Raw genomic sequence first — 107408 nt, forward strand, 5'->3', positions numbered from 1 at the left:
ATGCCTAAAAATTTAACCCATAAAACAATGGCGCAATTGCATTTGTTTTCAATTCCACCCAATTAATATTTTTTTCATTTTACCAATACTTTGCATGGAATATTAAATAGTTCCATTAGAAAGTACAACATGTCCCGCAAAAAACAAGCCCTCATACGACTAGGTGAACAGAAAAATAAAAAAGTTATGGCCCCGGGAAGGCGAGGAGAAAAGTTATGGCCCCGGGAAGGCGAGGAGAAAAGTTATGGCCCCGGGAAGGCGAGGAGAAAAGTTATGGCCCCGGGAAGGCGAGGAGAAAAGTTATGGCCCCGGGAAGGCGAGGAGAAAAGTTATGGCCCCGGGAAGGCGAGGAGAAATATAAACAAACTGGAAAATGGCCATGGTGGGAGGAGGTTAACCATTTTGGTGCATCTCTTGGGGTCTGTGCGCCATAAACGGACATCAGTGGTAGTTTACACCAGTTTTCTGATGTAACAAAATCTTAAATTTGCCTTATAAAAAGTCGCTAATTTTGCTCTAGGCCCGTCTAGGCCCTCATAAGTTCTCCCTTTGTTTCCAGTTACGCAGTCAGGACTGTATTCACATGTAGCACTTTTTTATACTTTTTTTTGGCGTTAGGTAACAATTGTAATAAAATGTTTTCCCCTATTGAAAAGACGCTTGGAAATCGTCCCAAAACGTGCACTTGTGAACACAGTCCAGCGTGCATTCATGTAACATATGGACGGACCTATTCCCCGGCCTCGTCCTGCCTCCTCCAGCTTCCCTGTCTCCACAAGGGAGCCGCCACGACACCGCTAACCAGCGCATCCTCCGAGGTGACGTGGTGCGCGCCCCCGAGCTCGACATGGCGCGCGCTCCCTCCGGCGGGCACGCGCGCCCGCTCCAGCTGTTTGACGTGGCAGAGCTCGCTCCCCTCCTACCTGTGCTGCCGGCTCCGCTACAAGTTCCCCACAACAAGAACCGTGCAGCAAGCGGGGACGTCACTGCCGGGACAGGTAACTAACTCCACCGAGCACACAGCGGGGGTGCCCCCTCGGGGGACGGGGGGCAGAGTGGGATGGGAGCGCTGGGAGCAGAGGTAATGTCACTGGCATCACCTGGCAGTGTCACCAGCACAGGAGGGATGGCAGCCGGTGTCACCTGTCACTGGATGGCTCTGTGGACCCCCTGCTGCCACCTGGACTGAAGTCCTCCTGCTGGGAGAGAAGGGCAGACAAACCCCCAAGTGGCATCTGTCATATCTATCTATCTATCTATCTATCTATCTATCCAGTATCTATCTTATATCATCTGTCATATCCATCTATCTGTCTGATATCTATTATCTATATATCTATCTTATATTATCTATATCTAGCTATCTATCTATCTATCTATCCAGTATCTATCTTATATTATCTGTCATATCCATCTTTCTGTCTGATATCTATTATCTATCTATCTTATATTATCTGTCATATCTATCTATTATCTATCTATGTTATATTATATCTATCTATCTATCTATCTATCTATCTATCTATCCAGTATCTATCTTATATTATCTGTCATATCCATCTATTCTATCTGATATCTATCTATCCATCCATCTATCTAATATCTATTATCTATCTTATATTATCTATCATCTGTCATATCTATCTATCTATTATCTATCCATCTTATATTATCTATCTATCATCTGTCATATCTATCTATCTATCTATCCTATCTATCTATCTATTATCTATCTAGTCTATCTATCTATCTATCTATCTATCTATCTATCTATCTATCTATCCAGTATCTATTATCTATCTATCTATCTATTATCTATCTATCTATCTATCATCTATCTATCGATCTTATATTATCTGTCATATCTGTTATATTATCTATCTATCCTCATCTAATATCTATCTACTATCTATTATCTATCTATGTTATATTATCTATCTATCTATCTCATATCTATCTATCTATCTATCTATCTATCTATCTTATATTATCTATCATCTGTCATATCTATCTATCCAGTATCTATCTATCTATCATCTATCTATCAATCTTATATTATCTGTCATATCTGTTATATTATCTATCTATCTATCTATCTATCTATCTATCCTCATCTAATATCTATCTACTATCTATTATCTATCTATCTATGCTATATTATCTGTCATCATCTATCTATCTATCTCGTATCTATCTACAGTTGCAAGAAAAAGTATGTGAACCCTTTGGAATGATATGGATTTCTGCACAAATTGGTCATACAATGTGATCTGATCTTCATCTAAGTCACAACAATAGACAATCACAGTCTGCTTAAACTAATAACACACAAAGAATTAAATGTTACCATGTTTTTATAGAACACACCATGTAAACATTCACAGTGCAGGTGGAAAAAGTATGTGAACCCTTGGATTTAATAACTGGTTGAACCTCCTTTGGCAGCAATAACTTCAACCAAATGTTTCCTGTAGTTGCAGATCAGACGTGCACAACAGTCAGGAGTAATTCTTGACCATTCCTCTTTACAGAACTGTTTCAGTTCAGCAATATTCTTGGGATGTCTGGTGTGAATCGCTTTCTTGAGGTCATGCCACAGCATCTCAATCGGGTTGAGGTCAGGACTCTGACTGGGCTACTCCATAAGGCGTGTTTTCTTCTGTTTAAGCCATTGTGTTGTTGATTTACTTCTATGCTTTGGGTCGTTGTCCTGTTGAAACACCCATCTTCTGTTGCTTCAGCTGGTGGACAGATGGCCTTAAGTTCTCCTGCAAAATGTCTTGATAAACTTGGGAATTCATTTTTCCTTCGATGATAGCAATCCGTCCAGGCCCTGACGCAGCAAAGCAGCCCCAAACCATGATGCCCCCACCACCATACTTCATAGTTGGGATGAGGTTTTGATGTTGGTGTGCTGTGCCTCTTTTTCTCCACACATAGTGTTGTGTGTTTCTTCCAAACAACTCAACTTTGGTTTCCTCTGTCCACAGAATATTTTGCCAGTACTGCTGTGGAACATCCAGGTGCTCTTGTGCAAACTGTAAACGTGCAGCAATGTTTTATTTGGACAGCAGTGGCTTCCTCTGTGGTGTCCTCCCATGAAATCCATTCTTGTTAAGCGTTTTACGTATCGTAGATTCGCTATCAGGGATGTTAGCATATGCCAGAGACTTTTAAGTCTTTAGCTGACACTCTAGGATTCTTCTTCACCTCATTGAGCAGGCTGCGCTGTGCTCTTGCAATCATCTTTACAGGACGGCCACTCCTAGGGAGAGTAGCAGGAGTGCGGAACTTTCTCCATTTATAGACAATTTGTCTTACCATGGTCTGATGAACAGCAAAGCTTTTGGAGATACTATTATAACCCTTTCCAGTTTTATGCAAGTCAACAATTCTTAATCGTAGGTCTTCTGAGAGCTCTTTTGTGCGAGGGATGCTTCTTGTGAAAAGCAAACCCAGAACTGGTGTGTGTTTTTTATAGGGCAGGGCAGCTGTAACCAACACCTCCAATCTCATCTCATTGATTGGACTCCAGTTGGCTGACACCTCACTCCAATTAGCTCTTGGAGATGCCATTAGTCTAGGGGTTCACATACTTTTTCCACCTGCACTGTGAATGCTTACATGGTGTGTTCAATAAAAACATGGTAACATTTAATTATTTGTGTGTTATTAGTTTAAGCAGACTGTGATTGTCTATTGCCATGACTTAGATGAAGATCAGATCACATTTTATGACCAATTTGTGCAGAAATCCATATCATTCCAAAGGGTTCACATACTTTTTCTTGCAACTGTATCAATCTATCCTCATCTAATACCTATCTATCTCTCTATCTTATATTATCTATCTATCTGTTATTTTATTTATATATCTATCTATCTATAATCTATGTTATATTATCTATCTATTATCTAGCTATCGATCATCTATCATCTATCTGTTATATTATCTATCTGTCTATCTATCTATCTATCTATCTATCTATCTATTATCTAATCTAATATATCTATCTATCTATGTTATATTATATTATCTATCTATTACCTATCTCATATCTATATATCTTCTATCTATCTAATATCCTATTTATCTATCTATCTATGTTATATTATATTATCTATCTATTACCTATCTCATATCTATATATCTTCTATCTATCTAATATCCTATTTATCTATCTATCTATCTGTATCTATAGCTATCTATTATCTATCTATCAATCATCTCTCTAGCTATATATTTATCTATCTATCTATGGACATCCTCCTGTGGTTGGTGGCCGCTGTGCCTGGGACATTCTGGATGGGGGAGAGATCTGGTGATCAGCTGGATGCCCTGAAGAGCACGCCTTGTACCGCGGACAGAGTAAGGTCTCTTGCACACAATTTTTTTTTTTCCGTGTACGTTCCGTTTTTTTGCGTTCCATATACGGTCCGTATAGGGCACCATTCATTTCAAAGGGTCCGCAAAAACGGAATACACTCTGTATGCATTCCGTTTCCGTATTTCCGTTTTTCTGTTCCGTTCAAAGATAGAACATGTCCTATTATTGTCCGCATTACGTACAAGGATAGTACTGTTCTATCAGGGGCCAGCTGTTCCGTTCCGCAAAAAACGGAATGCACATGGATGTCATCCGTATTTTTTGCAGATCCGTTTTTTGCTGACCGCAAAATACTGAAAAAGCCATACAGTCATGTGCAAGAGGCCTTATCTTGTTGGAACATCACATCACACTACGGAGTTATGGGTCCATTCACACACCCGTGTGTGTTTTGCGGATCCGCAGATCCGCAAAATACGGACACAGGCAATGTGCATTTCACATTTTGCTGACCGCACATCACCGGCACTAATAGAATATGCCTATTCTTGTACGCAATTGCGGACAAGAATAGGACATGTTCTATTTTTTTTCGGGATCAGAATTGCGGACCCAGAAGTGCGGGTCCGCATTTCAGAATCCGGGCAGCACATCGTGCGGCCCCATAGAAATTAATGGGTCAGCAATTCCGTTCCGCAAAATGCGGAACAGAATTGCGGACGTGTGAATGGAGCCTTAAGAAAAGGGCCGCAGGACTGGTTCTGCGATGTCCTGGAGACACCAAAGGCTGGTTAAAAGGGTTCTCCAAGATTTTGTTTATTGATAACCTATCCTTAGGATAGATCATCGGTATCTGATTGTGGGAGTCCAGCACCCAGGACCCCCGCCAATCAGCTGTTTGAGAAGGCACCGGAGCTCCCGTGAACACCACTGCCTTCTCCCTGCTCACCAAGCACAGCGCCGTACATTGTATAGCGGTTGTGCTTGACATCTCGCTCAGCCCCATTCACTTAAATGGGGCTGAGCTGCTCCTAGACCACATAACCCATGAAAGTGTAGTGAAGGCCACAGCGCTCACAGGCTACCTTCGGTGTCGGACCCCCAGCAATCAGATACCGATGACCTATCCTGAGGATAGGTCATCAGTATTAAAATCTCGGAAAACCCCTTTAATGTTCTCTCGATGAATACAGGAACAGCCATAGTAGTTAAAGGGGTTGTCCAAGTTATATTTATTGATAAGCTAGCCTTAGGATAGGTCCTCAATATCAGATCGGCGGTGGTCCGACAGCCGGCACCCCCGCCGTTCAGCTGTTTGAAGGAAAGGCGTGAGGCGTGCCAGCGCTGCCTCCCCTTCACTGTTTACCTGCTCGCCGTCGCCTCTGCAGCGGTGAGCAGGTGTAATTACACCTAACCGTCCCATTAATTTCAATGGGACGGATCGCTCCTATAGAAGTACAAACCTGATTCCAAAAAAGTTGGGACACTATACAAATCGTGAATAAAAACTGAATGCAATGATGTGGAGGTGCCAACTTCTAATATTTTATTCAGAATAGAACATAAATCACGGAACAAAAGTTTAAACTGAGAAAATGTACCATTTTAAGGGAAAAATATGTTGAATCAGAATTTCATGGTGTCAACAAATCCCCCAAAAGTTGGGACAAGGCCATTTTCACCACTGTGTGGCATCTCCCCTTCTTCTTACAACACTCAACAGACGTCTGGGGACCGAGGAGACCAGTTTCTCAGTTTAGAAATAGGAATGCTCTCCCATTCTTGTCTAATACAGGCCTCTAACTGTTCAATCGTCTTGGGCCTTCTTTGTTGCACCTTCTTCTTTATGATGCGCCAAATGTTCTCTATAGGTGAAAGATCTGGACTGCAGACTGGCCATTTCAGTACCCGGATCCTTCTCCTACGCAGCCATGATGTTGTGATTGATGCAGAATGTGGTCTGGCATTATCTTGTTGAAAAATGCAGGGTCTTCCCTGAAAGAGATGACGTCTGGATGGGAGCATATGTTGTTCTAGAACCTGAATATATTTTTCTGCATTGATGGTGCCTTTCCAGACATGCAAGCTGCCCATGCCACACGCACTCATGCAACCCCATACCATCAGAGATGCAGGCTTCTGAACTGAGCGTTGATAACAACTTGGGTTGTCCTTGTCCTCTTTGGTCCGGATGACATGGCGTCCCAGATTTCCAAAAAGAACATCGAATCGTGACTCGTCTGACCACAGAACAGTCTTCCATTTTGCCACACTCCATTTTAAATGATCCCTGGCCCAGTGAAAACGCCTGAGCTTGTGGATCTTGCTTAGAAATGGCTTCTTCTTTGCACTGTAGAATTTCAGCTGGCAACGGCGGATGGCATGGTGGATTGTGTTCACTGACAATGGTTTCTGGAAGTATTCCTAAGCCCATTCTGTGATTTCCTTTACAGTAGCATTCCTGTTTGTGGTGCAGTGTCGTTTAAGGGCCCGGAGATCACGGGCATCCAGTATGGTTTTACGGCCTTGACCCTTACGCACAGAGATTGTTCCAGATTCTCTGAATCTTCGGATGATGTTATGCACAGTTGATGATGATAGATGCAAAGTCTTGGCAATTTTTCGCTGGGTAACACCTTCCTGATATTGCTCCACTATCTTTCTGCGCAACATTGTGGGAATTGGTGATCCTCTACCCATCTTGGCTTCTGAGAGACACTGCCACTCTGAGAAGCTCTTTTTATACCCAATCATGTTGCCCATTGACCTAATTAGTGTTAATTGGTCTTCCAGCTCTTCGTTATGCTCAAATTTACTTTTTCCAGCCTCTTATTGCTACTTGTCCCAACTTTTTGGGGATTTGTTGACACCGTGAAAATTTGAATCAACGTATTTTTCCTTTGAAATGATGCATTTACTCGGATTAAACGTTTGATCTGTCATCTACGTTCTATTACAAATAAAATATTGACATTTGCCATCTCCACATCATTGCATTCAGTTTTTATTCACAATTTGTTTAGTGTCCCAACTTTTTTGGAATCCGGTTTGTATATAGAAACGAGCCATTCCATTTAGAATTTTAGAAGCAATTTATTTTAAAAAAATTCAAAACTATTGGGGTGATTTATCAAACTGGTGTAAAGTAGAACTGGCAACCAATAAGATTCCACCTTTCATTTTCAAAAGGAGCTGTCAATAATGAAAGGTGGAATCTGATTGGTTGCTATGGGCGACTATGCCAATTCTACTTTACACCAGTTTGATAAAGGACCCCATACATTTTTAAGGACCAATTAAGTGACTTTAAGAGGCTTACATTATAGAAACCACCAGTTTTGGAAACTATACCCCCATCCCTGAAGAGACCCTGTGGGACCACTACAGTGGAAACCCCTAAAAAGTGACCCCATTTTGGAAACTACTCCCCTCAAAGAATTTATTGAGGATTATAGTGAGTGCTTTGACCCAACAGGTGTTTTGTAGAATTTAGAAACACTTGGTTGTGAAAATAAAAACATTTTTCCAATAAAATGTTGCTTTAGCCACATATTTTTTATTTTCACAAGGGGTAGCAGGAGAAAAAGCACAGACAATTTGTTCTTCTCCTGAATAGAGGAACTCCCTATATGTGGTTGTAAAACTGCTGTATGGACACATGGCAAGGCTGAGAAGGGAAGGAGCGCCATACGGCTTTTGGAGGGCAGATTTTGCTGGAATTGTTTTTGGGCACCATGTCGCTTTTGAAGAAGCCCTGAGATAACGCCTAAAGTGGAAACCCCTAAAAAGTGACCCCATTTTAAAAACTACATCTCTCAAGGAATTTATTTAGGGGTGTAGTGAGTGCTTTCGTTACCATGAAGCATGAGAAAATGTGGTTTCGTGGCAAATCTAATTTTTCATGAAATTCGGATCAAAGTCAGTCAGTTTGTTTGGCTTCAATTCGCTTAACACTAGCAATGACCTGTCCAGAGGATAGGTAATCAATATTAGGGATCATGCACACAAACGTATTTTTGGTTCACATCCAACCTGCAAAAAATGCGGATTGAATGCGGACCAAACATTCATTTGTGTGCATGAGCCCTAATACTGTGACCTCTCCTCTAGATAGGTCACCAGTATCTGATCGTGGCGGTCCGACACCTAGGACCCCCACGGATCAGCTATTTGAGAAGGCACTTCAATGGAGTTGCAAAAGATATGGACAGCACACTGTTTGCTGTCTGCATCCGTACAACATGTCCTTTCCGTGGCACCTGCAAAAAAATAGACCTATTCTTGTAAAGGATAGGACCGTTCTACAAAGGGCAGGAGGTTCAGTGTAATGCACATGGCCGATATTTGTGTTTTGGGGATTAACAATTTGCGGACAGCAAAAACGGCAATGGTCGTGTGCATAAGCCCTTAAAGTCTTGGAAAACCCCTTTAATATAAAGAGACAATTTAGGCTACTTTCACACCTGCGTTCAGGTGTCCGCTCGTGAGCTCCGTTTGAAGGGGCTCACAAGCGGCCCTGAACGCAGCCGTCTGGCCCTAATGCATTCTCAGTGGAGGCGGATCCACTGAGAATGCATCCGCCTGCCAGCGCTCAGCCTCCGCTCCGTGAGCGGACACCTGAACGCTGCAAGCAGCGTTCGGGTGTCCGCCTGGCCGTGCGGAGGCGAGCGGATCCGTTCCGACTTATAATGGAAGTCAATGGGGACGGATCCGCTTGAAGATGACACCATATGGCTCAATCTTCAAGCGGATCCGTCCCCCATTGACTTTCAATGTAAAGTCTGAACGGATCCGCTCAGGCTACTTTCACACTTAGAAAATTTTTCTAAGTTATAATGCAGACGGATCCGTTCTGAACGGAGCCACCGTCTGCATTAATATGAGCGGATCCGTTCAGAACGGATCCGATCGAACACTAGTGTGAAAGTAGCCTTAAAATGATTTTACAATTTAATGGTTCAATTAAACCCGTTCATTACTTCCACATGGTTTTTTATTTATTTTTGTGTAACTTGAAAACCCTTTTAATTCACAGCAGAAGCTTCAAAGTGAAAATTGCATTTTATTTTTCACAGATATACAATTAAATTGCACAATATGTTGTGTCCATTGTGTGCCAGCCCTCTTAATATGAGGCCTCGTGCACACAACCGTTCTGTTTTTTGCGGTTGGCAAACCGCGGATCTGCAAAAAACAGAAGCCGCCCGTTTTGCCTTCCGCAATTTGCGGAACCGAACGGGCCCTGGCAATATAAATGCCTATTCTTGTCCACAAAGCGCGGACAAGAATAGGACATGTTATATTTTTTTTTAGCGGGGCCGTGGAACGGAGCCACGGATACGGACAACACACGGAGTGCTGTCCGCATCTTTTGCGGCCCCATTGAAGTGAATGGGTCCGCATCCGAGCCACCAAAACGGCGGCTCGGATGCGGACCCAAACAACGGTCGTGTGCATGAGGCCTTATCCTGTGCTTCCTGGTTTTAGAAACACCCTTATCTTGGACATATCACAGGGCTCAGGAGTAAAAGAGCACCACGTGTATCTGAGGCTAAATGTGGTGATTTACGCTGCTTGTGCTGACAACTGTAGAGGCTCTGGGGTGAAATAATAAATGGAACCCTCCAAGTCACCCCATTTTGGAAACTCTGCCCGTTAAGGTATTAAAGGGTGGAGTGAACATTTTTATGCCACAGGTATTTTGGATAAATTATTGCACAGCAGACTGTACAAAGTGAAAATTAAATTTTTTCCACAGATATGGCATTTCATTGCTCAATATGTTGTGGCCAGCTGGTGCTATCTGAGACTCGCACCACACTAGACATTATATGCTGGTTCTACTGGGAGTGGAAATGCCATAAATGTTGCATAAATGTAATCTGCTGTATGGGCATATGGTGGAGCTCAGAAGGGAAGGAGCGCAATTGGGATTTGAAGCACAGATTTTTCTTGAATGGTTTTGTAGAGCCCCTGAGGTACCCATACAGTGGAAATCCCCTATAGGTGACCCCATTTTGGAACCTATACCCTAAACTTATTAAGGGGTGAGAATTTTTACACCACAGGTCTTTTGCAGAAATCATTGAGCAGGGTAGCGTTCAAAATGAAAATTGCAAGTTTTCCACAGATATGGTATTATACTGTCCAGTTTTTACAAGGGAAAGAACACTTTTTGGCTTTTGCAGCTCAGATTTTGATGGATTGGTGTACCGACACCATGTTGCTTTCAAACAGCCTCTGGGGTACCAGTGCAGCCATACGCCTCATGCACACAGCCGTTGTGCGGCCGTTCCGTGCATTGGGGACCGCAATTTGTGGTACCCAATGCACAGGCAACATCCGTGCGGCGGCCGGGACGGATCGAGAACCCATTCAACTTGAATGGGTCCGTGATCCATCCGCACCATAAAAAAATTGAGCATTTTTTTGCGGTGTAGAGGCACGTACAGAAACACCATGGAAACACTTCGTAGTGGTTCCGTGCCTCCGTTCCGCACTACAGCTCCGGATTGGGGACCCATTCAAGTGAATGGGTCCACATCCGTGATGAGGGGAGCACACGGCCGGTGCCTGCATATTGTGGACCCACTGTTTGCCAGCCGTGTGCGTGAGGCCATACGGTATAGTGCAGGACAAATGTCATGTTATCTTTAATAAAAAATAAAAAATAAAAAAAAAACATGTTTTTGCATCACCATTTTCTGGAATATTTTTTACATTTTTCTGTTGATGGTCTTGTGTGAGGGGTCATTTTTTGCTGGCTCAATTGCTTAGTATTATGATTTTTGGGAGGCGAGGTGACCAAAAAATTGATGTTCTTGCATATTTTTTTATTATTTTTTTATGGCATGCACCTGACTGAGGGCTCTTTTTTTTCGAGATTCAACCTTTTCATGTGTCCCATTTTAGAGTACATAGTACTTTTTGTTCGCTTGGTAGTATGCTTTTTTGTAAGTCAAGGTGACTAAAAAATGGCTTTTCTTGCACCATTTTTATGTAATTTTCTACAGTGTTCAATTTTTTACATTTGTTAATGCCTTGATTAGGGAAAAGGGCACTTATATATATAACGCTTAATTCTTTTGTTTAACTCTATTTTTGTCTCACTATTGAACTTCAACTTTTGAAGGTCTGATCCTTGTTTCAATGAAACAGTTGACAGTTTGACAGTTTGTATGCAGTACAATACAGCATGCATTGGAGCCCCAAGTACAGGTGAAAACCCCCAGTAGTGACAAAAGTCACTGGTTGAGGTTGCACTAAATTTTTTCCAGAAGAGTAAGGCCTCTTTCACATGGGCGTCATGTTTTTGGCCCGGATAAGATGCAGGTGCGTCGCAGGAAAATGTGCGATTTTTTCACGCGAGTGCAAAACATTTTAATGCGTTTTGCACGCACGTGAGAAAAATCGGCATGTTTGGTACCCAAACCCGAACTTCTTCACAGAAGGTGTTGTGGGTTAGGTGTTGTGTAGATTGTATTATTTTCCCTTATAACATGGTTATAAGGGAAAATAATAGCATTCTTAATACAGAATGCATAGTACAATAGGGCTGGAGGGGTTAAAAAAATATATATAATAATTTAACTCACCTTAATTCACTTGTTTGCGCAGCCGGCATCTCTTCTGCCTTTATCTGTGAGGAAAAGGACCTGTGGTGACATCACTGCGCTCATCACATGGTCCATCACATTATCCAGCACCATGGTGATGGATCATGTGATGGACCGTGTGATGAGCGCATATGACATGCTGCGACTGTGATGCGACAGTCACAGAAAATCCATCTTGGATGGATTTTTTGCGAGTGTCGTGTCGCAGTCGCAGCATGTCGCAGTGCGACACCATAGACTATCATTATAAAAATTGTTGTGCGACATTGGTGCGACAAAATGTTGTGCGACACTTGTTGTCGTGTAGCTCTAGCCTTAAAGAGGTGCCACTATTAAAAGTGCAGCTGCTGTGGAGCTCACTGTTAAAGGGGCGGGCACTGTGGAGGTCACTGTTAAAGGGGCGTTCGCTGTGGATGTTACTGTTAAGGAGGCAGGCTGCTGTGGAGGTCACTGTTAAAGAGGCAGGCCGCTGTGGAGGTCACTGTTAAGGGGGCAGGGGCTGAGGAAAGGTCATCAATAAATATAACTTGGACAACCCCTTTAAGGAAGTTTTTTTAAAAGATTATTATAGCGTTATATGGTGCTGCAGACACATTTATTTTTTTTTATGCAGTTTTTTAAGCCGAAATCAGGATATTCAGTTGCTGTAGGTTACATCCTGCATTTGAGTCTTGTAATGTGGGACGTAAAAAGCGTCATTGGTAAGGACAAGGGGCGTAGATAATGTCACATGATCTGCTGATGTCAGGACACATCTCACTGCCCTAAGGCATGATGGGACAGCAGACAGTACATAGGATTCAAGCATGGAGGATAAGAGAAAACTGCAAATGGGCTAAATTAAAAAAAATTCAAAACAATCCATGGAGTACTGGGAGCTAGAGTAATCCAGTCTAAAGTAGTTTTTGGCACAGCCCCTTTCAGGAACGATATTACTTCTCTACGTTTTCTAATCCACTCCTGGTTTTGGCTTCAAAAACTGCAAAAAACTTAAATGTGTGGCAGCACCCTGAGGCTTTTCTAAATATTTTTTAACACCTATGAGGTTTAGTGGAGTTTTCCCCACAATCAGAGGATAGGTGATAAATATCTGATTTACCTATATAAACGCTTGAAGGGGTTGGCCACTATATAAGTACTTTCCACTATATAGTGGGAGGTAGGGTAAAAAAGAGTTTCCTAATATACTTTATTAAAGGGACTCTGTCACCACTTTCTAACCCCCACTTTTAAAACTATTGTTCTGTCCATGGAGCCCTTGTGATTACTAAGGTGTTGTTATAAGCGAAATCTGCAGGCTCGTTTTGATAAAAAAAAAACTTTTATCTAACCTGTCAGTCATGTAGATAAGGTGCCCAGGGCGTTTCTCCTGGTCTGAACATGCCGCCCGCCGCCGTTGGTGCCCAGCTCCTCCTCTGCTCTGAATTTGCGCCGCCTGAATATCAAGAAATATGCCTCCGGCTCTCCCTCAGTCCCCCCTCCTTCTTTTCTAAGATCCCGCGCGTGCGCACAGGCCTGTGCCTGATGCGCCCGTGCAGACTTTTAGATTCAGCCTCATTGAGCGAAGTGCGCATGCGCACTTCGCTCAACCTCCCGATAACGCGAACACTGCCGCGCGCGCGGGATCTTAGAAAAGAAGGAGGGGGGACTGAGGGAGAGCCGGAGGCGTATTTCTTGATATTCAGGCGGCGCAAATTCAGAGCAGAGGAGGAGCTGGGCACCAACGGCGGCGGCGGCGGGCGGCATGTTCAGACCAGGAGAAACGCCCTGGGCACCTTATCTACATGACTGACAGGTTAGATAAAAGTTTTTTTTATCAAAACGAGCCTGCAGATTTCGCTTATAACAACACCTTAGTAATCACAAGGGCTCCATGGACAGAACAATAGTTTTAAAAGTGGGGGTTAGAAAGTGGTGACAGAGTCCCTTTAAAAAAATCCGAATGGTAATGTTTTTACAATGAGCCCCGCCCCCTCAGTGTGCATCCAGTTCGTCTATGGCTGCACGCGACATGGAGGAGCTTTAGAGAAAGCTTGTCCATGGCTTTATTCTAACTGCACATGCGCTGCTTTTCCTAATAAGAGCAGCGCATGCCCAGTCTGCCCCTGCCACTGCCGCGCTCCCTGCTCCGACTCTGCCTCTACAACCGGCTTATTCCTGTCAGAGTTCGGAGCGGGAAGAAAAGTAAAAGCGCGTCGGGGATTAGACGCCATGTAAATACCATCACACCATCTCTCCAGCCCCCTCCAATATACAGTCCCATGTAAATAACATCCCTCTCTACCTACAGCCCCCTCCAAAATACAGTTCCATGTACACAACATCACACCATCTCTTCTGCCCCCTCCAATATACAGTCCCACGTAAATAGCACCCCCCCTTCCAAGCCGCATTCAACATACAGTCCCATGTAAAGAACATCACCCTCTCCCCAGCTGCCTTCAACATACAGCGCCATGTAAATAACATTACCCCTCAACATTCAGTCCCGTGTAAATAATATCACTCCCTTCCACAGCCGCCTTCAACATATAGTCCCATGTAAATAACATCACCCTGCCCTAGCAACCTTCAACATGCATTCCCATGTAAATAACAACACCCCCTCAATTTCAAGTCCCATGTAAATAACTTCCCTCCCTTCAGCCCTAACATACAGTCCCAGTTAAATAACCGCAACTCCTATTATTGCTCTACCTCTCCCTTCACTTACCTCTCATCATGTAGCAGACCTCACCACATCCCTTCTTCCCAGGACTTCTCTTCACTGCTGAGCCGTCCTCTCCTGCACTGGTCACATGATGGTGACATCATCGCAGGTCCTTTTCAGCTACTGCATTTAGAACTGATCACATGACCTGTGATGTCATCACAGGTCCTTCAGCTCTTGCAGTGCAATAGATTCAATTGTATTGCCGTCCTGCGGACTGCAACACAGTTGGATCTATCTGGCAGGCAGGACATTCGGGGCCTGGGACAAAACATCAGGGGCCCTAGCAACACCCCTGCTATGAACACTTTCTTATACCTTGAAAGAAAGGTGCTCTTAAAAAATTCCTAAAGGGCTCAAACTCCTATATAGCTCAGTCTTGGGCATATGATATCCCCTGCGCCTCTGGAGGATGACGAGGAGCATAAATTAGGCAGTTTGTGCACCTAAACAGAAATCTATGGCAGCTTGGAGCTTCATTTCTTCATTTACACGAGAAAACTGGCATAAAGGAAATAAATGCCAGCTGACCTTGCCTCCTCTCGACCCTTGTCACATCCTCTTTTTGAAGAGTGGTGAGGGGCTTATAGAAACACCACTTGCTACAAAATTTTGTCACAGGTTTGCTTAAAAAGTCACAAACACCGTAAAAGTGGCGTGGGCAAAAGATACATTCCCCCCATTTTTTTCATGTTAATTGAATTTTTTTCTCCTAAAAATGCCCTAGATAAACTGTGCTCTTCAGTTCTCTAAGATTTGGGAGTCCTAAGGGTTGTTCTATGTTCTAAAAAATAATGCCTATGAAGTGGTGAACTAGTTAGTGTTTAAATGGTTTTTCCAAACTTTATGAAAAATAGATATCAAGCAGGGGGGAGCATAAAAACCCATTACTCACCTTTTATACTCAAGTGGTGCTGATTTGGTCCCCACCACTCCAGTCCCTGCTAGCTCTGCAGCAATTTGCACACATAATAACTGAGGCCAGTGAGCGGTGTATCCTGCAGGCCCAGCGGGGACATGAGTGGAAGGGTCCACAACAGCGTCATTGGGGTGGCTGGTCTTTTAAAAAGCAAGTAAGGGTTTTTTCTTTATTTTAAACTACCCTTTGTTTGGTGCCCTTTTTGTTTGTTTGTTTTTTCAAAATGTCAAAACCCCATTTAAAGGGATCAGTCTCCTAGACCTTAAAGGTGTTGTGCAGGATTTTAATATTTATGGCTTTTCCTCAGGGTTGGCCTTTATGATGGTTTTTGCGGGAATCTAACATCCTGCTCTTACATTGATCTGCTGTTTTGAGGTAGCTATGGTGCGGAAAGGTAACCGCAGCATTGCTCCCATTGAAGTGAATAGGAGCCACAGTGCAGTAACCAGCTCTATCAGTGGACAGCGCTGAGTAGTAATGGTCTCTGTTTCTGCAGGATGTTGGACTCCCACAGATCAGTTAATGGCCTGTCCTAAGGATAGGTCATCAATAGTAAAATTCTGGACAACCTCTTTAAAGAAGCACTCCCATAATTTTTTTCCCCTGGGGACAGCTACATAGTTAAACAGAGCTGAACCGGGACATACACACATTTTCACCCAGGCAGCCCCACTAAGATAAGCTGAATCATGCAGGGCAAAGGCATTTTCAGGAGATCCCACCGGGGATGTACCGGGCTCCTCATAGGGCTGTCAGGCGGAGGCTTCTGCCCAGCAGTAAGCCCGGCGACGTCACTGAAACTGATGGGCGGGCTTTAGCACTACCCTAACCTGTAAAACGGCTAGGGGCTAGGGCAGCGCTAAAGCCCGCCCATCAGAGCCAGTGATGTCACCGGGAACACTGCTGGGCGGAAGCCTCCTCCTGGCAGTGTGTTATTGTAAATAAAAAAGCTAACATCAGGGGGGGGCTGCCTGGGTGAAATTCTGGGTATATGCGGGTTCTGCTCTGCACCCGGACAACCCCTTTACTACGGTTGAAAAAAGACATAAGTCCATCAAGTTCAACCAAGGGGTACATTATGCTAATCGGTGGCTTTATTTGTGAGTTATCAGTGTCTCACAGGAATGCGCTGAGAAACTGACTTCACACGTCAGACTGGGAGGGTCATGGAAGGTGATAAGTTGTTAGGTGGGACAATCCCGGGTTCTAGATATGACTGACCTATCAGGATAAGTATTTAATATCAGGTCTGTGGGGATCAAATACCCAGAAACCCCACTAACAGCACAATATACGGAAGCAGAAGGAGACGGCTCTGTCCACTGTTTAGAGGTCGTGCAACTCCTGGAGAACCACATTAATGTCTTCAATCAACATAAACTTGTAGGATACTTAGTGAGATAGGGAAACATCTTTATTTAGACTTTTTCACATGAGACATTTTTGCTTCAATGGACCTAACCTTTCCAGATAGTCTATACACTGAATCTCATGAGTCTGCAGCCACTATGTGTCTCCAAGAGTTGCATCAATTACCAGTCATTGCAGAAGGGCACAAGGGTGAGAGTTTTTGGAGCACATTAGTGGAGTGTACCTTGAAGTCAGAAGATCATCTCTTTCTTTCTGCACCGGGCTGAACTTGTGATTCACCAGTACAAGTCCTCCTGCCCTATCCTCTTTGACATCACTACTGATTCTGTTGACTAAGGATTAGAAAACAAGCAGAGATATTCCAGCGCTGGTGTCCAAAGCTCATGCTTGTGCCACGTCTGCCTCCAGAGCACACACCGCCCTCCCCTTTCTTCATGTTGGAGAAACAAAGCCTCGGGAACTGCTTCCAACCCCCTCAGACCCATCAACCTGCTGGCAGGGGAATTTCTCTGTACGTAGCCCATGTATTATGGCCATCATCTACTGCTCTTTTAAGGAGCCATGGATTTGTGTAAATGGGACGGATACTAACCAGCGGTTTCTCCAGTGCTAGGTGGTACTAATGTACAGTTCACTCTAGGTATTACTAGGCACCGTATTACAGTAATGTAGAGCAGAGGGTTTGTTACTTTGGATTTCTACTCTTTATCTTTACTGCTATCAGTCAGTAGTTATGTGAGCAAACAACCTGATAAGATTTCACCAGCGAGTACACCCCAGTACGATATGGGTGTCCTTACATACGGTGCACCCCGTACATATGTTCTGCATCTCATTTCCATTTCTTGACAGCTAACTGATTTACTTTTTTAATCTAGAGGACACAAGACATTTTGCAGCTGCTAATGAAAGAATGAGCCAGCAAGGATATGTGGCCTCTCCTCCATACTCTCAGCCTCAGCCCGGACTGGGAGGTTTTCCACCAGGCTACGGGACCCCTATGATGTCTCCGACCTATGGCCATTCTGGTGCAACAAACATTACATCTCTTCCACCGCAGTCAGGTAAGAATGAATCCTATAAAGCAGGCATCCTCAAACTGCGGCCCTCCAGCTGTTGCAAAACTACAACTTCCAGCATGCCCAAACAGCCTACAGCTATCAGCCTACAGCAAGGCATTGTGGGAGTTGTAGTTTTACAACAGCTGGAGGGCCGCAGTTTGAGGATGCCTGCTATAAAGCATGGGGGACCGTGAGACCTAAGAAAACAATGTTCACTAATGGCTAGTGAATGGCAGGACAGGATATTAGTTACATAATGCATACCTCTGGTTTGTGATTGTGACAGTGGTGCCAGTCAGCCCATCTTTATAAACAAATCATTTATTGACCCAAAAATATGAACGTTTTTGTCTTGGAAGGTCATTTTAATTTTGAAATTACGATGATTGCTTTAGTTAAATGATCAGCTATCTTTTTGTATTGGTCATGCTCTAAAGTAAGCACATGTTTGAAAAAAAGGTGGAGTTTTATTATTATTGGCATATGGCACAAGCTTAAAACAGTGCCAGGACAGTGTGTGCCCACTGTGCCAGAGGCTTCATAAATATGGTGTTTGGCTTAAAAGCCCCAACGTATTTACATTGCAGAACGGGGGTAAATCCTTTGATAAATCTGCCCCTTGTGTATTTGTAGTAGAATACCTGTTAATAGAGTTTTACAAATCTAATTCACTTGCTGTGAAAAGTGCAACTGAAGCAGTGCTTGAATCAGATAGTCTCACTTCAGCAAAAATACCAGCCACTTACTAATGTATTGTGATTATCCATATTGTCTCCTTTGCTGGCTGGATTCATTTTTCCATCACTTGTTGTTTCCAAGGTTATGACCATCCTGCAATCCATCAGTGGTGGTCGTGCTTGTACACTATAGGAAAAAAATTGGATCGCGCATAGGCTGGTGCTTTTTTCTATAGTGTGCAAGCACGACCACCACTACTGGATTGCAGGGTGGCCGTAACCACGAAAACAAGCAGTGTATAATGTGATGTAAAAATGAATCCAGCCAGCAAAGGAAGCAATATGGATAATTACAATACATTAGTGAGTGGCTTGCATTAACTTTCTTTACTTGAGTAAACACCATTTGCTGAAGTAGCACAACCCATTTAAGGTCCTTGTACATGGACCAATGATCAGACAGATTATTGGGAACGAACCAGACGATCCCGATAATTCCCTGATCATCAGAGGAGATCAGGGCTGCAGTCACATGCAGTGGTCACCCCTGCTGTATTGGAAGAAGGGATTGCTTGTCCCCATAGGAAATCACCATTGTTTAGACAGTGCGATCTGCTGCCCAGGAGCCATGATTCTTGGTGCCGGAAGAATAAAACGATCACCCGATGAATGAGCATTTGCTTGTTCACTGGGTGATCACCAGAGCCTTTTACACAGGCCAGTTATACAGACACTCATCTCCGATTATAATCAGTCTGAACTGGATGGGAGGAGCTATGAACTAGTTGGGTGTTGTGAGGGGCGGTGCTGGAGGTGTGGCTAAGGAGAAGTGCATCATGGGTTTGGTTGGATACAGTAACAGGAAGTGCTACATACAGGATGTAACTAAACCAGAGTTTACATGGTGAAACAGGTTAGAAAAGTCCAAATTGAAAACAAAAGTGGTGACTACTATTTTCTTGGTGGGCAAACCCTTTACATACATAGAGTGGTCATACAGACACTGGCAGCAAAGAATTTTTATGTCACATTACTTTGGTTGGTTATTATACCATAACTAAATAATTTGCTGGTCATATGCTTTCTTAAAGTGCTTTCTGTATATGTTTCTGCAGCTGGGCTGAAACCTGGTGCACAAGTTGGATCTCCTTTAACCTTGAGTTCCCCACCTCCTACTCAGCATAACTTATACAATGGACCAAATCCCCCTGGAAACCTCGCTCACAGGTAATTAGGAAATGTATTAGATATAGTATTATATGCAGTCTTTGTCTCTGGTTCTGTACTTCCATCTGCACATTTTTTTCAGGCACCCAGGACCTCCAGTTACCAGTAATGCCTCTCCTTCATACCCTTCCATTGGTCAGTCTTCAACACATTTCAACAGTGCTCCTCCAGCACCAGTTCAGCAGATGTCCAACCAGTTTACCAACATGCAGCTAGGGGGATACGGTAATTTTTTATGTTTAATAATACTAAAGTACTTATTAACATTGCTCAGTTTTATTTCATTTACACTCCTGTTCATGAGATATTTTTGGGCTAAAAGGAAGTATCTGATCTAGAAGCTGATTGACATGAGCTCTTCAGCTCCTCTCACTGATTAATATGTGTCAATAAAAGTGCCACTAACGCTTCATAAAATGACATTCAGCCCATAAACTCGTATTTTATAATGCATTTGCAAGTAAACACATTGATAAACCTACAAGGGACCAGCAGTGGAAGATAGAGATGGACACGGTGCTGACCTCATTGGTCCATCTGAGAGCACACTGTGCATAGGGTAGTCTTAGAATCTAGTGACCATTTTTTACATACATAAAGGGGGGACCTGGAATGGGATGAACCAACGTCAGTATCAAATATATGTTACGCTAGTGGCTTGTACCCACCTCTCTCCTGCTCCCCCTGGGTGGGTGCATCACTTACCCTGCCTTGACTATTGCTTCCCACAGTGCCGGCCCCACTGCTGGCTGCGGCCTGCACTTTTCTCCTGGGCTCTCCCACACGGCCCCTATGGAAACACTCCCTGGCTCTGGTCCAGTGTGTGCTATTCTAGTTTTCCCTACCTAATGGCTGGACACTTCAGGTCGTTTTAGGCACTTTCCCCTATGAAACTATAAAAAAGTTATAGGGTCAATATATGGCGATGCAAAGAAAAAAAATGTTTTTTTTTTCAAAGTGTTAAAACACAAGAAAATCTATATAAATGTGCTATTGTTGCAATTGTGCTGCCCTAGAAAATGAAGGGAACACAGTGAAAACAAAACCCATAAAACTTTTCTAATTCCTCCCCATTTGGAACTTTTTTTCCCAGTTTTGCCCTACATTATATGCAATAGTAAATGGTGACATTAGAAAGTACGGCTATGTGAATGCAAAAATAAAAAAGTTAGGGCTCCTGGAAGGTGGAGAGTAAAAACAAAAACTCACTCGCAAAATCACAAGGTCCTGAAGGGGTTTATACCATCTTTTTTTAGGCGTACCTAAGAATTTTGCACCACAATTTTGATGTGTTTTTTTTTTTTAAAGACTGGCATAAAAAATGCTACTCTTAATAAATTCATTCCTTACTCTAGTCAGTCTAAAAGTGTAACAGATATATTATCTAGCATCAGCCACTCTGATAAATCTGACACATCTTTAGGCTGCCTGGTCTGCTGGGAAATTTATAAAAGTCCCATCTAGATGAATGGGACTGTCGCCGAGAGCTCTGCAGTATATGTGCCATTGTGACTACGGGTATACTCCTAGAGTTGTACAGAGCGCTGCTGCGTCTAATTAGATCCAGTAGACCAAGTCCAGCATCCCTGTGATCATGTGATTGGTCATATGATTACTGGAACCAGTAGAAGACGCAGCACTTATTAAGCACTATATACAGTGAAAAAGCATAATGGCACATTAAAGTCAGTGGTGTCTGTTCAGTACCGTCTGTCTGCATTTTGCAGAACGGAATTGCGGACCCATTAATTTCTATTGGGCCACGTGATGTGCTGTCCAGATCCGGAAATGCGGACCTGCACTTCCGGGTCCGCAATTCCGTTCCCGAAAAAAATAGAACATGTCCTATTCTTGTCCAAAATTGCGGACAAGTTAAGGTTTTTTCTATTATGGTGCCGGCGATGTGTGGTCTGCAAAATGCGGAACGCACATTGTCGGTGTCCGTGTTTTGCCAATCCGTGGATTCGCAAAACACATACGGATGTGTGAATGGACCCTACTCCATAGATTAGTGAATCAGTTTGTACGAATCGATTCTTTCATCAAGAAGACTTCTTCATCTGCAAGGCAAGAAGCCACCCCCGCCGCTTGTTTGACAGGGTCGGACATCTCGCCTGACCCTGACAATCTCACACTGATTCTCCTAGTAGTGGAGCCGGTGCAGAGGCTCTGCTTCTGGAGCAGCGACTGTTCATGTGCCGCTACTATGGAGCAGAGATTAGCGGCAATGTGAGCAAGCCCTTAACATTATGACATTCTTAACAGAGCCTTGGGAGATGTGATAGATTCTGACAGATCTCATTGACTTTAATGGTTTCAAAAAAAAAAAAATTTAATGGCAAGAATAGTGCTGGAAAATAGACAGTATTTTTCCATTAAGATGCAGAAAGCCACTAGTGTGAACATAGTGTTACATAAGGGGATGAAGTATTCTTGTAAGCTAATTGAAGGCAGTCTTATTTTACACTTAGTTTCTTTGTTCCAAGATATTGACATTTACATAAGCAAAAACCGTAATCAACATAAAACGTTATGTAAGTCACTGCAGCACTCAGTGGCATAATGGCTCAGTGTACAGCATTCTTACTGTTTTCACTATACGTTCACAGGTCCTCCTGGATCCAGTAACCCTCAGGTGCCTCCTAGCCCAAATATGCCTGACAATTTTCCACCTCAGACCCGTCATATGGCACCAGGCCTCCATACACCTCCAGGAGCAACTAGCAGTTTTAATGGGTTAAATTCGGAGTCTCTCTTACCTCATGCCAATATGCAAGATGGAATGAATGCACATCCTCCTTTCCAATCACAGATGCCAGGACAGCCCCCCAATTTTGGATATCCTTCTCAAAACCGTAAGTCACGTAATATTTAATATTTAAATGGGTGCAAATTTGTGTAAATATACATATTATTAAAGGGACATTGGAGGATTATCTATCTATCATCTATCCATCCATCCAGTGGTTCCTCCAGTTACAATGCATTCCAGGACGACCATTGTATAGTCGATAAGTCTATGGAAAACTAGTAATTGCTTCCAAAGCCCAAAAATATCATCCCGAAAGAAAAATAAGCAGATACCTAAGACAGATAAAACAAGTCCTTACTTATAACTGGACAGGAGCTTCTTCAGGGTTATAGCACACAGTGCACCTGACAAACCAAGGAGCAGCTCATCCTGTACTTACACAACACGTAGTACCGTACTGTACTTACACAACACGTAGTACCGTACTGTACTTACACAACACGTAGTACCGTACTGTACTTACACAACACGTAGTACCGTACTGAACTTACACAACACGTAGTACCGTACTGTACTTACACAACACGTAGTACCGTACTGTACTTACACTACACGTAGTACCGTACTGAACTTACACAACACGTAGTACCGTACTGAACTTACACAACACGTAGTACCGTACTGTACTTACACAACACGTAGTACCGTACTGTACTTACACAACACGTAGTACCGTACTGTACTTACACAACACGTAGTACCGTACTGTACTGTAAAGAGGAGCTACCAGAACAGATGTTTTATAAAAAAATATGGTCATCTTGATTTGTCGGGTTGGTTGGCTCTGAGTCTACTGCATTGTATATGGAGTCTAGTTTCAGTTTACAATGGCTGAGGAAAGACCATTGTGTGTTGAAAATACTGTATATATAATCGATATATAATGTATCTATATATATCTATATCCAGATAGATAGATAATCTGTACTCCATTCACTTACTGTTCACTGTGTACCTTCAGTATAGGAATGAAATAATACTGCGCAGGAAAAGTTATGCAGGTTGGATGACATACCACTTATAAGAAGATCCTAGGAGACCGCAACGTGCAGCATGGACATTGTGTAGTCCACAATCCAGGGAATGAAGACCGAAATATAGTACACTAGGAAACATAGTCAGTTGCTGAACCCTGCACAGTATTAGGGCTCGATTACACAAACGTATTTTGCGTTCCGCATACGGACCGTTTTATGCGTTCCGCATACGGTCTGTATACGGAACAATTAATTTCAATGGGTCCGCAAAAGATGCGGACAGCATTCTGTGTGCTGTCCGCATCCGTTGCTCCGTTCCGTGGCCCTGCAAAAATTATGAGTCCTGTCCTATTATTGTCCCTTTTGCGGACAAGAATAGGCATTTCTATAATGGGCCGTCTGTTCCGTTCCGCAAATTACAGAAGGCAAAAACAGCACGGTCGTGTGAACAAGCCCTTATACTGTATACGAAGGCACACACAGGTCAAGATTTTTTTTTATTCAAGTTATGGACTTCTTACATGGTCTCTGTCGTCTCACACAACTTTGAACATAAGAAATTTTGTAGTATATATTATCAGAGAAAAATGGCTTGTTCTACAGGTATCAGCTGTTTTTTTAACCCCCTTTCCTAAACTAAATTCCTCTGTGAATTCTTTGATAAATCTGTTAACATCAGGACGGGCTACCAGGCTCAAGTTGATTTCTTATTTGTCCAGTTTCTTATTCACATCATTTATATATATTTTTTTTATGAATTTTGAGGAGACCTTATCACCAGTAATAAAACAAGCTGCAGTGAGCTGTCCTAAAAGGAAATTATTTGAAAGTGGCCTTAAGATACAAATGACAGGCACAACATAGACATAAAAGTGTGATTTAACCCTTAAGTACCAGGCCCATTTTTGGTTTGACATTTTAGTTTTTAACTCCCTACATTCCAATAGCAATCATTTTTTTTTATTCTTTCATTCACAGCCATATGATGGCTTATTTTTTGCGTGACAAGATGCATTTTTTTTTACGGCACCATTTAATTTACCATTTCTGTTTTTGGAAAACGTAATATTTTAATGTTTTTTTTTTTTTTTAATTTCTAACTATTTTTGATCCCCTCTCCTATTCACCCCAAAAGAGATCTGTTAGGGTGAATAGTATTTCTACAGTCTCCATTCTGAGATATGCTTTGTGAATAGCTCATTATAGAGAAAGCCATGGCAGGCCTGGAACGCTTCAGCAGCGTCTAGGTTGCCACGGCAACCAATCGGAGCCCTACGGCTCCAATCGGAAGGCAGAGGGAACCACATCCCTCTGCTTTCACTCACAGGTCCCGCGATCAGCGCTGATCGCGGCATCTGAGGACTTAAATGACGGGGACGGCGCAATCGCCGCTCCCTGTCAGTGTGGCCGAGTGCTGGCTGTATGATACAGCCGGCACCCGCCATGTATGGAGCGGGCCTCTGCAGTAGCCAGCTCCATACATCCCCTGCATCACCGTGATTTACTGGAACGTCACGGTGGCTTAAGGGGTTAAGGAATGAATCGAATTTGGGAAAGCAATCTCACACTGCAAACATACAGAGGGTGATGCCCCGTATCGTACATAGTAGTTCCTGAGGAAAGGTCATCAATATTAAAATCCCGGAAAACAGCTTTAATGAATTGCTGAACTGAATAAGAGGCTTAAGTGCACTGCCTAGGAGCTTCAACATAAAACTAGTTTAAAAAAACTTGGAGGGGGAAAAATGGATCATATTTATAAGTTTTAACAATAGTATTGCAAACACCCCGAAAACACATGCCCTCCCCCCCACCCTGAGTCCCAGGTTTGCGGTCGCACGAAAGTCCACAGAAGTGGTACCGAAAGAGTTCTCATATTTCTCCAAAGTCCAGGGTCCAGTAAGACCGTCCGAGTGGTCTAGTGCTTGATTTTCCAACTAGTCTCCAATTCCACAACTACATCCTGCAGTCACGCCATCCATCAACCAGTCTTACGCACAAGTCACCCTGCAGTACATACCCATCGTCATACAGATCTGCAAGCTTATCATGTTAAACCATAATATTATAGTGTGCTACCCACAGAGACCATATGTTCTCGAATTTCTTACTACTCCCTCGTTTTTGATACACATAACTCTCTAGCCTCACCAGCATATGGATTTTATCCACTAAATCCCGGATGACCGGAGGAGCCGAGGCAATCCAGTGAAATGCAATTAGCTTCCTTGCCTGGTAAAGAATTCTCAAAATAGCTATTTTAAGCTCAAGAGTAGCAGGTAGTGTTTTAGTATACCCCAATATACATACTGTAGGAGATAAATCAATAGTTATAGCAATCACAGTACGGATTAGATCCACGGCATCAGACCAGTATCGCCGCAGCCTCGGGCAGTTCCACATTAAATGGATTAAATCAGCATTGTGTGCCCCGCATCTAGGGTAAGTATCATCCGTCCTGTATCCCATCCTGTGTAACAAGACCGGAGTTCTATATACTCTGTGTAGTAATAGCAGTTCTGCGACTCTATGGGCCTCACTCACCGCTACCACGGGGAAATCCTCCAAAACCTCCTCCCATTGTTCTGCCATTTAGCGTGTAGCTGCAGGGGATGGGCCTTATGTAATGCCTCTAGTAAGCTCGAGTAATACGAGGAGATCACACCCTTTGTATCCCCCTGCGAGGCCGTATGAGTGATAATCAAATGCGTATCAGCAGGTACTGTATCTGCACAGCATGTCGTAGCTGAAGGTAGACATAGAACAAGGTTTTAGGCAATCCAAACTCTTGCTGTAGCATACTGAAGGACTTACGTGTCCCAAATTTTTACACTAGTTACCATCTTTAGCTCCTTATACATATAGTTAGGCCAGATTGGGGTGAATCGGGTATACCCTTGAATCCCTACAATCTCTTTAGCTTTCCACCATACTGAGTGAATTGTGCGTAAAATACCATATTGCCTGCCTTTGTCATAAAAAGTGCCGCCCTCTAATGCTGCTATTACATTCTTGTTATGAACAAGTTGCTGCACAACTCTTCCAGCTGTATTTAACTTATCCATCTCTCCCCACCCCCGAAGGTGTTGCAATTGGGCTGCAATATAATACATCCGCGGGTCAGGGACGCTCAGCCCCCATTTTGATGTAAAGTGAAATTTTGTGTTCGATCTTGAGACTCACATAGATTGGTGGTATATTTTCGGTCATATTATAGAAAACAACTATGGTGCTCAGTTACCAGGACCACCAATGCCATATCCTGGTGCATTTCCTGGAAGCCAACAGCAAATATCTGGACCACCGCAAAAGAAGCTTGACCCGGATTCTATCCCAAGCCCAGTAAGTTACTGTGTTGTTATTGCTGTATAGATATGAGTAATGATGGCACTGCATATCGAGTTATTTATGGCCGTTGGCTGTCCTCATATCTGCATGAAGTGCTTTTCTTCCCATCAAAATTCTGTTAATCGCCAGACCCCATAAGTCGGTGAGATTGTAAGATCGATCGAGCACTATATTGTCATTTCTTTTATTAATGGAAACCACTTCACATATGCAAACAAGGTCTTAAAGGTTTGTTTGGGAGTACAGTATTGATGACCTACCATTAGGATAGGTCATCAATATCTGATCGACTCTCAGCTCTACAGCCAATCAGCTGATGGAACACTGCGGCCTCCTCAAGGCACACCAAGCACAGCTCTGAACATTGCATAGCGGCTGTGCTTGATATGGCTTGCTAGGCCCACTCAATAGAATGGGCCTGCGCTTCACTTAGGACATGTGACCGATGAACATGAGGTCACCAGCCTAGGGGCATACTGTGGCCACGTCAAACAGCTGATGACCGGGGATGTTGAGAGTTGGACTTCCACCAATCTGATATTAATAACCTTTCCTGAGGAAAGTTCATCAATATTGTATTCCTGGAAACCACTTTAACCCTTTTGCCTCATGTACGGCGCTGGAGTGATAGGCAAACATGGCGCCCGCTCGCATGTGCAGTGAGCGTCATATCCGGCTGGTCTCTGCTGTTTTAAACAGCAGAGACCTGCGGCTAACTACCGCAAGCGGCAAAAATGCCGATCGCGGTGATTAAAGCCCTAACAGAAGAAAAATGAAAATCAAAAATGAAAAAAACTCTGGTATCCTAAGGATTAAGATATGCATTGCTATCCCCAAAGTCCATACGCCATGGGTATCCTTAGCCCGAGTGCCGTTGTCTTGTGCACAGAGCTACCCAGTCACGTGTTTGTGCTCTTGAGCTGCCATGTATTGGATGTGGAGGCTGAAATACCACAATGTTGAGCATTTCCAGAGTCTCCACCTCACCAAGATTGTGGTATGATAGCCAACCCGTGCTACAAAATAGGGTCTAGTGGAAGGCTGCTCCGCATGTTAATACAAATTATAGCCAGAGGTATTATGAATACCTACTATGAAGAAATGTTTTCTTCAATATACCTTAATTAGAGATTTTGCTGTCAATTAGCTTTCCTTTGTTCTTTCTCCGTGGACATCTCCATATTTGTGTATTAACATCCATTCTAAACCTGAAGCAGCTTTCCAGATCCTCTCTCTTGTTACTGCTAAAGTACTAATCCTACTACAATCTTATTTTATTACCAGATCCAAGTGATTGACAATGATAAGGTCAGCAGAGGTGGACAAGTCTATACCACTAACATAAGAGGACAGGTCCCTCCACTTGTCACCACAGACTTTACCGTACAGGATCAAGGTAATCAAGGAACACGAGATTTCATTTTGGCATGAATGGTAATGGCACTTGAGCTGGGCTCTCAGGTTCCTCTGTGGGTGCCCAGAACAGTCCCTTATTAAAGTATTGTGTTTCCAAATATTACATGTAAATCAACAAATTTTGCATTGAAATATTAATCCAGACAGATTAAGTGATCTGTCAGCAAGGAGCTACTCTGCTGACAAGGTAGCAAGTTTATAGTCAGCGTGGTGGCACACTGCTTTTATTAAGCCATCATTGTGGTCATAATCAAATGTCCTTAATGTTTCAGGGAATGCCAGCCCACGTTACATTAGATGTACAACATATTGCTTCCCTACCTCCTCCGACATGGCTAAACAGTCTCAAATTCCACTTGCCGCTGTCATCAAGCCTTTGGCTGTGGTTCCTTCAAATGAGGTAAGAGAACCTTTTGCCAGATACGTTCACTTTATTGATGAAACCTGGATCTGTGTGACCTCAGGTAACGTTAAATGCTATCTGCAGGAAGTAATAGGAGTAATAGAAAACATTGTTTGCTTCTGGATGTGAAAAACTGGACTTGGCTCAGGTTTGAAGCAAAAATCAAAGTATTTTATGAAACATTCAGTAATCAGCTGAACCCACTGAGTTTATTGCTTCCATAGTTTGTCATTGTGGACAATGCAATTTTCCTTACAAACTGCTTCACGATGACTTAGGTACACACTGATTTGGATAAAATGCCTGCAGTGGCTCCTACACGTAAAGAGGCTATTCTTTCCTCACGGCATATTTACCTCGGGCGGTTGATGGTACAATTGGTTTGGTTTTTAATGATTGTAATGGTAATTACTCATATAAGGGCTCGTTCACGCGAACGTGTGAAGCCCGTGCTGAGAATGAATGGGTCCGCACCTGTTCCCGATATCGCGGAATGGATGCGGACCCATTTGCGGACGTGTGAACGGACCCTAACCACTGTGTGTACAAGGTGAGGTTTCTAACATTAAAGTCATTAGGAAAACTGTTGATGAGTTTTGAATGTGGATTTAAGAGCAGAAAATGGCCGTTTCCCAACTTAGTAGCAGATTTTAGCCGTGTGAACATACCCTGAAATTGTACATTACATTGCATGGTACATCTGGGGGTTTCTTAACATTATTAGGGTTCGGGTTGTTGCAGAGTTACAACCCCTTCCACAGCATCTGATCATCATAGAGGATAGTCCCTCACTCAAGGGGAACATAGAGCAGCTCTGGAATACTTTGCTCAGTCTAGTTTCACATTTGCGGCACAGCATTCCGACAGGGTGTTTGGGCAGAGAACAGCCTGCAAGAGTCCTCCGGATCCAACATTGCCGGATATTACCAGAATGTCTGACTGCTCCTTAACTATAATGGGGTCCAGTGGAGATCTGGCCACTACCTGGCAAAAAGACCAGGATTCGGACAGAAAATAATTGCTGCACACAACGTTTTTTGTCTGGCCAATTCCTGGCACTATATGGAAGGCTGTAGCATAACTGTGAAAGAAGTCCTAGCCGCACTTTTACATGATCTGCCATTGATCTCAATATAATACTATTGTCCAGGTGCATCAACAGGAAAAAGTGAAAGATCACTTACTGACCATCAGTGATGGCCAGTTCGCAGTGTTCGCCGCCGAACACATGCGATCTGCCATCTTTATTCCCAAGTCCAGCGATGCAGAGGTAAGTCCTTACCTGTGCCTGCTCCGCGAGCCGCTCTGAAACACATGCGGTCACCGGGAGCAGGCAGTTCCGAGAACATCCCGATGAAGGCTGTTCTCGGAACTGCCTGCTCCCGGTGACCGCATGTGTTTCAGAGCGGTTCGCGGCGCAGGCACAGGTAAGGACTTACCTCTGCATCGCCGGACTTGGGAATAAAGATTGCATGTGTTCGTCGGCGAAAGCGGTGAACTGGCCATCACTGCTGACCATACCTCACCCAACAAATGCTCTGATTTCATAGTAGTGTGATGTTTCCTGGGACCTGTAGTGTCATGCCTCAGTGGTCCACTTCAATCTGGCCACCCACATTGGGAGAGACACACTACAATATGCTAACATGTACCCTTCATAGAAGAACTATGGGGAGATTACGGAGATGTGTGCCCATTATTGTAACAGAGTACTGTGTCTTCTCCTGCCAGACATTCTGTTCACATTCAGTAAAATGATGAGGCTTCTCTGATGGATTGGCCACTGTGTGAATGTCTCGTACAGGTTATTACCCTGCAGATGATATTTCGTCTGCCTCTGCCTGACTTGGCTCTGGTAATCAGGCTTTCTGTCATTATTCGCTCCTGCGTGCCTCCATCTATCTAACCTGGTATGATTATAAGGCCACTAAGCACATGACAGAGCCTTGTACTGATTCCTTCCATTATTTCATGTCTGCAATTACTTGGAGCCTGAGAAACGTCCAGCGCTGTAAACCAAGATGGTATATACAGACGTGGACAAAATTGTTGGTACCCTTTGGTCAATGAAAGAAAAAGTCACAATGGTCACAGAAATAACTTTAATCTGACAAAAGTAATAATAAATTAAAATTCTATAAATGTTAACCAATGAAAGTCAGACATTGTTTTTCAACCATGCTTCAACAGAATTATGTAAAAAAATAAACTCATGAAACAGGCATGGACAAAAATGATGGTACCCCTAGAAAACACAGAACATAATGTGACCAAAGGGACATGTTAATTCAAGGTGTGTCCACTAATTAGCATCACAGGTGTCTACAACCTTGTAATCAGCCATTGGGCCTATATATATGGCTCCAGGTAATCACTGTGTTGTTTGGTGATATGGTGTGTACCACACTCGACATGGACCAGAGGAAGCAAAGGAAAGAGCTGTCTCAAGAGATCAGAAAGAAAATTATAGACAAGCATGTTAAAGGTAAAGGCTATAAGACCATCTCCAAGCAACTAGATGTTCCTGTGAGTACAGTTGCACATATTATTCATAAGTTTAAGATCCATGGGACTGTAGCCAACCTCCCTGGACGTGGCCGCAGGAGGAAAATTGATGACAAATCTAAGAGACGGATAATCCGAATGGTAACAAAAGAGCCTAGAAAGACTTCTAAAGAGATTCAAGGTGAACTTCATGCTCAAGGAACATCAGTGTCAGATCGCACCATCCGTCGTTGTTTGAGCCAAAGTGGACTACATGGGAGACGACCAAGGAGGACACCATTGTTGAAAACGAATCATAAAAAAGCAAGACTGGAATATGCCAAACTACATGTTGACAAGCCACAAAGCTTCTGGGAGAATGTCCTGTGGACAGATGAGACAAAAATCGAAGTTTTTGCCAAGGCACATCAGCTGTATGTTCACAGACGAAAAAATGAAGCATATCAAGAAAAGAACACTGTCCCTACTGTGAAACATGGAGGAGGCTCTGTTATGTTCTGGGGCTGCTTTGCTGCGTCTGGCACAGGGTGTCTTGAATCTGTGCAGGGTACAATGAAATCTCAAGACTATCAAGGAATTCTAGAGAGAAATGTACTAGCCAGTGTCAGAAAGCTTGGTCTCAGTCGCAGGTCATGGGTCTTGCAACAGGACAATGACCCAAAACACACCGCTAAAAACACCCAAGAATGGCTAAGAGGAAAAAATTGGACTATTCTAAAGTGGCCTTCTATGAGCCCTGACCTCAATCCTATTGAGCATCTTTGGAAGGAGCTGAAACATGCAGTCTGGAAAAGGCACCCTTCAAACCGGACACAACTGGAGCAGTTTGCTCATGAGGAGTGGGCCAAAATACCTGCTGAGAGGTGCAGATGTCTCATTGACAGTTACAGGAAGCGTTTGATTGCAGTGATTGCCTCAAAAGGTTGCGCAACAAAATATTAAGTTAGGGGTACCATCATTTTTGTCCATGCCTGTTTCATGAGTTTATTTTTTTACATAATTCTGTTGAAGCATGGTTGAAAAACAATGTCTGACTTTCATTGGTTAACATTTATAGAATTTTAATTTATTATTACTTTTGTCAGATTAAAGTTATTTCTGTGACCATTGTGACTTTTTCTTTCATTGACCAAAGGGTACCAACAATTTTGTCCACGTCTGTAAGTGCAGTCCAGATTCTTTAAAATGCCATTGGCCTAGTATTGTTACATAGTCAGTATTACCAGGGAGGAATATGTGGAAACTTAGCATTATTTAGTGTGTGTCTTCCTTGCTTCTTTATTTTACACGTGTTTTTTTTGTTTCTTTCTTTTTAGTAATAGATCTTAACAAATTGCACAGCCGTTTATTTCTTAACTTTTAGACATGTAAAGGAGGGTACATTGTGGCAGTTTTTAGGTGTCCTCCTATTGGTTCCAGCTACAGGGCAGCCATAACAGTGCCAGCCCCATGGTCCATATAATAGCGGCTGTAGCAATGGCAATGATAGCAACAATGGTTTTGTCAGGTACAGTCACACTGCCCAAAAACGTAAAGGAAATGTGTCGCCTAGAACTTTGACTGTCAGTTAAAACCAGATAGGGAAACATATCTATTTTTGCTCAAATGTATTTTTTATTCTATTTCCTGAGCATGATTATGGGGGCTGCCATCTTGCCCAAGCTGATGTTAACAGCATTTACTGATCTGCTTTACGGCAGCCCTAATGGACCGTAGACACGGGAGCTGACCTCATTGACTTCTATGGTAGAGTTTTCTAGGCATGCTCTGTGACCTGTGCAGAGGTCATTGTACAAGGAAAGAATAGATAAACTTTGACAATCACCTGTTGTGAATGGTCAGAAGGGAGTAGATAAGCTGTGAGATCACCTACTGTGAATAGCGGATTCTGTGTTTCTGTGACTCTAAACCAGGGATCAGCAACCTTCGGCACTCCAGCTGTTGTGAAACTACAATTCCCAGCATGCTCCATTCATTTCTATGAGAGTTCTTAGAAGAGCAGAACAAGTATGCATGCTGGGAGTTGTAGTTTCACAACAGCTGGAGTGCTGGAGGTTGCCTAGCCCTGCTCTAAACCTACCTCTAATGATAAGCAGATAATTGTAGTAAATTGATCTGTACAGACCAAGGCGTGGTGCCTATGGTTGAGCGAATCGGGTTCAGATTGCTGTATCCTAGCCCGATTTGTTTAAAAACTTTGTTAATATTATCGGCTTCGTCCTACTGTAAAATGTATGGCCTCCTTGTAGGTCTATCCAAAGTTTCAGCAAATATCACAAGACTTACTATGTCTCGCTTCTATCACGTGTCACTTTGTTTATTCGCATAAATTATTGTATCAAAATACGAAGCTGAACTCTGCTTCGTGCCTCATTAACTAAGTAGAGTTCATCTTCGTATTTTGATACAGTAATTTATGCGAATAATTGAAGTGACATGTGAGCGAGACGTAGTAAGTCTCATGATATTTGCTGAAACTTCAGAAAGACCTCCACGGAGGACATACATTTTACTGTAGGACAGAGCCTATATTATTATGAAGTTTTTCAACAAATCGGGTTTGGATACAGCAAACTGAACCCGATTCACTCAACCCTAGTGGTGCCTATTATTAGGCCTAGTGGCCACCATGAAAATGGCAAGAGTTTAGTCACCAAAAATTATTTTAAATATGTCGATTTTTTTTTTTTTTACTTGATTTAAACAGTAGGTCATTTTCTGGTGACACTTTCCCATTAAGGTCCCCATACACATTCAATAAACAGCTATATCTCCCGAGTCCCTTCTGACACCCTATACACATACACTTTTGGTTAGTGTATGTACTGTATATTCAGTTTGGAGAGAGCTGCTGTTGGACACTTGGGACGGCAGGTTATATCTTGGGAGAAGAAGCGAATCGGGAGAAAGTATTCAGATCTCACAACCCTTCCAACATCATCTGTCAGGTTAAAGTCAGGAGCCCCTATACACAATAGACTGTCAGCAAACCCGCCATTTCTTCTTCAATAAGGCTGTTCTGTTTGCCAGAAAAGAAAAAAAAAATTGAAGAAAGAGTGTTGGTCGAAACAAACTTCCTTGGGGGCCCGAAGAGAGGGTCTTAGGACAACAAGCAGGGTGCCAAAGGGGAAAAAAGGGAAATGTTAGGGAATTAGTCGGGGGATCAAAGTGAAGGAAGGCTGCCTAAGGTGGCTGGAAGTGTAGGATCACCTACCGCATCTGAAGAGAAAGGAGAAAGAGAGACAAAAAAAAGGGGGCCAACCACCAAAATGGTGCAATTTTGGTGGTTGGCCCCCTTTTTTTGTCTTTCTTTCTGTTTGACAGAAGCCAGATACTGTGAACACCCATTTAACAAAAAATATACTAATGGGGAGAGGAGGGAAAGGAGAAATGATTTGTCACAAATCAGTATTTGTCTCATGAAGAAAGCCCCCGTCCATATATCCTACTAGGGCATATGGATGTCACAGATGGACTCCCCCTCTATGAGAGGGAATGGAGAACCACTGATGAGGGTGGCTTCCATTTTGGTGGGCCCGGTCTAATCTTATATTACATGGACTGGCCTTCGTTTGAATGGCCACTATGTAATACGTTTCCCCTTTAGTGACCAATGCAGGGGGAATGTCTGGAAAAATCATCTGTTTACCGGAGATGAGGCACCTGTATATTAAAAGGGGTTGTCACTGTTAAGGAAACGTGTCACCAAAAATGTTTTCTGCCAGTTATATCCAGATAGTAACACATATCTTTTTTTCTAATTTGTTTTTATTTTCTGATTGTAGATTTTTATTCTATTGCCTGAACATTATTATGGGGGTAGCCATCTTGCCTGAGCTGTTCTTAACAGCATTTAGAAAGCATTACAAAAATTGCTTTATGGCAGCCCCATGGGCCATAGACACAATGGCCAGGACCTCACTGACTTCTATGGGAGAGTCTTCTAGGCATGCTCTGTGACCTGTGCAGAGGTCATTGTACAGGGAAAGGATAGATAAGCTCTGACAATCACCTGTTGTGAATGGTGGATTGCATCTTATCTATACACAGAGGTATATATGCGAAAACTGTAGGATTTTTGTTTATATATAAGTATAGATATTGACATGGAAAATTACATCAAAAATTCTTAAAAAATATGTTAAACATAAAAACTTGATTTAAACAATAGGTCATTTTCTGATGACACATTCCCTTTAAGAGAACTTTTTAGAAAATGCAAGATCCAAGGACAATTGCTCTCTTTATTCCTGTTACACACATCCTGAAGGAATGTATGTAGTTTAAATACTATAGAAATTTATAGTATCTGATGACCTCTTCCTTTTTGTGTTTTCCCTGTATTAAAAATGCATGACAAAGACTTGTAAGGAAAATGCAGATCAATATGCAATAAGTAACTAAACCCATAGATTTGAGAGTTGCCATTAGTGGAATATAGAATCCATGAGGGAATGGGCATTATTTGCCCAGTTTACATAGGATCAGGACAGAAGGAAACTTTGCCGTCATATGCTGCCAGCAGTGTGTTGTCACCTGCCTCCCACTTCTGAATGCTATGTATGTGATGACAGGTCAGTAAATCTGGCAGGTAGAGAGGTCATTTGTCTGTGGCTGTCCCAGCAGATAAAGGAAGGAATACATACAAGCTTTACTTAGCAACTATCTCCCCCAGCAGGTCCACTACGAAGTGAGGCATGAGGTCTTACCATTCTATGTGTTATCTCACTGCAGCCACAGCCTGATGAGCTACGGCTGGTGACAAGGGCCCTGTGCGTGAGCGCTTATCCTACAATCCCTCCCGGGACGCTTTACCTTCCACCAGCATGGAATCAAGATAGGCTTCCAGGGTCGTAAAGCTACAAACACAAAACGGGTGTAAAGGAAAACTGGCTTTACTCGCCCATCCCAACCAAGCAGGTTCCATGCTATGGGCCAGTTTTGATAGATCTCCCCCAAAGTTTTCTCTGTGATCTCAGAGAAGATTCCTGCCTCTTTTGGTAGTTGAATGCTTATATAGTCACCATGTCACATGTGCCGCAGTTTTTGCAGCTTCAATGCGGACCCATTCACTTCAACGGGGCCACAAAAGATGCACGTGTGCTGTCCGCATCCGTTACTCCGTTCCATGGCCCGCAAAAAAATATAACCTGTCCTATTCTTGTCCGTTTTGCGGACAAGAATAGGCAGTTATATCAATGGCTGTCCGTGCCGTTCCGCAAATTGTGGAACGCACGTGGACGCCATCCGTGTTTTGTGGATCTGCAGTTTGCGGACTGCAAAATACACAACGGTCGTGTGCATGAGGCCTTAGACAGTTTTTTTCACCATAGTCGGCTGGGGATGTGACTTAGCAGGAACGAAGGTTTGGCCTATAATGTGTTTCGCCTCAGTCTGACTTGGCAGGTAAGGAGGTGTGGCCCATAGGCCTTATGCACACGGCCGTTGTTTTGGTCCGCATCCGAGCCGCAGTTTTGGCGGCTCGGATGCGGTACCATTCACTTCAATGGGGCTGCAAAAGATGTGGACAGTGCTCCGTTCCATAGCCTGGCAAAAAAAATATAACCTGTCCAAGAACAGGCAGTTATATTAAAGGCTGTCCATGCCGTTACGCAAATTGCGGAATGCACACGGACGCCATCCATGTTTTGCGGACCGCAAAGCACACAACGGTCGTGTGCATGAGGCCATAATGTGATGATTTGCACCCAAATTTCTGTTAGACTAAGGCCTCTTTCACACAACCGTTTACGGGCCATTTTTTGCGTTCCGTATACGGTCTGTATAGGGAACCATTAATTTCAATGGTTCCACAAAAAAAATGGAATGTACTCCGTATGCATTCCGTTTCCGTTTTTCCGTTCCGTTGAAAGATAGAACTTGTCCTATTATTGCCCACAGATCACGTTCCGTGGCTCCATTCAAGTCAATGGGTCAGCAAAAAAAAAAACAGAACACATACGGAAATGCATCCGTATGTCTTTCGTATCCGTTCCGTTTTTTGTGGAACCATCTATTAAAAATTTTATGCTCAGCCCAATTTTTTCTATGTAATTACTGTATACTGTATATGCCATACGGGAAAACGGAATGGAAATACAACAGAAGCAAAAAACTGAAAAACGGATCCGTGAAAAACGGACCGCAAAACACTGAAGAAGCCATACGGTCGTGTGAAAGAGGCCTAACAATTGTCTTAACATTTAGACAGGCAGTTTATATAGAGGTGCCTGATTTATCATGCAAGTCTGTCACATTTAGGCCTCCTGCACACGACCGTATGGCTTTTTCAGTGTTTTGCGGTCCGTTTTTCACAGATCCGTTGTTCCGTTTTTTGTTTCCGTTGTGTTTCCCCTCCGTTTTTCCGTATGGCATATACAGTATACAGTAATTACATAGATAAAATTGGGCTGAGCATAAAATTTTCAATAGATGGTTCCACAAAAACGGAACGGATACGGAAGACATATGGAGTACATTCCGTATGTGTTCCGTTTTTTTTTGCGGACCCATTGATTTAAATGGAGCCAAGGAACATGATTTGCGAGCAATAATAGGACATGTTCTATCTTTTAACGGAACGGAAAAACGGCAATATGGAAACAGAATGCTTACGGAGTACATTCCGTTTTTTTTGCGGAACCATTGAAATGAATGGTTCCGTATACGGAATGCAAAAAACGGCCCGTAAACCGAAGAAAAAAACGGCTGTGTGCAGGGGGCCTTAAAGACTCCTTGTCTACCTGTGTCAGTATTCTCATGGCACACCAGCTGTACAGGCCTACATAGGGTGCAAGGGAGCAGTATACTGAGGGGCAAGTGCAGCCCTGGGAGCCCCAGCAGGGTGTATCTGCGGCATTCAGAGAACTGGGGTCAGGAGACAGGGGGTATTTAAAAAAAAAATATATAATTAAATGAAATGAGAAAGCCTTCTTATTCTTCTTGATGTTTTTTTTTTTTTTTACAATACTTTTATTCAATGGATGGAGCAGGTTTTGTTCTCATAGACCTGTTATTAGTTGTTATTGGCCAGTGTGCCTCTACGTTTTCTACATACTGTTCATGTACATTTTAATGTATCTGTTATTGTGTCTGTGCCTGGTAATGATTATACAGAAGTCAGCGTATGTAGAAGCTTGGTCCGTTACTCAGACATTCATATAGCCAGGAATACGAAGGTGCTGTAGTTATTGGTTAGACAGTGACTCCTACAGGGAAGTCTTGGAATAGCAGTGCTGCTCTCATATCCAATAAAACATTGCTTTTCTTGCCCTTCTAAACATTTACAGGTAAATACTTACTATTAGGGCTCATTCAGGCGACCGTAGATTTGTGTCCGCTTCCGTTCCTCGGCCCCACAAGAAAAGATATGACGTGTCCTATTCTTATCCGTTTTTAAGGACAAAAACAGGCACTTCTATAATAGGGCTGGGGGCCATTCCGTTCTGCAAAATGCTGACCGCAAAACGGATACAGTGGTCTGAATGAGCCCTTACTCTGTAACAAATAGTGGAGTAGTTGATTAGTGAACTAATCAATCAGATCTCATTAAAGGGAACCTGTCACCGGGATTTTGTGTATAGAGCTGAGGACATGGGCTGCTAGATGGCCACTAGCACATCCACAATACCCAGTCCCCATAGCTCTGTGTGCTTTTATTGAGTAAAAAAACCTATTTGATACATATGCAAATTAACATAAAAGGGTCATATCTTACTTGTGTGACCAGAGAAGAGTCATATTTTCAAGCTTTGACTCATCTCAGGTTAATTTGCATATGTATCAAATGTTGTTGTTTTTTTACACAATAAAAGCACACAGAGCTATGGGGACTGGGTATTGCGGATGTGTTAGCGGCCATCTAGCAACCCATGTCCTCAGCTCTATACCCAAAATCCTGGTGACAGGTTCCCTTTAAGCACCATGCTGTGATGGGGCTATTTCTGAACAGGAGTGCCATGAGAATTACCATTTCTGGTTTGGATTGCATGGATCTCAGCCAGTGGCGTACATAGAGAAGTAAGGGCCCCATAGCAAGGATCAAACCAGGCCCCCCACACAGGACAGAAGGGTTTCCGCCTAAATTCTTGTTCAATGACCCTTGGGCCATTTTCCCACTGCTTCATGTGCTAAAAGTTGTTCCTTTAGAACAGGGATGGCCAACCTGCGGCTCTCCAGCGGTTGTAAAACTACAACTCCCACCATGCCCTACTGTAGTCTGATAGCTGTAGGCAGTCTGGGCATGCTGGGAGTTGTAGTTTTGCAACAGCTGGAGAGCCTCAGGTTGGCCATCCCTGCTTTAGAGGGTAGAGTCCTGACCAAGTTTTCACCTCCAGTAGAAGACTAGGCCCCTCTGGCCCTGGGCCCCATAGCAGTGGCACGGTCTGCCGCTATGGTAGTTACGCCCCTGATCTCAGCGTACTCTGGATTACTTACAGCAGAGACATACTTACTGTAGTCAAATGCCTGCATTGATGTGACCAGACTGTGTGCCTTTGTTTTCTAGACTCCTCTCTATCTTGTGAACCACGGGGAAGCTGGGCCCATTCGTTGTAACCGCTGTAAAGCGTACATGTGCCCCTTCATGCTTTTTATTGAGGGGGGAAGACGATACCAGTGTGGATTTTGCAATTGCGTCAATGAAGGTAAAGCTCTTCTGTCTTGATTTACTCTGCTGAGGAGCTAATGTACATTACATCAAATGCTCCAGATACCTCAGCTGAATAAGATACTAAAATGGCTCAGATTTGGAGTTTTTTCTACATTCACCGCCATTTAATAGGTTTGATCTCGTTTTAAAACAATGATTCCTGAGGGTGAAGCATCTTATATCTCCTGTGCTCAGCTTTCAATGTGTTCAGCCTGCCCCATCCCATGTTTAGGATATGACGAGGATATCAGTACCAGATTTCTTAGAACATTTGCTAACAATCCACATCCAGTGCACGTTAATGTTTTTTTTTGTTTGTTTTTTTAACTGGGGGGAAAAAAACTGTGCAGATTATCTTTCTTCTTCTTATGGATTTTATGCAGAAGAGCCCTCAGATTATTTCCACACAGTTTAGCCCCATTTAAAGAGGACCTTTCACTAGTATACAAACTAAAAACTAACTATACCTGTGGGCAGAGCGGCGCCCAGGGGTCCCCCTGCACTTACTAGTATGCCTGGGCGCCGCTCCGTTCGCCTGGTATAGGCTCCGGTGTCTCAGCTCCGTCTGTTGTACTGGACTGATTTTTTTTGTTGGAGGCGTGTCCCTTGCTGCAGCACTGGCCAATCGCAGCACACAGCTCATAGCCAGGCTATGAGCTGTGCGCTTCGATTGGCCAGTGCTGCAGCAAGGGACACGCCTCCAACAAAAAAATCAGTCCAACATAACAGACGGAGCTGAGACACCGGAGCCTATACCAGGCGAACGGAGCGGCGCCCAGGCATACTAGTAAGTGCAGGGGGACCCCTGGGCGCCGCTCTGCCCACAGGTATAGTTTGTTTTTAGTTTGTACACTAGTGAAAGGTCCTCTTTAATAGAGCTAATAATTGTCGTATCCGCAAAAGAACAAACTGCTTGGCAGAAATCTGAGTGCCAGCTTCTACTAACGTATAGGTTGGGGTTGTAAAAAGACAAATCCAACAGGCATGAAGATACCCGTATAGAGACAGGGTTACAGTGTACATTACCAATAGTACATACATAGTGGAGTACAGGGGCGGCCTGGGAACTTAAAGTGGCCATGGAAAAAATACTGTAGTCGTGTCCAAATTGATGTAAGGCAGCCCCAGCAATACTATATTGCGGCACATTACACCACCCCAACAGAGCCAAATACCACAGCCCATCACAAAATACTGCCAGCAGCACAAAATACATCCCCAAAAACATCCACTGGCCGCCGTGAGGAGGGTCCAGGTGGCCCCCCGGGCATCAACCCACCGGGAAGTTTCCCTGTAAGGTCTATGGCCAATCCTCCCCTGTACACAGTATACATACATATCCAGACAGTAGAAAGACATACTTACACACTGAACACATACCTTACACCATGCTACTTCACAGGACGAGGATGAGCTTTCTCACTTTAGGGGGGCTTTTTAGTGGGATACCGGCCATGTGCGGAACGGAACATCCAGCCCTATGATGGAAAAGCCTATAGATAAGAATAGGACAGTGGAGCTCTCATAAGGTTGCATACTGATGTACTTAGTTTATCAGGTTGGTCAAAGGGACCTGTTGTCTTTAGTGTTCCCTTGAAACGTGAAGCCGGCCATACACAGCCATTTTCGGTTTTGCCAACTTTAACATAATTGCCCACGTTTATTTATCAGCTTGCCTGTGACTAGATAGACGTCAAGGCTTATGTAAAATGTTCATTGTTCAGTAGTAATTACATTAACATCTGCATAAAAAAGAAATTACAATTTGCATTAAAGAAAGTTCACTGGTCCCAAAAAGTTAATAATCTAGATTAGTCTCCTTCTTGATGGTAATTTGTTTGCTATCCATTCCAATTTGCTTGAAGTCATCACATTAAAATCTTTTATATACAAATGTGCGATTAGTAAGTATTCATCTTTATGTTATTACCCTCATTTCAACCAGTTCTTTCTGTTCTGCACCATTTGTTAAGATCTCTGCTTGCCATCATTGAATGGAAACACTGAAAACATGTCCTGATTAAAGGATGATTGCGTCCTTTCACTGACTGCATACAGAGATCCAGATATGGGTGACAAATTGATACACTAGGAAGGAGATTTATCATCTCCCTGCACCAGATTTCTGGCATAAAAAAGTTGCAAACTTTTTAGATGCTTTTGTGACAATATATTACGCCACTTTTACCACTTTTCTGGAAGAGGATGTGGTTAGGGCGGGGAGGTGGCATGGGCAGCTAATTAATCTTAATTTTTGCCAGTTTTCGTGTGCAAATGAAGACAGAAATCTATGGCAGCTCTGAGCTGCTGTAGATTTCTGTATGGGCGCATGGACTGCCAGAGGAGGCACTATATATAGCGCAGGGGATATCAAGACTAGCGCAAAAAGTGCCAGTCTTGATAAATCAACCCCTGAGGGCTCGTTCACACGAACATGTGCTGCCCGTTGCCGTATTGCGGACCGCATTTGCAGATCCACAATACACGGGCACCGTTCCGTGTGCATTCCGCATCATTGATGCGGACCCATTCATTTCAAAGGGTCCGCAAAACCGGAGATGCAGAATGGAACACTACGGAAGCACTACGGAGTGCTTTCTGAGGTTCCGTTCCGTGCCTCCGCACCTCAAAAAGATAGAACATGCTCTATCTTTTTGTGGAACGGAGGGATCGCAGACCCATTCAAGTGAATGGGTCCACGATCCCCATGCGGCTGGGCCACGGTCGGTGCCCGTGCATTGCGGACCGCAATTCGCGGTCCACAGCACGGGCTTCACATGGTTGTGTGAATGAGCCCTTAGTGTGTTAAAAATGAGCAGAATCTAAACACGCTACTTGTACAGTACATTCAAGAAAGTCTCACATATGTTGATCCTTCACATTTTCTTAATTATCGGGATTGTACGCTGTATTGTAGGAGTTTCTGTTCTATTCATGAACCATTGCCTTTAGCTAGTACAACGGCTTTAATTTTGTTCAGAAAGGCAGTCAGTGTAAAACATGCCGTCTAATAATGATACAAGCCCGGGGCCATTTTGTACCCATTCTTACAAAGCTCATTGTATTCTTCTATTTTCCCCATGAGTTTGGCTTCCTATTAATCAGGACATAAAATGACCCTTTGGAACACAGACTGATTGTCAGTTTCCGAGGCTTGGGAAAAGTACGAGATAATACTAGTAATGTACCATAAAGCATGGTATGGGAATACTGCATCTGGGAATGTGCTGCTCAGGGGAACATTCTTACTTGGCAATACTTTAAGAAGTAACACGCACTATAGGAAACAAAGCAAGACAGGGCAGATTCTGCATACTTCTGAAATAGGATCAAAAGTGGGGAAATGATGTAAATTGCCTTGTGTGACTAGTTGGATAATATGCAGTGCCTCTAACAGTATGTCATTTAAAGGGCAGATTAGCACCTATGACACTGGCTGACCTGATCCATGTGCACTTGGCAGCTGAAGTTACCTGTGTTGGTCCCTTGTTCATATGTGCCCACATTGCTGAGAAAAATGATGTTTTATTATTTGCAAATGAGCCTCTAGGAGCAACGGGGGCATTGTCGTTATGTGTAGACTCTGCTGTCTCTGCATCTGCTGCGCACTTTCCATTTTAATTAACAGAGACATGCAGATAAGGGTAGCTGCTAGGCCAGTACGCCGGAATAATGGAGCAGGTCACCTTCTAAAGCATCCCTAATAATGGGGAGGGCGCACTGCGCCACCAACGTTTAATACAGGAGGCCGGTGTGTCGGCACAGTCACATAGCCGGCATCCTGCCTCTGACAGGGAGCTGCGATCAGTTAACTGCCACTGATCGCAGCTTCCTGTCATATAGGCTGGGCACCGCCTCCTGTATTTGTATTAGACGTTAATTATCATTGTTGGCGCAGTCGCCCACCCCTCCTCCTCCAGTCTTTCCTCATTGGCAGCGTGGCACAGAGGGAGGGAGAGAGTGACTCCTTCTCCCCTGTGCTGCTGAGGGAACATGAGCGCGCTGACAGCAGCGCGCTCATGTTCTGTGATAGCGCGCTGGACGCATTATTGGCATATCGGCAAGGTTAGATGCCGATACCGATAACTTTAAAAATCATGAATATCGGCCGAGAATATTGGAAACTCCGATAATCGGTCGATCTCTAATTAAAACATACATTTTCTCAGCAATGTGGGCACATATGAACATGGAACCAACACAGATGCCTTCAGCTGCCAAGCGCACATGTAACAGGTCAGCCAGTTTCATAGGTGCTAATCTGCTGACAGATGCCCTTTGAAGGAGCTGGGGCGCACCTGAAAATAAAAAGTAGACTATTACTTACAAAGCACACCCCACACATCACTCTGTTCCTCCCAAACGGGCTATAATGATGGCATCATGTCAACAACATGTGACCGTCGCAGCTAATCACTGGCAGTGCACCGCTGAGGCCAGTGATTGGCTGCAGCAATCACGTGTTGCTGACGTGACATCACCACTGCAGTAGGGTCTACAGAACCCAGCTAGTAGAACCCGAGTGGCATTGTGGGATCTGCTAGGTGAGTAATGGTGTTTATTTGTTTTCTGACACGCCAAAAGTGTTGTCCAGTTTTTGCTGAAACAAGACAACCCTTTTAGGGATACAGACTTAGTTACAGCACTAAGAGATTAACAGTATGTGCCAAATATATTTATTTTAGACATAAATTCAAAATGAGTGTGTGCGTTAGAGGGTTAATAGAAAAGTAAACCTAACAGAGGGGGATGAAACGTTAGTGTCCTCATGCTTCCGCACGCTCATATACATACTGACAGAAGGAGAAGACTGTGGGACGGCTCCAGTGAACGCTCTGCAAAGTATTTCTCACCACTTACTTCCAGATAACACTTTTAAAGTCACAAGGAGAGGGAGCTGGAAACGTGAAATCAGCTAGTTGTTTTAATAAGCTCCATGTGCCTATGGACTTCATGGCTTCAACATCTATTCATCTTCCAGTGACAAGCTCCTTTTCACTGGAGCTACCATGCCATATTTGTCCAAGAATGACTCTATGTGACTCATAAGCAAGTGTTTCTGTGATTTTGGATGCGTCCCAAGTTTTCTTTTTGTCAGAACAAGTCCTGCTAGACATTAGAATTAACTTGGATATTCTCATTTGAATCGTGGTGGTAAAGTCCTTTCCCTAAAACAGTCATTTTTTTTAGCTCTGAAACCTGAGCCCTGAGACACTGACGTTTCCTTGTTCCCCTTGGCATGTTAAATTAACAAGACTAAATAGGTCATCTCTGCTTATTTTTACAAGCAGACATCCAGTGCTTTTGGCAACACAAAGATCAAGGTATCTGTAGGTTGCTATGTTGAACATAGATAAGTCCTTGCTTTGCTGAAGTACTTTCTTGAAGTGTTTTTGTCCCTCTGAGGTCAGGCTGCTCTCAGCTGTTTATGTGGGCTTGGGCCAGAGACCTAATGTAGGGCAGCTTTGATGCCACACTAATGTTCAGCAGATCCTTCACTCATAACAGTTGGACATTGAGTCCCAGACTTTGTTCAGAATCATGCAGTTGTGGCAGTAAGTGCTCATGCACCCAGCACAAACCTGGGAATAGGGCTCTACTGCTGAGCATCCTGCACCAGACGTGGTATGTACAGAGATCCTCTCCCTGGACACTATCCATACAGAGTCAGATGAAGCATATCAAATTGCCTCCATATAAAGCTGGTACAATACAGGCCTCATACACTCCCATGGCCACTCTATTCCAAAAGGCGTTGGCCACCTTTTGGATGGTTTTTAGCAACTCCCTTCCTGGGCAGACCTCCTGCTTCCTGGTTTTTTGATTTTCTGACTTCGGCTGCCTCCCTCGTTTCCCACTGTCAACATCCCCTTTGACACCACTGCAGCCAATTGCTGGCCGCAGTAGTGACCTACTCCTCTTTTGTCATGTCAGTTAGTCATGTGACCCAGGGCAGGTCACCACTGCAGCCAACCATTGGCTGCAGCAGTGTAAGAGCGGATGTTGCCAAGCATAGGCTAGGGAGTGAAGGAGACGAGGCCCAACGGCAGTGGGCAGGTAAGTATACTTCTCTTTGCAGGTTTGCCCAGGAGGAGGTGGTTGCCCCAAAAAAGGTGGCCAACTCCCTAGTTAAATTGTAGTTGAATTTGAAATGGAAGTTACTGGGATCACTTTTCCGATCGTCTGCTACGGAAGTAAAAGTGAAGAATTGTGATTGCTGCTCTGGCTTTAAATTAGATTAGCAAGACTTCCCATGCTCTGCTCCATAAAGTTGGACCTGTTCAGGAAAAGAGCTGTTTGGGTTTGGTGCTTTTACTCAGCAGCCATGATAAAAGCCTATGAGAGGTATATTAATTTTTTACCACTGCGGTAGTTAACATTTTGCATAGCTGGTGGCCAGATAAGCATTTCACTGACAGTCATCTCTCCCGACTACCTCATACACAGGCTCAGCATGTGTTCTGAATGAGGGAGCCACTGTCAGACACCTCCAGTGACAGCTTAGAGTGGGTTTGCATCAGCGTTCGTACTTCCATTATACTGTTCCGTTATAACAGGATTAGAACAGAACTTAAGGACGGAATGCAAAACGGAACCCTTTAAGAGGCATTCCGTTTTGCTCTGTCCTTATACTTTTCTTTGGGCACAAATAATGGTTCAGTTTTGTATGACGTAAAAAAAAGTCCTGTCGACAGGACTCTTTTTTTCCGTCATACATAACGGAACCGTTATTTGTGCCCATAGAAATGTATTTCAGTGGAGCTCTGAGGGGGGATCAGGGGGTCAGTAGGGAAATAAAGAATAGTGATCTGGACTCCATATCTGCAGAACTAGACATATATATTAATATATAATAGTCCAGATTCCCTTCTGCCCAGTCACCTTACGTGTACTGTACCGTGTTTTGCAGTGAGACATTATCGCGGCTTATCACTTCAGTAACATTCTGTGCCTTCCTGTTTATGTTTTCTTAGTCCCTCCATTTTACTTTCAACATCTGGACCATATTGGCAGAAGAGTGGACCATTATGAAAGGCCAGAATTATCTCTGGGATCTTATGAATATGTTGCTACACTGGATTACTGCAGAGTAAGTGCATTGTGGACTTCATTTCCTTTGTTTTTGGAAAGGCGCGTTCAGCCCCTCTTTTTATCTCTGTGTACAAGAACATTTCTAATCTTTTAGCCATTTGGCGCTGTAACTTATAACAAGGAATTAGAGTCCATTTAACCCATGCCTGGACAGTGTAGGAGCTTTCTTCCTTCCATGAAAATTCTCCAGTTAAATGCTGGACTTAGCAGAGGAGATTATGGAATACAGCTGCACCGTGTGGTCGGTCTGACGGCAGATTCGCCAACAGGGCATACATCCTGGTGATAAATCTGGCGTTGAATGAAAATAGCAACCAGTCATATCTGGCATTATTTTACACCAATAGTAAAGGACATAGATCATAGGATAATAGTAGGACCTAGTAGTACATTGATAATTCCGCTCCACCGTCTTATGTTGAATTCTATACTTCGCAATGTGTGTTTTTTGTATAACTACATGACAAAAACTGTGGCTGCCATTGTAGCCAAATCTTTCTTATGAAACCTTTCCTCCTCAGTAATTTAGTATCAGCTATGTTGGAGACCCATTCACGCGATTCGTCCGTTCCGCAAAGAGATAGAGCAAGTTCTATCTTTTTGCGATGCGGAGGCACGGAACGAACCCCAGAAAACACTCCGTAGTGCTTCCGTAGTGTTCCGTTCCATGCTACCATTCCGCATCTCCGGATTTGCGGACCCATTGAAGTGAATTGGTCCGCATCCTTGACGCAGAATGCACACGGAACGGTGCCCGTGTATTGCAGATCCGCAATACAGCAACGGGCAGCACACGTGTGAACGAGCCCTAACTCTATTACCAACTGTTGGTTGGCTTACTTTGAGACAGATTTTTACGCCAGAAATGTGGTGCAATTCTGATGCCAAATGTTGCACCGGTGGCCACGCCCATTTCCAGAGAAGCCACACCTCTTTTTATACTACGCAGAGAAACTTTCCCTTGACCTAGATCGTTCCACATTGTGGGAAAAGTTAACACCAAAATCTAGGTGCACTCACACTAGTAAATGCCAGCCACAGGATAATAAAGTAACCAGTGTAGATCTATGAACTATGGGGGGTCATTTTCTCTCAGAAATTCACCTATTTTTGGCATATTTCTGGGGCAGATTGCGGACTAAAGGTTATTTGCGCCGCAATCTGCGACTTTTCTCTGCTCACACCAGGTCTAAAAAAGGAGGCATGGTGGGGAAGGGGACGTGCCGGTAGGCTAATCTCCTTTACCATTTTCTCCACCTGTGTTAGGCGTAGAAAATGGTCTAAATTTAAGCCAGTCAAGGGAACTGGTGGTAGTTTTAGACCGGCTGTGGATGCACCGAAGTTATGTAGAGTGCCTCTTCATAACTTCAGATTCACAATCAGCGCACAAGGTTATTAAGAACGACATCTAAAACGCTGGATTTAATAAATGACCCGCTATATGCATATGAGATCTGCCCCTCTTCATAGTTTAAAGATAAATGGGCAGACTTTCTTTTATTGGAAATACTGTATTATTATTTATAATAAACTAATATTTATTTTCTAGAAAAACAAGCCTCCCAATCCACCTGCCTATATATTCATGATAGACGTGTCCTACAGCAACATTAAAAATGGTGTCGTTCGCCTGATCTGTGAGGAGCTCAAGACTCTACTGGATAGACTGCCAAGGTGAGGATGGTTTCACCATACCATGTTACCGTATGAGTTATCTCAGGTCAGCAATGTCTGAGCCTTAATTTAATCATAGAGGAAACGAGAGCTAAACAAGGACTAACAAAATCCACCTCCCCTGATCAGCTCCGATTCGTCAAACGATTGCACCATGAAGAAGAAAGTAAGCCTCTGTTAGACACATGCTGCTGCTTATCTCAGCAAAAGCACTGGAACAGACAAGGTTAAAATCCAGCCTTTCTGATACCAACAGGAGAGCATGGCATTAGCGATCGCTCCTTCCCATACTGCACTCCTCACTGACGAGCAGGCAATTGTTGGGAAGGAATGCTTCCTCCCCGACAATCGCTTGCTGAATTGGCCAGTCTAAAAGGGCCTTTAGAAGGGAGTTGTAAGGAATCTGTGTGCTGCCCCACAGGGTCCATGAGCATGGGGTCTTACGTTTCGCAGCCAAGAATATAATATTTGGTCTGTGTAACCTCCCAATTTATTTTGCTCATCCTCATGACCATCTTTTAACCCTTCATAGAAGATATGACAAGCGCATTGAGTGGTCTACAGTAGATATTGACCAGTATGATTTCAGAGTAGAAATTTGGATGGTCGATCTGTGATTCACTGGACCCTTATATACTTTTTCTTCACACAGTTTTTCGGAGCAGATTGAAGATTTTATCTGTATTTCCAAGTTGTAGTTTTAAGTGCAAATGCCTTAACAATGGAAATGTGTCAAGATGTTGGCTGAATGCCAGCACACGATAGCAGTCACACCATGTCAGATAGCAGAGATATGGACCGCCAAAGTATGCCTTCAAAGCCTTCCTTCCTTCCAGTTTAATCATGTGGACTCGGGCAAATGCTATAGCTCAAGATGGCTGATAAGGGGAAACTAGATGGCAGCTAATGGGAGTGAAGAAGGTCTTGGGCTCCAGTATTACTATAGCTGGTGAACATTGTAGCGACTACATGAGCAGTGTAAATCCATAAACTTCATTCAGTCCTTGCATTGTATTATACTTTATAGAGGTGCCAGCATAATGCCAGCTTGGCCGGCCTGTATTTACTGGCATAAAGCTAACTTTATATGAAAAAAATGATGGTATGCACTAAAAAAACGGCACCATTTCTTTAGCTCTATGGTATCCTGTAGCGTGCACCCACATGTTCACATTGGTGCTTTGCTCCCACACATATGAGATAATTATTGAGTGCAGCAAGAATCCATCTTCTGCGACAGTTACATTAATGCATTTGATAACTTTCCATACCTAAGCAGACATTTATTACTTTTCACAAAATGTACTGTACAGGGGTTACTAAGGAAATGTTTGATAGAATAACAAAGAGACACACGGGTAGCAGCGGAGAATTCAGCGCCTCTGTAGAGTCTCAGCATGTACTGTGTATATAGCGCGGTAAACTGGCTTCTGATTTATTGGGGTTTAGTGCCACCTTCTGGTCAAGTGCTAGTACTTCTAGGCAGAGCACATAAGTGCAAACTATCTATGAAGCAAGACTAGAACACAGCTCAACATATACTCTTATCTCCTATCTATATCTGTTGTCATGGAGTATTGTCCGTTTTTGCATTTTAGTTTTTCACTCCCTGCCTTCTTAGAGCCATAGATTTTATTTTTTTCCGTATGAGGACTTTTTTTGCTGGACAAGTTGTACTTTCTAATGTTTAATATTGTACAGGAAGCTGGAAAAAATTAAAAATGGGTTTGAATTGGAAAAAAATGCAATTCTGCCTCAGTTTTGTGGGCTTTATTTTTACAGCGTTCCCTATGCGGTAAAACTAACTTGTGCTCTTCATTCTCGGGGTCAGTACGATCACAGCGATACCACATTCTTATAGTTTTTCTTGTGTTTTAATACTGAAAAAAATAAAAACCTTGAAACAAAATGAGTTTTTTCTCTTTATCGCCATATTCTGACCCCTATAACTTTTTTTTAATAGTTATGTGTATCAAGCTGTGTGAGGGCTAATTTTTTTTATACCAATTTGGGGTGTGTATGACTTTTTGATCACTTTTTATTCAATTTTTAGTTGGAGGTGAAGTGACCAAAAAACGACAAATTGTTCAATTTGATTTTTTTTCGCCATTTTGCCGTATGGAATAAATATATTTATAGCTAAATAGTATGGGCGTTTTTCTGCCGCAGCAATTCCCAGGATGTTTATTTTTTTATATATTTTAATTGGGGGAAAGAGGCGTGATTTGCATTTTTAAAATTATTTTTATATTTTTAAAAACAGTTTTTAATTTTTCTCACTTTTTAAAAGTTCACATAGGGAACATGAACAAGCAATCATTAGATTGCTTCTCTAACTTAGGCTACTTTCACACTAGCGTTTTTTAAATCCGGCGTTCAATTCCGACACCAGAACTGTCTGCCGGATCCGGAAAAACGTGTGAAAACGGATTACATTTGAATCCTGATCAGGATTTTGATCACAATGAAAAAATGCATTGGAAAAAACGGATCCGCCATTTATGGACTTCAACTTTTTTTTTCACCTTTTTTCGGGTTTAACATGCAAAAGCTGTTACGTAAATGGTTTTGAATGGTCTTACGTGACACTTGGGGTGCCTCTCACCTCCTTTAAATGTGCCTGGAGTTGTGTGGCACTCATCATCCAGTCCCGCAGGGCATTGTTCACAATGAAGCAGTCATCAGTGTGGGATGTGGCCAAAGGACGTCTATTTGTGTGCCTTTCTGTGACTCTTCCAGTCTTTCTGTATCTCTGCTGCAACCGGCTGATGATCCTCTGTGATACTCTAAGTTCAGTGGCCACTTCTGTCTGAGGTACTGTTGATCAATTGTTAGGTGTCTTCTTGGTCTCATGATGTCAAAATAAGAACAGCATGATGAGGAGGACTGTTTAAATACCAATCCTAATTGAACCAGTATATTTATTGGGCAATTCATGGATCAAACACCTGTTGCAAATTTTGCTGTTAAAGGGATTCTGTCACCAAGTTTTAAGCTATAGAGTTTTAAGCTATAGAGATGCGGACATGCACGGCTAGATCGCCGCTAGCATGTCCGCAATATACCTGTCCTATAGGGCTGTGTGCTTTTATTTTCTTTAAAAAAGGATTTTAGAGATATGTAAATTACGGTAGTCTTGTAAGGTCTGTCTGTCAGTCGGTATATCAATCTGTCTGTCTAGCTATTTGTCTATTTCTCTACTGCACACCTAACTGTATTTTTATCTACTAACTGCTTGTTTCTCTCTGTGATTGTGAATTCGATCTGTTATTAGTACAAGCCTAGATACATTAACATGTAGTCATTGGGATCTCGGGTCTGCAGTGATGCAGAGCAATCTATGATCTCACTACAGAAAGCCCTCTCTCTCTCTGATTTTTTCCCAGTGGAAAAGTGCAATTACTGAATTTCTTTGCCAGAGTGAAACCACATCAGATAATAGTTGTTTCCTGTTAAAGCTGATTCATCTTCTGGGCATTTTCCACTTGTTTTTACTGGATGACGTCCAATGTATACATCATTTAATGCACCCTCAAAATTATTCAGATTAGAAAAAACTCCAGTATAAAAAAACTATACTTACCTTGTAATTCTGATTCTAGGTCCAGGACCGTTTTACTGCAGTTGTGATATTTATCCTCAATATGTCTTATAAAAGAAGCCATTTCAGTAATAATATTGCATTAGAGATGTGCTGTTTATGGACTGATGGTTTATATCTATTTATCAGGAGAGACCAGAGAGAAAATTGGGGAAGATTTATTAATATACATGCGGATTGTAGTATGGGCCAATAACACTCAAACCTTGAAGTTTTCTGCCACTTTTCTAATATTGATCCTTCTACCTAATTGGGTTACACTTTTCCAGATAGTTTCAAATAAGATAGTACAATTAGCACAGGGGCTTCTTTGTTTCAATGTAGGGATCGACCGATATTGATTTTTTAGGGCCGATACCGATACCGATAATTTGTGAACTTTCAGGCCGATAGCCGATAATTTATACCGATATTCTGGGAATTTTCATTTAAAAAAATAAATAAAAAATTCCTACACAAATCTGCTGAAAATTGATGTTTATTGTTAATGTGTAGGTTTTTTTTTTTGTAAATCTTTTTTTCATTTATACTTAATATTTTGGTGTTTTATTTTTTTAAAGGGAACCTGTCACCAGGATTTTGTGTATAGAGCTGAGGACATGGGTTGCTAGATGGCCGCTAGCACATCCACAATACCCAGTCCCCATAGCTCTGTGTGCTTTTATTATGTAAAAAACCTATTTGATACATATGCAAACTAACCTGAGATGAGTCCTGTACGTGAGATTAGTCAGGGACAGGACTCATCTCAGGTTAATTTGCATATGTATCAAATCAGTTTTTTTACACAATAAAAGCACACAGAGCTATGGGGACTGGGTATTGCGAATGTGCTAGCGGCCATATATCAGCCCATGTCTTCAGCTCTATACACAAAATCCCGGGTGACAGGTTCCCTTTAACTTTTTTTTTGTTTTTCTAACTTTTAGCCCCCTTAGGGACTAGAACCCTTGTCCTATTCACCCTGATAGATCTCTAGATATATCTAGTCCCCCCCTGTATTAATCATTAATGTATTAATCATTACCCTGATAGATCTCTATCAGGGTGAATAGGAGCTCTCACTGTCCCTGCTGCTCTGTGCTTTGTGCACACAGCAGCATGGAGCTTATCATGGCAGCCAGGGCTTCAATAGCGTCCTGGCTGCCATGGTAACCGATAAGGCTTACACTGCTGGGGCTCCGATCGGAGGAGCAGGGGGGAGGGAATCCGCTACACCACCAATGATTAATACAGGGGGGGACTTGGGTGGGGGGGCGCACTGCGCCACCAATGTTTTTAATGTGGGGGTGGGGGGCGTACTGCGCCACCAATGATTAATATACTGGGGGGCTTGGGGGGGGGGCGCACTGCGCCACCAATGAGTAATATACTGGGGGGCTTGGGGGGGCGCACTGCGCCACCAATGAAGTTAAAGCTCTCATTTATTCATATACAGGAGGCGGGAGCTGGCTGCAGAATGACATAGCCGGCTCCCGACCTCTATAAGAGGTAGCTGCGATCTGCGGCACCTGAGGGGTTAACCGAGGATCGCAGCTACAGCTCAGAGAGGTCGGGAGCCAGCTATGTCATTCTGCAGCTCCCGCCTCCTGTTCAATTTGAACGAATGAGAGATTTCTCTTCATTGGTGGCGTAGTGGCCACAGCCCCTCCCCTTCTCTTGTCCCCTGTCCTCCCATTGGCTGCAGCGGCAGCACAGGGGGAGGGAGACACTGCTCCTTCTCCCCTGTGCTGCTGCTGAGGGAACACGGAGAGCGCTGTCAGCAGATACCGATAACAGTCAAAATCCTCAATATCGGCCGATAATATCGGTAAAACCGATAATCGGTCGATCCCTATTTCAATGTATTTACACCAGAAAACTGTCAGAAATACATCATTAAATGTGCAGCATTGTATTGAGTGCTCCTGTTTCTGATCAGATGTCGGACATACAGATGAAACATTTTCATCTTTTGTTCCTTTTAGCTAATGTCTCTCTAGAAATGACTGCATAGTTATCATGATTAGTGTTGAGTGATTTGGAGTGGACTTCGATCCGAATTTCAGGAAAAATTTGATTTGCCGCAAAGCCGACTTTACTCGTGCTTCGTTTTGCGTTTAAAAAAATTCACACTCACCCCATCCATTTTATGTGTGAAGAGTCCGAGGCGATCTTGATTGAAGATCCCCCATGAAATCTTGTGTGCAGTGATGTATGATGTCACCACACCGGCTGGCGTGATGATGTCATCATGCACTACGCAATATTTCGCACTGGAATATTTAATCAAGATGGCCGCAGCACACTCTTCTCAATCAAATGGATAAGGTGAGTATTAAATTATTATTTTTTTAACAGCCCTCATTGGTCATCTCAGATGCCGCGATCAGCGATGAACATGGCATCTGAGGGGTTTAATGACGGGGGCGGGGCAATCACCATTCCCCATCATTGCGCCTGCTACTCACAAAGAAACGCTCTTCCCGACAAAGAAGTTCGCCACAAAGCAAATTTCTTTGTGAAATTCGGTGAAGCAGCCAAATCTAATTTTTGAGAGCTTCGCTCATCTCTAATCATGACATCAGACTTATCAGACTTGTAAATGTAGATTATCTATTAATTATCACAATGGTTAAGATCTGTAGGCTGGATAGGTTGCTACTTAGCAGAACAACAATAGAATAAATGTGATCAAGCACTAATCTATAGTTTTATACATTTTTGGCATATTCCCCAACTTTATGACCCAAAGAGACCAGTCAACATCTGCAGAGATTGAGGGCCTTTTACACGGGTCAATTTTCGGCTGAAGGAAATGTTCATTTCCAATCATTGGCCTGTCTAAAAAAACATGCCGATCAGCAAAACAAGCAAACAGTAATTTGCCAGCTGATGGGATCTTTTATGCCCTATTAAAAATGATTGTTTGTTGACAGCGCACCTTCTTATACACATTAGAGGGTTGGCCAATCTAGCCGAAATTGGATTGGATTGTAAGGTGCATGGCCAGCTTAACACTGGACCTTCTGAAAGACATTTATTGAAATTTCCATAGCAGAAAATAATCTCATATAACACAAGGGATCCAGTTTGCTAAAGACTATGGACATCGTCGGAGGCAAGTTTTTTTTTCTTCTTTTGTTTATGATGGCATATGATTTACTCATTTTTGGCTAACAATCACATTTTCAATTGGCCTTTATTAAAAATATTGAGACATTCTGTACCAAAGGGTTAACCATTTTTCTAACTGTGTGACTGGTACTTTCACTTTGTGCCCATCTAATAAACCTTATCTCTAAACTACTGAGAGGTCATAAAAACGTATTTAAGCCACATTTGTATCAGTAAGATAAAAACTGAGCTATAATGAGTGTTTTTAAGGTCAGAGAGCAGAGATAAGGAGCCCGTCAGCTCCTGGTCTGACGTAAAAGACAGAAAATCTAAAAGGTGCTACTAGAGCATCTCTCTGTACAGAAAAAAGGATGGCATATGCTAAATAAAAAATCTTTTTAGCTCAAAATGCGTACAATGCAATAATAAATAAAAAAAAATTGAAGAAGGTGAGCTTTTTTTCTTCCTGACTGTGACATGCTCTGCTGTGATTGGACATCTCAAAGCCAGGGAGAAGGTGACGCCCCCTGAGAAACAGCCGTCTCCTCTTCCCTGTACCGATGGTATGGATTAGCATATAGGGTGGGAGACTAGAACAAGAGGCACAGCGGGCAACGGAGCAGCCCACTGAAAAAAAAAAAAGCGGGAGGACATCTCCTCAACATGCCCTACATTGCCAGGTACTTGTATTGTAGTGTCAGGTCCTCTTTAACCAAAAACTTTTCTTAGTTTAAAGATTGTGACACATTGCGTTGCACACTTCCATGAATTAATGTCCCCTGGTTTGCTGGCTTTGGAATACAATATGCCACAATTAAGGACTTACTACGTCTGGTTTGGAAATATGACTCTTTAAGATACATTGCAATATTATTACCTGCTGCTGCAGCATTATCTCATTACCTGGTCTTCTGTTTTTCTGCAGAGAAGAGAATGCCGAGTCCTCAGCTATCCGTGTGGGATTTGTCACTTACAACAAGTTTCTGCATTTCTACAATGTGAACAGCAACCTGGCCCAGCCACAAATGATGGTGGTGACGGACGTGGCTGAAGTCTTTCTGCCTCTGCTGGATGGTTTTCTTGTCAACTTTAATGAATCCAGAACAGTCATTAACAAGTAATGTACAGTCCCTACAATGTTGTGAACTAACTTACCACTTTCACTAGTCAGTAAAGGAAGTCTAAGAGTTCCAGCCGAGTTAGGATAGTTATGTATTTCTATATTGCTGCATATTAAAGGGCATCTGTCAGCAGATTTGTACCTATGAAACTTTGGCTGACTTGTTGCATGTTCACTTGGCAGCTGACGGGCTCTATGTTGATCCCATGTCCATATTTGCCCACATTGCTGAGAAAAATGAAGTTTTAATATATGCAAATGAGCCTCTAGGAGCAACGGGGGCGTTGCCATTACACCTAGAGGCCCAGCTCTCTGTGCAACTGATGCACCCTCTTCACTTTGATTGACAGAGCCAGGCATTGTAAACGTGATCTTGCCTCCCTGGCCCTGTGAATCAAATTGGAGAGGATGTGGCAGTTGCAGAGAGAGCAGAGCCTCTAGGTGTAATGGCAACGCCCCCGTTGCTCCTAGAGGGTCATTAGTATATATTAAAACATAATTTTTCATAGTAATGCAGACACATATGAACCTGGAACCAACACAGATGCCTTCAGCTGCCAAGCGCACATGTAACAGGTCAGCCAGTTTCTAGGTACAAAACTGCTGACAGATGCCCTTTAAGTTGCATGAGCTACATTAACAGGATGACTTCTTTGTTTTGCAGTCTGCTGGGTCAGATTCCGGATATATTTGCAGATACCAATGAAAGTGAAACTGTGTTTGCCCCCGTTATCCAGGCTGGCATGGAGGCACTAAAGGTTAGAATGTCTTTATATTACTAATTAATTAAATGCACATCTTTTTATTTGATAACGGCTGTGAGAAGATAACACCCTCAACACACTTCATTTATGCTTTATAAAGATTTTCAGTAACCGTTTTATTTTTTTTCACAGTTTTGGCAAACATAAATAACACTTGAATTATAAAATAAAAAAATCTGACTATAACCCATACCCATATGTTTTGTGAAAGTAGTCACCTGGCACATTGGGAAAATGTCACCCATCACTTTACACTTTTGTATCTGACCAAGCAGAGCCTGAGACGTACAACACCTCTGAAATATAGAAGTATTAGACGTGTAGAGTTCATACATGTCATTTATGTCTACATTTTATATCATCATGTAATTACCAGAACTAAATACACTAAGATCTTTGTTATCCAAAATGCCAGTAAATATCTGAGTCACAGAGACTACAAGTGTCATCTTCTCACTCCTCCACCAGTCAGTGCCAGCAGTCTCAGCCACCAGTCAGTGCCACCAGTCACAGTGCCAGCAGTCTCAGCCACCAGTCAGTGCTAGCAGTCTCAGCCACCAGTCAGTGCCAGCAGTCAGTGCCAGCTGTCTCAGCCATACAATGTGGTCAAGTTCCCTTTGCCATTTAATATAGACTGTTCCTACTAATGTTTATGCACTACTGTTCTAGCGCCCATTATTGTAACAAGCTTAATGCCCAGTCACTTATAATGCCTTTGTAGGTAGTGTGAAAATGGATTTCATAAACTGGACAACCTCTTTTCAGTAAATTCTCACCAGTGGATATCAGTATGTGTAGTGCACAGTACTTCTATTCATGTTCTGGGCGTAAAATTATTAAAACCATGGAGACTAAAGGTGTTAGCTTGGATTTTATGGACATCATGGGCAAAGCTATAGCATATGATTCCCAATATGGCTGTAGATCTAGAAAATACGGGAAAACAGTATACACAACTGTAGTGTGATATATACTTACTCCAAACATGTGTTTTTTCTATAAAAGATAAGTGAGCAAATGTTCTATCATTGCTGGTATGTACAAGGTGAAGTGCAGGTAGAAGATAGTACTATGGGCTGTAAGTATCCCTTTCCTATTTACCACAATACAATAATTTGAAATAGTTATTAGAAAATTATAAATCCTAATTCTCCACGAAGGGGGTCATTTATGAATATATATATGCTAATTTTGGTGTATATCTGTGGCAGATTCGGCCACAAATGGGATTTGAGGCCGAATCTGCAACTTCTTCCCCATCCACGCCAATTCTATATAAAAAAAAAAAAGGCATAGCGTGGGTGGGGAAGGTCATTTATCATTTTCTACACCTGTTTTAGGCATAGAGAATTATCTAAATCTAGGCCAGCAAGGGAGCTAGCTTAGATTTAGGCTGGCGATGGATGCGCCTAAGTCATGTAGCAGCCGCCGCCTCTGTATAACATAGGCTCATCAAGATCAGGGTTATTAAGACCGACATTTAAAACGCCGGTCTTAATAAATGACCCAAATAAAAACTCTACTTCTACAGGGAGAACTATTACTTTTTAAATACAGCACTAATATAGAATTATACATTTTCCACATTTGGAAACTATACATTATCAGCAGTTTAGTACAAACCCATTACCTTGCGTAGACTTTGTAAGCTTTAATTTTACATTTTTAGGTGTTCCTGTGTATTTCATCAGCCACGTTGTAGAATACATTGCATACAAATGTGCATTAGAAAGCCAAAGAACTGCATATCAATGTCATAAACATGCTGAAAACAAATGAAAGACTATGTGAGAACACAGTTCTACAGTTTGCAGTAAAAATATGCTAATTGTCTGAGTGCAAGCACATAAAGCTCCGCTAAACCTGAAATACTAATAGGCATACATGAAAAAGCTATGAATGACATCACCAGTGTAATATATAATAGTTTCAATATTATGGCTGAACCTGATACATTTCACATGCTGCTACCATTTTCCATTTGGTTATCAACAGATAAAGCCACTTCAAAGTTCCTGAAGAAGAAGCTCTATAATAATAACTATACATTCAATGGCCTATAAATAACTGACATATAAGATGACAGTTTTACACCCCCTGAATGCTGTTCTCCATATAAGAAAACCAAATTTTTAAAGAGAATGTCATGGATCTATACTTTGTGGTCCTTATTGCAACCCATTTTGCATATTTGGTTCTGTTCATAGTCCCTAAATCGCTGCAAAAGGTGCACCACAATGATATGCAACTGACAACACTGTCTAATCCAGGGATCAGCAACCTTCGGCACTCCAGCTGTTGCAAAACTACAATTCCCAGCATGCTCCATTCATTTCTGTGCAAGTTCTTAGAAGAGCAGAGCAAGTATGCATGCTGGGAGTTGTAGTTTCACAACAGCTGGAGTGCCGGAGGTTGCCTACCCCTGGTCTAATCCCTCAGGCTGATGTTAAAAACTGTGACTTTAGCCAATGTAGTCCAGTCAGGAACACAACGGAGCCCTTTTGCACCACCGTCAAGGTATCTCAGCGTGGCATGGGTTCCTACCACTAGACTACCCTACGGTGTGTGACCATGGTCTGAGAGGTGATAAGATATAACACACAGCCAAGCTCCCCCATACCTCCATAGTGAGATCACTCATGCAGTGGGAGAAGGGATAGGTCTGCATGCCCCACCTATAACAGGCCATATGACACAGGCTACCAGGTGCACTAGAATCCTCTAGTATTTGTATATTTTCATCCACACACTACTCCATCTTGTGTAGGATGCCTTTGTGATGCATGTGGTCCGCTGCCGACATCCTCCATTGTATGCATTTTTGCTGGGGATTGCCGTTAGCAACAGATCACATGCGGAGGAATTGCTCCCCCGGTTATAAACACGCCACAGTGTTTGGGCTTTTTGAGCATTTCCTCCCATTTAGGCCACTTTATTTTAGTGATTTTTCTGTTCATAGTCCCTGCAAACATTTCCATGAGTGTTGGAACTCTCCTATGACAGACACCAGAGACGCCCAGCGGACCCCAGTGATTTATAATGGGTCTATCATATTTCCATTATAGTGCCCATCATTACGATGGGGAGAATAACCTGGCATGCTTTGCTATGTTTTCTGTCATATTTAACAACATTTTTAACAGAGACCCCTGAAGGAACCTCGGACGGAAATGTGAACAGAGCCTTAAAGGCTATGTACACCTTTGGAGGCAATTTGTTTTTTATTATTGCATTGTATTGTACTCATGTTGAGCTAAAAATATTTTTTTCATTGGGTCTTTATTGCAACTGTATGGCTGGTGCTCCTTTATCTGTATAAGAAAAACAGTTTTTTCCCGGAAAGCAGTTGTCTGGGGCTGTAGTTTGAGGCAGCAATCAAAAAGTTCTGAACAATTACTAATGTACATTGAGCTCCAAAATCTTTTTTTTTTTTTTCATTTATAAACTGTCGTTTTTTGGTGTTTGGTGGTTTTTGGTGTCCAAGAAAGATGTCCATGGACAGAGGTTGCGGGTGGGAGATTGTTTCATGCTATAGTGCTCCGGTGTATAAGAATTTTTCTCTTTTTATGCATTTCCCATAATTTCCTGATATGAGTGATCTTTGCTATAATTTAGTCATATGAACTGTTAAGGAGTCAGTGTAGTAAGTTTTACAATTAGGCCTCATTATACACTTTTTCCATGTGCATTTTTCTTACTCCCATTACTAGAAATGATTATTCTTTTCTGCAGTACGGACAAGAATATGACATGTTCTATAATGCGTACAGCACTCGGATGACACCCTTGAACTGTCCATTTTTATTTTTTTTGCTGACGGATAGAAATTAATGAGTCTGTGTGCAATCCACAACAAATGCGTATCAGACACTGATACAAAATATGGTTGTGTGCATGAGGCCTAATGCGCACACGTAGTAGTGGAACTGTGGTCAAAACCAGCATCTGAATCACATTGCAAAAACATGTTGTGGCTTCGATGCAGTTTTTACAAGTGAAACATGTTAAATGAATGCACACTTTTAAGAACCTCAACGACATAAAAAATGCATCAAAACTGCTTTGTTTGTCAATGCAAATCAGAAATAATTCTGCTGATTTCACCATCAGTCATATTTGTTCTGTGTTTAAGGACTACTCACACCACAGCATCATCCATAGAACAGACAATACAAAAAATTGGGTTCCCCTCCTAGCTTATTCAATTATTTTATTGAGGCTACTGGTCTTCTTTGTGCCCCATCCCATACTTCCTGACCCATCCATTCATTATAGGAGACAAAAGAACTGTTGCCTTTTTCTTAAAGAGTCATTTTACTTGCACACAATTTAATAGAGAGTGGTGTAATTAGCAAATTTCTAAATCACTTCTTTAAAAAATCTGCCTGCATTCCCCTAAAAAAAGATGTATGTAAGTCATAGCCACTAAGCCTGTTAGGCTAGATCCGTCTCTAGTAACACAGAAGATGGTTCACATGTAATGGGGGGTGTCAGAGCTAGCTGAGCTCCTGAGCTTGATAGAACTGCTTCTATACTGCCTCTGAAGAGCAGAGAAGCTTCTTGGTGTCTGTAAGTGTGATCTTTCCCTCCTTATCAGCTTTTTGAGCTCCATAGAAGAAAAACATTGTGATAAGTAAGGAAATTGTGGTCACTGCATACAGTACTGGCAAAAGGGAGAAACTGCCTGCTTGTGAGAGAAATGCATCTAGCTGTGCAGCTGAAACAGGGATTAATATGGCTGAGGAAGACATTAGGGAAGCCCAAAAAGACCTGCTCCTTCACAATTATAATTGTACAATGAAGCACAGCCATTATGCAGACTTTTTTTTTGAAAACTCAGGTAAGCTTTAAAGTTGTATTCTTGTTTTGTAAAGTTGAGGCATAAAAGGAACCCATATACCTTTAATAGCTGTCAGCCAACATCTAACTCTCCTGATTCCCCCATACATATACATGCTCGGTTCAGCTGAGTGCATGTGTGTTTTTATTGGGTAGCAGAGAGAAAACTTTCTTGCACATCAAAAAAACTACAATGTGATTGCTGCCTCATAAACTAGAGCCCCAGACAACTGCTTTCCAGGCAAACCAGTTTTTTTTTAAATACAGATAAAGGAGCACCAGCCATGCAGTTGTAATAAAGACCGGTTGCCATACACCTCTTGTGGTAGCTTTTTTCCTGCGCCAACAAAGGGATCAGTTGTTAAAACTGAACACATCCAGTCCTTCTCTCCCCCAGCATCATTTGTCGGGAAGTCACAATATTCTACAGGAAAATAAAGGGATGAAAAGTATAGGGTACAACTATTCTAAATGCCTCCATGTTAAATAAGTGCTAACTTATATTAGGGCTGTCCCTGAGAGACATGTAAAAACTGAAATGTACTTATCAGGATAAAAACTAAACTGTATTAAAGTGTATGGACAAATATCGTCTCATATATAAAATTCCTGCTTGGTATATATCATGTAAATCATTTCACTTTTTTCACTGCCAGGCTGCAGAATGTGCTGGGAAGCTCTTCATCTTCCATTCATCCCTTCCAACTGCAGAAGCCCCAGGAAAACTGAAGAACAGAGATGACAGAAGACTGATCAACACTGAAAAAGAAAAGGTATTTTAGGAGTTTAGTGTTCTGAATCTGGAAATGACCCGACAGCCAGGACCGATGCAGTTCTCTAACAATGTGTAATACTGGGTTGTTTTACTGTACTTATGCCGACCTGGAACCCTCCATGTACATGTAAGACAATTCACCACAGCAAAAATACATAATATGTTCAGAAAACTGGACTCCAAAACCTTCACTGTCACAAATTCTCCAAAAAAGAAGCAGCAGCACTCTAAAAGTCTCAAGAACAATCCCATGATTTATCCACCCAAAAGCAGTTCATTGCAGATCCCCACTGGATAATAGATAATAAATCACTAGATTTTTGGATTTTCGTTATTTGGAGATTTTGTGCAGATGTAGTGTTCACCTTTATATAGTTGACTTGGTAATACGGGTTCAAAATTCTTACCCTACAAATGCATCCTGTACTTCTCCTCAGCATCAGCAACCATTTTGGTTTTAGATGAGCACTGTGTTCACGAGGTAGGGTTGTCAGAGCCCAGTCCAGTTAGCCCAGTGTCATCCATTAGCCCCTTCATTTATGAGGCACATGTAGGAAGGGGGTAATTCATTTCAGCCAAATGTACACCTATACTGTACATCTATACACTTCTTTACCTCCTCCAATGTCATTCAGACAGGAAATGGGCGGAGAGAGACAGGAATCGGACAATACTTCAGAGATTGGTTACCCCAGCGATTGGATCTAAACCGAGCTGGTCTCCAAGATATCACCAGAACATGTTCACATCACATTTCTCTCATTCAGTTAACAGATCCATTAAAATGTATACAAATGGATGCCAGTGGAAAGACAATCATTTGTATCAGTTTTACATAGACTTCAGTGTTACATAAAAAAACACATACATCAGTCTCCATTTGCTTTGCAGACATAAAAGCGCGGTAGACTCTGTTTTGTTATTTTTTAAACGATGAAGTCTATTTAAAATGGATGTCCTTCCGGCATCTATTAATATATGTTTTTTCTGTTAAACGGATCTGCTTAGCGGATGATAGAAAAGTGATTTAAACATAGCCTTACTACGCGAATGTTGGGGCTGGGACTCGATTATCAGCATGCAATTTTCTGTCAGTATGGCAAACAAAGCCCCCCAAATACATCACGCTGTCCTCAAGAGGTGCATAGGACCTCTTTACACAGACAAAATGAGGCACATTTGTCAAGACTGGCGTACCCATACACCAGTCTTGATCTCCCTGCGCTGGCGTGTAATTTATTAAGAGACATGTCGTGAGCCAGAATCTGGCGTCTCTGGCGTAGGCTTCACCTGTAACTTATGGCATTTTCTGGAGAAAGTGATGGTAAATCTGGTGGTCTGCACAAAGCCCCACCTCCTCCTGTTAAGCCCTGCCCCTTTTTTCATCATTTTCGCCTCAAATTATTGAACAAATACTCCACAATAGTGGCATAATCAATAATTTTCTGTTCTTTCACATTACCTATGATATTAATTATGTTTTTTCATATAGATATGGTCTAAAGTGAAATATAATTAATTCTTCTACTTGTACCCATAGTTCTAGCTTCCATAGAAAGCCATGTCAATGATTCCTTTATGCAAAGTATAAATGCTACTTTTGAATTTCTATCATGTAATACATAGGCGTTCAGTGTCGTTCCTCATCCAGAACAGTTTAATGTTTTCCTAACAAAGGAGTTTATGGCTTGTTATGTTGTTACATAGTTTAGCTACCACATTAAAACTAGCAACTGTAAAAAGAAAATATATACTTTCTGTATTTTAACACTTTTTTCCTTAATCTAGACTCTCTTCCTGCCCCAGTCTAATTTCTATGAAAGCCTGGCCAAGGATTGTGTGGCAAATGGATGTTGCGTTGACCTTTTCCTTTTCCCTAACCAGTATATTGATGTGGCATCCATGGGTCTGGTTACAATGTTAACTGGAGGAACACTTTACAAGTATAATCAATTCCAGGTAACACCATTGCTCTTTGTCTAGAATATTATACAGCATTCTTTAACCCCTTAATGACCAGGCCTTTAAAGGCCTTAACGGCCAGACACTTTTTTTTTGTTATTAAGCCCCGCCCACAGTTGCGTTTGGTTTTGCCGGATACGTCAGGTCCCCATTTACTATAATGGGATCGCACAGAGATCCGGCTGCTCCCCAGCAAATATGATGGGATTCAGTTAGACAAAAAACGCTGCATGCAATGGTTTTTATCCAGCTGATTCATGGCAGTGGCGTATACGGTGAGCTCTGGTAGCCTGATCCACCACCGGATTCCAGATGCAACTATGAATGGATCCTTAGCATACATTAAGGTTTAATTACTTTTTTATGTGTTTCAATACAAAATAATGTTTGCAATTTTTTTACATGACACATGGGGCTTTTTGTTAATAATTTTTTAAGGGATTTTTTTTTCTATTTTAGTTTTATTTTGGGAAAACTGATCAAAAAATTTAAATTAAAAAGTAACTTTTTTCAAACTATGGCTTTTGTTGATTCAAGTATAATATGCATAGTTTTGTATGAACGGGGTATGGTGATGGGTCGGCATCTTTTTTTTTCTTCTCTTATTTGTATTCTGTTATATTGTTTCCTATTTTTATCAATATATTTTTGGACATACTACTTTCACCAAGAGGTCATTAAAAGAAAAGGGACATTTAAGCGTTCTTTCTTTCTAATTTTACAAATTTCCACTCTAACTGGGGAAAACAGCTTTCTGTGACAGCATTTTATACAGGCAGAGGTCTTCTGGGTGTGCTAAGACACAGCAACTTTGCTTTTCCAGAGACACCAGGTGATCACATGCCCCTAAGGGAACTTAAAATTGCAGTAAGATATTTTTGTTAATTGTTTAAAAAATAAAAAATCATTCTAAATTTTATATCTAAAATACATAATAAAAAAACATAACAGATACTGTCACATTTGAAAATATTTGAACTGTTAAAATATAAAAATATTTTTTCTGCGTTGTGAAAGCCATTACAATAAAAAAAATAAGAATTCATTATTCACCATTTTTTTGTCACCTTGTGCCCCCGAAAACAATTAGCTAAAAAGTGATCAAAAAGTATACCCCAAAATTGTACCAATTGATACAGTTCACACAACAAAAAGCAAGCCAAACAGGTCTGTAGACAGAAATATAAAAAAGTTATTGGATTCAGAAAATGGCGATTTTTATTTTTAAGACATAAAACGTAGTGTAATAAAACCTATACAAATCGCTGTAATTGTACAGACCTGCAGAATAAGGACGCCATATTATTTTTAGCATGGACAAACAAGGTCAACCCCCTTACAGTAGTTGCTGGGTATTAAATATTTTGCAATCACTACCCAATGTTCCAGAAAATTTTGGATATGATTTCTACTTTTAAAATTGAAAATCACAAATTAAGTGAAGTAGGGTTAAACACAAAAAGATACTGTTAAACCCAGTTATAGGCCTATAATTTGTGTGACTGTAGTTGTGAATTCAGGATATACGGTAATATATCTGTATCATCTTCATGCTAATTAATTAGGTATCACCTCAATGTGTCATGTAATGCCACTTACGTTTATCAATTTACTAGTGATACACCGTCACAATGTAACAATGCTGATTCCCAGTTATCAGATCGGTGATGCTGTTCAACCGTGTGTGATATTTACACGGACTGATCAAGCGTTTTATTTCTCATCACACACCTTAGTGGATCACAGCACATTGGCAGTCATTACAATTACTGCGCTTAGTTTTTCACGAAACACATTAGTGGATCACAGCACATCAGCAGTTATTACTGCAATTACTGCTCAAGCGCTATGTTGCGCACCACCAAGTTGGTAATTCACCTTTTATACTAAACGCTGTGCTAAAGAGGTTGTGCCATAGACTACTTTTCATGCTAAAGTTTATTTTCATCAGTTAATCTAGTTTCTAATTCAACTTGGATAGTCTTTAATTTTACAGATTTACCCCATTTGCAGTTTTCTCTTTCCCCCCATGCTTGACTCCTACTTCCCGGTTTGTCATGTGACATAACCACGCCTTTTGTTCTTTCCAATGACGCTAACTACCTCCTTCATTACAAGGCTTTAATGCAGGACACAACCAACTGCAACTGCATGTCAAAACAGGTTTTCACAGGGTTCAGTGGTAGGCTAATAACTTTAGAATAAGGCAGTTTTGATAAATGGTGGTAATTGGGGAAAGTGATATCAGTTGGGTAGTGAGTGGCACAACCCCTTTAATCGTCACACAATTTACACCCTGATATTTTTTAGGTGATTTATCCTTTTATCTTGTCTAACTATGTTAATCAGAAAGGGTCAGTTCACACAGAGTTTTTTTACGCTGATTTTGCAGTGTTTCTGTCTCGAAATCAGCTTCTAATCTGCTCCCAAAACACCTCATTTCAATGAGATGCAGCACTTGCTTCTTTTTTACATGTGTAAAAAGGAGTGTGTAAAAATAAAAATAAACATGTCCTATCTTGGGGCAGAATCAATGCTGAATTTCCCACTCAAAGTAATGGGAAGCACAAAAAAACAAACCATTTGAGATGTGCACAAGCGTACCAAAAAACACACAAAAAACTCTACAAAAAATGTGTCAAAAAAACGCACGTAATTCTGAGGCGTAAAAATCTGGTTGGATTCAGCACAAATTTTTTTACACGTGTATTATGAAAATCAGCCATGTGAACTGACCCTAATAGTACCAATGTGTTGGTTTCACATGGTGCAGTCGACTATACTGTTCAATAATCCCTATTTAATCCCTAAACTATCAATCATGTAGCCAATATCCACATGCCTAATATTAATCTCTAGACTTGTTACAACCTGTGTCCCCAGATTGTGCACCCTGTAGCATGCAGGTCCTCTGCAGATGGACCTATCCTAACTGGCCTAATACCTGTCCCCTCACACATTGTGGCCCGGACCCCCAGCCATCAAACACTTATCCCCTATCCTGTGCATTGGGAATATGTGTTATTAGTGGCAGGACCCCCCTATAAAGCCCAGCACTGAGTGCAGTATATGTCAGGTTATATCTGTGTATGGAAAGCAGGGTTACAGCCAGTGTAGCCATCACTACAGCTGTTCTTGTAGATCCCCTCCTTATCATACTGTGCTATCACAGTGGGATACATAGCAGTGTTTAGAATTGGGATAGTTGGGTGACAGGCAATGGGCGAACTATAATAACGTATACATACAGGAGTTGTCTGACGATAAAACTAATTTTTGTGTTTAATAGAAAGAATAAAAGTGCATTCACGCATTCAATCCTGCTCCGTCCCAACACCGAGACTCCCACTCCTTCCAGTGCCATCTGTGGTCACATGCACCGCTAGTGGCACTTGGTCACTGAGGCTAAAAGGTCACATTCAGCCATAGTCTTTAAGCAAACAACTTGAGCTGGCTTTTTATTTTTTCCAGCTAAAACTGCACCACAAGCCACGTACAAAAAAAGCCACAAACACACACCTACGTAGGAATCCTTCTTCAAGGGGTTAATCATGGACATTGAGGCTGCTGTTATATTCCTGCAAGTAAGCTGTGTTCTGCTGCCATCTACTGGATAAACAATGTCAGCATGTCTTCTAACGCAGGTTCATACTGATGGACAGCAGTTTATTAATGATCTCAGGAGGGATGTTGAAAAGCGAATAGGATTTGATGCTGTCATGAGAGTCCGCACAAGTACAGGTAAAAGTTAATATATTTATACTTTTTTTTTCCCTTCTCGTCTTAAAGTTTAAGCATATTGTGCTGTATGCATAATTATCATTATTATTGTAAAGGATACAAAATTCATCAGTCTGGTCATGGCCTAAAAAAACATTGTGCACTTTTCATTTTTGAAAAAATACCTATCACAATCCAATTTTTTGTGCTAAGGACTGAGGTCAAGGAGTAGCAGATTTGACAGAATTCCATCAATTCGCAACTGTATAACCACATGTGCCTTCTATAATAAATGTGTCTCGACATACATCACTGCTATTAACTTTCACACTGGTAAAAACAACTCCACCTTTTCTATTTTTCAATGGTAGAGTTTGTGTAAAGTAGGGAAGTGAGGTTTTTCTTACATACAATTTTTTTTTTTAAAGTTGCATTTCTAAAATGTGTCTACATTTTGGCCATCCTGCAAGTTACGCACACTTTTCGCATCCATGGTGCCAATATGTATGTTTTAAACCAGATGCAAAAGTATTGTGGATCAAAGTGCTCAAATGCATTTATATGTGACTCAGTCCTACATAGCTTTGTGGACTAAAAGGCGCAGTTAAAGGGTTTATCCCATGACTAATGTAAGAAATGAAAATCAAACATCATATAGTACGTGACAACCTATTTCTAACAAAGCGAGAACCAGCCCTGTACCTCACATGGATCCAGAGATCTCCCCATTCATTGTTCTCCTAGATTTATATCAAGCTGGCAGCTCAAGGGGAGTGTCTTTTCTGCTGTGGCTAAGGGGGCGTGTCTCAGCTCTCCCTATCACAGCTAAGGGGGCGTGTCTCAGCTCTCCCTATCACAGCTCAGGGGGCAGTTGTAGGATGAAACTGAGCATGTGTGGCCATCTCACTGAGCAGGTCAAAGAGATAAGAAAATAGGTGGCGCTATACAGATACATTTTATTGAATAACTCGGTGGTTAAACAACATTTTTAATTACACGCAATTACAAAAGTATTCAGATCCAGGGGCTGGTTTAAAAAATGTAGAAAATTTAGGGGCTGCCTAGGTTTAGAAAAACATGGCTGATTACTTCCAGACACAGCTCCACCCCGCCCATGGGTTCTTTCTGGTATCGGCATGACTGCGACAGGGCTCTAATACCACACAGCCTGAGGGTATGGCTGATGCTGTCTGTAAGAAAGCGCCATATTTTTCCAATTCCGGACAACCCTGTTTTTGCCACAATTAGACATTTTTAATTAATGAGTTGTTGCTTGCTGTAACATCTGAATGAATATTTATTTGTCACTGTTTGGGGGAAATTTATCAAGACTGATGTTCCTTACGCCAGCCTTGATCCCCTGTGCGCTGCAGCTAGATGTGCCTAATTTATGATGCCTAAATGTGCCAGAAACACAAACCTGCGCCAACTGTTTGAGCTATCCTTTACACCAGTTTCTGGTGTAAATGAGAGTCAATCTGGCCTGTCCCCTCCTGCTGGGCCCCACTTTTACTGCCATTTTAGAAAAGAGTTGAGAAGTGCTTAATGTCACATATCATTGCACATGGTTTTAGCACAAAATAGCCAAGTGAGAAACATATTGTTTTTTTCACCCAGTGAATGGACTTTTCCCCTGACTCCTGTTATTTCTCATTCACAGGTTTCAGAGCCACAGATTTCTTTGGTGCTATATTTATGAACAACACGACAGATGTAGAGATGGCAGCTGTGGACTCAGACAAAGCAGTCACTGTGGAATTTAAACATGATGACAAACTCGGCGAAGATGTTGGAGCGTTAGTTCAGGTATTCTCAACTAATATTCTACTAATATTTTCCATGCAATGAGTCTCAGGGCTCATGCACACGAACGCATTTTCTTTCCATGTCCGTTCTGTTTCAATGGTCCGCAAAACAAAAACGGAAGGTACTCCGTGTGCACTCCATTTCCGTATGTCTGTATTTCCGTTCTGCAAAAATATAGAACATGTCCTATTATTGTCCGCATTACGGACAAGGATAGTACTGTTTTATTAGGGGTCAGCTAAATACGGAATGTACACGGACATCATCCGTATTTTTTGCGGACCGCAAAATACATACAGTCGTGTGCATGGAGCTTTAAACAGAGAGACACCTTTATTTTTCACAAGGTTAAAGGGAACCTATCACCAGTGACTTCCATATGAAATTGTTTAGACACATAGCTGTGGTTCTCCTGATTAAAATGCTATCTTCCATTTGTTGATCTGAGGCCTTCTGTGGCTGGCCCCTCCCTGGCTGCTTTGCCACTGCCTGACCCTGTCATTCAAAGCAGCCAGGGAGACACTGGCCACAGAAAAGAGCAACAGAGACATTCTAATTGCACCTAATTTGCATTAAGAAAAAGTATCATAACTCTAGAACACAGCCTTGGATCAACTAAAGAAAAACTGTGTTTTAATCAGGTGGACCACAGCTATGTGTCTATACAAACATTTTGATTGGGAGGTCGCTGGTCACTGATTCCCTTTAAATATGACAGACTAAAAGAAGCTTATTTGTGTTTCTTATACCAATGGGAATGGTGAAAAATGGTCACATAGCTTAGATGAGATAGCGAGCTACTGTATTTGGCACTCTCAGTATTTGAGAAGAAGCTTTCCTCGGCCACCAATAGTTCATTGCTTCAATATTTATAATGAATTTTCAGGGCTCATTAAAAACATTACTGAATTCTCTAACTGGACTGAAAGATCATCAGATCTGTCATTTCCATAATGGATGCTGGGAAGATGAGATCCATGGCTCCAGTGTGACTACAGCCTAAGGGCTCATGCACACGGCCCGTGCTGTGGACTGCAAATAGCGGTCCGCAATGGACGGGCACTGGCCATGTGGCTGCCTTTCCAGATGCAGACCTATTTACTTGAATGGGTCGGTGATCTGCAAGATTCAGTCCGCACAGCAATAAATAAACGTTCTGTAATGCTTCCATGGACTTCTGCTCCGCTCTGCACCACTCTGCATCTTGCGGATTGTGGACCCATTCACTTGACTAGGATCATATTTGTATGGTCAGATTTACTGACATTACATAGAGCAGCATACCTATACACATGCCTTCGCTGTATTAGAAATATTCAGATGTGTATGTATAATATCAAAGATGAGACCCAGGAAAACTAAGGCAAATACCAGCGGTATACACGCGTGCTGTACATGAACATTTACAGTATACACCTTTTACCCATTAACCAGGGAGGGCCAATACGTCATCAGCCCCAATGAGTTCATAATGCAGGATTCCTGTACAGTTGTAAAATGGGGCATTTTTATCCAGTGTCCAGATTTTTTTTTTTATAAAACAGGTTGGCAACTTTGCCATGATCAAGTGACTTAAATGTAAGTGTATAAAAAACGTAAGGCTCGTTCACATTTCCGTTTTCCATGGGCGTGCACATGTACCCATTGATTTCAATGTGTTTTTTCACACATCAGTGGTTTTACACAGACGATGGGGCATTTGAAAACTCATGGAGACATGCACTACTTTGGTCCGTGTTGTGTACCGAACACACCCATTGAAATCTATGGGTCCTTGTTATGTCAGCGGAGAAGCGTCTGTGGAATACGGATGGCACACAGAGGGCAAAAAACGGACACGCGGACCAAACACAGACATCTTCATGGATTTTCTAAGGACCTCAAACAGACACGGAGATGTGAACGAGGCCTTATAAATGTCATAAACATTATTGGATCTGTCATAATATGAAAAATTGATCTAGGGGAAAAGAAATGGAAAATATAAACCCACATACAGTGTATCTGCTCAGAGATGACTGCAAAGCCTATAAGTGGCACCTTTTATTTCAGTGTTCCGTGGTTTATACATGCATGACGCCATTTATGTGTTCCTTTATCTGCTCATCTTATAACTCTGTCCCCCTCTCTCTCTGATGAGTGCTTTCTCTGTTTTCCCACATTAGTGCGCGCTGCTATACACAACCATTGGGGGCCAGAGACGCCTGCTTGTACATAACATCAGTCTGAGCTGCAGTTCCCAACTTGCAGATATATACAAGAGCTGTGAAACGGATGCCCTCATAAACTTCTTTGCTAAATCAGGTAAAGGTTAAAATCTGTATGGGTGCAGTGTTGTGCCCTGGTCAAGTACTGACCTGGTAAGGGCATGTTGTATTGCTCAACTGTGTTTCTTTACAGCGTATAAAGCAATCCTGCATCACCCCTTGAAGACAGTCCGTGATGTGTTAGTGAGCCAGACAGCCCACGTGTTAGCCTGTTATAGGAAGAATTGTGCCAGCCCCTCAGCTGTCAGCCAGGTATGTAGCCAAGAATCAGCCTAATGTCCCTTTCCTTTGTTTCATGTTTTTTACTTGTCTGTTCACATTACATCCTACTTTCACACTAGCGTTCATTGGTCCGTTCGTGAGCTCCGTTTGAAGGAGCTCACGAGCGGACCCGAACGCCTCCGTCCAGCCCTGATGCAGTCTGAATGGAGCGGATCCGCTCAGACTGCATCAGTCTGACAGCGTTCAGCTGTCCGCCTGGCCGTGCGGAGGCGAGCGGATCCGTTCAGACTTACAATGTAAGTCAATGGGAACGGATCCGCTTGAAGATGTCACCATATGGCTCAATCTTCAAGCGGATCCGTCCCCCATTGACTTTACATTGAAAGTCTAAACGGATCCGCTCAGGCTGCTTTCACACTTAGAATTTTTTCTAAGTTATTAATGCAGACGGATCCGTACTGAACGGAGCCTCCGTCTGCATTAATATGATCAGATCCGTTCAGAACGGATCCGATCAAGCGCAAGTGTGAAAGTAGCCTGAGCCTTACTTGAGATGTATATTTTAGGAATAGTTATTGACGTATCTCACATATTTTGTGATGTAATGTTTGACGTATCTCACGTATTTCACCTCCAGCTCTCCAGCTCTTGTTAAACTACAACTCCCACTATTCTCCAATCATTTCCATGGTAGTCCTGAGAACCCTTGATTTTTGATGCATGTCGTCTCTTTAAAGATGGAGGGGTGCTTGTTGTTTCACATAGCAGACACTTGGGGCTAATGTCCGCAGTCGCCAATAACGCCAATCAGACTTTTAACTCCTCAAATCAATTGTGACTATGGCATCTGAGGCGGCCTTCCCCGGGAGCCCTTCCCCCAGCTGAGGTCAGGGAAGCCGTTCATTTGTGTTAGGGCTCATGCACATGGCAGTTGCTGTTTTTGTGGATCACAAATTGCGGATCTGCAAAACACGGATACCGGCCATGTGCGTTCTGAATTTTGCTTAATGGAACATCCTGCCCTCTGTAGAACTGTCCTATCCTTGTCTGCAAAACGGACAAGAATAGGACAGGTGTGCCGTCAGCATCTTTTTCTGCCCGATTGAAATGAATGGGTCCGCATTCGCTATGCAAAAAATGTGGATCAGATGCGGATAAAAACCACGGTCATGTGCATAAGCCTTTAATTGCATGGGTCTCTCTAAAGAATTCCATGCTATTATAGCTGTGGTTCTTATGGAGGCCTGCAGGCTGCAGGGCTCCATAAGAACAGTGAATATGCCATACACTGCAATGCTAATTCCCTTACACTAGGGGGGCATAAAAAATGTAAAAACTATTTTTTTTTTACGAAGAAAATAATAACTAAAGAAAATTAAGAAAAAAAATATGGAAATCACCCTCCTTCCACCATAACACACACACAAAAAAAAAAGATCATATGCACCACTGAGTCCCAATATGGCCAAACTATTGAAATATAAACTTATTTATCTCGCCCTAATAGAAAAAAAAAATTTAAATGGCCGATTTGCAGTTTTTTCATAACCTCCCCCAAAAAATGGAATAATAAGTAATCAAAAAGTCATACACAACCCAAAATGTGTTGCAAACAATAAACCCTAATTCAGCTCCGTAGATGGAAATATAAAAAGTTATGGTGATCAGAATTTAGCCATATTTTTAAAAAAAAAAATTCAGTACTAAAACACAAGAAAAACTTTACAAATCTGGTATAGCTGTAATAATACGAACCCGGAGAATGAAGTTAACAGGTTGGTTTAACTGCACAGGGAGCGGTGTAAAAATGAAACCCATAAAACTATGGCACAATTACATTTTTTTTTTTCAATTCTACCCCATTTGGATTTTTCCAGCTTCCCACTACTTTATATGTAAATATGTAAAAAAAAAAAAAATACATACATACATCCCATATATCAAAATGACCATTGCATTAAAGGAGATATAATTTAAAAAAATATTTTAGTTGCACGTTGTGTAAAAAAATATATATATATATTTTACATTCTCCTGCTTGTAAAAAATTAAAAGCAAAAAATACTAAAGTACCAGTGCATAAAAATAAAGCCCCATTTATCACAGACCATAGAATTATCCAAAGCCGCGTACAAGTCAGAGATGAATCATTACACACGGTGCAGCTGATTATGAATTTGCCATCTCTATTCCCCAGCTCATCCTTCCTGACTCCATGAAAGTGCTGCCAGTCTACATGAATTGCTTGCTGAAGAACGAGGTGTTGGTCGGCAGCCCAGAGATTGCAACAGATGAGAGGACATTTCAGAGACAGCTGCTCATGTCCATGGATGTGGCCAGCTCCCAGCTCTTTTACTACCCACTTCTTTTACCTTTAGTAAGTGAATATTGTAATTAGAGATCAGCGAATTTCATATTTTGAAATTTGCTCACACTTCGTTTGTTGATGACTTGCCTTATGGATTTCGTTTACCACATCGTAACGCAATTCTATGACAGAATGCAAAACGGTATGCCTTTAGAGGCATTCCGTTATTCATTCCATCATAATATAAGTCTATAGGCTGCAAAACTGATTCGTCTTGCTTCTGTTATACAGGGGAGCCCTCCCCTGCATAACGGAAACGGGACGGATGCGTTTTGCAGCTCTAATGGCATTCCGTTATGCATTCTGTCATAGAATTGCGTTATGGTTTGTCATAATGGAATCCATAACTCAATTCACCTCTTTCCAACAAACAAAGTGTGAACTAATTTCATAAGCGGAAATTCGTTCATTTCTAATTGTAATCATAGCAGTGCATGCATTGGATTGCTGTAAGGGACACATATGGGTCTTAAGAATTGGTTCTAACTGTACTGTTGTGATCTGTATGCAGCACACAATGGACACCAAGAGTGACATCATTCCCCCAGCCGTGCGTTGCTCAGAGGAACGATTGTCTGATGGAGGAATATTCCTGTTGGCTAATGGTCTTAGCATGTTCCTGTGGCTGGGCGCCAATTGTCCTCCTGAAATCATCCAAGGAGTTTTCAGTGTTCCATCATTTGCGCACATCAGCCCAGAAGCTGTAAGTTATTTGCATGATGGAGGTCAATGGGGAAGAATTTACTTTTTGTGAGAGAACTTGTGATGTAGCTTAGTGGGAAATGAGTGCTGTTAATAATGTGATAGCAAGCGGCAAATGGCACCAAAATTTTAGCTTCCAATATTGACACAAATGAAAGCAACCAATGATAGCATAAGGTTAGACAAAAGTGTTTAAAGCGGTTGTCCAGGCCTATCCTCAGGATCACTAGCTGATGAGAAGGGGGTCCGACACTCCACACACCTGACAATCAGCTGTTATGTGTAGCAAATGCAGTATGGTTCCCTTGACTTCCATGGGAGCAATGCTGCAGTTGTGACCGCTGTCCATTGCAATGTTGACAGTGCTCTGTAGTCTAGCATGATGCACCAAATTTATCATACAGCGTGAGACATTGTGGTAAATTATGTCTAAATATTACACAGAATTAGTAAATTTGCCTCATCATGGTATAGTGTTGAACAACCATGTTGGATTAGTACAGAAGGAACTGAAACCTTTATATATGGGGCACAGTGTCATGACAAGTTGTTGTAAAAGAATTAAAGGGGTTATGCCATGACTAATGTAAGAAATGAAAATCAGACATCATATAGTACATGACAATCTATTTCTAACAAAGCTAGAACCAGCCCTGTACCTCACATGGATCCAGAGATCTCCCCATTCATTGCTCTGCAAGATTTATACCAAGCTGACAGCTCAAGGGGAGTGTCTTTTCTGCTGCAGCTCAGGGGGCGTGTCCATGCTCTCCCTATCACAGCTCAGGAGACAATTGAAGGATAAAACTGAGCACGTGCGGCCATCTCAGTGAGCAGGTCAAAGAAATAGGAAAAAAAACAAAAACAGCAGGTGGCGCTATACAGATACATTTTATTTAATAACTCAGTGGCTATGCTAAATATTTTATTACAGGCAATTACAAAAGTATTCAGATCCAGGTGCAGGTTTAAAAACTGTAGAATATTTTTGTGGGACAACCCCTTTAATAGCAGTTATGGAAAGGATTCCATGCATCTGTTACAGGCTGTAGTTTTGTAGATATCTTTGTTTAGTGAGGAATGATTTCTTCTGTAATGTTGTACGTTCATAACGCTTCTTCTTATAGACATCAGTTCCTGAACTGGACAGCCCTCATTCCAAGAAACTAAGGACAATTATGGAAGCCATTCAGAGCAAAAGTTCCTACTCAATGAAGGTATACAAGTCACTTCTGGTATATAGAAAATGTTGCTTGTATAGTATCTACAGGTCCTTCTAAAAAAATTAGCATATTGTGATAAAGTTCATTATTTTCTGTAATGTACTGATAAACATTAGACTTTCATATATTTTAGATTCATTACACACCAACTGAAGTAGTTCAAGCTTTTTATTGTTTTAATATTGATGATTTTGGCATACAGCTCATGAAAACCCAAAATTCCTATCTAAAAAAATTAGCATATCATGAAAAGCTTCTCTAAACGAGCTATTAACCTAATCATCTGAATCAACTAATTAACTCTAAACACCTGCAAAAGATTCCTGAGGCTTTTAAAAACTCCCAGTCTGGTTCATTACTCAAAACCGCAATCATGGGTAAGACTGCCGACCTGACTGCTGTCCAGAAGGCCATCATTGACACCCTCAAGCAAGAGGGTAAGACACAGAAAGAAATGTCTGACCGAATAGGCTGTTCCCAGAGTGCTGTATCAAGGCACCTCAGTGGGAAGTCTGTGGGAAGGAAAAAGTGTGGCAGAAAACGCTGCACAACGAGAAGAGGTGACCGGATCCTGAGGAAGATTGTGGAGAAGGACCGATTCCAGACATTGGGGGACCTGCGGAAGCAGTGGACTGAGTCTGGAGTAGAAACATCCAGAGCCACCGTGTACAGGCGTGTGCAGGAAATGGGCTACAGGTGCCGCATTCCCCAGGTCAAGCCACTTTTGAACCAGAAACAGCGGCAGAAGCGCCTGACCTGGGCTACAGAGAAGCAGCACTGGACTGTTGCTCAGTGTTCCAAAGTACTTTTTTCGGATGAAAGCAAATTTTGCATGTCATTCGGAAATCAAGGTGCCAGAGTCTGGAGGAAGACTGGGGAGAGGGAAATGCCAAAATGCCTGAAGTCCAGTGTCAAGTACCCACAGTCAGTGATGGTCTGGGGTGCCATGTCAGCTGCTGATGTTGGTCCACTGTGTTTTATCAAGGGCAGGGTCAATGCAGCTAGCTATCAAGAGATTTTGGAGCACTTCATGCTTCCATCTGCTGAAAAGCTTTATGGAGATGAAGATGTCATTTTTCAGCACGACCTGGCACCTGCTCACAGTGCCAAAACCACTGGTAAATGGTTTACTGACCATGGTATTACTGTGCTCAATTGGCCTGCCAACTCTCCTGACCTGAACCCCATAGAGAATCTGTGGGATATTGGGAAGAGAAAGTTGAGAGACGCAAGACCCAACACTCTGGATGAGCTTAAGGCCGCTATCGAAGCATCCTGGGCCTCCATAACACCTCAGCAGTGCCACAGGCTGATTGCCTCCATGCCACGCCGCATTGAAGCAGTCATTTCTGCAAAAGGATTCCCGACCAAGTAGTGAGTGCATAACTGAACATCATTATTTGAAGGTTGACTTTTTTTGTATTAAAAACACTTTTCTTTTATTGGTCGGATGAAATATACTAATTTTTTGAGATAGGAATTTTGGGTTTTCATGAGCTGTATGCCAAAATCATCAATATTAAAACAATAAAAGGCTTGAACTACTTCAGTTGGTGTGTAATGAATCTAAAATATATGAAAGTCTAATGTTTATCAGTACATTACAGAAAATAATGAACTTTATCACAATATGCTAATTTTTTTAGAAGGACCTGTATAATGTATCTAAAAAGGAAGATATACATCTAAGGCTACTTTCACACTTGGAAGGCTACTTTCAATACTGGGGGGGAAAAAACGGTTCAGTTTGGTCCCAATGCATTCCTAATGGAAAGAGATCCGTTCAGGATGCATCAGGATGTCTTTCGTTCCATCAGCATTCCGTTTTGTGACTGGCACTGAAAACAATTAAGTCAATCATGACAGAATCCTTTTTTTTTGGCGACTAAAAAAATGGATCCATCACCCATTGACTCTCAATGTATGTAGTGTCGGATCCATTTATTTTCGTTTTAATTTCACACAACCGCATCTGAAAGGAATGGATGTATCCTGATTGTCAAAATTAAAACAGATCAGTTTAATTCCAGTATTGAGATCCTCTGCCAGACCTCAATACCGGAAAGCAAAAATGCAAGTAGCCTTAGGCCACTTTCAGACGACCGTATTTGCAATGCGTATATAATACGAATTATATGTCCCGGAATCCGCTGCTAATGTTATCGAATAGAGCTATTTACATGGGCGTATAGTTTGCATTAGCATTAGAAATCCGCAGCATGTCCGAGTTTTGTGTGGACTTGTTACCAAATAAGCACATTACAGTCTGTGAAGTGCATAAATAATGAAGGAAGGAAGAAATACACATGTAAATCCTGAAGAAATCCTGAAGCAATCCTGATGAGAATACTGATGGTATATCATCAGAAATCCAGAGCCAGAATACTAACGGATCTCAATACGCTCGTCTGAAAGCGGCCTTAGAGACAACAAAAGGATTGTCCATTTTGCGAGACAGGAATATACTTTCCATTTTGGGTCGTGGTCCTCTTTACCTATTCATTACACTGAAAAGCTGGAGAAAAGAAGATGATAGTACAATAGCTTTGACCAATGGTAGATTGTCATCTCAGTGTTAGGGCTCCAGTCTGCTCTGGCAAAGTGAATGAGATTTGACAAATGTCATGTACACTTTTTTTTTTTATAATTTGTTTTTTATTGATTTTAATGTATTAAACATACAGATATGTAATGAAGTATAATCAGGATTATTTTGCATATATCTGAAACTGATCCAATGATTGTACATCATCTTTTATGATACAGCATATTAGAAGAACAATACAGAACTTTAAACAGTTCCCCTTTACCCCCACCCCCTCCCACTCCTAACCTTCGCACCCCCTCCCCTGTCCGGATGTACACCGACCCCCCCTTTCAATTATCTGTTTCAGTCAAATCGATTTGAACGTATACATATTACTTTCAGATTCCCCAATTTCACTTTTAGATCTGATAGCAAATACCACTCTGTATATTGAAAATTTCACATTAGTTCTTGAATCTCTTCTTTGGACAGGTGTTTGCCGATATAAGTTTTCCATTTATCAAGGAAGTGTGCTTATCTATAATTTTTTTGTTTTTCCGCTTCTAGCTGATCCATTAATAAAAAGTATCTCATTTGTACCTGAATTTCTGCGCCCGAGGGTGTGTGGAGTTAGCCTAGTGCACAGCAAACTCCTAAGTGCTACTAATATGACACCCTCTAATAAATTAGGCACCTTCAGTTTCTCCGGGTAGCCATGGAATAAGACCATTAGGTCGCATGGTAATTCTATCTGCCACATTGTTTTAATCCAAGATAAGATCTTTTCCCAATAGGCCTGAATCAGCGGGAAGCTCCAAATGCAGTGATCTAAGAAACCTTCCTTAGGCATATCACACTTACTGTAGGACAAGCCATTATCTTCTTTGGGTTTATAGCTGAAGCTGGAATATAATATTAAAAGCATAAATTGCCCTATGTATTAGCCTAAAGTATGTTTCTCTCCATCTTTCACATGAAATTGCTCTTCTCACTTTCGCCCAACCTGTCATCAGTTTGTCCCTCCAGTCTACAGGTCCTAACAATGGTTTCCAACCCTGAAATAATTGCGGAATAAGCTTATTATTTTCTCTTTCTCTCAGAGTTTTATATCAGAAAGTGGAAGTTTATGTTCTTTTGGCCTAGAAGATCAAGGCGATTAGAAACATATTCCTGTACATTTTTCAATCTTGATTTACAAAAAGCCATCATTTGATAATATTGCATAGCCTGTCCTTTAGGCAAACCATACCTATCATGCAATTCCTGTAAAGACATATAGCAAGGTTGTTTATCATGTAATACACTGCTCAAAAAAATAAAGGGAACACTTAAACAACACAATGTAACTCCAAGTCAATCACACTTCTGTGAAATCAAACTGTCCACTTAGGAAGCAACACTGAGTGACAATCAATTTCACATGCTGTTGTGCAAATAGGATAGACAACAGGTGGAAATTATAGGCAATTAGCAAGACACCCCCAATAAAGGAGTGGTTCTGCAGGTGGTGACCACAGACCACTTCTCAGTTCCTTTGCTTCCTGGCTGATGTTTTGGTCACTTTTGAATGCTGGCGATGCTTTCACTCTAGTGGTAGCATGAGACGGAGTCTAGAACCCACACAAGTGGCTCAGGTAGTGCAGCTTATCCAGGATGGCACATCAATGCGAGCTGTGGCAAGAAGGTTTGCTGTGTCTGTCAGCGTAGTGTCCAGATCATGGAGGCGCTACCAGGAGACAGGCCAGTACATCAGGAGACGTGGAGGAGGCCGTAGGAGGGCAACAACCCAGCATCAGGACCGCTACCTCCGCCTTTGTGCAAGGAGGAACAGGATGAGCACTGCCAGACCCATGCAAAATGACCTCCAGCAAGCCACAAATGTGCATGTGTCTGCTCAAACGGTCAGAAACAGACTCCATGAGGGTGATATGAGGGCCCGACGTCCACAGGTGGGGGTTGTGCTTACAGCCCAACACCATGCAGGACGTTTGGCATTTGCCAGAGAACACCAAGATTGGCAAATTCGCCACTGGCGCCATGTGCTCTTCACAGATGAAAGCAGGTTCACACTGAGCACATGTGACAGACGTGACAGAGTCTGGAGACGCCGTGGAGAACGTTCTGCTGCCTGCAAGATCCTCCAGCATGACCGGTTTGGCATTGGGTCAGTAATGGTGTGGGGTGGCATTTCTTTGGAGGGCCGCACAGCCCTCCATGTGCTCACCAGAGGTAGCCTGACTGCCATTAGGTACCGAGATGAGATCCTCAGACCCCTTGTGAGACCATTTGCTGGTGCGGTTGGCCCTGGGTTCCTCCTAATGCAAGACAATGCTAGACCTCATGTGGCTGGAGTGTGTCAGCAGTTCCTGCAAGACGAAGGCATTGATGCTATGGACTGGCCCGCCCGTTCCCCAGACCTGAATCCAATTGAGCACATCTGGGACATCATGTCTCGCTCTATCCACCAACGTAACGTTGCACCACAGACTGTCCAGGAGTTGGCAGATGCTTTAGTCCAGGTCTGGGAGGAGATCCCTCAGGAGACCGTCCGCCACCTCATCAGGAGCATGCACAGGCGTTGTAGGGAGGTCATACAGGCACGTGGAGGCCACACACACTACTGAGCCCCATTTTGACTTGTTTTAAGGACATTACATCAAAGTTGGATGAGCCTGTAGTGTGTTTTTCGACTTTACTTTTGAATGTGACTCCAAATCCAGACCTCCATGGGTTGAAAATTTTTTATTTTTTTATTTTTGTGTGATTTTGTTGTCAGCACATTCAACTATGTAAAGAACAAAGTATTTCAGAAGAATATTTAATTAATTCAGATTTAGGATGTGTTATTTTTGTGCTCCCTTTATTTTTTTAAGCAGTGTATATAGACCCATAAACCCAGTTATCTCAATGTTCGGAACAGCTTGTTGGTCTTGCAATCCTGCAAATGTCCTATTTAAAAACATAATGTTCTTATGCTTGAGCAAAATCAGTATGGTTTGCATCGGGTAAACTAATTTTGGAAAGCTGATCATTTTTATCAAATGACACTTGCCCAATAAAGATAGTGGTAGTCTTTGCCATCTGATAAGTTCTTGTTTTATCTGATGTATCAGTGGTGTATAGTTAAGGAAGTACAGGGAATGAGGCGTACGACCTATCTTGATCCCCAAATAAGGGATATGGGTTTTGACCAGTGACACTGGGCAACCCCGCAGGCTAGTTTCTCACCCATGACTCTCTGGTCCTATACATAACATTTCACATTTTCCTGGGTTGACTCTGAAACCCGAAAATTTTCAAAATTCCCGTAATGCTTCAAAGATCTTGTTCTGGATGGATTGGCTATAAATAAAATTATGTCATCTGCAAAAAGAGATAAGCAAACCTCTAGTGAACCTATGTGTAGCCCTTCAAATATATCTGATGTTTCTAGGTATCTGGCTAATGGCTCAATCGCAAGATTAAAAAGCTAAGCTAAGGGTATAAACTGCATCCCTGCCATGTGCCTTTTAATAGTGGAAAAGGTTTTAATAAGAATCCAGGTAAAGCTATTTGTGCCTGAGGAGAGTTATATAGAGCTCCCAGATATGTCCTAAAGGCTCCTGTGATATGCGTTCTATCTAAAACATCTCCCAACCAGTTCCAACCCAAGTTATCAAAAGCCTTTTCACCGTCGATGGTCAGAAGGGCTGAAGTACCCTGACCTGCTTTTAATCTGTTTGCATGATCCAGAACAGCCAGAACTCTGCGTATATTGAAAACCGCTGATCTTCCTTTCACAAATCCTACCTAGGCAGGCCCAATTAAGGTGGGTAATATGTCTGCTAATCTATCTGCCATTATTTTAGAAATTATTTTGAGATCTACATTGATAAGGCATATTAGACAATAGGAAGCTGGTTGAAAAGGGTCTTTCCCTGGTTTCTGCAAGAGTTTGATATATGGCATGTCATTAGCTTTAGATATAGTTTGGCCCTCTAGGACATTGTTATACCCATCAGTCAGTAACTGAGATATATCTTCCCTTATTATTTTATAAAATTCTCCTGTATATCCATCAGATCTAGGAGCCTTCCATAGTTTCAGTGCTCGGATTGTTTGAGAAACCTCTTTAACTGTGATAGCTTTATTGAGCTCCGCCAATTGATTTGCTTGAATCTCTGGGAGAGAGACTCGATCTAAAAATTTTATTGGGGAGTTTTGAGCCGGAGGATCTCTGGCATAGAGATTTTGGTAAGGTTTGAAAAGTATCTAGAACTTCTTCAGGCTTAATATGAAGATGTCCTTGAAGGTCCTTAAGTGTTGGCAAGTGAGTTGGTGCCCTTTAGATAATCTCGCCAGCAATCTCCCGGATTTATTCCTAAATTTAAACAGAGTGGATTATTTTTGTGATCTATACATATCCTCCCAGCGTGAATACCACAACTCAAAATCTGTTTTAGCCAATACCCACTCTTGCTTGTTTTTGACCGTGGGGGTAGCTAGGAAAGTTGTATAGGCTTTCCTGGGTTTCTCTGTGACTTCTTCTAACATTGTTTTAGTTTTGGATTTCAGGGAATGGACATAGGAAATCACCTGTCCCCGCAATCAGGGGGTAGCTAAAGGCTCATGGGCCCTGGTGCAAGATTTCAGCTTGGGAACCCCTTCCCCCAGTGCTTTGTGACCAGGGAGGCAAAAATTGAAAAATTATAACAACACCCCCCCATGCCAAATTCTTGACCTAACCCCTTCCCTCCAGCCAGAGGCGTAACTTGACCAGCAAGCACTTTCCATAATACCAGTGTCTTCTTATGTGGCACAAGGGTCTTTGGGCCCCCTCAGGCTCCTGGGCCCAGTAGCGACTGCTACCTCTGCACCCCCTATAGCTATGCCCCTTCCCGCAATACTACCTTCGCCATTTCCCAAAGAAGGGAAGGATTATCTGCATGCTGTGCATTATCAGGTTTAAACTCCTGGTACCAACCCCTCAACAGGTCTGCCAAATTATCATTTCCATTTAAGAAAGAGGGAAAACGCCATATATAGTCTGTCCCTCTTTGAATCTGTTCCCTTATGTCTAACTGTACTGGAGCATGGTCAGAAATAGCCATATCTAGTATTTTAGAGTGGTGTACTCTGGGTTGTAAAGTTGAGGAAACCAGAATAAGATTAATCCTAGACCATGAGTCGTTTGGGTTAGAGTAAAATGTAAACTCTCTGCCCAGCCACCATGAATCAATAACGTTATTGTCTTGAATAAATGTGGCCAAAACAGAATCTCTAGTTCCTTGTGAAACATACCCCCCTACTAGAGTTCTTTTTATCTTCTCTATCCACTACCGCATTCATGTCACCTCCCACTATGCGATGTAAGATAGGGTTTACTCCCAGTAAAGTACTTAGATCATTGAAGAAAGATTTGTTCTCTCCATTTGAACCATAGACATTTATTAGACACAATTCACCTGCTGGTGATCTAATGTGTACTTTCTGCCATCTGCCTTCATCATCACTCTCATGTTTGAGTAGTGTATAATTTAAACCTTTATTAAAGAGTATCAATGTACGAGCTTTCCTAGCGACCAACGGTGACCCCACTACCTTTCCAACCCACATCTTCTCCATGCGGGAAAAAAACCCTCTTCCGGGTGTGTTTCTTGCAACATGGCGATACCTGGTTTAAATCGGTGTAGATACTTAAGAACCATGTTGCGTTTAGCAGGAGAACACAATCCTTTAACATTCCATGAAATGATCCGCATTAAGGGACTACCGCATGGAAAAGCTGCGGGGAGGGCCAATCAGTACACATCCAGAAGTACCCCTTTCCCAAATAATCCAATAACATTAAAAAAAAAACAGTTGAACCCAAAAATTTACTTAATGAAGAATGTAGGTTTTCCTCCCTCTTCCAACCTCCATTTATCTTCATATAGACTTCACTTTTTCCCCGCTTGCGGGCGTAATCGTATATAGCAATAACAATGGGCTAAATCTACCCTTATCTTCTTTTCCCCTGTTCCTCAGGTCCCTGACCTCAGTAATATATATCAATTGGTCTAACAAGATTCAGATAATAACGCAATAACACAAATGCAATCGCACTCTGCAACCAGCACTCTGCCCTGCCTTTATGCTGGATGTTGAATAAGGCATTGGTGTACATTTTGGCCAAAGCGTAATAAGCCACTCACCACGTCAAGGTCGCCTTAATGAGTGGTCCCTAACACTAGTTCCTACCTGTTATGGGCCACGACAGCCACACAAAGTCCAGGGAGCGCAGGTACAGCATGCACACCAAGCACACTCTGCTTTTAACCCCGTCCGGTGCCATTACAGCTTTCATCGGATCCAGGGATGCAAGTACCAACATGCACGCTGAGCCCACTATATACTTCTCCTGGAGCCAAATTGCTACTGGTAGGTGCTATACAAGCAGACTCAGTTTTATACTGACTTTAAAACCAGCCTCCAGGGCAGATTAACTGGTTAGGTGTTTTCGCCATAGCAATGTGCGCCTGCATAGGGTTGTGCGGGCTGGACCCCCCATAAGATTCAGATAATGTTGATCTTTTTAAACATGACTGCTGAGAAAATAAAACTTAAATCTTAAAACTTAAAGATTACTGTGCAAACAGTTTATGTCTCCTGCATAGGATTTCATTACTATTACCATTACTGTAGCTTCACCCTTTACTAGGGCTTGCTCATGAATACATATATGCATATATATGAATCTGGTGTTTAATCAGTCAGGCCACCTGGAGTTCCCTGTCGCGCGTTGTTTCAATGAATCCTTCTGCTGTTCAAGGTGCCTCTTTGTAGCTTGGGATCAATCTTCTGATTTTATATCTTTCCTTTGAGCATGTATTCTTGAATCGCCGCTGGTTTTCTCCAGAGGTATCTGTAGCTCTGTCTCGGCATCTTCTGGAGTTAGGTAAGTGCTCGTCGAACCATGAGCCTTGTATATTTTGAGCACCGCTGGGTACATTAAAACAAAGCAAGAGTGTATTTGATAGAGCTCTGAGCATATTGGCAAAAAAGCCCATCTCCTTCTAGTAACCTCTGTGGAGTAGTCTCCGAAAATAACTAGTCTCGAGCCTTTCAGATGGGTTCCATCCTCTTCTTTAAAGAGCGCAAGATGTCCGTTTTATCTTGAAAACCAAAGTATTTGACTATAACTTGTCTGGGTCTGCGCTTTTGCTCAACATTAGTATCGGTGGCTTGTTCTTTGTTCGGGCCAAGCCGATGAGCCCGTTCGACTTTGCAGACGTGTGTTATTCCCAATAGCGTGCAGGTCTCTCGCAGGGACGGACTCAGAAAGACCCACAATCCTCAAATTGTTCCTCCGAGATCTATTTTCAAGATCTTCAACTCGGTCCCAGAGCTTTTTATTCTCATGAGTAAGATTGCAGATCTGTGAAACGCATTCATCTGAAGTAAGTTCTAGAGTTTGTATACGTGTTTCGGCCTCCTGTTGCTGTATTTCCTCATGGATCTGTTGCGTTAAGAATTTAATGGTTGCCGCAAGTGTGGCTTGTAAATCAGTGGCTAATTGCGCCGCCACCTCAATCGCTAGCACTTTACAGGGAGAGCAGAATTATTAGGCAAGTTTTATTTTTGAGGATTAATTTTATTATTGAACAACAACCATGTTCTCAATGAACCCAAAAAACTCATTAATATCAAAGCTGAATATTTTTGGAAGTAGTTTTTAGTTTGTTTTTAGTTTTAGCTATTTTAGGGGGATATCTGTGTGTGCAGGTGACTATTACTGTGCATAATTATTAGGCAACTTAACAAAAAACAAATATATACCCATTTCAATTATTTATTTTTACCAGTGAAACCAATATAACATCTCAACATTCACAAATATACATTTCTGACATTCAAAAACAAAACAAAAACAAATCAGTGACCAATATAGCCACCTTTCTTTGCAAGGACACTCAAAAGCCTGCCATCCATGGATTCTGTCAGTGTTTTGATCTGTTCACCATCAACATTGCGTGCAGCAGCAACCACAGCCTCCCAGACACTGTTCAGAGAGGTGTACTGTTTTCCCTCCTTGTAAATCTCACATTTGATGATGGACCACAGGTTCTCAATGGGGTTAAGATCAGGTGAACAAGGAGGCCATGTCATTAGATTTTCTTCTTTTATACCCTTTCTTGCCAGCCACGCTGTGGAGTACTTGGACGCGTGTGATGGAGCATTGTCCTGCATGAAAATCATGTTTTTCTTGAAGGATGCAGACTTCTTCCTGTACCACTGCTTGAAGAAGGTGTCTTCCAGAAACTGGCAGTAGGACTGGGAGTTGAGCTTGACTCCATCCTCAACCCGAAAAGACCCCACAAGCTCATCTTTGATGATACCAGCCCAAACCAGTACTCCACCTCCACCTTGCTGGCGTCTGAGTCGGACTGGAGCTCTCTGCCCTTTACCAATCCAGCCACGGGCCCATCCATCTGGCCCATCAAGACTCACTCTCATTTCATCAGTCCATAAAACCTTGAGATATTTCTTGGCCCAGTCTTGACGTTTCAGCTTGTGTGTCTTGTTCAGTGGTGGTCGTCTTTCAGCCTTTCTTACCTTGGCCATGTCTCTGAGTATTGCACACCTTGTGCTTTTGGGCACTCCAGTGATGTTGCAGCTCTGAAATATGGCCAAACTGGTGGCAAGTGGCATCTTGGCAGCTGCACGCTTGACTTTTCTCAGTTCATGGGCAGTTATTTTGCGCCTTGGTTTTTCCACACGCTTCTTGCGACCCTGTTGACTATTTTGAATGAAACGCTTGATTGTTCGATGATAACGCTTCAGAAGCTTTGCAATTTTAAGAGTGCTACATCCCTCTGCAAGATATCTCACTATTTTTGACTTTTCTGAGCCTGTCAAGTCCTTATTTTGACCCATTTTGCCAAAGGAAAGGAAGTTGCCTAATAATTATGCACACCTGATATAGGGTGTTGATGTCATTAGACCACACCCCTTCTCATTACAGAGATGCACATCACCTAATATGCTTAATTGATAGTAGGCTTTCGAGCCTATACAGCTTGGAGTAAGACAACATGCATAAAGAGGATGATGTGGTCAAAATACTCATTTGCCTAATAATTCTGCACTCCCTGTATAATTAATTTCCCCATATGTACGTACTTCTTGTGAGTCCATTAGTGGGGGTGAGTTGTCTCCCTCGACTGTGGAAAGTGGCAGAGTGTTAGGCGCCATATCTGCATCTTCTGTTTGCTCAGCCGGAAGTTCCATCTGCATCTTGTTTCTTATTTTCTTGACAATAATAGCTCCCGTTGCCAATGTTGAAGGGGCAATGAATCACGATTTTCGGTCCGGGAGCCAGGAGCTGCCATTCTGTGCAGGTGCCGGAACCGGAAGTCCTCATGTACACTTTACTTTTCCTCCCGTGCAGAAATTGACCGGTTGTGGAGATTTTAAATCCGCAGCCTGTCAATTGTTTGTGCGATTACACACCTTCTGTACAATGGTTATTCCTTTAGACTTTAATGTGGTTGTTAACATAAACAGAAAATCCACAAACAAAAAACGCACCAAAAACACAATAAATAGTGTTTTTTTGGTGCAGTTTCTATGTCCGTTTTTATGCAGATTTTCTGCATATAAACCTCCACCGTGTGCAGTTACCCTAATCAGAGTGCTATACATTTACAGTAGGGTGCTCAGCTATGAGTAAGGGTCACAGCTGACCTGAAACGCGTAAAGTTTTATGCACATTTTTGACATGAAGGCATAAAGATACCGATTTTAATCTTTGATGCTGGATTTTACATCTCATTCTGATGTCTGCTACACAGTCCTGTCCTTTGTGCCCTGGTAGATTACCTAACACAGGTTCCACAAAAAGTAGATGAGTAGAAACTTTTAATATATAATGAAATAAAATCTAAAAGCGTTAACAAATGTATTTGTCTATTCTCATCAAGTGAATTCCACTGATACCAGCCGGTGTTTTTATGTCTTGCAGCTTGTCCTAGTGAAGCAGAAAGAAAAGGCAGAGATGGCTTTCAGGCAGTTATTGGTTGAAGACAAAGGCCTACTAGGAGGAAACTCATACATGGATTTTCTCTGCTGTGTTCACAAGGAGATCCGTCAACTTCTTACTTAAGCCACATGGGAAATATGAAAAGAACACGTCAACTGACACTGCCTCCTGCTATTAGGTGCTGGGTGGTGTGTTCTGCGAGACCTCTTGTGAGCAGGTTCACAGCATCCAAGGGCTCACTTTATAGCACTGGTTTGTGCCCACATTTAAAGACAAATCATTTCTCTATAAAAAAAACTAAAACTTGCTTGACTTATTTAAAGGCATATACACATATGTTGTAAAGAAAGAAAGAAAGAAATGAACGGTACTTATTTATGTCTGAAACAAAATAAATTGTCCAATGTAAAGCACATGTTTTTAAAACCCAGGAACCTTGTGGTACATTTGTGATCCATGATCAAGATCAAAAGATGAAGCTTGGGGTTTGGTGTTACTTTTCAGTATAAGTTAAAAAAATCCTGATAAATGGGAGAGACCGAAAAAGGCAGCTGTCATGGATACATTTTACATTCCCTGCAGCTGTAATAGCTATCCACCAGCAGACCGATGATGGGTAAGTGATGTTTAGGTCTCCCCAGAAGCCACAGAGAATGTTCATGCTGATTATACAGCTAATTATATAGGAGTATATAGAAAAGTAGCTCCAGTGTTTGCAGCGATTTTTTAACAGTTTTTTTTATTTTATTTTTTATTTTTTTGAGGGGGGTCAAAAATTCTGTAGACAGATGTTGAAGCAACAGTGTATGGCAAATGCCTGAAAAGTATGGTGTGTTTTCTGTTGCTTGTTCAAAAACACAAAAAAATGCATGTTTTAAATGTTACAAAGTAAAATGCTTAAAATTCATTGCATTGAGCATGCTACGATTTGAAAGAATAGCAAGGGACAAAAAAAAAAAAGATGCCAGGATAGTATCCTAAAACATACACAGAAAAAAACCCTCAATGCTTGTAGGGCGTTTTATATTTCACTATTGTGTAACGTTACATCTGGACACAGAATTTTCAACTGCAAAAAATGTATGAATACCACAAAAAGGTAGAGGAGAAACTGGTAAAAAAAAAACATAGTGTGACACCACCCTTAGGCCTTGTGCACACGAACGTTATTTGTTTACGTTCCGTTCCGGTCTGTATACGGAACCATTCATTTCAATGGGTCCGCAAAAAAAACCTGAATGTACTCCGTATGCTTTCCGTTTCCGTATTTCGGTTCTGTTCAAAGATAGAACATGCCCTGTTATTGTCCGCATAACGGACAATGATAGTACTGTTCTATTAGGGGCCAGATGTTCCGCAAAAAACTGAATGCACACGGATGTCATCCGTATTTTTTGTGGACCGCAAAATACTGAAAAAGCCATACGGTCATGTGCAATAGGCCTTAGGTATATTACTTTTAGTTTTTGGGTATGTTATGCATTTTTTTACTTGCAGGTTAACAACTTGCAGATTAACAGGCTGAACTGGATGAACTATGTTAGGCCTTATGCACAAAAATTTATTTTCTTTCCGTGTCCGTTCCTTTTTTTTTTGTGGACCGTATGCGGAACTATTCACTTCAATGGGTCCGCAAAAAAAAAACAGAAGTTACTCCGTGTGCATTCCGTTTCCGTATGTCCGTATTTCTATTCCGCAAAAAAATAGTCGCATTACGGACAAGGATAGTACTGTTCTATGAAGGGCCAGCTTTTCCATTTCGCAAAATATGGAATGCACACGGATGTCAACCATATTTTTTGCGGTTCTGTTTTTTGGGGACTGCAAAATATATACAGTGGTGCTCAAGAGGCCTTACTTTACTGTTTTTCTGTTGTTGTTGTTTTTTTTTTTTGCATTAACATCTGGTTTCACAAAAAAAGATTGCAGAAAAAAATCTGTACACAAACTATGAAACCAGTCTTACAAATATAGATACAATGGTGCGCAGGATGCCTTAGGCATTGTTCACATCAATGTTAGAAGTTCCATTAGGAGCCACCGTCACAGATTTCATCTTAAATGCCAGACAAAGTAATGCAGTATGCTACTCTGTGTTTTCTAGTAAAATGACATACACCATGGCAGAAACCCAACAGACCCTATTATAGTCAGAGGGGTCCGTCCGATGTTGTTGGTGTCCGTCATCTGACAGACCTGTCTTTGGCTTCCGTTCTGACAAATAACAGAAGAATGGAATGCTGGTGCAGATGTGAATGAAGCCTAATTCTAACAAGTGCCTTTCCAGTGACCTGATCTCACCGATGTTTACCCTTCAGGAGCTCAAGAATATATTTTCATACAACTGTAACATTGTCTTAAAGATATATTCAATTCTAGATTTGTAAAGAACAGTTATTAATGTAAACCATATGCAATGGTTAAGAGTAAAACCGTGCAATACAGTGATAAAAAATAAAATGCAAAGCTATAAAAAAAAACTCATTTTAGTCTTGCTTTCATTATACCACTATATTTATAAGCCACAATACACACACAAACTCCAGTCTGATCAGTGCCAGGTCACTAAGTAAAAGAAAACTTGTCATCACAAAATGCAGTGCAATCTTCAGGCAGGAGAAGCTGAGGAGATCATTGTATCATTTGGTGGGAAAAGATTCAGTAAAACTTGTGATTTATACATATAAACATCTGCACTTACTATACTCTTAGCCTGCTCCCGTGTAGAGCTATCACTGACTGACAGCTATCTCTGTATACACACTTATACAGAGAATGACACCTCCCCTGTGTACAACTATCAGTGACTGACCGCTATATCTGTATACACACTTAGGCCTCATGCACACGACCGTTGTGTGTTTTGTGGTCCGCAAATTGTGGATCCGCAAAACAAAGATGGCGTCCGTGTGCATTCCGCAGTTTGCAAAACGGACAAGAATAGGACAGGTTATATTTTTTTTGCGGAGCAACGGATGCGGATGCGGACAGTTATGGGGGATCTGTAGATGACGCACTGTTATGGGGATCTGTGGATGACGCACTGTTATGGGGGATCTGTGGATGACGCACTGTTATGGGGGATCTGTAGATGACACACTGTTATGGGGGATCTGTGGATGACACACTGTTATGGGGGATCTGTGGATGACACACTGTTATGGGGGATCTGTGGATAGCACACTATTATGGGGGATCTGTGGATGACACACTATTATGGGGGATCTGTGGATGACACACTGTTATGGGGGATCTGTGGATGACGCACTGTTATGGGGGATCTGTGGATGACACTGATGGGGGATCTGTGCATTACACTGATGAGGGATCTGTGCATTACACTGATGGGGGATCTGTGCATTACACTGATGGGGGATCTGTGGATGACGCACTGTTATGGGGGATCTGTGGATGACGCACTGTATTGGGGGATCTGTGGATGACACTGATGGGGGATCTGTGCATTACACTGATGGGGGATCTGTGCATTACACTGATGGGGGATCTGTGGATGACACTTATGTCATCCACAGATCCCCATAAGTGTCATCTACAGATCCCCCATCAGATGCATTAGTGCGGAGGGAGGAGGCGAGGACACTCATGGTGGGGCCCGGTGCAGTGACTCTACTCTCATACACCGGGCCCCGCAACTGTTAAATACATTCAATCTGATCTTTATCTAATTGTATATGCTCTGGACGGTACTTACTGTAGTACCGTAAGTATAGCATTAAGACGGCGCAGACCGGCATCTTCTTCGGTCATGCGCCGCCTGCCGCAGCTCCCTCCTCATGTGCCGCCTGCCCCAGCTCTCTCTGTCATGTGCTGCCTGCCTGTTCATTCAGAAAGTGAGATAAGCAGGCAGGCGGCGCATGACCGAGGGAGCTGCAGCAGGCGGCGCATGACCAAGGGAGAAGCCGGTCTGCTCCGTCTAAATGCTATACCTACGGTACTACAGTAAGTACCGTACAGAGCATATACAATTAGATAAAGATCAGATTGAATGTACTTAACAGCTGCGGGGCCCGGTGTATTAGAGTAGAGTCACTGCACTGGGTCCCGCAATGAGTGTCCCCGCCTCCTCCCTCCACACTGATACTTCGTTGGCCGCGCTGTGCAGCATAGCGGCCAGCGAAGTATTCGCTTTATAAGACGCACGGCTATTTCCCCCCGACTTTTGGGGGGAGGGGTGCGTCTTATAAAGCGAAAAATACGGTATATACTTACACAGAGAATGCTATCAATCTCTGTGTAAGCCTTTGCCTGTTGACCCCCTTGTAGTACTTTGTCTGTAAATCTGTAAGGAGTCAGTTTGCTCTATGAGCTGCTTTCCTCTGAAGAGACTCCTGGTGCAGGAGGGGGAACTTTCCCCTTGCTGCTACATTTTGGCACATCTTTTCATCTCCACTGTCTAAACTAGACTGGAATAAACTAGAACTGCAACTCCTCCCTCTAGTAAGAAACAGGACTGGCCTACTTCTGCCCAAAAGGGGGAGAATGGAATGGTAAGTTCCATTCTATCTAATGCTCTCTCTATCTCTCTTTTTGCCAGATACACACCGACATCTGCTGGACAACCAGGAACATTACATGAAAATAACAGTTTCAGAGCAATATTATAAATGCAGTGACAAAGGACCTGGAATTGATACACAGATGACATTGTGGTTAGCAATTAAAGACGGTAGCAGAGTGAAGAAATGGTAATACCAGGGGTGGGATTCAAATTTTTAACAACAGGTTCCCTACTCAGCGGTGGATACGCAGCGCGTCACGAGTCATGACACATATTTACATACACCATATATATGCAACACAGTCACGACATATTTACATACACCATATATACACTACACACAAATACACTATATATACACTACACACATACCACTCAACTTTTAAAAAGCCTTAGGCCCCCTCTTTGTTATTACTGTAATGGCCCCCTCTTTATTATTATTATAATGGCCCACTCTTTATTTTTAATGTAATGGCCCCCACTTTATTATTAATATAATGACCCCCTCTTTTTTATTAATATAATGGCCCCCTCTTTATTGATAATATAATGGCCCCCTCTTTATTATTAATATAATGGCCCCCTCTTTATTATTAATATAATGGCCCCCTCTTTATTATTAATATAATGGCCCCCTCTTTATTATTACTGTAACGGCCCCCTCTTTGTTATTACTGTAACGGCCCCCTCTTTGTTATTACTGTAACGGCCCCCTCTTTATTATTATTATAATGGCCCACTCTTTATTTTTAATGTAATGGCCCCCACTTTATTATTAATATAATGGCCCCCACTTTATTATTAATATAATGGCCCCCTCTTTATTATTAATATAATGGCCCCCACTTTATTATTAATATAATGGCCCCCTCTTTATTATTATTATAATGGCCCACTCTTTATTTTTAATGTAATGGCCCCCACTTTATTATTAATATAATGACCACCTCTTTTTTATTAATATAATGGCCCCCTCTTTATTATTAATATAATGGCCCCCACTTTAATAACAAAGAGGGGGCCATTACATTAATAACAAAGAGGGAGCCATTACATTAATAATAAAGAGGGGGCCATTATATTAATAATAAAGAGGGGGCCATTACATTAATAACAAAGAGGGGGCCATTACATTAATAATAAAGAGGGGGCCATTATATTAATAATAAAGAGGGGGCCATTACATAGTGGAGTACCGCTTAAAAAAGCTGCTCTTACTCTGTGGGCAAAATAGATGTGTTTCCCTGTGTGTGGCCACCTTAAATATTGTCATCAACCCCATCCATAACTCTTGTTTGGCTAAAAGAATCTAAACATTGGGTCAGGATGAGGGGAAGGTGGAGTAGGCACCTGCTTAGGAGAAATAATTAATACTTACCTCTCTCTCCTTCACAGCTTGTGGCATCCTGGTACAGGCGGTCACCAATGCCTCGCTCACTGTGCCTTCCCGCGCCGCGTCATCGCGTCATCTCGCGAGATCCGCCGCAGGAGGTCACAGTGAGGTACGTGACTAAGTCCTGCGTCGCACCTCAACTGAAGCCGCTCCCCCGGCCCCTCCTCACTTCGCCTGCCCAGCTGCCCTGCACAGTGCGCGTCACACAGGGCCTCTCCTCTCGGCTTCCGCTCCGCCCCCACCCCTATAGCTACGCCACTGGTGCAGGCGCAGCTGCAGGACCGGGTCGGGATCCCTGCTTCTCACCGGTCCTGCGAACCGCCTGTAATTTTAACAAACGGTTCGGCAGAACCGGAGAGAACCGGCTGGATCCCATGCCTGGGTAATACCACTCTGGGGTATTACAGTTGCCCTGCATTTCGTAGTAACATGTAGAAAACCAGGATTTCTAGTATAGTCGGCATTAGAATGTGACATTTTTAACCTAGAAATATTTAGCTAATTTGATTTAATACATTCTATACAGTTTTCTGCTTTCTTTGGTATCATACTACATATCACTACCCAGTGTCTGACTGGGGGGCCTAGGGCCCAGCAGTAAAATTTTATTTTGGGGGCCCACCGTATGGATACATTCAAATATTACCTGCTCACACAGCAGCAAGATGCTACCAGATTACTTAATATGGAGTACCCTGCAGCAGCTTTGAGAAGGTAGGTCCTGGGGAGAAGAGGATGACTAGCTTTCCTCTATACCTAGAAGTCATCTCAGCTATCTGATCGTGTCTATAATAATAAACTAGGGAGTTTCTGGTTGAGGTGCTGTACACTGAATTTATGTATATGTAGTGCAGTAAGTCTACTGTGTTATGTGCCACTTGTGCAGGGGGTGGGAGACTAGGGTCCCACCTTACTCAGGGGCCCACCGGTGGATTCACCAGTACTCCTGTGGGCCAGTCCGAGCCTGTGACTACCACATTTTTGGACTGTTAAATGCTCTTTTTCTCCTCGATCTTGTGCTGCCCTCTTCTGGTGCGTCTAATAGTCCAAATGCCAGCATCGGAAGCAGGAGACTCTGAGCTCCTAACTGACAGGTCCTGGCAGTGCAGTTGTGAGGACACAGCATGTACTTTGCTCTGTGTACATAATATGTACCATCTGCTCACTGAGCTGTCATATCTTACACACATATTTCTGTAAAGTGTGACTGAGGAAATGTGTGCAGTGTCTGCCCTGCCAGGAATTTTGTAGCTTCCCCCTCTATTCTGTGCACCAGACAGATCCATCCTGTAACTCTAGACTCCCACTACTGCCTCTGACTTCTGTCTATTATAATGATAGTGCTCTGTGGCTGGCATAGTCAGAGGGATCTGTGGCTGGAATAGTCAGGTGGCACTGTGATGAAACACTGTTGCTTGCAATGGGATGTTGCACTGTGGCTGGCATAGCCAGGGGGCATTACAGATGGCATATTCAGGGGGCACAGTGGCTGGCAATGTGATAAGGCACTGTGGCTGGCATAGTCAGGGGGCATTATGTCTACTAATGTGTTGAGGCACTGTCGCTGGCAATGTGATAAATGCACTGTGGCTGGCATAGTCAGGGGGCATTATGGCTGGCAATGTGATAAGGCACTGTGGCTGGCATAGTCAGGGGGCATTATGTCTACCAACGTGTTTAGGCACTGTCGCTGGCAATGTGATAAATGCACTGTGGCTGGCATAGTCAGGGGGCATTATGGCTGGCAATGTGATAAGGAACTGTGGCTGGCATAGTCAGGGGTCATTATGGCTGGCAATGTTATGAGACATTGGCTTGTGTGCTGTGTTTGTACTGTATCAACTGAATATCATCCATAGGATATATACAGTAAAAATAGTATTTTCTATTTTTATGCTTCTAATTGTGTGTCTGAAAAATACGGTAAATGGTGTTCAGTGGAATTGGAATGAGCTTATTAACACGGCCGGTCTTCAGCACCATCTTCCCTGTCACTCAAGCCTCTGTTAGTTATGGTATTGAATGCAAGCAGTTTTGAACCTAGAATTCAGCAGAGGTCGATATAATCTCGGGTAGTATAGAATCCACAATTACAGACGTGGACAAAATTGTTGGTACCCTTTGGTCAATGAAAGAAAAAGTCACAATGGTCACAGAAATAACTTTAATCTGACAAAAGTAATAATAAATTAAAATTCTATAAATGTTAACCAATGAAAGTCAGACATTGTTTTTCAACCATGCTTCAACAGAATTATGTAAAAAAATAAACTCATGAAACAGGCATGGACAAAAATGATGGTACCCCTAACTTAATATTTTGTTGCGCAACCTTTTGAGGCAATCACTGCAATCAAACGCTTCCTGTAACTGTCAATGAGACATCTGCACCTCTCAGCAGGTATTTTGGCCCACTCCTCATGAGCAAACTGCTCCAGTTGTGTCCGGTTTGAAGGGTGCCTTTTCCAGACTGCATGTTTCAGCTCCTTCCAAAGATGCTCAATAGGATTGAGGTCAGGGCTCATAGAAGGCCACTTTAGAATAGTCCAATTTTTTCTTCTTAGCCATTCTTGGGTGTTTTTAGCGGTGTGTTTTGGGTCATTGTCCTGTTGCAAGACCCATGACCTGCGACTGAGACCAAGCTTTCTGACACTGGCTAGTACATTTCTCTCTAGAATTCCTTGATAGTCTTGAGATTTCATTGTACCCTGCACAGATTCAAGACACCCTGTGCCAGACGCAGCAAAGCAGCCCCAGAACATAACAGAGCCTCCTCCATGTTTCACAGTAGGGACAGTGTTCTTTTCTTGATATGCTTCATTTTTTCGTCTGTGAACATACAGCTGATGTGCCTTGGCAAAAACTTCGATTTTTGTCTCATCTGTCCACAGGACATTCTCCCAGAAGCTTTGTGGCTTGTCAACATGTAGTTTGGCATATTCCAGTCTTGCTTTTTTATGATTCGTTTTCAACAATGGTGTCCTCCTTGGTCGTCTCCCATGTAGTCCACTTTGGCTCAAACAACGACGGATGGTGCGATCTGACACTGATGTTCCTTGAGCATGAAGTTCACCTTGAATCTCTTTAGAAGTCTTTCTAGGCTCTTTTGTTACCATTCGGATTATCCGTCTCTTAGATTTGTCATCAATTTTCCTCCTGCGGCCACGTCCAGGGAGGTTGGCTACAGTCCCATGGATCTTAAACTTATGAATAATATGTGCAACTGTACTCACAGGAACATCTAGTTGCTTGGAGATGGTCTTATAGCCTTTACCTTTAACATGCTTGTCTATAATTTTCTTTCTGATCTCTTGAGACAGCTCTTTCCTTTGCTTCCTCTGGTCCATGTCGAGTGTGGTACACACCATATCACCAAACAACACAGTGATTACCTGGAGCCATATATATAGGCCCAATGGCTGATTACAAGGTTGTAGACACCTGTGATGCTAATTAGTGGACACACCTTGAATTAACATGTCCCTTTGGTCACATTATATTCTGTGTTTTCTAGGGGTACCATCATTTTTGTCCATGCCTGTTTCATGAGTTTATTTTTTTACATAATTCTGTTGAAGCATGGTTGAAAAACAATGTCTGACTTTCATTGGTTAACATTTATAGAATTTTAATTTATTATTACTTTTGTCAGATTAAAGTTATTTCTGTGACCATTGTGACTTTTTCTTTCATTGACCAAAGGGTACCAACAATTTTGTCCACGTCTGTATTACTATGGGGAGATAACTGGTCTGACCACATCACAGGGTTATTTCCTATCATATGACAGACAGGTGGGCTTAGGCATACATACATCACTCACACTGTTGGAGTTACCATCAATAGCTAAAAACATGTTTGGAAGAAGAAAATGATAGAAACTTTCCAAAATTTGTTCTGTACCAGAAATAAAAAAAAAGAACACCTTGAGGTATTGACAAAGTATAAATTGCTATTGGTGCTTGGTCAATGATCACACAAGCAATGTGGTGCACCGTTTATTTTGGGTTCTTAACAAGGTACAATGTCACATTAATACTGGCTGGCATCTCCCCTTGCTGCAATACAGGCTGCCACTCTGGCATGGTAATGGTTATACAGATGCTGGATATCCGCCTATGATATGTCATTCCAAGCTCTTTCAGCAAGTTCCGCCAAGGTGGTTGCTCGCTGCTGTGCCTGGGAGCTCCAACTCCCCATTGAGTCCAAGACATTCTCAATCGGGGAGAGATCTGGTGATCGAGCTGGCCAGTGGAACTGTTTGATGTCCCGAAGGGCACATTATGTACTGACACACACATTAGGTTGTGTGTGCCAGTGTTATCTTGTTAGAGCACAACATCTCCTAACTGGTTCCATGATGTCCTTGACATACCAAAGGTTGCTCAGTGTTCCCTCCACAAATGCCAACTGGGAGCAGGCATGGTAGCTAATGGCACCCCACACTATGACACCTGGTGTTGGTCCTGTATGTCTCTGCACTATGAATAATGGCAGCAGGTGCTGTCCAGCCTTTCTGCATTCTCTGATGTGGTCATCACCCACATAGGGTGCATCACCCCAGACTCCTGAAGGGGATACCAGAAGGTTTCCTTTTGTCAGCTACCTGGTGACCAAGTCAATTCACCTGGTTTCCAAGCACCACTGCAGTCAATTGTATGTTTCCATAGACTGCAGACACAGTGCCACCTTTCGCTACAATTACAGCTGCAAGTCTTTTAGGATATGTCTCTTCCAACTTTGTGCATCTAGAGGCTGAGATTTTTGCCCATTCTTCTTTGCAAACTAGCTCAAGCTCAGTCATGTTGGATGGAGAACGTCTGTGATCAGCCATTCTCAAGTCTTGCCACAGATTCTCAATGGGATTTAGGTCTGGACTTTGACCGGGCCATTTAAACACTGCTTTAATCTAAGCCATTCCATTGTAGCTCTGGCTGGATGTTTAGGGTTGATGTCCTGCTGGAAGCTGAACCTCCTCCCCAATATCAAGTCTTTGTCAGCCTCTACCAGATTTTCCTCCTGTATTGCCCTGTATTTAGCTCCATCCATTTTCCCATCAATGCTGACCAGCTTCCCTGTCCCTGCTGAAGAAAAGCATCCACTCAGTATGATGCTGCCACCACCATGTTTCACGGTGGGGATGGTGTGTTCTGGGTGATGTGCAGTGTGTGATTTTCGCCACAAAGCATTTTGCATTTAGGCCAAAAAGTTTAACTCTTAAGCTGTTATAGTGTAGTTACAGGGGATATAACTACTGTGTAAGGGAAATGATGAGGCATAACTGGGGGCACTAACAGGGTATTCTTACAGAGCATGAGGCACTATAGGGAGCACAGAGGAAGGGGCACAATATAAAGAGGGCATAGATCCTGGCATTATATAAAGGGGTCACAGACCCTGGCATTATATAAGGGAGGCACAGAATCTGGCACCACATTAAGGGGACACAGAGCAAAAGATGCTATATATATATAGGGGTCACAGATCCTGGCACATATAAAGGGGGCAGAGAACCTGGCACTATATACAATGGGTACAATGCGTGTGGAACTACATACAGGGGGCACAGAACATGGAGCTATATATACATTGGGCACAGAGTGTGCGGCACTATCTATAGGGGGCACTACCATTTGAAGCTGCGTGTGCTTCATTTTCAGGGTTCGGTATGTAACATTACTGTATTCAGAGGCACAGTGTATGCTGCTATTATATTGAGGGCATAGCACGTGGGACTAAGAGGAGTTTGTCTTAGTATATAGGGTGCAGATGTGTTGGTAAAGTGAGAAGAAGCTGAAGACATCTGAGTGGCAAACTCCACAGAGACCGCCGTGGCAGGGAGAAGTCATCTTGGGGGTCTGAAGCGGATGGAAAGAAAAGGAACGTGAGTAACTCCAGAGAAGACATCACCTGTAAGTCCCTAAATGTAAATGTTGATTCAGCCACTAACTGTCTGATCAGTGCTTTAGTCACTGGTATGGTCTACAGCAGCGGTGCACAACTATTTTTGGTCTGAGGGCCACATTGTTACATTGCTGTATTTCAAGGGACCGAAAAAAAAAATGTTGATTGGCACTCATTTACACAGGCAGATGCAAAGCAAATAGGGAGGAATGATGATCACTACCACAGTCATTGCTTTCTCATTCAGTTCTATTGATTATCGGTAGCCCATCACTGATAAGGCCCCATTCACACGACTGTAGGGCTGCCGCGCTGGCCCGCAATCTGCAAGATACAGAAACCTATCCTATCTTTTGCGGAGCAGAGGCACAGACCCGAAAGACCACAGAAGAGCTTCCGTGTCCGTGCCATTGCTCTGTGTGAATGGGCGCTTGCACAGGGGGATGGGCTGATGATAACTGTACATCTCTCATCCTGATAAAATATGCAAATCAGCCGACAAATGAGTGATTGCTCGTGTATTGGCTGAGCAGCGACAGGATTATACTCCTAGTCATATAATGATCTTGGTCCTGCTGATGTGTTTATGTAATGAGCTTGGTTCTGGTGCTGTATTTATCTACTGTGCCTGATTCTGGTCTTGGTCTTACTAATGTATTTATGTAATAAGGTTGGTCCTGCTGATGTGGTTGGTCCTGCTGATGTGTTTATGTAATAAGGTTGGTCCTGCTGATGTGTTTATGCAATGAGCTTGGTTCTGGTGCTGTTTTATGTACCGTGCTGGGTTCTTAGGCTGTTTATGTAATGAGCTTGGTATAGCAACACTACTACTGTGCATGCACAGCTTCCTTGCCATTCACTGCTATAGGACTTCTAAAAATAGCTGATCCAGTAATTAGCTATTTTTGGAAGTCCCATAGTGGTGAATGGAGGAGTGGCCATGCTTGTGTATCTTGCTGTCCATTCAAGGCCCTGTTCTTGAGATAGGAGGGGCTCCCAGAGGTGGGACTTGCATCATTGGACATTTATGTCATATTGATATGTCATAAAGGTGTCAGATGGGTCAACCCCTTGATGACATCTGCCATACATGTACGATGGATGTTGTCTCTTTACAAATAGCACCTGATCCTGAGCGAGCGCTATAGCTGCCTGCTGTTTCACACAGCAGACACCTGGAGCGAAGGTCGGCAATTAGTGATAATGCAGATCACAGACATTTAACCCCTTAGAGGCCGTGGTCAATTGTGACCACATCATCTGAGGTGGCTTTTCCTAGAGGCACTTAGCTCCGGGGGGCCAGAATGGATTCCCTGCACTGAGCTAAAGAAAGAGGTTTATTGCTGGTGATAAGCTGGAGCCTGTTTGAGGATACGAGGCCTATCACAGGTATATTCCAATGTTGGCCTGCAGGTGGCAGTACTGCACTGCAAAGTTATTAAAAAGTTAAAGGGATTAGAATATGGCAATGCAAGAAAAAAATACTTCTACATTTTTTGTAAGTATTAAAACACAAGAAAAATTATATCAATGCGGTATCACTGTAATGGTACTGACCTGGAAAATGAAGGGAAACACTGTAAAAATGAAACCCATAAAACTAAGGCACATATTGCATTTGTTTTTCCAATTCCACTCTATTTGGAATGTTTATCAGCTTCCCACTACATTGTATGCAATATTAAATGGTGCCAATAGAAAATATAACTTGCCCCACAAAAGACAAGCCCTCATACGCCTATGTGAACGGATAAATAAAAATGTTATGGCTCTGTGAAAAAAAATTGAAAATTGTCATGTCCTCCAAAAGTTAAAGGGGTTATGCAGTTTGTTTAAACAGATAATCTATCCTCTGGATAGATCATCAGCATCTGATCGGCGTGGAACCGACACCCGGGACCCCTGCCGATCAGCTGTTTAAAAATGCAGCGGCACTGGCAGTAGGGCCGCAGCCTTCTCACTGTTTACCGCAGGCCCAGTGATGTCACGACTAGTATCAATAGCCTGGGCGGGGCTAAACTCGGTTCACTAGAATGGAAGTGAACAGAGAATGGAGTTCTTTCAAGCATGGAGGTGGTCCAGGATGCCGATGATGATTAGTTACCACAAGGTTTTTTCATCCAGAAGCTAGCTGGTCAAGGTCATGAGGAGTGTATTGGTAGCCAGATCTCTTCTAAGGCCTCTCAGAGTTCCTCTCTTTTGGCAAAGAGCTCCAGCTTGTCTCCTCACATCATTCCTGACCATTAGGGTTGGCAACGTGCTTCCGCCTTCTTGTCATTCACTCTCTCGTGAAATCTGACAGACCAACAAACAGGCCATCTGGAAATTGTTCTTAACAAATGGGTTCTCAATCCTGCATGTCTTTTCTGTTTGTTATGGGGTTCATCTAGTGGTGCTGTGTATCCTCTATCCCCAGGGAGAGAGTAGATCCACAGAGTAGGTGGCCTGTTCCCTTTACCATTCCCAGTTGGGTGGACTCAGCAATCTTCCCGCTCTTGACAGGGCAATGCGCAGCTTCTCTTCAGGCAGTCAACCCCTTGTAGGCCGGCAGTCGGCCTAAGCCCCCTTTCACACGGGCGAGTATTCCGCGCGGGTGCAATCCGTGAAGTGAACGCATTGCACCCGCACTGAATCCTGACCCATTCATTTCAATGGGGCTGTGTACATGAGCAATGTTTTTCACGCATCACTTGTGCGTTGCGTGAAAATCGGAGCATGTTCTATATTCTTCATTTTTCACGCAACACAGGCCCCATAGAAATAAATGGGGCTGCGTGAAAATCGCAAGCAAGTGCGGATGTGATGCGATTTTCATGCATGGTTGCCAAGGAGATGAGGGACGAGCGACCCGGATCCCCATTTACTTTATTATTTTCCATTATAACATGGTTATAATGGAAAATAATAGCATTCTTCTATCTTCATTCAGCAGGACCTGCGCTGACGTCACCGCGCTCACCACGTGGTGAGCACGGTGACGTCAGCAAAGGTCCTCTTGCAGGCCCTTCAGGAAGAACAAAGAAGAGGATCCCGGCTGCGCAATCAGGTAGATGAGGTGAGTAATGTTTTTATTATTTTTTAACCCTCAAGTGACATTATACTTAGCATTCTGTATTAAAGAATGCTATTATTTTCCATTATAACCATGTTATAATGGAAACTAATAAAATCTACAGAACACCAAACCCGTCCAGTCCGGGTTCAGGTCTGGGTACCACATTCGTGCGGGTTTCCCGCAATGCACCCTGAACACATCCAGCCCTCACCCTGACGCCGTGTGAAGGGGGCCTAAAAGATGGTTCATTGTGAGTGACAGTGCCCGCAGTAATAATGCAGCACCATGTAGCAGGAGAAACTGCCTTCAGCACAATAACGTCTCTTTAGGGTTTACAATACAGAGCAACAACTTTGGCCAATCTGTAGGACACAGAGGATAGGATCCTGTTTGTGACGTCAAAATAACTGCCGCATGGGAGTGCTGTGAAGAGGATAGGAGTGCAGCAGTGAATAGCAGCGTGTTCTTTACTGAGGCAGTATAGGCAGTTAATTTTTGTTTTGTTGCTTACATCATGTTCGGTGTCTCTTTTTATTCTAATTTGGCTGCAGTGGTAACGTGACCTGCCTTCAACTAGATCACGACGCAGGGAGACTAGAGAACTGCAGCTGCTGTGGTGAGGTGAAGGAGCCGAAAACCAGGAGGTGGGGATTAGATAAGTATAATTCCTTCTGCAGGTTTGGCCACACTGGAAGGGGGAGAGGGGGAAAGGTCTGCCCCCAAATTTAGTACCGTCAGTCACACTTATGGCTCATGCACACGACAGTGTATATTTTGCCATGCGCAAGAATAACGGATGACTGTGCATTCCGTATTTCGCGGAACGGAGCAGCTGGCCCCTAATAGAACAGTCCTATCCTTGTCTGTAATGCGGACAATACTAGGACATGCATTCCAGAAACGGAATGCACATGGTGTAACTTTTTTTTTTTTTGCTGAACCATTAAAATGAATGGTTTTGCATAAGGTTCGCAAAAAAAAACAAAAAAACAGAAGTTACACGGAAAGAAAATACGTTTGTGTGCATGAGCCGTGAATGTACTCGCACAGAAATCTAGCAGAACGGGAATTCTGCAGAATGTCACGCTTCGGCATCTTGTGAGTTACAAAACAACTAGAGGCAATGTAGCAGCATGACATGTGATGTTATTTCACACATCTACAAGTAGCCTTATCCTGCTGAAAGAGGCAATCGCTATTAGTAAATACTGTTACTTGGTATGCACCAACGTTTAGGCAGGTGGTATTAATAGTTGTAATCCGCTCTCCAATGTCTTTGTGTAAGGAAAGGTAAAAATCCCAACCGCAGTCAGACTAAGGTGTTCTCCTGTTACGTTCTGCTGAGCACTCCCCCCACCCTGCTCAGTCTGCTCACTTTGATTTACTCACAAAAGGTGTAAAAGGGGCTGTCCCAAAACAAGGATGCAGGAAGGGGTGACAAGACACCATAATTTAGAATACCCCAGCTAACACATGTATGCAATAATCTCCCATTACCACTGGAGGGAACTTTATCCAGCCTTGCTCAGTGATCAATGCCCAATGAAGTCACTATGATCCTCATGCATGTTTATTTACAGGGCAATGTTATTATCTCCAGCGGCTGATCAGGCGCACTAGAGACAACAAACGCACGTTATATTGTTCTCTTAACAAATGCATCCACGCCAAGCCAATAAATCCGCGTCTTGCGCGGGGGCCCTAGCCGGCATCCATACATCAGCCAACAAAACACTGCCCTGCTGAACACAGTCTCCCCCGGCCCACAGCCCAGCGCTTAGCACATGGACCATTCGCCGATGGAGACCTCTGCGCCCAGCAGCTGTGACAGGATATACACAGGAAGATATCCACTCCAATGGTTTACCCTGACACCGAGAGACATGGTGGCAATACACAATATATTAAATACACATCCTAATAAAATTTCCACAACAGTATCAAAGTAACGTCCACATCAATGCCACTACCCAAGATTTCCTAGAAGAACAGAGCGGCAGTGTAATGCTCCTGGGCAAACAGCTTCTCTTCTTTTCATAGTGAATACCATTACCATCTCTTCACCAGGTATGCGACACACATGCACCTGGCGGTCCACAGGACACAAGAGAATCTGATTCATTACACCAGGTCACCTTCTTCCATACTGCTTGGTCCATTTCTGATGGCCAATGTCAGAGCCGATTGGGCTAGCCTTCACTCACCCCATGCATTAATGATCGTTGCGTGCCCATGAACCTGCTGCTGGTATATCTGTTGTCCTTCCCTGAACCACTTTTGGTAGGTACTAAACCACTGGCTGCTGTGAGGAACACCAACAAGACCTGTTTTATTTGCAGATGTTCAAACGGAGTCGTCTTGCCGTGACAATTTGGTGTTCATCAGCTGCTCAGATCCTTACATTTACCCATTTTTCTGCTTCCAACACAAATGCAAGAACTCATTGTTCACGTGATTAATTTACCCATTTCCTTTTCATGTTACGGCTGATTGGTTTATGTTCAGCATTAAAGGATTTGGGCAGTTTATATGACTGCTGTAAAACATAATACATTCATCTACATAACAAATCCTGCACTCTAGCCTGCTGAAGGCCTTGTAGCCGTTATCCAGCATGAATGACAGTGCGAGAACAAATGGCGGCACAGCATATGTACATGCGCTGGTTCCAGTGGTTACTCCATGAGTGACTTCTTGCGAATGTCCATGAAATCTATCAGCGCATGTGTGATGCTCTGCCATAAGATCATTGAAGAGTC

General features: G+C 42.4%; 1 protein-coding gene across 1 annotated transcript; it reads left to right on the forward strand.

Moving 5' to 3' along the window:
- The first annotated feature begins 876 nt into the window (after positions 1 to 876).
- On the forward strand, positions 877 to 91091 carry SEC24D (SEC24 homolog D, COPII coat complex component). The gene is made up of 23 exons (XM_044305112.1): positions 877 to 998; positions 17823 to 18008; positions 19798 to 19909; positions 19992 to 20134; positions 22519 to 22764; positions 26916 to 27040; positions 28331 to 28442; positions 28735 to 28862; positions 39877 to 40015; positions 46995 to 47110; positions 48662 to 48786; positions 56409 to 56600; positions 57268 to 57361; positions 62863 to 62979; positions 64770 to 64940; positions 68588 to 68684; positions 70324 to 70469; positions 72635 to 72773; positions 72870 to 72988; positions 75156 to 75335; positions 75838 to 76029; positions 77156 to 77245; positions 89761 to 91091. Exons 2-23 carry the CDS (start codon positions 17858 to 17860, stop codon positions 89899 to 89901), a joined length of 3075 nt encoding a protein of 1024 aa, XP_044161047.1. The 5' UTR covers positions 877 to 998; positions 17823 to 17857; the 3' UTR covers positions 89902 to 91091.
- Positions 91092 to 107408: the final 16317 nt, after the last annotated feature.

Source organism: Bufo gargarizans, chromosome 1, assembly GCF_014858855.1.
Source record: "Bufo gargarizans isolate SCDJY-AF-19 chromosome 1, ASM1485885v1, whole genome shotgun sequence".
NCBI classification, from domain to species: Eukaryota; Metazoa; Chordata; class Amphibia; order Anura; family Bufonidae; genus Bufo; species Bufo gargarizans.

Bases quoted from the DNA above. Each gene is read 5' to 3' on its own strand.
- SEC24D (XM_044305112.1), top strand. From the start codon at position 17,858: ATGAGCCAGCAAGGATATGTGGCCTCTCCTCCATACTCTCAGCCTCAG. The intron at 56,601-57,267 runs GTAATGTACAGT...TTTGTTTTGCAG, and splicing joins TCCAGAACAGTCATTAACAA to TCTGCTGGGTCAGATTCCGG. The intron at 64,941-68,587 runs GTAACACCATTG...CTTCTAACGCAG, and splicing joins ACAAGTATAATCAATTCCAG to GTTCATACTGATGGACAGCA.